The 137,833-nt window shown below is 36.2% G+C and overlaps 2 protein-coding genes across 3 annotated transcripts; both read left to right on the forward strand.

Annotated features, from left to right (window-relative positions):
- Positions 1-35,545: 35,545 nt before the first annotated feature.
- mical3a (microtubule associated monooxygenase, calponin and LIM domain containing 3a) lies at positions 35,546-120,060 on the forward strand. Its single transcript, XM_048168165.1, is given in 50 exon segments — positions 35,546-36,000; positions 58,421-58,798; positions 58,933-59,140; positions 59,579-59,695; positions 59,867-59,968; positions 60,245-60,375; positions 60,377-60,401; positions 60,848-60,948; positions 62,664-62,921; positions 63,337-63,452; positions 64,778-64,904; positions 65,717-65,810; positions 65,955-65,981; positions 66,369-66,516; positions 70,938-71,134; positions 71,292-71,410; positions 71,495-71,566; positions 71,663-71,740; positions 71,742-71,795; positions 71,798-71,845; positions 75,205-75,306; positions 77,653-77,763; positions 78,950-79,069; positions 79,300-79,398; positions 79,625-79,735; positions 80,990-81,088; positions 82,578-82,685; positions 83,441-83,627; positions 84,887-84,981; positions 85,140-85,230; positions 87,398-87,593; positions 88,960-89,198; positions 90,591-90,680; positions 91,922-92,095; positions 92,901-92,963; positions 94,128-94,199; positions 94,651-94,764; positions 94,985-95,067; positions 95,187-97,062; positions 97,808-97,902; positions 98,008-98,223; positions 99,060-99,110; positions 101,402-101,509; positions 101,624-101,717; positions 102,729-102,779; positions 104,724-104,774; positions 112,364-112,463; positions 117,058-117,131; positions 118,224-118,273; positions 118,275-120,060. Coding segments are annotated over 49 exon segments (7,353 nt in total). The 5' UTR covers positions 35,546-36,000; positions 58,421-58,522; the 3' UTR covers positions 118,410-120,060.
- A 2,301-nt stretch (positions 120,061-122,361) lies between these two features.
- On the forward strand, positions 122,362-136,640 carry LOC125253910 (tetratricopeptide repeat protein 38-like). Of its 2 annotated transcripts, XR_007181567.1 has the most exons (12): positions 122,362-122,502; positions 123,053-123,130; positions 123,219-123,300; positions 124,068-124,239; positions 125,797-125,970; positions 126,307-126,382; positions 126,812-126,931; positions 127,023-127,082; positions 127,173-127,211; positions 132,437-132,518; positions 132,665-132,761; positions 136,258-136,275. XR_007181567.1 is itself a non-coding variant. In XM_048168166.1 (11 exons), exons 1-11 carry the CDS (start codon positions 122,473-122,475, stop codon positions 136,425-136,427), a joined length of 1,083 nt encoding a protein of 360 aa, XP_048024123.1. In that variant the 5' UTR covers positions 122,362-122,472; the 3' UTR covers positions 136,428-136,640. The 2 variants fall into 2 exon arrangements, 1 of the variants encoding a protein (XP_048024123.1); XM_048168166.1 differs by lacking the exon at positions 132,665-132,761 and having other exon boundaries at positions 136,258-136,640.
- Positions 136,641-137,833: the final 1,193 nt, after the last annotated feature.

The following is a 137,833-nucleotide window of genomic DNA, read 5'->3' on the forward strand; positions in this document are numbered from 1 at the left end:
CTATGCGGTTGCTAAGGTATTCTGGGTGGTTGCTAGGGTGTTGCTATGCGGTTGCTAAGGTATTCTGGGTGGTTGCTAGGGTGTTGCTATGAGGTTGCTAGGGTACTCAGTGTGGTTCCTAAGGTGTTGCTATGAGGTTGCTAGGGTACTCAGGGTGGTTGCTATGGTGTTGCTATGCGGTTGCTAAGGTATTCTGGGTGGTTGCTAGGGTGTTGCTATGAGGTTGCTAGGGTACTCAGGGTGGTTGCTATGGTGTTGCTATGCGGTTGATAAGGTATTCTGGGTGGTTGCTAGGGAGTTTATGAGTTTCAATGAGTTTCAATGGATTAGAAATAGTACATAGAATGGCAGCTTTATTGAGTCTAATGGGCTTCCGTAGTTTAAATTTCAATTTTGACAGTTGGAGTTTGAAAGTCTTGGTTCATTTGAACATTCTGTCAATGAAAGTCAATGGGATTTTTCCGAGCTTTAATCGTCATTTTTAGGGAAACCCTAAGTTGGATCAGTTAGAAAAGATATAGCACACTAAGTCAGAACAGTTTGAAGGTCTGAGCTGAGTTTGGAGTTTGTGGAGTTAAAGCTCTAGGAGGAGTTAGAGTCAGAAATTTTAGTCTCAGAAGAAAATAGCATAACAGTAAGTTGGCTTTTTCAAGCCAACTTAATTATAATATACCTGAGCTGTGGATGCGAGTTTGTTGTTGAATATGACGCTATAAAACACTGGGTAGGGGAGAGTGGGGTAAGATGAGCCATTTTTTACTTGTGTGGAAAACGAGGCATAAGTACAATGAAAGTATCTAAAGTAATGTCAGGATGTTTCCTTTGATCAGAATACATCTATGACAAAGGGTCGTTATAAAAAAGTGTTCCTGTGGCTCAATTTACCCCAGGTTAAGGGTAAGTTGATCTGAGTCAGTGGCGAAGTTGCACCATCCGGGGATAAACTGACCATCTAACTGAATCTGAATCAAACCCATATGAAATTGTAAAGACAATTGTCCTCTTTTAAAAAAAACTAATTTAATAATCAATTTTCTTTTGTACAAATTTAAAGCTAACTTAACAGGAAACCAACCAAATGAAGTTGAAATTTCAATATCTTTAATTGTTTGCATTTCTGAAACAATATGTTGAACACCAAAGTTGTAACCTTCCCAGACTAAACAGAGAATTTGCTGAGTAAAATAATTAAAAACTAAAATAGAATGAATGAATAAATGTCACAGAAACTAATAAACATTTTAGTCGAAAGGTTCTTGGCACGGTACTGTAGTTTTTCTGCAATGTCGACCATGTTAGGCCATTAGGGAACTACAGGTAGAAAGATGAGTTCTGGCTCGTATCAAGAAGGATTTGGTTCCTAGCAAATAAAAAAAGAAAAAAAAAAGTTAAACTAAACCAGTTGCATAATATTACATTGAAATTATACCAGTTTACTTCAGTGATTTAACTTAACTTCAGTTCCGTATAGGGTAAGTTAAAACACCGGCTCAATTTACCCCACAGCATATGGCTCACTTTTCCTCATAGCTGCCATTTTTGGGGGGAAAAAATAGGTAGCTTACCAATTCAGGCTAATATTTAGCTAAATGATTTACATGGTTTTATATGTTTCTTAATCACCAACATATGCATCATAAATATTTTTAGACCTGTGCAAATTTGCTTTGATGTAACAGCCATCACATCTGTTATGCTCAAATTTAACATTGACAAGCCAAAAACAGTTTTTCAAGCAAATGGATGCTTTCCACTCCTCCCATGTGCTTCTCCTTTTCACAGTCTGGCAGAAATGATTAGTGGTTTTTAAAATATATGATCACATGAGAATAAAAGTGTTTGGTTGCCAAGATACAAGGGGTGGGTCAAGTTATCTATTGGCTCATCTTACCCCACTCTGCTAAATAATGGCAATACACTTCTTTCTATTGAATTGTCCACGTAAGAACAACATATAACGCATCCAGTGTGATCTGATTCAGGAGTGAAATGATCCATATGAGCCATGTGTAGTCTGAGGATTTATTCGCATTTTTTATTTCCATTTTATTTTAATTAATCACTTTCTTCATCATTTTTTAAATGCATTAAATCTGACAGCGTTAGAGTAAAAAAAAAAAAATTTAATAGTAATAGTTCATTGTGGACATCAATGTGTGTGAAAGCTATAAGTCATTTAAGTGATAGTTAAGTTATAACCTATGAAAGAGAACAATTACCTTCTATTTGTTTCTACTGAGCTGTGTGTGACACTATCCAGTTTTCAGATTCCTGTTTTGATTGTCAACACAGACGGGATTACACATTGTAAGACTGCTTTTTCAGATTGTCTACTGAGCAGTGCTGATGTGGGCAATTCATATTTTATCCTCAGATCTACACAAACCAGACAGAGGTATTCTTTCCCTGCCTACAGGCCTTTCTTTACGTCAGCATCCATTCTCAAAACCCCCCAATTACCCTGCTGTAACCCCGTCTGTGGCCATATCCTCTACAACCCAGAAGCATTAATCATTCCATGAGGCCAATTCTTTTGTCTGTGGGTCAGCTTCAGATGCCAATGCAAAGCCATAGAGTCCACATGGACCCAAATCAGGGCTTTTTTTTGTAGTGAATGATTGTGAATCACTGGCTTGGTTGTGACTCTGCGGCTAAGGCCACTTATCCAGAGCTGTAGCAATGTACTTTTTAAAAGCAGCTTGGAGGAGCTTGATAGAAACCAAAGCCATCTCTCTTATAGCTTATCGTTATGAATAAGGCAGCAGATGGGGGATATTATCATATTACAAGTCCATAATCAAGGGATTAAATTATAAACATGATGAATTGTGGGCATGCTCAGGTTTCAGGCTGGATCGAGACTTGAGGTCTAACTCACGCTCTAAATGATCTCTCAAATTTTGATTCAGCCCTATTAAATAGCAAAGTTCCTGAGGAAATTGAATCAGACAGATTTGGAGAGGGAAGGTTAATGTGGTCCAATTCTTCCAGTCTCACAGAGCACAGAGTTGGTTGGATGGGTTTTGTCTGGTTATGGTTATGATGTTGTCTATAGAGCAAAAAGAATTCAAGAGTGTAAGCAGATCATGTGTTGAAACGGTTTAGAATGGCTTATTTACTGTGGTTTTATCCAACCCAGAATAAGCCTTGTTCCTGATTCCCAATCAATAACATTTGTTTTTGCACTTGGTAATGTAATATCTCAATAATAATGAATAACTTGTGCTTGCTTTGTTGCTGCAAATCAGTGTAAACATGAACGTCTCCTGACAGCTTTATTTGACACATTTACTTGTTGAGAAGACCAGCATCAAAGTAAATGTTGCTCTTTTTGAACTTCCATTCATTAAAAAAACCCTGAAAAAATGTATTACGATTTTCACAAAATTATTAAGCAGCACAGCTGTTTTCAACGTTGCAAATAAATGTGTTTTGAGCACCAAATCAGCTTATTAGAATAATTTCTGAAGGATCATGTGATGCTGAAGACTATATTATTTTAAATTGTAATAATATTTCACAATATTGCTGTTTTAATGTAATTTTGATCAAAAAATGCAGCCTTGGTGAGCATAAGACCTTTCAAAAACACTAAAATACATTTGAACTACACAGAAAAAAAAATGGTTTAAAGCCAGTTGTGTCTTTTTCTGTAGTGTGTCAGTAGGAAATATCAGTTTACATTTCCAAACATTCCTTTTGCCATTAATTATAATAATCCAGTGAGATTATATGCACAAGGAGTCTGACAACAGCCAGTATGCTCCACACTGAGATCTGATCTCACCATTATCGAGTCCGTCTGTGATTACATGAAGAAACAGAAAAAAACTGAGACTGACTAAATTGTGTATTCTGTCGGTGTGCAGTCAAGTGCCATTGGATAGCTGTGGTGAGTCTGGGCCAGATACTTACTTCCACCATTGAAAGCCTTTAACAGGGGGCACTTTCTCAGCCAAGGACAACTCCAGACCCAGTGCTGGGGACTGTCAGCCTCCATCACTGGCAGGACAAAGCAGCGCTCATTCTGTGTGCACGCCATACATGAGCCCATAGTGTTATAAGATACTAAATGCCTGTGCTTTTATGCCTCTGTAAAATGACTCTCAGGAGTTTTTTGCCGCTGTTTGAACTTGAGCATGGCCTGAGTATGCAGTACCAGTGGACTTCCCCTGTCTCTTTTTTTTCTCTCACATATAAAAAAGTTAATTCCTTCGTAATATAACCTATAGCTCATAGGACCAACACTTTCAATGGAATATTTTAAGTTGAATTCAAGTCCATCTCTATCAACAAGCATTAAACCTGCCTTAGTATCTTCATATTATTAAAGGTGCCCTAGAACCAGTTTTTACAAGATGTAATATAAGTCTAAGGTGTCCCCTGAATGTGTCTGTGAAGTTTCAGGTCAAAATACCACATAGATTTTTTTTTTATTAATTTTTTTAACTGCCTATTTTGGGGCATCATTAACTATGTACCGATTCAGGCTGCGGCCCCTTTAAATCGCATCGGATGTTTACATTTGATTCTGAATGAGTTTGAGGCTGTGCTCTGTGGCTAATGGGCTAAAGCTAACATTACACACTGTTGGAGAGATTTATAAAGAATGAAGTTGTGTTTATGAATTATACAGACTGCAAGTGTTTAAAAATGAAAATAGTGACGGCTCTTGTCTCTGTGAATACAGTAAGAAACGATGGTAACTTTAACCACATTTAACAGTACATTAGCAACATGCTAACGAAACATTTAGAAAGACAATTTACAAATATCACTAAAAATATCATGTAATCATGGATCATGTCAGTTATTAGCCATTTTTCACTATTGTTCTTGCTTGCTTACCTAGTCTGATGATTCAGCTGTGCACAGATCCAGACGTTAATACTGGCTGCCCTTGTCTAATGCCTTGAACATGAGCTAAAATATGCAAATATTGGGGGCGTACATATTAATGATCCCGACTGTTGCGTCACAGTCAGTGTTATGTTGAGATTTGCCTGTTTTTCGGAGGTCTTTTAAACAAATGAGATTTACACAAGAAGGAGGAAACAATGGTGTTTGAGACTCACTTTATGTCATTTCCATGTACTGAACTCTTGTTATTCAATTATGCCAAGGTAAATTCAATTTTTGATTCTAGGGCACCTTTAATATTAGTATTATTAATATCATTTTTGTCTATTATTTATCAATATTTGTGGGGTTTTTTTGTTTTGTTTTTACTCCTCTATCTGTCTTATAATGAGTGTTGTCTCTATTTGGGTTTTACATTAAAAAAACAGCATGTTGTGTCAATTGACCGTTCACAAAGACTCGCCCCCTTTAGTTACTGTTGCTACGTCCAACAAGCCATGCCGCTCTCACACCACACATTATGTTCTCACGCAGTGAAAAATACATTGCAGAGCAAAGAGGACACTGACAATGCGTCGACAGACAAGACAGAGCAGGTTACTTTTGATACGAAAATTTTGTCATTTTTAGGGAAATTGAATCAATAAATACCGTTTTGTGGCTCTTATGTGTTGTGACAGATCGCTGTAGTCCCTCGTGAACCGATCATCTCTTCCTACTAGTTCATTTATAGCATCAAATAAACATGAATGAACATCATAAGGAATGTTGTTTCAACCATGGAAAGATGTCAGTCCACACCAAGTTCAAGTCCACCAACGTTAATCTACTAACTCCCCTGACTGCTTTGTCAGACAAAATGATGGATTCGGAGTTATGATGGGTTAGATTGCCTGTCAAAGAACAGTTTCAGCATATAAACGGTTCTTCAGAATGCTACGGTTTTTAAACAGAACTGTTACTACATGTAAAGAACCTTTAAAGAACCATCTTTTTAGAGTGTACTGTGATTTTGCTCGGAGCACGTGTGAATTTGAAAAATGAAATTAATATGCTTATAGGCTAGAGTTTACACCTTTAACACTTGCTAAAGGACCTGCATTAATAATTTCCCTGCAAACAAGTCTGCACTTAGGGCTAGTGTAAGGGCCCCCAGCAGGCTGCCAGCACAGGGCCCCTGAGAATTTGCTCATTGGCAAAACGTTGGCCCCTTAGCGCTGGCCTTCACTTAGCCTCCAGGAATCCCCCACAGGGCCCGCACTATTAATCTACAACAATAAATCTGGCAGTACAAGGTGCCTTATATTTACCATTGATGAAAATAACAGTTAATGATCATTAAAAAAGAAATGGTTAATGACTGGCAGGGGCATCTGCCATTCAAATATTCCCTAAACTATACTCTGTAAAATGTAAATCTCTTTGATTCTGACCACTACATGATGATTGAATCATCAGTAAGTAATTAACTTTATCGAACCAAAATTTCTCTTGCGATTTTTGCTAAAACAAATGTGCTTCAGAAACAGAGTTATAGCATGGGCCCAAAGGTACAAAAGTCGCTCTGGGCCCGAATGAGCTGGCTCACACTGGGCCATCATGGGCGTAATGTGGGCAGTTTGCTAGTGTGGATTGTTCACAAAGAGCTCACAGTGAGCCCAAAGCTGTGGGCCTTGCCTGGGCAAGCCAGCACTGGGTCTGTTTAGGTTTGGTGTGGGCTGGCCCTAGCCCACTGTGCCCACAAAAAGCAGGGGCATGTTTGTAGGGTAGTAACGTTTTTAAGGATATATGTGTCAGTGCTGTTCAGACCAAAGTCTGACACTCTTAGCTTATAATCTTTACAAGCTAATGACTATTCTACTTAATGCGTGGCCATTAACTCATGAATCATTAAACTGAGCGCATGAGTACATACTAAATGGTATCTTACAACAACTAGAAAGAGTGTTTGTAATTGGTATAGCAGAAAAGGCAGGGCTGGGCTACAGGCACCCAATTTGTTCAACAGGTGTTCTCCTACAAACCCACCAAGATCACATTTCATGTGTGTGTGTTCTCTGCATTATCGAACCAATCCTGCTTTTATATGCACGCATGTATGCACTTGTTCATGACTGGTTATACGCTTTATGCAACACATTCCTTGGTGGAGTTCTAACACAGATGACTAAGAAGGGTCCTCACTCGAACAGATACACAGTCACACTCCCCACCCACATACATGTCAGGATACCAGAGCCACTAAACGCAGCCATCTTTACATCTTTACATACTGCTAAGTATCAGCTTCTGTGTCATGTAAGATTCAATAAGATCAGATGATGGAGGATTCCAGCGATGTACTCGGGCAGCTAATGTGGATCAAAATTGGATACTTTTGTTGGGTGGGAGCTGTCTGACACAGATACGACTAGTTGGCCTTACTGAACACTTTTAGTCTAAAATTATATTTCAGTCAAACCTTGTGTACTTATATAGTTTGCAAGCTGCTTTAAATTTTATTCAAGTCAACATGAAAAAATACAGTGTTTACTTTTTCATTCTTCAGTGGAACACAAAATAAGAAATTATGAAATTTTCTTTTTTTCTTCTTTTCTTTTTTTATGTCCATATAATGAAAGTCAGAGGTGTCAAATGTTGTTTGACTCTCATTATATGAACAAAAACTGTTGAAATATATATAATAATAATAAACTTTGTGAGCTATTGAATAAAGTTAACCATTAACTTGAATAGCTATTTAGACATTTTTAAACTGGTTTAATTTAAGTTTGTCCTACTCAAACCAATTATTTTATTAATTTTACCAAATTATTTTGAGCGTTAGGGTTTACAGTGTAGCATTACACAGTATAAATGATGCAAATGAAAAGTGTCCTCTCATATACTTCAGAAAATATACCTACATGAAAAGTTTACAACACAGATTCAACACGGACTGAGACTGCAGTACACTGAGTCTGTGTCTGGGCATCTTTACAAAAATTCTAATTGGATTACAGTAAGACAAGAGAACTAAACATTCCCATCTTTAATCCATGATTGTTCACATAAGGAAGATCCTCTTACTATGTGTGCGGTATCATTTGGTTGTCCTAACTGGGCTGTGAGCTGTTTTAGCTGGGATATCTGCTCTCTCTCAGTAGGTGCTCTGGGTTAAGATGAAGTTTTTATTTTGCAGACTGCTTGTGTGACTCTGATTATTAAGATTAATATTAATTTGGAGACAAGCCAGATTTGTTTTTGTGCTGTAGTTAATCTTTAAGTTACAATATTGCAACATTATGTCTGAGTAAAATAATAGAATTTGTGGAGGATTTTATTTATTTTTTTGTTTTGTTTTGTTTCCAAATGATGTGATATAAATTTGATTGTCATAAGTTTATACATCTGTCAGAGAAAGTTACCTTTGATTTAGGAAAAAAAATGATTCCTGTCAACCCTGTCCCATCTTGAGACAGATATCTTTGTTTGAAAGAGTAAACATCTCATTTCTACTCTTCTCTTTTTTAAATTATTACGAGGAGGGCAGGGATGTATGTTTCTTGGAACAGGACGTTGAGCACAGCGTGTTTGACTGATATCATATACAGCGGTGAGTGCCAAGAGTGATTCATACAGAATGATCTAGTCACCTCATAAAAACCAAACCACTGAAATCATGTGAAAAAATAGTTCACACAAAAATGAAAATTCTGTTATTATTTACCCTTGTGTCTTTCCAAGCTCATACCAAATAGTTTTTCCTTTGGAACACAAACGGAATATATAGGATTATATATATATACACTATATATATAGGATTTTTGTCATCAGAAAATGTCAAATTAATTAATTTATAAATTTGGTTACTGTGGAAAAAATTGTCTTTTTTAACAAACAGACACCTATTTTTATAGAAATGTCAGTTTGTGAAATGCTTAGCTGACTAGAACACTGTTTGCACATATTGCACTAGACAAAAGTGACTTTTTACAGCACTTGAGACATCAAACAGTGTTTGAATAATATTATGATCCTATAACGAGAGATCTGCGCTCTGTAAAATTTCAACGACTTGTTAACGAAAGCAGGAATGACATTTTAAGGTCACCTCAGCTGGCTGTCATGACTCATATCTGTTCATCTTCATATTTAGATCATGACATCATCTGTTTTCGTGTTACTGTACCATAACATGTATATCCCGTTCAAATCTGCTTTTAATTTTCCAAATTTAATCCAGTTGGAAGTACATACTGTATTCAAGGTCAAGAAGAATGTTTGAGAGCTAGCTGCTTCATTAAAAACCAGTTGCATGCTTGTAGGTTTGTTGTTTTCATTAAAGGTGCAATATGTAAGATTTTTTAGTAAAATATCCAAAAACCAATAGGCCAGTGTTATATATTTTGTTCACTTGAGTACTTACAATATCCCAAATGTTTTCAACTATTTGTAAATCGTGAGAAAATTGCAATTTTAACCAAGGCTCCGGGACGTGTGAGGAGTCACACGTCAATTGCGTCATACCTGCATAGTACCATGCTTTACCATGCCTCAGAGAAAAACACTATTTTGTCAAGTGGCAAACATAGCATAATCAGATGCAGCTTTATTTTTAGTAACAGTAATGCAGCATTTTCTCCATCATAAAAACCGTTTTAAAATTAATTGCATGCCATTTATCAACACAAGCCCTAGAATTAAAAATTGAATTTTCCTCGGCATAGTTAAATAACAAGAGTTCAGTACATGGAAATGACATACAGTGAGTCTCAAACTCCATTGTTTCCTCCTCCTTATATAAATCTCATTTGTTTAAAAGACCTCCAAAGAACAGGCGAATCTCAACGTAACACCGACTGTTACGTAACAGTCGGGGTGTACGCCCCCAATATTTGCATATGCCAGCCATTCAAGTCATTACACAAGGGCAGCCAATATTAACATCTGGATGTGCACAGCTGAATCATCAGACTAGGTAAGCAAGCAAGGACAATAGCGAAAAATGGCAGATGGAGCAATAATAACTGACATGATCATGATATTTTTAGTGATATTTGTAAATTGTCTTTCTAAATGTTTCGTTAGCATGTTGCTAATGTACTGTTAAATGTGGTTAGAGTTACCATCGTTTCTTACTGTATTCACGGAGACAAGAGCCGTCGCTATTTTCATTTTTAAACACTTGCAGTCTGTATAATTCATAAACACAACTTCATTCTTTATAAATTTCTCCAACAGTGTAGCATTAGCCGTCAGCCACGGAGCATAGCCTCAAACTCATTCAGAATCAATGTAAACATCAAAATAAACACTGTACTTACGCGATTAGACATGCAAAGAACACTTTGTAAAGATCCATTTTGAGGGTTATATTAGCTGTGTGAACTTTGTTTATGCTGTTCAAGGCAAGCGCGAGCTCCGTGGGCGGGTAACGTGAGCATTTAAAGGGGCCGCAGCATGAATCGGTGCATAGTTAATGATGCCCCAAAATAGGCAGTTAAAAAAATTAATTAAAAAAAATCTATGGGGTATTTTGAGCTGAAACTTCACAGACACATTCAGGGGACACCTTAGACTTATATTACATCTTGTAAAAAAATGTTTGATGGCACCTTTAATATGATATTCTAAAATCTATCTTACTGCAGTGTGCAACAAGTGTCTCACAGCAGCCGCCGAGTGAACGCACAGAGTAACGTTATAACATCATTTTCAACACACTCAAATGTATCTAATATGATAAACAGAGCTGCGTTACCTCATACTCATGACCGGAAAAGCGGAAGTGGCTCCGGCAACTGTGGCATAATAAAAGTTCCACTGCTCTTGAGGCGTGTGTTGCACAGTCGCTCCAGCGGCCTCGTTCAGCTCCCACAACACTCGGCGCTGCTCTGCTTCATATACAGTAACGTTAATAATAGCATCCATGAACATGATTTCTTCCCGAGTCCTATCCTGATTATTTCCACCGGCTATGATGTGAAGACCACATGTCCCAAGATTCCTCTCTCAAAGCGGACAGAAAATCTTACATAGTGCACCTTTAACATGTCATCTTAATATTTTAAGGAGCTTTTGACAACTGGTACATTCAACTCTGTTGACCTGGTAGTGGTGTGTCATGGTTATTTACATATTTTAGTACATGTGCACTCATAAGACTGTAGTTATATCATGGCCTAAGAAAGCTATTTAGTTATATATAAAATATACAACAGAGTGCAGTGCACAAAATGCTGTATCCCACAATGCAGTGCACTTGAATTAACCTTGACCAGTGTGATAAATTAAACAGTAGGAATCCTTTTCTTGGCTCATTATTTGATTGAACTGCCAAAAAGAGATTTTTTAGACAAAATTGGATTAAATGGTTATTGAAATTTCAATCAAATAAAATAAAAAATGTTTGTACATAGTACATCATTTAAAAAAAAAAAACACTTTAGGATCTTTTGTAATAAAAAGGAATAGATTATGGAAATACATTCTTGGTAAACGGTGTTAGCAAACAATACATTTTATTACATTATTTGTCATTGGTAGGGAATGATTTAATCTGAAAATATCTCTGTTCCTTTATCAAACAAACAGCTGAACATCTGAGACAAAGGGTGTGTCCCAGCATTCTCTCTGTCCAATGCACTGATGTCATGCCGTGTGTGTAATCCTGTACTGTAGGATGGAGAGCAGTTTGTTTGTGTGTCTGGTGGAGGTCAGTCTGTGGTGTAGTAACTCTAGTGTACTGCTGTGCAGCATGCTGCACAATGCTTTCTATTCTCCGCCAAGATAGAGGACAGTCTGATGGTGGACTTGTCCTCTCCTCTCTCCCTTTTGTCCCTCAATTCTTGGTTAAAAAGGCCCTTTGTGTCCAGTTGAGATCACATGTCACAATATTTGAACAGCTGCAGTGTATGTTAGTGGGTGTGATGCAGTGGTTGTACAGTAAACACTGCATGTACGACTGTATGATGTACAAATTTGGTCCCAGTTTTCTCATTCTTGTTAGCTTTTTTCAGGCTTTATCCATGTCTTGAGTTTGAATTTATCATAAATGTATTCTGTATTCAAGTAGGCTACATTTAATTTTTACTGCTGCATGCTTAATTTGATTGTTGTGCATTTGACTTGTTTGACTTGACTTGACTAGCCTTGCGATATGGCCACACGGCGGTGATTCGGCCATAAGTAATCACAGCCGTGCTGATATACAGCCATATCACACGGCTTCGAGTGTGATATTGCATTTAACAACACAGCACGAGTGTGTAAATAAATAATAACAACAATGGAGTGTCTTTAAAACCCCTCTTTTGTGCAGAACTACTTCCTTCTGCCACGGATTCAAATCTCAAGTTAACAGTTTAACAGTTGAGCCCAAGCCTCCGTTACTAATCTGAAACGTCACTTAAGAACTAGTAACGAAGGAAGTTGAAGCTTATTGTATTATGTAGAGTAGACTACAGTATTATGGTATTATTAGAGAGAGATTGACTAAACGAGTGTATTACCTGCATCTGATATAGCATTCATTCTTCAGGCCAATGTCCATATTATATCCATTATAAAAAAAAAACTCAGTTTGAATGTCCGCAGAGGAAACCGACATCTTTGTCTTTGTCCTTTTAATAGTTCCCACAGCGCTAAAACAACTTCTTTGTTCTGACTCACTCATAAAAAGAGAGTCTTTGCCGCTATCTAATGGCATAATAATGTAACTTTCACTGATACTATTGACAGACCCTTTCTCGGTACCAAATACGGCATTTTATTTAGATAAAATAATATTTATTGAACAAAAATATTCAAATTAACAGCGATGGCCATTATCAAAGACATAAACACAATAAAAACACAAGCAAATAATTCAGTCAAACTTACAAAAGTAGCACTCCAGTACAGGATTTAGGTTAAATATAACCTAAATATAAAGTTATGAAATTGAATTTTCCCCTTAACCCAAATTGTTTTGCTCTGGAACAAGTAATAGATTAATAAGACCAAAGATTGCCCATTTGATATGTCCCAACTGAATTATATTTTTAACCATTATCTACATAAGAGCCAGCGGCAAATACCCGAATGACTGGCCGAGATGAAGCTGTTCTCTGCGGGTACATGAGCGCTGAACGGCTGCTGATAGCCTGGAGCTCGCATTTGCGAAAATTTCAAAACAAATAGTAAAATTGCCACTATGTTTATATATGAGTCACATATTTGAGGTCTAAATAACTATTCTCACGTAAAAAAACTCTTTAAACTACATTTTTGACATAACAACAGTAATATTTATAAAAAAAAATATGGTAGATGTGCTTGACCACCATGACAGTCGCTGCAAGCGGAGTGATTCCAACAGTGAAGTGGTACCATTGTTGACACTGGGAGAATATCGCACGGCTCTCGGCCAATCAGATTCGAGAACCAAAAAGAACTGTTGTATAAATGTATGATTCACACAAAATGCATTTTTCCATTCCACTGCACTACTTTTCCATTGTTTTTTAATGTGAACTGTGCTTGTTGTGTTTTTTACTGTGTTTGCATATGCATGACATAAAGCATCATTTCGGTTGGCCACACGGAACAACAATCCATCCAATTATATCATGTGTTGTGACAGACCATAATTTAAACTGACATCAGAGTGTTATGCAATACATTTTATAAACAATTTGTTTTCTACATCAACAGTTGTTTTTCACATTGTATTATAGTTCAAGGTATCTAGAAAATTAAAGTAAAATAAAATGAAATGCTTGTTTGACTGTCTGAATATATCAAAAGTTTGGGGGTTGGAACGATTTTTTAAGTTTTTGAAAGAATCATGAATCACAGAACCATGGCTGCATTTATTAAAGGTGCCATAGAACGCTTTTTCACAAGATGTAATATAAGTCTAAGGTGTCCCCTGAATGTGTCTGTGAAGTTTCAGCTCAAAATACCCCATAGATTTTTTTAAAATAATTTTTTTAACTGCCTATTTTGGGGCATAATTAACTATGCACCGATTCAGGCTGCGGCCCCTTTAAATCGTGCGCTCCCTAGAGCGTATTACTTTTTACAGTGAAATATTACATATATGGTTTTATGGATTACTTTTTATGATGCTTTCATTTATTTAAATATATTTAAAGAAAGAAACCTCACCGGCACAACATATAAAGTGGTTCTTAGCTGTCCACACTTTTATGCTTTTGTTGCATTTGACTCATCTGTCATGGAGGCTTGAGATCATTTTAAGCAGAACATATTTACAATATGACATCAGTCCGCTGAGAGCAGAGAAAGAGGGCTCACCCAAATGTTGCAATGCACTCCAGTTCTATTCATCAAAACTTAGAATTATTATATATATTTAAAAAGAAATTACAATAACAAACATTATATTATATTATGTTATGTTATGTTATGTTATGTTATATATTATATTATATTATATTATATTATATTATATTATATTATATTATATTATATTATATTATATTATATTATATTATATTATATTATATTATATTATTAAAGGGATTTTTCACCCTAGAATTCCATAGGTGCAGTCACAGGAATCCAGTCTTGCTTGGAATGAGCAATTTGTTTTATATGCTAGCTGAACCTGTCATATAGTCTATAGGGTCATTTTGGTACTGTTTATGGCTGAGTAGCAATTAGGGCTCTTGAAAATACTGCTTGTATTGAAATGGAGTGACACTGGAGTTTGTACTGCTTATATAAGAGTGAATCAAGAGACAGAGGGGAATGTTGGCTACTAGGAGTGTGAATGAGAGGGTGAGAGAGGCTCAACTCATTCAACACTGAATTGAAGTGCAATTAAAATGCTGTGAATGATCAAATAAAAGAACACATAGTCCCGAGAGGGCAATTCTTTGAGAGATGCATTTATTTGAATCACAATACAAATACTTTATGTATGTGTGTTTGCGCTTGCATATGCATGACATAAAACATCATTTCGGTTGGCCACACAGAACAACAATCCATCCAATTATATCATGTGTTGTCACAGATCATAATTTAAAGTGACATCAAAGTGTTATGCAATACATTTTATAAGCAATTTGTTTTCTACATGAACAGTTGTTTTACCCGTTGTATTACATTTCAAGGTGTCTAGAAAATTAAAGTAAAATGAAATGAAATGCTTGTTTGACTGTCTGAATATATGTTCAAAAGTTTTGGGTTGGAAAGATTTTTTATGTTTTGGAAGAATCACATAACCACGGCTAGCATTTATTGGATCAAAAATACAGTTAAAAAGTAATCTTGTGAAATATTATTACAATTTAAAGGAACAGTTTTATATTTGAATATATTTTAAAATGTAATTTATTTCTGTGATGGCAAACTTAATTTTTCTTCAGTGCCACATGAAAGTTCAGAAATCATTCTAATATGCTGATTTGCTGCTTAAAAAAAACATTTCTTATTATTATCTGTTTTGAAAAAAAAAGCTGGGTCTGTGGAAGAAACAACGTGGTGGCAAAGGTACTTTTATCTTGCATATAACATAGCCTCGGACTACTTTCGAAAATGAAAATGATGACAATTATCATAAAGTTATATCGCTATACATGTCTGTGTAAGGGGTTATTGATAGTTATTTCAAAACACTGATTCATGAAGCTTCAGAGCTTTACGAATCGAATCAGTGGCTCGGAGCGCCAAAGTCATGTGATTTCGGCAGTTTGGTGGTTTGACACGCGATCCGAATCATAGATTCGACACAAAAGATTCGTAAAACTCCGAAGCAGTGTTTTGAAATTGGCCATCACCAGATATTGTTAAAAAGCCATTATTTTGTTTTTTTGCCACGCAAAAAAATATTCTTGTCACTTTATAATATTAAGATTGAACCACTGTACTCACATGAACTGATTTAAATATGTTTTTAGTACCTTTATGGATATTGAGAGAGGAAATACCATTGCTGGTGATGCAGGCCTTACTGAGCAAATTGGTTTTCAATAAAAATATCTTAATTTGTGTTCCGAAGATGAACAAAGGTCTTAGGGGTGTAGAACGATGTGAGGGTGAGTAATAAATGACATTATTTTCATTTTTGGGTGAACTAACCCTTTAAAATACAGGTTGATGACTTGATTGACTGTAAATCCTTGTGAGCCCAGCTTTTAGCAGGACAGTTCTGCCAGTCTGACACTGAACTGCAACCATGATGCAACTGTCTTTAAATCAATTCCAGTCCTCGCAGTCTTATAGACTGACTCACCCTGATCAATACTAATCCGTCGTGTCTTACAGAGCGGGACCCACATGGAAAAAACCTATATAAACATATATGTTTCAATATAGGTTTTGATATAGGTTTTACATATATGTGACATATATAAAATTGGCCGTTTTCCTATATTATATGTACATATATGTACATATATGCCCACATATATGTACACATATATATATATACACATATATGTACACATAATATAGGAAAACGGCCAATTTTATATATGTCACATATATTAAAAACCTATATCAAACCTATATTGAAACATATATGTTTATATAGTTTTTTTCCATGTGGGACCAATTTCACGTGTTCGTGTAGCGGTGTGTTTTCTGCGTTGTGTCGTAATCAAAGACAGACTGCGAAAAATCTTGCCATCAGGTCCTCACTTTATTCTGTATAACACAAATGGCAATATATGAGGACTTGTGCAGCATACAAACAGCATGCGGCAGCAACGCACAACGCTGAGAAAGAGAGATATTAAAAGTAACTTAAGTAAAGAAAAATAATCAACGAAACATCTGAATGTACATCACAGAGGGGTTTTGGATTACAATCATACAAATATATCATGTGAATTCAGCTGTTACATGAAACATGGCCTTAATTGAATCACCGCAAAAACTTTGTGCGACCTACCGCTGTGATGTCTCATGCAGACTGGGAAGCAGCAAAGTGCGTCAACACCCCAAGTCAGCATGGCGGCAGGAAACCTCAAATATGGTCATGGCAAGTGGAATCACAAAATAATTGTCTAAATACATAACTGCTACATTCGCACATACATAAGTTCTTGCATAATTTTTTTCGTTAATTCTTAGTTTTTGCCTTGATAATAGAAAATATGAGCTAGGCATCATGTATGACAGTCAAAAATGAGATATGAGCTACAAAATGACCAGATCCTGCCATTAGCTATATAGAAGACATATCTTGTATGTATAGGGCATATATATGGATATGAAGAAGCAATACAGGAGACCTATATTTCCTGTATATGCACATATATGCACCTCAATTTTGCCTATATGTGGCATATATACACATATATGCAGTATATATATACGCATATATGCAGCATATATATAGCATATATGCAGTATATATGCGCATATATGCAGCATATATATAGCATATATGCAGTATATATGCGCATATATGCAGCATATATATTATCATATATGTGCATATATGCAGCATATATATTATCATATATGTGCATATATGCAGCATATATGTACATATACACTGCATATAGGTTTCATATATGCGCATATATCCACATATAGGTTCTTTCCATGTGGGGATATCAGCATGTGGTCCAAATGAAATAGCTCATTTGTTTTTACAATAAACATAACAGAAGGATTTGGAAACTTTCAGGTTCAGCGTTACTATTTATACTCTTCGACTCTGACTGTGATGAAGGGCAATCACTTATAAATAATGACATTTTGACCCATGTACGACTCAGTTAGGGACTGCATTCCAGCCCTGGGAACCTCTAGAACATATGTTAAAATCTCCTCTAGAATATTATAGGAACTGCTCTGCCCTAGAAAAATAAGGTTAAACGAATGATCAGCAGGGCATTATAATGTGTTTGAGGAAAAAGCAAGCATTACATTTCTTTTGCTGGCCCCCAAACATTTGCAGTGTTACATGTTCATTTTCAATAAACTCAGACAGTATTCAGGAAGATATATCCTGATATATCCAGATATATCCAGTATGCAATAGTCCACAGACCTGTAATGATGACCACAAGCAGGGCAGGAGATGAGCTGTCTGTGTCTGTACTGTTCTGGACCTTATTAGGAGATATCTGCACAGGTTCTTTGGTGGATTTCATCAGAGGAAATTAAATTTTCATGTTGTAGGTTCACTCAGATTTGTGTTGCTTATAAAAGACCTGTTAGATCTTCTGACTGGTATTACATGTGATATATACACTGAATCTTACCAGAGTGATCCTTTTGATCTTTTTGAACATGTAATATTGGTTTTATTTGGATATATTTTTATGAGGTACCCCCTGAGATTTTAAGTTAGTTATTTAACAACACATTTGCAAGTTCACGGGTCTCTGGTGTTGGTTAATAGTCACATGACATGCAGGTGAACAAATAAAATCTTTTTTGAAAAATGTAAAAATATTTTAATTTTACATTTGTATGATTTAGCAAAGCTGCAGTTTCCTCCTGAACCCCACTTTTCAGAAACCCTGCATTAGATACAACATATCAAACAGATGATAGCGATTTACTCAGAACTAACACTTTTCTGAGCCATTTTTTAAAATTATTTTTAACCAATTGGTCTTGAGATGATTTTTCATATCATGTATGAGTCAGTTCCCTTCAAGTTTACACAGCTGTCTTATCAGAATAACCACCGATGCAGTTCGTCATATTTACATACAAACATGTTCCAAAAAGTTTGCTTGAAAAGTACAGTAGTGGCCAAAAGTGAAGTATTTTTTTAAAGACCTTACAAGTTTTACTTAAAAAAAAAAAAAACGTATTAATATGTTGTTGGTTCTAGGGTTGTAACGGTATGAGATTTCCATGGTAAGATAACCGTCTGAGTAAATATCACGGTTTCACGATTAAACATCAAAAAATGTCATCAATTAAAATGACCAATAAATTAATTAAAATGTTTGTTTTCTCTATTCAGATTTCAATAATCAAAAACAATCAAATACATGTAATAAATTATTATGGATTAGAAATTGAACAACTTTTATTAATAATTAAAATTCAGAAATTCTGCTTTGACTTAATTCTTCTGGCTTTTATTTTTTAATACAAATATTATCAAAAATGATGGAAATGAAATTAACTTTTTTTATAATTATTTTGAGAAGTACATTCTATTTAACAATCATAATAAATTTGTCAATTTCTTCGAGTTAAAAACCGGTCTTTTATTTTGACGGGATGTAGTGAAGAGCTTTGATTTTCAGTGTATTTGACAATGGTTTTTCTCAAATAAAATGATGAAATGCTCATTAAGCGCTATCTCAGAGCAACCGTGGATATGTTTGTGTTCATGTCCTCTGATAACGAGACAGCAAACACTTAAAAAACAATAAGAGCGCCGCGCATACTTAAGTATATATATATATATCGTTACAACCCTAGTTGGTTCCCTCTTGTTGGTTTTTGCATGTGTTCATAATTTCTTTGTGACAGTCTGGCCAAAATGGCCACATAATTTGGCATGTTTCATTGCGTTTTCACAAATAAAATAATTTAATTTTAAAGGATTTGGGCTCTATTTGGGCTCTATCATCAGTGAAGAGAGGTAAAAACCGGAAGTTTTAGTGAGGACAGCGCAAACAACAGCAGCTCTGTCAAAGCTGAAACCTGTATGGAGAGACAAAAATATCTCTAAAAACAAAAATTAGACTTCAGCATGCACTTGTCCTCTCAGTCTTCTTAGCCTGTGAGTCCTGGACCCTTACAGCAGATTTGCAACGAAGAATCCAGGCACTTGAAATGAGATGCAATAGAACCATCCTTGGCATCTCTTACAAGGACCACATCACAAATGAAATAGTGAGAAACGTCATCAGGTGCGAAGCAGGCCAGTATGAGGACCTCCTTACTACAGTTAAAAAGAAAAAGCTGAAATGGTACGGATATGTTGTCCGAGCCAATAACCTGTCCACAACAGTCCTCCAAAGTAGTGTTCCAGGTGGCAGAAGACGAGGTAGACAGAGAAAGAAGTGGGCGGACAACATTACAGAATGGACCATGAAAAGCTTTGCAGAGACACAGGCACTAGCACATGACCGAGACAAATGGAGGGACCTGATCAGATGTTCAACAGCGCAGCGACCCGACGACCAGGTCATGGGACTGATGAAAGGATTAGTTCACTTTAAAATGAAAATTAGCCCAAGCTTTACTCACCCTCAAGCCATCCTAGGTGTATATGACTTTCTTCTTTCTGATGACCACAATCAGAGTTATATTAAAGGTGCCATAGAACGTCTTTTTAAAAGATGTAATATAAGTCTAAGGTGTCCCCTGAATGTGTCTGTGAAGTTTCAGCTCAAAATACCCCATAGATTTTTTTTAAATTAATTTTTTTAACTGCCTATTTTGAGCCATAATTATATATGCACCGATTCCATTAGGAATTCCCTTTAAATCTCGTGCTCCCAGCCCCCGGAGCTTGCGACTGCCTTAAACAGCATAAATAAAGTTCACACAGCTAATATAACCCTCAAAATGGATCTTTACAAAGTGTTCATCATGCAGCATGTCTAATCGCGTAAGTACAGTGTTTATTTGGATGTTTACATTTGATTCTGAATGAGTTTGATAGTGCTCCGTGGCTAAAGCTAACATTACACACTGTTGGAGAGATTTATAAAGAATGAAGTTGTGTTTATGAATTATACAGACTGCAAGTGTTTAAAAAATTAAAATAACGACAGTCTTGTCTCCGTGAATACAGTAAGAAACGATGGTAACCTTAGCCACATTTAACAGTACATTAGCAACATGCTAACGAAACATTTAGAAAGACAATTTACAAATATCACTAAAAATATCATGTTATCATGGATCATGTCAGTTATTATTGCTCCATCTGCCATTTTTCGCTATTGTTCTTGCTTGCTTACCTAGTCTGATGATTCAACTGTGCACAGATCCAGACGTTAATACTGGCTGCCCTTGTGTAATGCCTTGAACATGGGCTGGCATATGCAAATATTGGGGTCATACATATTAATGATCCCGACTGTTACGTAACAGTCGGTGTTATGTTGAGATTCACCTGTTCTTCGGAGGTCTTTTAAACAAATAAGATTTATATAAGAAGGAGGAAACAATGGTGTTTGAGACTCACTGTATGCCATTTCCATGTACTGAACTCTTGTTATTTAACTATGCCAAGATAAATTCAATTTTTAATTCTAGGGCACCTTTAATAAATATCCTGACGCGTCCAAGCTTTATAATGGCAGTGAACGGGACTAACGAATATAAAGCTAAAGGAAGTGCATCCATCCATCATAAACATACTCCACACGGCTCTTTAAATATCTATATTTAACAAGTTATAAAGTTAAATATCTAGCTTACACCAGACCGTCTTCTGTATTCAACTTGCAAAGAAAATGTAAAACTCTTGCAGTTCAAAACGCTTATGCTACTTCCTATACCTTCAGTATTCAAATTACAAAAAAAGCATAACTGATGCGACATAAGTGCACTTTTTTTTCATGTGCCCTCTTAATGTTTAATCAAAATAACTTCCCCTCCCTCTTGCAGCAACATCTCTTCTCTGATGACATGTTTACTGATGTGAGGGCGGGACAAACTGTCACTCACATGAGATCACAGCAATAGCAAACCACAACAATCCAATGATCCAATCAATTCCCCTTGGACAAAATCAAGTCCTGCCCTACATGGTTTGAGAAGCTGTTTCAATCGGATATACATCACAATAGGGGTGAATAGACCATCACAACTTCCGATTCATGTGTTCGAATAGATATATTACAGATCTCACTGTCTCTCTTAAAGAGCATCAGCTGAGGCCTGATAGGGTTCAGCTTTCTGCTCTGTTAGTTTGATATATGTATCCAGCCCCACCCACTGGTCAATAAAAAGTCTTGTAAATGGGACCCGTGATAATGAGTGCGGTGACTTTAACATGCACCATCATGAGTCACGGACTGTTAAGCATAATGCAGAGAGCCTTGAGTGTGACGAGCCGGCAGAGAAAGGCACTTACACCCACACACACACTCAGACCAAATGCACTACTTCCTTCAGGAAGGACAAAAGGTGTGCATTGCAGTATGAGTCTGCTCTAAATCAGGGCAAGTGCAAGGTCATCTCAGATGTGATCTTTTAATGCAGCAGATTTAGTCTAATGAAGAGTGATGCATGTGTGGAAGACAGAGAGAGTTAAGACAGAGGTTAAGCAGATTCACTGCAACATATTGTGCCATCTCAGCACGAGAGGTTTTCTTGTGGTTATATTTAGTTATTGGAGCTTGCTAGGGTAAGCATTACTATCACTATTGCTAATACTTCGAGAAAGTAAACGAATATATGCTTTTAATGTGTGATGTTTTATAGGTTTATATGGATGACGCTTGGCAAAATATTTATGTGATGCTTCATCAGTCTGTTGTTTATCGATATTACAATAATACTTTAAAAAGGAATTTATACCTGTATGATATTACGCTGTACCCACATTGGACCAGCGGTTTGAAAAATGGATGGATCATGGATGCTCTGTAAAAAAGAACTGTTGGTTTAATTTTAAAAAATAAGTTACCTGGTTGCCTTAAAATTTTGAGTTCATCAAAATTAAAAATTTGAGTTAATACAATGAAGGTGATTGATTTAATAAACAGAAACTCAAAATATTATGTTATCTGAACCACATTACTCATTCAAGTTGATTTGACAAAAGAAAAAATGTGATAAATCATGAAAATCATTTTTTATAGTGTGGATGGTTCTGATGCGGGTGCAATCATCTGGTCAGACGCGGGAATTAATTCGGCTCATGACTCTCACGGTGCATTATGGGTAATCTCCAGCTGTTGAGTGTTCATACTCATTATTGAAGTGCATTATGGGATTGAATGAGTGTACCTGATAATGTCCACTATGGTTGAAGACACTACAAATGGCTGTCCCCTTAAATAGTGCCCTATTTAAGGATATGGGGATTGAGGACACAGCCCTAGTTTCCTAGTGTGCCTATTACCATATAAACATATTGTTCACTTTAATGCACTCACTTTGCATATATACACTTGTTTTTTTTTAGTTCCTTGTCCATTCTGTACATCTGTGTTAAGTGGTTGTTGCTCCTGCGTGTTGATGATATCCTGATTGTTCGTTATTTTGAGTTATTGTTTATTGAAGTTTTACTGCTCCATTTAGATCCCGCCTCAAACTCATCCTTGCTACAACCTACAGTGACAGATTCAGACTCAATGGGATATACTTCTACTGAATCAGTTTGCCAAAAATATTATCAAAGGTTATAAAAAGGGTCTTTACTGTACTTTGTTAAATTTTTTAGAAATCACAGATAACAAACAATAATCTGGAAGCAGTAATATTTTGTTTTCTTAACCCATTGCTGTCTGCCAGAGAGAAATAGAAGCCTGATGGTGTTGACAGGTTCTGTATTTTTTATTCATGGCTGAGACAAACCCGGCCAGTGGCTGTAGAGTAGTGGGAGAGAAGTCAATACATAATGCATGAAACAGGAGTCACTGGTTTGGACATCCTCTCTGATTCTGTTGGACAGCAGTTTAGTGGGAAAAGAAAGACAGAAGGACATCAGTGATGTTACTTTAAAAAAACACACACACACTCAGAACACAACTATGTTGTCTTTTTCTTTTCATATAGTAAAACAATTTAAACAGGTCACACTTTATATTAGGTGTCTTTAATTACTATACTTGCATCAAAAAATAAGTACACTGTACTTATTGTGTTCACGTTGTATTGCAAAACACTTGTGCTGCTTTTGAGGTGGATACGGATAAGGTTAGGGATAGGTATGGTGGAGAAGTAGGGAAAGGGTCAACAGTGTAATTATAGATGTAATTACTGAGATTAATTACAGAATTACATGCAGGTATTTTTTTTTTAAATATAAGTAAATATAAGTTGGATAATGTACAGTTGTCAAGTATATGGTGGTATTCACAAGATGCATGACACAGAAAGTCCAACAGAAATTCTTTTAATAATAAACACAGAGAATATTCACAAGGGAATAAGATAAACCACGCTAAATTGTGACTAGAACCGAGAAGGGAATGAACAAAACAGGGACCTATAGGTGAAAAACAGGGAGAACTTAGTGAACATGAACAAAAACATAGAGAAACATAAGTTTTGCAAAATAAATCCTGAAAGGGAGGGACAAAAAAAAAAAAAGATAAATAATTTGGATTGGTTCCCAATTAGAATTTATATGAATGCATAAAGTGTATAGTTTAGCTGCTTTTATTGGATTAAATTGTTTTTCACTATTATGAATCACATTTTACCTCTTACTTTAGCTCTTACCTTGCAGTTTACCTAAGAAGTCGCATTAAAATGTTTTTTTTTTTTTTTTTTACACCAAACTATATTTCATGTGCCCTCTTTATTAACAGGATGTCAAAAATCTAATAAATCTAATAAAATTGGATGTATAAATTAATGTACACTGTAAAAAAGAATTGTTGGTTTAACTTAAAAAAGTAAGTTACCTGGTTGCCCTAAATGTTTGAGTTCATTGAAATTAAAAAATGTATTTAACACAATGAAGGCGATTGGTTTAATCAACAAAAACTCAAACTATTTTGTTATTTGAACCACATTAATTATCTAAGATGATTTGACAAAAGAAAAAAATGTTGTGATAAAAAATCATGAAAATAATTTTTGTATAACTAATCAGAAAAATGCTGTTTGAGATAGTTTTCGATTAAGTATAGCATATCAAACTACTGGACAACTGTCACTGCTTGACATTTCATGTTAACTATACACTCTTTATTAGAAAAGCTAGGAACCCCGTACATTCTTGACTGGTTACTGATGAAGACTGTTGTTAATCTTGTTTGGGTGGTGCTAATGAGTTAGAGGTAAAAAGTCCACTGTGTTTTATGAAGAGTGAAATGTACAGGTATGTTGGAATGATAATTATCTTAACCACACGCGATAAGTTAATGGCCTCATTTACTTCCATTAAAATGCATTTAAGGGCAATTGGTTCCATGTACAATGTACCTGCATGCCAAGCACTATTTAATGAAGTTAACCATGTGAATACAAACTTAGGTTGACTTCAGCAGCTTTATCTTTCATTTATTACAGCTCTCTAGAATACTTGATTCTGATTGGCTACTTTTGGCATTATGAGAATATTTTTATATGACCACACTGTATATCTGACCACTGTCCCAAACAACTACTGTAGTTTCATGTCTCTCTATGGTCTCTTCTTACATTTTTTCTCACATTATAAATGATTTCAACTCAAATAAATCATGCTTTGTATCCATTTATTTATTTATTTGGTAAGTAGTCAGGAAATAAGTCATATAAATCAATACTGAACAAATAAACCCTGACAGGCAGGGTGATCTGGATTCCTCACTGCATGTATTTGGAAAACAAAAAACTTAAAAAGCAGTTGTTAATTTCCTTACTGTTTCACAACCCTGGACTGATCAGAACCCACAACGGTCCCACTACAATCTGAATACCACAGCCAAATCTTTTATGACTTTATGTAGTCAAAAAGCCACTTCCTACAAACACCCAAGCTTTTTCAAACCAAGTGTGAAGCGAACAGTTCCACAGTGTGTAATGTCTTGATTCTGTTTTCGGTGAGGCATTTAAATGACTTTAACAGCTTTGCATTCTGACCACAGTTCAATTTTCCTGCCTGTAAAAGAACCACAAATCTGTGGCTGTTTCTTATCATATAATTGCAGCACTTTAACTTCATCTACATTCCTTTTTGGCATTTTGTCCTGTGTATAATTTTTCTTATCTTCACTCAAGCAGTGGCAAGAAATTTTGCCATTATTTTAGGACAGAAAAGGCAACATTAATAAAGAGCTTATTCAGAAGGACTCTTGTACAGGTAATTCTGCCTACAACCCCCTTACCATCATCTGATAAAAGAATAATCACTGATTTATTGTTACAGGCTTTTTACTACAGGTCACACAGCTACAGATTATGGTATCACAAACTGCTAAACAAAAAATTGCCATTTCACCAGTGCCAGAAGCTCAGAGGTCCCAAGTAACTTGTAACTGTTATTCTTTCAGTTCCCATGCTGTCCTGCTGACTATACAAACAGAGACCAGACTCAAACCTTGCTGACTAAACCAGGCATGAGACTCTGTTGCACCTTTGTCTATTTTGAGTATGCGAGTTTCATTTCCAAAACCAGTCAGTCCCATCTTGGGCACAGGCCAGAGTGTGAATACACCATGGCCAGGTAAAATTTTTGCCCCTAAATCAAAATGAGGAAATAAAATGTTTATTTTTAAAGTTTATTTTTAAGGACCATTAAAGGGTTAGTTCACCCAAAAATGAAATTTCTGTCATTAATTACTCACCCTCATGTCGTTCCAAACCCGTAAGACCTTCGTTCATCTTCGGAACACAAATTAAGATATTTTTGATGAAATCCAAGAGATTTTTTATCCTCAATAGAAACCAATATTAATACCACATTCAAGGTCCAGAAAGAATACTGAGTTGGTGTTCTGACATAGAACCTGGAAGCGCTGCAACGAAAATAGCTTAGGAGAATGAGAGGGGAGAGACGAATTTGTTGAATAAAGTCGTTATTTTTGTTTTGTTTTGTTTTGTGCACCAAAAGTATTCTCGTCGCTTTATAACATTAAAGTTGAACCACTGTAGTCACATGGACTATTTTAACATTGTTTTTACTACTTTGTGGTAATTTCCTGCTTTCTATTGAGGATAAAAACCTCTTGAATTTCATCAAAAATATCTTAATTTGCGTTCCGAAGATGAACGAAGGTCTTATGAGTTTGTAAAGACATAACGTAATAAATTACAGAATTTTCATTTTTGGGTGAACTAACCCTTTCAGACTGCTTGCACTGCGACATCATGGGAATCGTGGCATTTTTTTTTTTTTTTCTCAATTGTCATCATTCTAAATTCATTATTCCCATTCATTTCTGTATTTCATTTTTGAGTTTTTTTATAGTTGTCATTATTCTCAAAGGTAATTATTCTCATCATTCATTTCTGTATTTTAATTTTGAGTTTTGTTGTTGTTACAATTGTCATATTTTAAAAGGTGATTCATCATTCCATTAAATTAGGGTTATTCTAATCATTAATTATTAATCGTTACATTTATGTAATGATTACAATGATGCACTATTCAGATTATTATTCAAATTATTTTAATAATTCTGTTTTTTAATTTGTTGATTCATTTAAAAAAGTCACTGTATTGCAGTATATTTTTAATAAATGTATTTAATAATTCTTTAAAAAATATATTTTTTAATATACTTAAATGACTTATAACTGTTTAAAATAATTTAAATATTATATGATTGTTTAAATAATTATAATAATATATCATAATATTAAAGGTGTCATCGAAGGTTTTTTTACAAGATGTAATATAAGTCTAAGGTGTCCCCTGAATGTGTCTGTGAAGTTTCAGGTCAAAATACCCCATAGATTGTTTTTAATTAATTTTTTTAACTGCCTATTTTGGGGCATAATTAGAAATGCACCGATTCATGCTGCGGCCCCTTTAATTGCTCGCGCTCTCCGCCCCCTCCGAGCTCTCGGCTCTATCATTGCATAAACAAAGTTCACACAGCTAATATAACCCTCAAAATGGATCTTTACAAGGTGTTCGTCATGCATGCTGCATGCATACATCGGATTATGTGAGTATTGTATTTATTTGGATGTTTACATTTGATTCTGAATGAGTTTGAGGCTGTGCTCCGTGGCTAACGGCTAATGCTACACTGTTGGAGAGATTTATAAAGAATGAAGTTGTGTTTATGCATTATACAGACTGCAAGTGTTTAAAAATGAAAATAGCGACGGCTCTTGTCTCCGTGAATACAGTAAGAAACGATGGTAACTTTAACCACATTTAACAGTACATTAGCAACATGCTAACGAAACATTTAGAAAAACAATTTACAAATATCACTAAAAATATCATATTATCATGGATCATGTCAGTTATTATTGCTCCATCTGCCATTTTTCGCTATTGTTCTTGCTTGCTTACCTAGTCTGATGATTCAGCTGTGCACAGATCCAGACGTTAATACTGGCTTGCTTTGTGTAGTGCCTTGAACATGAGCTGGCATATGCAAATATTGGGGGCATACATATTAATGAGCCTGACTGTTACGTAACAGTCGGTGTTATGTTGAGATTCGCCTGTTCTTCGGAGGTCTTTTAAACAAATGAGATTTATATAAGAAGGAGGAAACAATGGAGTTTGAGACTCACTGTATGTCATTTCCATGTACTGAACTCTTGTTATTTAACTATGCCAAGGTAAATTCAATTTTTAATTCTAGGGCACCTTTAAATAAATATTATAAATAAATAATATTAAAAATAAAAATGCAGAGTTTTGTGTAACAGTAATAAGAATTTTTGGTGAAGTTGTGTGTGCTTATTTTTTATTAAAATAATATCAAACAATCCTATTGGTCCTAAGCTTCAAGAATAAGATAGCACATGAAACACAGCTATGCAGCATATGTAGGTTACAGTGTGCTGCTTTTCACAACTGCGCTGCCTACATTTGCACGCATCATATAGTATCTCACAAATCTCACACTCGGCCACTAGCCCAGTGAATAACAGTGCTGCATCTGTCCAGTGTCTGCAGTGATTTAAAATAACCCCTCTCGGCAGGAGTGCCTGCTCATGGCCAGCGGGTCAAGCTGCCACACTTGGGAGGGTGCAGGAATGCCTGACCATCTTGTTGGTGTGTTATTTTTGTATCCTGGCAGCCTGCTGCTGGTACATTTTGTGCACGTAAGGCGTGTGCACACAGTCGAGTCAGTCAAACTTAACCTTGGATCGCCACACCCACCTCCTCAAGACGCCCATTGTGTCTTCACGGGGAGGATTTTCTTTGTAAACCAGTGACATTGCAGGGAGGAGGGGCCACCGCCTGCTTTTGCTTTGCCTCCTGGTCATGTGACACGTTCCCCTTCCAGTAACCATGGCAACCAGCACTGGTCCAGCCTGTATCTTGCTGTTGTGAGAAGGGGAGGAAGAGAGAAAGGAAAAAGAGAGGAGAGAAAGCCCAAAAATAAACATACTCTTCCCAGCAGCTGTCAGAGATCGCAGTAAGTGTCGTTCACTTGGCTTTGACTTTTTGCTTTGACTCACTGCTTAGTGTGCATGCTTTAGAATAAATAAGTGGCATCCTTACTGGCTGCATGCTTTGTTTGTGATGGATGGCATCATTACATATTCATTTAAATATGAGATGCTGCAAGTGCTAGTGTGCAATGCTAGTTAGTAGATATCAAAACAGGCCTGCAAATGCAAACAATCATCAGAGAGATATTAGAATCCCTATCTGGAATATTATAGGTGGATCCTTGCAAATTCGTTTTCATAACCTGGAATGAAGTCTCAGTGGGATGCGTGCTTCCCGTGTTTCATTAGCTTTTCATAATGGCTCTCTGCCTGCATGGTTTCTTCATTTGTGATGGAGGAATTGGGCCTTGTGTGCTCTATTTAGTTATTAAACCTACTGTGCCGACTACAAGCTCAATTCTGGGTCACCCTGTTCTGCTGTGGAACATCCATATGTGGAATGTCCTTGTGATGGTGGAGGAGAGATACAATGTTGTTATACTGCAGAGAGATCTGAACGTGTCGTCATTTGATGCATGAAGAATCAGCAGACTGCAGAGTTTTGTAAGATTTGATTGATCATTTAAAAGAATAGTTGTTGAAGTACAGAAAATAATAATAATAATAAAAAAGATCTTAAGAGAAAAGAGCAAGAGAGAAACAAGATATTATTGCAGTTAGATACACGGGATACAGTTATAATCCGATAAGAATGTAACAACAAATGAATCAGTGCATAAATAATATTGCAACTTATATTAAATAATTTGCATTTTTTTTAATCAGTCCCAGATATCGACTGACAACTGATGTTATCTTACGAAAAGTAACAGTGATTTTAAGAAAAGTTTTCTATGAAATAATTGCTGCTAAATCTTGCTAGTTATGGATACAAACACAAGGTCAAAGCACAAAAATTACTATTTAAAAAAATTTTCTGCTTTTTAATATATGTTGATTAATTTTAAGGCATTCTATTGCATTTTAACACATTTAATACAACGACCTTTACTAAAACAAACTACTGAATATAATTTAAATATTATTTTCATTTCATATCATTTTTAAATAATTTAATTTATAATAATGTAATAATATATCATAATATTTATTTATATAAATTGATTCATTTATTAATGTTTATATTAAAATATTTTTGCTTGTTATTAAAGAATGCAGATTTTTGTGTAACAGTTATGAGAACTTTTTGGTGAAATTGTGCTTAGATTTTAAGAAAATAATGTCATATATAATAGGCATTAAATATATATGTATGTGTGTGTGGGTGTGTGCTGTCAAATCGATTAATCACATACACACATATATTTATATGTGGAATAAATAAGTAAATAAATAAATAAATTCACAATTTAAAATTGTTGTCTCCTAAGATGACGATATTGTTATCAGATGTCAGGTTGTGTCTTGATACTGATGTAGGTCTAGGTGATATTGTATCATATAATATGATATGGTTGATAACAGTAACATTATTGCCTTTTACATTAAAAGTGTTATTTTTTGTAGTCCTCAGTAAAGTCACCTTTATCACATAAAAAAGTAGAGCTATTGCATCAATTGCATTGTAGCATCTGTTGGTCCATGTTTTCATCATAAATGACAGAGCCTTTGTTTTGGGTTTTGTTGGGCTTCTTTGTTTTCCAGGAACACAGGCATTTCTTTTACTCTGAACTGTAGATTAAGTCATTTCTTTGTGGAATGCCATGTTTAGATTATCTTCTGTGAATTATTTCCTTTGTGCCGTAACACCAAACAGATGTAGACTGTCATCGAGTCATCACATGAATTATGTGTCTAGTCTGAGAAGTCTAGCCTTTAACTTGCTTGTATTTAGTTTTTAGCTTGAAAGCCCTCAAATTAACCTTCTATGTTCAATAATGACCTAATTAGTGATTACGAAACTATCAGTACTGCTAGTCATTCTAGGGTTTGGGATTTGAACAAACCACTAACCTCATTTATTAGATTTTGGAATGTAACTCATCCCTGCATTGTTTTTGCTGTAGATGATCCAAAACAAAAAAGGTAGAAAAATGTAATAGATTTAAACTTTCTGCAATCATCCAGAACACCCTAGCAACCACACCGCAATGTCCTAGCAACCAAGTTTTGTATGAGCAAGCGTCATAAAGAATAATCTAGTTAGATCTGACTTTTTAAAGCCTGCATGCTTTAGTGCATTTTAGAGCAAAACCACAGGACTGCGCTAAGGATTCTAGAGTATTTGCTGCTATCTTTCTAAATGACTTCACTACTAAAGAATGCTCTTTTCACATTTTCTGGACCAGCACATCAGCTAAGCAGTGTGAAATCTGCTATCTGGCCAGGATCTGGGAGCACTCTGTAAATCAATCTGAAAAAGGAGAAATGCTTAAATTTAAGTGCGACAACTTAAGTGGGATTGTAAATCTCTTACAGTATTGTGGAGCTGGAAAAATGTGTTAATATGCAGTTGAATTAGAAGGTGATGGGCTTCAGATCTGTGAACAGGACTAGTAGTTTATGGAGATGTTAAATTTATACTGTATGTAGTACCACTGTTCAAATGTTCTTCTTCTTCTTCTTAAACCGAATTTTACAAATGTCGCTTTTGATCAATTTAATGCATCCTTGCTGTATTAAAGCATTCATTAATAATAATTAAAAAACTAGCCTATATGTGACCCGTGCAGACAAAATGAGTCGAAATGCGCAAGGGTTAATTACGAGCTACAGGCAAAACAATTCAAAAATGTAGATTTCTAAACGTATCTTTTATTTGTATGTTTTCTCAGAGGAATACCTTTCCTTTGTCCATGAAAAATGCTGTTTTTCTCTGCTCGCTTCACCACCCGCTCTTCCCCTCAGCAACTTCCTCATTAGTCCAAGTTTGATATCGTTTTAAATTGCAGCATTCCAACTTTGTGAATATTCATAGCGAATTTTTTGAAGTTATGAGTCTGAACCAATGAAATTTGATTTTCAAACTCATGCTGATGTAAACAAAACGACTCGCGCTGACTGACAGATCCGAAGCGCTCACACAAAGGACGCCTCACAGCACCCGATCCCGATATAGGCCTACACATAACAGAATTACAGTAGGCCTACTTCAAAATATTAAAGTAAAATATTGAAAAAACAAAAGTTGAATATATATATGTTCCTATAGATATTTGGTTTTGTCGAGGTGTGTGCCAAATTAGGTGTTTTTAACAGGGATACAGAGACTGTGCTATATTGTGAACATAGCCACAAATATTTATAGGCAAAACCCGAAACTATGCACTTTATAAATGTTCATAGGAGTCCCAGTTAGAGCCATTTTACTTTGGGTTTTTTGTGTATGTATATATGTATATGTGTGTGTGTGTGTGTGTGTGTGTGCATTCATTCATTCATTTAAAAAATAGTTTGGTTGCACTTTATTTTACAGTCCTGTTCCCCATACTATGTACTTATTATAGTTATTACTGTAAGTGGGTAATAGGTACTAACCCTAAACCTACCCCCAAACCTAACCTTAAACCCATATTAGTACTTTCTTAGGTAAGTACTGTAAGTACACGTACTGTAACCAAAAGTTTTTATCTTCACTTGGAGTGAAGAAAGGTTCTCACAACATCTTGTGTTGATGGGCGGCAGATTTAGTGTGGCATAACACAGAGGCAGACTAAAGCTGTGGATGATGCTCTTGCTCAACATAGAGAGATAAACTGAAACCATCTGCACTGGAATCTATGCACTTAAAAAAAAAAAAAACAGAGAAGAAAAAAAACGAAAGAAAGAAAGTCACAATATGGTGCATACCCTTGGGGAGAACGTTTGGCTCAAATGCACACTCTGTTACTGTTCTGGTAATAGATTTAACACAAGATGTTACTGATTTTTATAGTATAGAAACCTGAATCCTATATATTCTGAATCAATCAATTCATGATGGCAGCTTAAAGGTATAATTTAAAATAAACATTCCAACCCGAATTCCGGAAAAGTTGGGACGTTTTTTTTTTATTTTTTTTTATTTGAATAAAATGAAAACTAAATGACTTTCAAATCGCATGAGCTATTGTTTTATTTACAATAGAACATAGATAACATAACAAATGTTTAAACTGAGAAATTTGACATTTTTATGCACAAAATGAGCTCATTTCATATTTGATGTCTGCTACAGGTCTCAAAATAGTTGGGACGGGGGCATGTTTACCATGAAGACATTTGAAGACGTCTGGGCATTGAGGTTATGGGTTTCTGGAGTTTTGCTGTTGGAATTTGGTCCCATTCTTGCCTGATATAGGTTTCCAGCTGCTGAAGAGTTCGTGGTTGTCTTTGACGTATTTTTCATTTAATGTTGCTCTAAAACTTTTATATACCTTTCAGCATTTATAGTGCCTTCCAAAACATACAAGCTGCCATCAGAGATGCTGGCTTTTGAACTGAATGCTGAGTACATGCTGGAAGGTCTCCCTCCTCTGTAGCCTGGAGGTAGTCAAATTTGGACTTGTCTTACCATAGAGACATAGGACACAACGCTGCTTCTGGACCATGTTCACAAATGGCTTCTTTTTGCAAGATAGAGCTTTAGTTGGCATCTGCAGATGGCACGGCGGATTGTGTTTACCGACAGTGGTTTCTGGAAGTATTCCTGGGCCCATTTAGAAATGTCATTGACACAATCATGCCGATGAGTGATGCAGTGTCGTCTGAGGGCCCGAAGACTACGGGTATCCAATAAAGGTCTTCGGCCTTGTCCCTTACGCACAGAGATTTCTCCAGTTTCTCTGAATCTTTTGATGAAGTTATGCACTGTAGATGATGAGATTTGCAAAGCCTTTGCAATTTGGCATGGGGAACATTGTTTTTAAAGTATCCATAATCTTTTTACACACTCTTACACAGCTCTGCCCATCTTTACTTCTGAGAGACTCTGCCACTCATAACTAATTATGTTACAGACCTAATATCAATTAACTTGATTAGTTGCTAGATGTTCTCCCAGCTAAATCTTTTAAAAATATCTTGCTTTTTCAGCCATTTGTTGTCCCCGTCCTAACATTTTTGAGACCTGTAGCAGGCATCCAATATGAAATGAGCTCATTTTGTGCATACAATTGTAAAATTTCTCAGTTTAAACATTTGTTATGTTATCTATGTTCTATTGTGAATAAAATATTGGCTCATGTGATTTGAAAGTCTTTTAGTTTACATTTTATTCAAATTTAAAAAACGTCCCAACTTTTCTGGAATTCGGGTTACACATTTCACCTTTAAGGTTCCGCAATCACACTCTGAGTGGGTGTTCAGTGAGTGATAGTATTATAAGAACACTCAAAGACGGGAACAGTGCTTTCTGTTTAAAGGTATATAATCATGTACCCACAAACACCTCAAACAATTTGTACATCAACAGATAAGTGGATATTTTTACATTGCTATCTATCTTGCGTTTGTCCCTTTGTATCATGTTCAAGAGCAGTCACTGTTCCCCTCCATCACCTCATTAGAAAGGTTACATAAAAGTTTTGTTTTTTTGTTTTAGATACTAAGTGCTTCTTTCGGAACAAAATGTTATTTGCTTCAGTTACATCCTGGAAGCAATGATTTCCCAACAGTCTTTCCCTGTCTTTTCTAAAATCATTTGACATTTTTTGGCTCTCTGAAAGAAAAACAAGTCCTACTGCAGTAATGTTTATTTTTTTGTTAGTTCCAGATTGCTTGAAGCCTGTCAACACAATGAAACCAACTTGCTTTAAGTCTGTCAGTAAAATAAATACAACTTTTATAAGATGTCCTCGCTTTTTCTGGGCCTGTATTTGGTTTAGAAAACCATACAGAATGATCAAGGGACTAAGCCTTTTTTCCCCACACTGGTTGGATGAAGGGATACTGAATTTTCTCAGACAGCTTGCATTTATAACTCCATAAGACTGGGTAAAATCATAGAGGTCATAGTGGTTCGGTGTACCCTAACCACTGCTGTTTAAATTGCCACAGACGACAGCGGCTGCTCCCTGTCCAGACAGAGCTTTGCTGAATGACACATGAAGGCCTACTTGCAGCATTGAGGTGTTTTATACTAACTGAAAAGCACTAATGCACAACCTATTGCAATTAAAATTAAATCTAAAATTTTGAGCTGTTTTGCTTCCCTATGACTTCTTTCAGACTAGTGAATATCCAAAAGTACACATTTGACTCATTTATGACTTATGACACTCATGTATGATCTATTTTGTCTGCAGATTTCAATTACAACACGAGATATCCAAAATCCCCTCTGTAAAACCTTTGACACTAATATGTCAAATGTTGAACTTGTTTTTAAATAACCCTTTTATCATTTCAACTTCATTTGTCATTGACCCTAACGACAGAAATAGAAAAGTAGATGTGGTCTTAAAACACTAAACATATTACAAAAATGAGAAGTCCCAAAACATATTTAAACCTATGAACGACCTTGCCTGGTGACGTCAATTTGACCAAGCCAATCAGATTAAACCGTGGCAGTGTGCCGCCCATTATTACTGCAAAAGTAGGGGGAGTGAAGTCAAGTAATGTTCTTTCTTAACCGCCGTGCTCTTTCAGTGAAATACAGAGGAATAAATTAAACGTAAACGCGGAGTTATACTTTATTGCCTCGCGGACTATTGTCATTTTATACGTGCCTGTTTACTCCTTAGAAAAAAATCACGTAGGATTTGTTTTCCTCCCCCCTCTGCTTAATAGTGTGGGATCCTCCTTTTCTCTCGCATTAGCGCCTTTCTGGTGCTGCAGTATGAACGGACACACACAGCCAGACGGATTGAACTAGTACTTGCGAATTTCGGTTAAAATGTTTTACGCTGGTGTGGGATTTTGGACACGACTTCAAGCCGGACACGTGGAATAATAAACATGTCATCGTTTTGAATTTAGTTCTGGGAAGTGCACAGGCAAACGCGTGTCCTTGTTTATTGTAGGATCCATGAAATAAAGGTAAGCACCGACTGTGGTGATTGTTGTTTAGAAACGGACACTTTGCTGAATGGTGGTGGGAATTCCGACTCATTCCATTGAACCGGTTCTTTTGAACAGTTCATTTTAAAGAACCGGGTCAAAAACCGATTGAATGGCTTTTATGCCATTATGCTTTAAAACTTTCAATATATTGCGGTTTACTTATGTATTGATTGATTGATTTTCCAATTAGGCTTTATTAATAAGGTCGTTTATTGTAACCATGTGTCCCAGTTCAGTTTGTTGCAGGTGATTCATTCATGGTTCAGCTAATAATAGCAAAGTAATTTGCATTAAACAATACTAAATTCATGTATATCTCTCTGCTGAAAAAAAGGTCTGTGCACGGTTTATTTAACTTGTGTTTACTAAGAGCAACTGTTTGGTTTATGTGTTGATAAAACTTATCATAAACCAGTTCCCAGAACGATTTATTTGTAACATTTCTGCTATTCTACTGTTAAAGTATCTTATATTTCGCCCAATCTGTCAAATCCTCTGTTCGCTCCACATGCTCTTAATATCAGCTCAGTCATCAGTTGTCGGTTCATTACGGATCGGACACGTTTGAAAGGAACCGTTCTCGGTTCATTCATTGAATCAGTGAGTTGTTGACTGGAGAGTCGCTCGGTCCTGTTCAGATCGTGTAATGCATCAAACTCTCTTACGGAGATAAATAGTTAACTCTTTGGACACACTGACCATCCTTAGAATAAGATGAAAAACCTGTCGTCATTTATTATTTAAATTCCAACGAATGATTTGCGTTTCGTTTCATAACGAAATTTGAAGCGGTCCGTCGTGTATAAATTCCAGCGAACCGAACGTCTGTTTGTTTACATTTTAGTATAACATTAATATTGAAGGAATGGTTTGCCCGTAAATAAAATGGTTTACTCATCTTCATGTTGTCGCAAACCTATATTTATCATGTGGAGCATAAAAAGAGGTGTCCGCTGAATGACATCCTGAGTCACCATTCCCATACATTGCTTCTTTTCCATAAAGTGAAAGCGAATGGCGACTAGAGTCTGAGACTAAATGCCTGACCTCATTTGGTTCACACCTTGAATCCACATTATTAAATAACTCATTAGTCAGTATACAATGACATGTGGAACTAGCTATGTGAATCCACAATATCTAATATCTAGTATTATGTTTGTTAGTGTTACCAAAAGATGTAAATAAACAACACACTGCTCATGTGCAAAATGTGAAATATGATATTTAGTGATTTATGCATGTGCTTATTTAGACTGCTGCATTCTATGCAGGATTTCTCTGGTCTTTTAGGGAGAAATATGTGATGTGTCCTCACTGAACTAACCTGTTAGTGAAGGTTACTGTTGCATCATCACCTGTCATCTGATAATCTCATAATGCCGTGATGTTTGCCCATGACCAGTCATGAGATAATGTACGATTTGACTGAGACTCTATAATGTGACCTCTGTCTTGCTGACCCACATTTCAATTTTGGGCAAAAGCCTTTTTTCCCACCACATAAAGACCCTGGTTCTGTGTGGCACTAATGTTTTTTATTGATTTGATCTTGATGTTGAACACTGATGCATTGCAGGCATGTTGTTTGCTTGCAATTAGTAAAGGTTTATGGGTAGTTTGTTTATTTACTGACTAGTATTTCAACATGGATTGTCGTATATTAACGTTGTGCATGTGAAGACTATAAAGTAACAGATATTATCTTGATGAATCCTTTTTGTACCTTCAGTTGTCCCTGCGTCTCTGTTCATAGTCAGATCAGTGCAAACCCAGAGAGACAAAGACTCTTCTGCTGATTCAGCTCAAACCCAGCTGATTATTTTGGCAAGTACACCAGGCTTAGATTAGATTAGATGTTTGACTTTCTAACAGCAGCCATCAGTGGGAGAGAGAGGCTGCTTGTTTTTTTGACTTGGGAACCAGACATGAAAGGACCGTAGGGTAGATCTACTCAACTGTGACCAGTTAAACGAAAATTAAGTAACTTTTTGGAGGTCCAGTGTGATGTATTTAATGCAGAGTTCTCCTTTCTAAACTGGCAGACGGTGGAAGATCATGCTGTGGGCACTGGCTTGGCCATAAAAGGAGATGTCTGCAACTTTTGGCTGTATTGTTTAGTCATGGTGCTGCAGGGATTTATTGCCAACATTTTTGATTTTCAAATTCTGCGCTGGCTTTGCCAGGGGTTGTAACGGAAATGTCACGGAAGTGGAATTAAAGGGATCAGTTTACTCCTAGGGAAGCACACTTGTGAATGTAGAATGCAAGTAATTCTGTTCATGTCTTAGATTCAGATGTTTTCTATTAATTTCAATTGTTCATAAAAATTGAAAAGAATTTATAATGTTGTAATCTATTAAGATTATTTTACCAATCAATTATGAATTAATATAATTACCTATTTATTTATATATCTGAACCATATCGGACCTAAAAATAGTTATCTCTAAACTGTTTTTTTTTCCTTTAAATGATTCCCAATCTTATCAAAGTTGTGAATTTGGTGTTGTGAATTGTTTTAGAAAGTACAATAATCAATAGACTGATCAGGCATATCTTCCTTGTGAGGTTTTTTTTTTTTGCTATCAGAGATAAGAATATTTTTGTGGTTGCATAATGTACTTTTTTTTTTTTTTTTAACTGGTCATGTAAAGCTGGATCACGTAGCACATGGCCTAATGTATTGTTGTAAATTTTAAATGCAAGTGAATGCAGAGGACTCTTGGACCTCTAATGGAAAGAACAGCCGCAGCATCTGCTCTGCAGTAGCTTATTTAATTAAACTTGTTATAAATTAGGAGAACTTTGTATCCACTTCCTCTAGCTCACTGCCACTGCGTCTGTTGACTTTTGAACATCTCTGGAATCTAATGAGTCATGGAAGATGCCAGAGATGTTAGTCTGGTGTGTTTTCCTGTGACTGGTCAGTTTGAATCTGTTTGCCTGTATGCTGAAATCATGGGGAAACATGGCAGCTTTTTGCTGCTTTTTTGACACATTCTAACCTAACATTTGTGTTATGGCCAAAAACTCTTGAACTAGATAATATAATAACATAGGATTTCCTACTGAAATGTCTTTGTGATTTTTATGAGATTTATTTGAAAAGGATGTTTGCATAGGAATGAGAGATGTTCGGTATGTTTTTCAAAAGACCCCTGAACCGATGATGATCAATCAGTGTCACAGAAGTCTTTTTGGCTTTTAAGGAACCTCCCTTTTTTCTTTAACTTTTTTAGTGTTGCAATCCAGACAAGCTCTACAATTAATCTCAGTTCAGTTATTCTCAGTGGGATGAGTTTTGGTGCCAAACATTTTGACATTAAATGCATTTAATACTTGTAGCTACCTTAAGCTGATTATTTTTTTTACACAGTTATAGTTTATTGCATTGTTATAATTTTCGTTTGTGTATTTTTTTTTAATATTTTATATTTAATATACCTTTTTTTTTTTTTTTTTTTTTAACAGCCCAAGCATATGTACAGGCCTATAGAATGGTGAGTTTATAAGGAAAAAAAATCTTCGTAAGTAAAATTGTAAATAATAAATCCGCTCTATATAGGATTCCAAGTGATCAAGGGCTTGGGCCGTTTCATTTAAACCCATTGCAAGGGTTCCACCAGTAGTGGAACTTGTGCAACGTAAGCGATGACGTACATCCGAGAGAACAAGATGGAGGAAAGTTCGAGAGGGAAAGGCATAAAACATTGGACTTAAAGGGATAGTTCACCCAAAAATGAAAATTTGATGTTTATCTGCTTACCCCCAGGGCATCCAGGAGGTAGGTGACTTTGTTTCTTCATTAGAACACAAATGATGATTTTTAACTCCAACCGTTGCAGTCTGTCAGCGGTATTAATCTTGTGAATGGTAACACAATCTATAAAAATAGTCATAGACAAAAATATGCATAGACAAATCCAAATTAAACCCATGACGGCACATTGATGTCCTAAGACACGAAACAATTGGTTTTTGCGAGAAACCGAACAGTATTATCATTTTTTACCTCTAATACACCACTATGTTCAACTGCGTTCAGCATTCGCTTAGTAAGGTCTGATCGCGCTCTGACAGCGGAAGCTATTTCTCGCGCTTATACTTCAATGAGTGCTAGACATCACTGCCGTTGTCAGAGCGCGGTCAGACCTCACTAAGCAAATGCTGAACGCAGTTGGGCATGGTGTTTTAGAGGTAAAAAAATGATATAAATACTGTTCGGTTTCTTGCACAAACCAATCGTTTTGTGTCTTAGGACATCAATGTGTTGTCATGAGCCGCAGGGTTTAATTTGGATTTGTCTATGCATATTTATAAACGACTCTTATAAATTGTATTACCATTGACGCGTATTATAAGACTGACAGACGGCAACAGTTGTAGTCAAAAATCGTAATTTGTGTTCTACTGAAGAAACAAAGTCACAGTTTAAAAAAGACAGTAAGTGATGTAAGGGGCCATTCACACAGAACACGTTTTTTTCTTTGAAAAAGATGCGGGCAGTTGAATTGGGGAAAAAACGCAAGGTCTTGAGATGCGTTTAAAAAAAAAAAAAAAAAAAAAAAAAAAAACTGAGCAACTTTTAACTTTTAACTAGATGCTGTAAGAGATGTGAGCGCAATGGTCAAACATGTCCGTCTAGCGCCTTAACATAGAAAACCAAAGGAAAAGTGGTGCAGTGGAATGAAAAAACACATTCAGTGTGAACCGTGCATGCACAGATCACTCCAGGACATTAGCTCTTTATGCTTTTCATTGTCTACACACGTTAGACTTCAGGTGGTTCCTAGATAATTACAAATTTGCTTGTTTAGCTACCACTTCAGACATCAATTTCACTTGACCAAATGCCATTTTGCTGCCTTTTGGTTCCTTTACAAGTTTATTGTTTGTCTTTAAAGGGATAGTTCACCCATAAATTTAAATTGACATCATTTACTCACTCCCATGTCTTTCAAAACTTTTACTTTTATGGTACTCAGAAAGAGTTATATATGCCAAGCTTGCTCTTTTCTGCACTGCAAAACTGACATTTTTCTGGATGACTGCTTTTGTGTTTCATGGGAGAAAGAAGATCATATGGGTTTGAAATGACATTAGGGTGTGAAAACAATAACATAAGTTACAGTTTAAAGGCTGACTGTTTTTTAAAGTTCCCACTGACCCTGTCTGACCCTTGTCATAAAAGCTGAAATGAGGTGGAAAAACTTTCCCCGACAGTGTCGTGACTGATCGGGCATTCTATTTCCCAGCATGTCTGTGTGTCTTACTCTGATAAGATGTTGCAGTGCCAGGGTGCCGCCACGCTCTGCCCACAATTCACTTCAAAGTGACTGGCAAATGAGTCTTCCTTCCTCTCACTGCCACCTCATCTACACCTCCTAAGCGACCGTCTCCACACATGCTGTTTATTTGGAAGAATCCAGAGAGACACAATGGTGATTTCCTTCAGGACCCAGTGATATAGTCATCGTTCTGTTGGTTTTGGCTGCAAGCGTTGCTTTTTTTGCCACTACTTTTTCTGTAGAACTCTTGCTTGGAGATTATTTTGATTTCCTGGATTTGTTGAGTCAGCAAACGGTATCATGTTTTATAATTCTTTTATGTATATGTTTGTTTGTTTTTTTTCACCAAATTTAATACCGACACCATAATCGATATTGGATCTAATTGTGTATGCTAAATTACCTTTTTTTTTTTTTTTTTTTTTTAAGATTTAGATTACCTTTGTCATCATCTAACACCCACTTAAGTTAATGTTTTAAAAACACTAATTTAATAACAAGGTTAATGTAATTGTTAGCAAATTTAAAAAAAGAAAAGTCCTTGAAATAAACGAATCATTTAAAATGGAATTCAGAAGTATCTTGTATTTGTTTTCTTGAAACGAGCCTTCATCCTTTGGGTGATTTGAAACATTCCTGTTTTGACTGTGTGAGTCACTGTACTTTTCACCTTTGTTTTCTTTTCTTGAGTGCTTTTGGGATAGTAGTAGTGAGCCATTCTTCCTTTTTCTAAGATCAGTTTCCATTATTTTTGCAATTGCCCTCTCGTTGACTCCACAAAAGAAGCTTTTATTCCACCCATCACCTATAGTTTGTGAAAATGCTGTTGGATTATAATGTAATCCAGTATGTGTCTGTTTTCCTTCTAATGAAAGTCCATTGAAGTGCTTAGCATCTGTCTGAGAGTTTTGGGTTACAGGCCTATTGAAGACCATTTTGTATTCCATTCACACTTGGAGTCCACCCTTTTCCTCTGCTCGGTTGGCGCTAGCTGCTGACTTCAGGCCAGTTTTGCAATTTTTCCCTCCTTACAATGTTTGAGGTTAGGATTTGAACCATGGAGGTTGGTCCTCAACCAGGAGAAATCTGTCCTCGGCCCCTTGGCGTAGTTTAAGGTGACGAGAGATCACAGATGTTAGAGTAACATTTACGTTAAAGCAGACTGCAAAAGTTTGGCCAAAAAGAACATTTCTCAAAAGTTTCTCAGAACCTTCTCATATTTATTGCAGTTACATTCCATGTTGTTATTTTCCAGAGCTTAATGACAACTAATGCTCTTGAAATAGCCTACATGTAGGCCCACATGGAATCTGCAATCTGAATTTAGATCCGAATTTAAACATGATATATTTTACCGGAAAGTACTGCATTCTTATTGGTAGCCAAATGTTTAATGAAATTAGCCAAATATTAAACAAACATGCAAGGGATGGGAGTGTGTAGAACTTCAGTGTCGTCGTTTGGAATTATGTGGAGCTTTCCACAGCTTTCTGCCTATATGTTTACTGTTTGTTTGCAGAATATGAGCTGTCAAACTAGTACGAAAGTTTCTTCTTATGAACTCCTGCTTTTCTGTTTGGGTACCCGTTGAGTGTGAAAAGGTGGTGTTAATTACAGGTATGTCATGATGCATAATGTCATGTTGGTATAATAATAATTATTATACATAATTACAAGATGGAAACTGAGTTTAACAATACTCAGTGCTGTTTAAATCCTTTGAATTTATTTGTCTCTATGGCAGCGCAAACAGCAATTCCATATGCGGATTTGTTGGAAGTGACAGAAAAATACTTTATCACTTCACAAATTAATCTGATTCTCTTGCAAGTTGCAAATTGTTGAAAGTGCACCTGGTTACACTGGCTAAAATAATGGATTATTAAACAGAAATATGTGAAGTTGCCACCTAACTACTTTTTAAATGTTGATATATTGGTTGTTCTAACAGAATAACGTCATTGTAGTCAAGTGGTAAACTAGTAACTTTGTAAACTAGTAATTACAGTAATTCTGATGTGACAGCAAAAGACCTTTCTTTCTTTCTTTCTTTCTTTCTTTCTTTCTTTCTTTCTTTCTTTCTTTCTTTCTTTCTTTCTTTCTTTCTTTCTTTCTTTCTTTCTTTCTTTCTTTCTTTCTTTCTTTCTTTCTTTCTTTCTTTCTTTCTTTCTTTCTTTCTTTCTTTCTTTCTTTCTTTCTTTCTTTCTTTCTTTCTTTCTTTCTTTCTTTCTTTCTTTCTTTAATAAAGTGGTATTTTATTTCACATTAAGTTTTTTTAAACGAGGCGGCCTGTAATTGATTGAAACTACATGAAGTTTGAACCCACACGGGTTTGAAACCACTTGAGATTGAGTAAATAATGACATAATTTTCAATTTTGGGTGAACTATTCCTTTAAGTAGACTAAGTTCCTCACCAGCCAATTTGAATGTAGACAATGTTCACTGATTTAACTGTCAATCTCATATTAGGGTTGCAGCTGTGTGCGTGTTGTCATTTATTAACATAGGTAAAGCCACGGCTCTGGCAGGTCTGGGTCAGCGACGGTCCTGCCTCTTTGCTGTCTGGAGTCTTGTTTACCCTGCAAGTCAGGGTTAACCCCACCCAAAGCGCGTGGGATTAGATCAGCATGCCGTATTCACAGGATTATTACGGCCCTGTTGTCTGTTTCTGAGACCAGGCAACTGTGCGCAGTCACGTAGTAACTCCCGCTTCTGTTTACTCTGCTTATGTCAGAGATGATATGTAAGATGACACGTGGTTGTGTCCTCAGCCAGTTTCAGCCTGAAAGGTGTGTCTGGTGTAATTTACATTTCTAATGAAACCTAACAGACAGAGTAAACATGTTTTATTGTTGTGGTTGGATGACATTGCTATGGAAGGTTGTTTCTGCCACAGAATAAAAAAAATAAAAAAGGTAATTGCAACTTTTTTTTTTTTTCTTCTCACAATTGTTTTATGTCTCACAGTCACAATTCAGACTTTTTTGCCTCTGTTTACATCACGCATTTCAGGTGTTTTCATCACATAATAACAAAATCAAAAGGTAATTCTAACTTTTTTTCCTCACAATTGCAAGTTTATTTCTTATAATTGACATTTTTTTTTAGAAGTGCAAAGAAAAAGTCCTTGCATTTTATTTTTTTATTCCATGATGGAAAAAAGCTTACATACATTTCAGTCCTGAACAGAACAGAAGTTCTGTTGCTCTTTCTGCATTATGCAAATGTTTTCCATTTTAGTGTCTGGATTTCATGAACAAGATTCCTTAGTTATGACCAACACTGAATCATCAATTTCAAAGTTTTATTAGGTCATAAGTCTTTGCACCTGGCTGAGCGTGACAAACTCTTCCATGGCTATGGTGGCTTCTATCTCAGAACTTCTGATTTTTAGATAATATGAGATTTTTGATGTCATGCTGCTTTCCAAACTATTGGCGTACTAAAATAACTACTGCAGCAGGAATTTTGAGCAGCCCTAAATCATTATGAAGCTTAAAAGCCCTTGACAGCGATTGGAAAGGTGGGGATATAATACTTACTGTTTCCTTTCCTTTGCCTTGAAATTTATTGCATAATTTGTGGTTGTTGGTCACACAACCATCCAAACAATCTGAATTCTAGCAGTCTGCACAAGTTTAGCAATCTTTGCTGCTTAATTACTGTGATAATCGGTGTGGCAATTTTTTTTTATGTAAAAAAAAGTTATGTAAAATTGTTTGTATTTGTGCAATTATATTGCAATATTTTTGTTGGATGCACTCTCAGTATGGATCAAGGTTTTTTTTTTTTTTTTGCTGTTTCACATTAGGGAGTTAATTCGAATAAGATGATTAAAGTATTTGTATAAGTTAAAAGTTAAAGCAAATCTTATGTTGGAAATTATTCAAACAACGTTTTGTTGAATGAATCCTGGTGTTTTGATTATTGGTATAATTCTGTTTGCCAATGTCTGTTATCAACCACACATTTGGATAGCAATGCAAATATGAATAATGCAAATATGTCCAGATAAATCCTGGAAGCCAAATATTTAAATGAATCGTGAAGTTACACAAGGTCATACTTGACATTGTTTATTAACTATTGCTTCATGGAAAAATATATTAAAATAGAAGTACATTTGAAATTTCATGATTGAAGTATTTTTATGATCAATTGTCAACTTTCTCAATATGTCTCAATTTTTTTTTTCAGAGCAATATAGAAATATCTATAATATCCTAAGTTTCAAATATCACACGAGAATCTTATTTAATTGAACAAAACTTGTGGAAAATCAGATTTGTCAAAATTAACATTTCTATTTTTATAGGACACTATTTTTACAGGAACTATGCTGTGATGCACTGTATAGACATGAGATAATTCGGGTGACTCACAAATAAATGGTCAACATGCATATATTTATCTAAAAAAAATATTAACACTCTAGACAATAAACTTAAAATTCTTAACTTAAAATATTTTTTTTTTTAATAGTAATAAACTATTATTAGCATACATAAAATGGCATTTGTTTTCTTGGCACAGCATTACCATGTTGGCATATTTTCATAATGAAGTATGTGGGACAGTCTGTGTTTTGGAGCTTGCGTTTAGACTGTTTGTAGGCCGTCTTTTAATCTTAGTGTGGAAAATGGTAAGCTATGGAAAGCTGATTGATGACAGAACTTAACTATACGTGTTCACCATGATCTGTGGTGACTGTGATTATTTAAAGGAATAGTTTACCCAAACATAGAAATTCTGTCATGTCTTTCCAATCCCTGCTGATATTTTTTTCTGTCAGACATAAAAGCAGAATTTCTTTCTTTTCCATACAATGACGGTTCATATTAATGACCATGACTGTCAAGTTGCAAAAAGATATTTCAAAATTTCTTTCATAGAAGAAGAAAAAAATACAATACCCCATACAGATTTGTTTTGAACTAGTCCTTCACAATGTAACTGCGGTTTTGATTTTCTTTCTTTATAGATTCACTTCTCAAGCTCTGTATTGCTAATTTAATTCTCATGATTAATGTCATTGTATTCATGAACACCTTGCAAAATGTTTTATGTACTTTAGGCTTGCTGCAATAGTCTGGGTTACCGGTGTTCAGCTGCAACACCTTGCCCACCGTGGCACCGCCCCCCACCGTTGTTTTGATATTTTTTTTAATTTTTTTTTTTTTTTTTTTTTTTATAGTAATAAAAATCATTTAGTTCAGTTAGAGAACAGACACTACAATCAAAAACTGAACGTGTCTGCTCAATGCAGTGTGAGCCGAATGAGTGTCGCAGCCATAGACTGTAAAAAAATATGGACGTAGTGTCCGTGACGTCACCCATAGAGTTCTGAACAGAAGTTTTGACGCGTAAATGAGGCCGCGGCCATCTTAGCTGCACGTGACCGCACGTCACTCACGGATAACTGAAAATGGGCAAAGAGGCGGGATGTTGTTGGAGCCCATGCGACTTGTTGCTGAAACCACGCCCGCCTAGCATATCTATCTTAGATACTATCTAAAATATTAATAAAGATAGCAATACCATTAGAAAGTACTACAGTTTTACTGTCAATCTACGGTGATTTTTAAGATAACGTTAGATGCTATAACACCAGTAGGCTAATTAATTTGTGTGGGGTGTGCAAATAACACAAAAAAATCAACTGGGCCTTCATACCTTTAATGAAAAAGAGATTGCGAGATGAATCCAATCCATTGCACTTGGGTAAAATGTCCATTTCAAAACATAAAAAAACTACTTTTTGTTCATGAAAGCGTTAAATCCATGAAATCTTTATATATTATCCATCGTTTGCATTACAGAGTAGTATATCCTCCTGGTATTGTCATTGTAGTAAATCTCAGGAACAAAACTTTTAGCCAATGCCACGACGATCCAACAATGTGTGTTCCGCATGCGAGCACATGTACACAGACTGACATCTGTCTCGAGTATGCAGCAAGCCATATATTGTATAAAATAATCCAGAAAAAGGCACAAATACGGCTGAGATGCCAAATTCAGCGGCTGGAATTAGCTGAGGTAACATGACGGCTCACAGACAGCAGCGCCAATCCACCTGTCACTCAAGTGACCCCGCCCTTAATTATGCAGAACTTTAAGGCTTAATATAATTTAAACGGATGAGTTATAAAAAAATTCACCCCCCTCAGAGTTGTCATGAAAGTCCCTAGCGGCCAGTCGATGAATCGCAGTTTAAGTTACTTCCGTATTGGCTTCACGAGAAACTGGGGGAGGTTGCCGCTTGGTCGCAGCACAGATCAGCAGCAGGAGACAGATTTCATTTATCATGTGATGAGGGTCAGTACTAACTGACTGACAAGACAATGGCGGATTTGGTTTCAAAGCAAAATGTAAAAATGCTTATTTGGCAATATTTTAGAGTTAAACCCAATGCTAATAGGGAACCTGCTAAAGTGTTAGTTGTGTTTTTCTAGTTGCGTTTTTCATTAAGAATAATAATGAACCCACCATTTAAGCAGTTGCCACCCTCAAATTGCCGCTAAAGCGAAAGTAAAATGCTCTGTTCCATTTTTGAGTTTGTCTTTGTTTTAGTAACACATTATATATTTAATGTTTACTTGGCATGACAAACTCAGTCTTTGAATTGAAACAGCACAACAGTTAAGGGGTTAGTTCACCCAAAAAATCATCATGTCACAATGTTGTGCCAAACACGACTTTCCTTCATCTTTGTAACACAAATGAGGATATTTTAATGAAATATTTCTGTCCCTCCATTGACATTCATAAAGAGATTGTAAAACTAATCCTCATGATTTGAGCGTTTTAGTCCAAATGTTCTGAAGAGAAACGATCGCTTTATATGATGAACTGATTTAGTTTAGGCTTTAATTCATATAAACATTCATCAACACACACATCAGTTATGGTAAACGGAAGCTCAGTCACATTTGCTTGATGCGCGAGAACCAATTTTGGGTTAACTAACCCTTTAAGGAATCAAAGTGCAGAAGATATCTAGCTAATCAAATTATTATACACAATCACTGAGGTGTGGTGGATAGTGTTCAAGCAGTAATTATGGGTAATATTAACACAGGCATTTTTGTAACTCCACTTTGAAAGGATCACCTACTTTTTTATATCAGCAGATTGACTACAGTTGTCATTCTTTTGAAAGAAAGAAAGAGAAACAGCTAATTTCAGGTGGATAATGGCCTAGTTTGCCTCACCCACATTGGTTTGCTTTGTTTACCTGCCCACATGCAGCTCTGTTGGCTTAGCTCCCCTCCTCCATCATTACAGCATGTGTATAATGATGTCATGCTCCTTTGGTGATGTTACCATAGCAACAGCACTCCGTCTCACCTGATTGTCTGGAGGGAAAGACACAGTAGAAGGAGGAGACATCACAGCTGTTTGATAGACGGCACAGGGATGGCATTTGGTGGAGCCTAATGTTTTATGCGATGGTAATGGAAGCCCCTTCGCTCTCATGGGAGTTTATAGACAAGGATTATCACAGCCAAACAAAGAGACTTGAAGATAAATGTGCAGTCTTTCATTGAGATAAATTAATGGGAAATATATTGAGTTGTCCTCTAGCACAGGGAGGTTGTGATTTTATTTCTCTGTGTTGATTAAAGTCTAGAGATTTGAGTTTGCGTTGTATGTCCCTCAGGCTAGTAGTCTTAAAATATATTTGATCTTGCCCCTGACAGTCTGTCATGTGAAAGTGATTTTAGTTTTTGTGTGTTTTTTTTTTTTTTTTTTTTTTTTTTATAATGTTGCACATGATCTGCTGAATTCCCTGGAACCAGCTGCAGTGCAATTGAACTTTTTGAATCATAAGGTGAGATATTATAACCTTGATATCTTTCTACTGAATTTATATAGAGAATGTTTATCTAAATTGTGTCTGTGGTTAAAGGTCTACTGCCTCATCATGACTTGAGTTTTAGTTCAGATATCAGCAGCCTTTAATCACCAGATATTGAGATCTGATTAAATGCATTGCTGATTAAATGGAATAGTTCACTAGAAAATAAAAATGTTGGACACCGCATTTACGGGAACCGTTCGGTGTAGATTATTGTTGTAAGGACTGTAAAGTCATTTTTACTCCCATACTGTGAATGTTCAATAAAACATGAGAAAAATATTTTTTTGTGTGTTTAAGCAGACAAGACGGGTTGCTGGAAAAAAAATATTTAAATTTTATCCATCTTATTCCAACGCCCCATGACGCTTTGTGCGAATTATGGGTGTAACTTCCGTTAAGCTGTAAACAGTCAAAAATACGTTTTTTTTTTTTTTTTTTTTTTTTTTTTTGGGTACAATGAGAGGACATTATTCTACTCACCCTTCAATCAACAAACATTAAAAGGACATTTAAAAGTGTAAAAGCATCAACAAGGTACTTTCAACAGGCCATGAAAAAGCGTGATTCTTTTCACAGCAATAACGGACGGGTTAAATATAACTATAGTGATATATATCTGTATTATGTAATATATGTTGCCTTAATAAAAATGTTCATGACCTTCAGCATTGCGTGATACTATTTCAAAGTGATTTCCATCATTTTTACAGATAATACATTTTATTTACCTGTGAAAACAAACCTAGAAAGAGATGTGAGGATTTGAGGAGAAAAACTTTGTGCATTCCAGTGAATTATAGAAATTCCTGTGAAGGATAGAAAGCAGCGACTGAAAAGAGCTCTTGTCATAGATATTGTTAGAAAATGTTACGTTAAAATACCAAGTGTTACGTTATTCTCATGATGTCTGAAAATAAAACATGAAAGAAAAATTGACAGCTCATTCAGTCAATCTGATGGATAAGCTTTATTTGTAGGACGTTTCAGTCTTTTTAAATGGAAGTTCCCCAAACCGGAAGTGCAACCCATAATTCGAAACGCATTAGGCTAAGTCAGGAATAAGGTGGTTTAAAAAAAAAAATTTTTTTTTTTTTTTTTACATTTTATGTGTTTTATTTTTTATGTAGTTTTTGATGACCATGGAAAACTTAAAAAAAAAAAAAAAACATTTTAAATGTGATTTCCATGTGAAAGTCATGAATAGTAATCTTAAAGGTGCAATATGTAATATTTTTGCAGTAAAATATCCAAAAACCACTAGGCCAGTGTTATATATTTTGTTCACTTGAGTACTTAAAATATCCCAAATGTTTCCAAATATTTGTAAATCGTGAGAAAATTGCAATTTTAACCGAGGCTCCGGGACGTGTGAGGACGTGCCTGTCAATTGCGTCATACCCGCGTTACCCTCGGTTTCCGGTTTTATTTTGTAGAAACCATGGAAACACCAAAGACGCTTTAATATAATTACACATTTTAATAGACAAGGGAACAACTGTTTTGATATATTTATAAACGGAAAACTAATTGTTATATAGCTCAACACGTTTAGTCTTTTTTTTTTTCTCCATCACACAATACATTTTAAAATAAATTGCATGCCATTTGTCAACACAAACCATCCAGCATTTAATATATTCTAAAATCGATCTAGTTTACTGCAGTGTGTCTCAAACAAGTGTCTCACAGCAGCTGTCGAACGAACGCACAGAGTAACGTTATAACATCATTTTTAACACACTCAAATGTATCTAATATGATAAACAGAGCTGTGTTACCTCATACTCATGACCGGAAAAGCGGAAGCGGCGCTGGCGACTGTGGCATAATAAAAGTTCCACTGCTCTTGAGGCGTGTGTTGCACAATCGCTCCAGCGGCCTCGTTCAGCTCCCACAACACTCGGTCCTGCTCTGCTTCATACTACAGTAACATTAACAATCACATCCATGAACATGATTTCTTCCTGAGTCCTATCCCGATTATTTGCCACCGGCCGTTGAGGTGAAGACCACATGTCCCAAGATTCCGCACTCAAACTTGCCGTCATCAAGCTACGCCTTTGTTTTGAATAGGCCTCTAGCGACCTCTAGCTGACAGAATTATTACGTACTGCACCTTTAAATCATCGAAAATATTTTTTTCTTGTTATATTGAGCTGTATTAGCTAGAAATTGCTGTCTGAAGTTAATTGTCATCAGAGGGAGTCCTCGATGTATCAAGTCCTTCCTTTTTAAGTTAAAACTCCCATCCACATGTCCATACAGGAAGCATACTGGAAATATATGGGGTTCCGACAGGAAGAGAAGTGTGGAGAGAGCTGTCCATTCAGACATGTAATGTGGTCTATTTTTAGCCCACAGTGTGTCACAATCTTTCCATAAAGTTAAAACCCGCGTGTTGCAACTGTATGCGTGTTTGTTTTAGAACGCTTGCTGTGAATCAAAACCATTCTTGGGATTCCCTCTACTGTACTGTCACAGGCGAGTGAAGGTGGATAGTGTATTTATCTGATTGGTTATTTATTCAGTCTTCTTGCTGTTGTGTTGACTGGATTTGAACAGATTGCAGTTTGTTTCCATATGTCCTACGTCTCTGTAATACTGTTTATCAGCACGTCCGTAATGATTGTCTTCTTTTTCTCTCATGTCATACAAAGTTCAGTGTGTATTCATAGCAGCTGTATCATTAACACCACATTGCTGTGACAAAGGCCAGATAGCTGTCTGAAATTCAATATACCTATAGTGACAGGTCACACCATGGCAGATATGTGCGATGTTTCCTATGTGAATGAGAGATGCTGGATATAGACCTGCGTTCAATTATAGCAGGCCATGTTTTGGAAGTGTTCAGGCATGCTAGGAGTTCAAATTATGTTATGCTGTAGCGTTAACGTGGCTATAGGGCCTTGCAGAGTTACGTAAGCTGGCTCTTCACATCATCCCATGAGTCAGTGCTGTGAGGAACAACAGATTATATATACATTTGCAGTTTTCTGCTGATTTTTAATGGTTTGTTGCAGTGATCAAAATCTCTTTTTAGAAGTCTCTAGTTTTTAGAAATTAATTTTTAGGAATTTAGGAAGCTCTGAGGTTTATCACCAAGTTGTACTACGTAAAGATTTGAGGGGAAACATTCATTAGAGTTTTCATGGTCGTGGAAAGCTTTGAAATGGTAAATAAAAAAAATTAAAATTATATTTTCTAGACCTTGAAAAGTCATGGAAATCATATTCTTTTCATTACACACATACACATGGGAGCGTTTAAAACCAGGCGTCTATAATGGACCAGTTCGCTGATAGATGCCCGCTTTCAAACGTCCCCGTTCCCGCTCCCGCTTTCAAAACGCTTTCAGATTCAAACACTTCCGTGTGCTTTTAAACGCTCCCATGCGTTGATCATTGTAGCCAATCACAGACATATCTGATGAGATCTGTGAACACAATGGCCAATCAGAGGTGTTTATGAATCAGCTTAACAGTGCTTAAAGCATCACATTTTTTAAATTTCAGTACCGATTTGTAACGAAATTGGGACTTTTGACAACTCTACTCTAAAATATTTCATTTAGTAATTTTTTTTTATTTATTTATTTTTTTTTAAATCATAAATTACTTATTTAAATTTATTGCTATTATTAACAGTGCTTCCACATAGGGCTGGACAATTAATCGAAAAGTAATCGAAACCGAAATTCGGAATCTCTAACTGACGTAATTTTCCCATGTCGGTTATTTCGGTTTTTTAATCCTGTTAATACTTCCCCCTTAAAACTTACTACCGCGTGTGTAGCCACGTGACTCCGTCCCATCCAGTCAGTGGCATAAAAACAACACGGAGGTGAATGCCGGTTCAACACATGGCGCGCGAGCGGTGAGCCTTGCTTCTTCACTAAACTTTGCGAGTTGATCGCGCGCATAGAGAGGAACGCAGAAACTAGTTGTCAGCGCTGTCCAGTTAAGTAGCTTAGAAACTCAAAACTTATTATATCATATATTTTTCTACTTTTGAAGGAACTATTTAAAACCCACAGCTTCACCTGTAAGAAATATTATGAACCATAGATAAAATAACTCCTGAAAGTGAGCTGTTATGTCTGATCACACTTTCAAAAGAAAAAAAAAAATCTCACCTTTTTAATAGTCAATCATATTTACAGTATAAACCTTGTCAGTGAACTATGAGGGCAAAAAACAAAATAATCGGTCATTATTCATAATCGAGGTAAAATGTTCAATTAATCAAGGTTTTGATTTTAGGCCAAATCGTCCAGCCCTACTTCCAAATTAGGCTAGTGCCAAAAAATGCAGCCTCTAAAAAATAATCTCCATAGAATTAGACCCCATGTTTCACAATACTTGGATGGTTGTAGTTTCTGTGGGTCTTATGGCTGACCATGTGGTGTTTGTACGCATGTGTATGTGAAACTAGCTTCTTTCCCATGGTCTTGAGTAGTCAGTCTCCTCAGTTGTAACTACTTGAGGGCTTTAAACAGGTTAGTCCACACTGATACATATCACAGCTGGGTTAACATGATATTCAGTGTTACCCAAGCTTCGTCGCTGAGGTTCTCTGATATCATATACGTGCCAAGGTTCTCGGCTTTCAGGGGCTGACAGAAGTAAAGCCACATGAGGTCAACAAGAAAAAAAAAAATCTATATTTGTCCTATGAGGGTCAATTTCTGCGCACCTGCAAAAGAAATGTCAATGCTTTTCGGCATCGTATTTGTTTACCCGATCGCTGCAGTGCAAAAAAGTTTAGCCCTTTGAAGCGTTAGTGTCATGTCAGAGGGTTATGGAGAGAGGAAATGGGTAACCAGATCCATCTGCCTCAGTAGTGCATTCACACGCCTTTCCAATATTCAAAGCCAATGCGACAGCCTGATGTGTAGCAAAAGGACGAAATACTTTATGACTGTAAAATCCTTTTATTTTTAATATATATATATGAAAACAAAGTCTTTCAAAGCCTGTCTATATAATATAATATAATATAATATAATATAATATAATATAATATAATATAATATAATATAATATAATATAATATAATATAATATAATGTATTAGGGCTGCAACTTATTTTGATTATCGATTAGTTGGCCGATTTATTTCTTCGAGTAATCGATTAATTCTTTTCTTTCTTTTTTTTTCTTTTTTTATTGACAAAACACACTATTCCACATCCTGCACAATGTGGTCCTTCAAACAAACGTGCCAAAATATATAGTGAAACATATACATTGGTGGTCAGAATTATTGGCACCCTTTGGTAAATATGATTAAAGATGACTGTAAAAAATAAATCTGCATTGTTTATCCTTTTGATGTTTAATTCATAAAATTAGCAAAAATCTAACCTTTCATTGAAGGAAAAGAATTGAAAGTGGGGGGGAAAATCACATTATGAAATAAATGTTTTTTCTCCAAAACACGTTGGCCACAATTATTGGCACCCTTTTATTCAATAGTTTTTGCAATCTCCTTTTGCCAAGTTAACAACTCAAATTAACTATCTAAATATTTTATGTTAATTACTAGTTAGCTAACTCAGTACTTCAAGTTTGGAGCAATTAACATGAATTAGTACTACAAACTCAAAACTTGATTGTTCTGCTTACTTTAAAATTGGGAACATCATAACTCAAAAAATTTTATGTAACCGATTACCTCAAATTTTTTGAGGTAGCCTAACTAATTCGGGTTTACAGCAGCCACTTTCTGTTTTGTGAAGCTCATCTTTTGCTGCACATCAGAACTATATTCTTTGGTTTTACTCATTGTGATGAATGATTACGGGAATTTGGCCTTTGTGTTTCCTCGTGTTTATACTCCTGTGGAAGTCACGGCTGGACAATTTCATGTTCGTGATCTCCCTGGTGTGCTAAAAAATGTAAATATGAATGGGAATATACTTCAGAGATATTTATTTTACTTTTATTAAAAAATTCTAGGGGTGCCAATAATTGTGGCCAATGTGTTTTGGAGAAAAACATTTATTTCATAATATGATTCCCGCCCCCCCACTTTCAATTCTTTTCCTTCAATGAAAGGTTAGATTTAATTTTATGAATTAAAGATCAAAAGGATAAACAATGCAGATTTATTTTTACAGTCATCTTTGATCATATTTACCAAGGGTGCCAATAATTCTGACCACCACTGTATAGGAAACATATCACACGTTAAACAGCACACTCATCTGTCAGAGCACCTGACGGGCAAGCCATGTTAAACATTAAGCTTAAGCTTAAAATGAATAATTCTCATGTTTATGGTAGCTTGGATCACGTATCTTTCCAGTAGATGCGGCTAATTGATAATGACATTTGTTGTCGATGATTTTCACTATTAATTTATTATAGATTTTATCGATTAATTGTTGCAGCCATTATATTATATTATATTATATTATATTATATTATATTATATTATATTATATTATATTATATTATATTATATTATATTATATTATATTATATTATATTATATTATATTATATTATATTATATTATATTATCAAATTTTATTATATAAGTAAATGATTTGTTTTTGTGTATTAATCTTACACTGCAAGTGCTGTTTCATTTTTATTTGCAATTATTTGTATTACAATCAGTTGTCAGCTAAAATTTCATGATTATGAAAACATGTAAGGCTGATGTAATTACATCACGTCTCGTGGCTTTGTGACACCGAGGCTTTCAGTGTTTGGCCGTGGTGTTGAGCTGACTGCTGGCACAGCAGTTTCAGAGCAGTGAGGTCAGGAGCGTGTTTTCACAGACTAGAGCTAGAACCCAGTGTAAGGGCCCTCACACTAACCCTTCACCTACCTTTCCTTTCATCATGTTTCTGTGAGGTGGAGATTTCCTTCATCCAGACCACACCTTAGCAGTCTTTGTGAGTCTGATTTTGTTTAAATGGGACTGTGTGCATGTACATGTCCTTGGCCATGACAAACTGCTAATTTGTGATATTTTAGATGTTCTATTTCAGCTAGCTGTGTGGTCACTTTCAGTTGCCCAATTGAAACACAGTCTGAATGTGATTCCTTCGATGGGTCTGGATTATGTATCTCAGTCTTTTTTGATTGCTCAGCATTCTTTTCTCTCCATGTCTTAAGAGCATCTAGGAAAATTTTGCTCATTCTTCTTTCAGAAAACTTTCCTGCGCACTAGCATGTTGCTGAAATCTCTTATCAGCATTTCTAGGCTTTTTTTTTCTCTGTTGGCAAATGTCAACGTTATCTGGTCTTTGTCAGTTTGGATCGAAGAATGTGGCATTCTGTAGAGATACATTTGTGAGACTCTTTCTCACTGTTCAAGTGCAAAATAAACTTTGGTTGATTTTGCTTTACAGTTGGTCAGGGGGTCTCCTCCCATCTGAATGGCAAATTCTTGACCAGAATAAGCTTTAAAGAGGAACAGACTGACAAAAGTTTGGCTATGCAAGACTATTTCACACCTGAGTAGGACATGGTGTCAGCAATAGTTTTTGTTAATCATGCAGCAATGCGGTATATGTTTATTTATCAAATCTGCAGTGTCGTATTCACAGTAGAATGCGCAGACTTCCAATATTTCAGCATTTCCTGTTTGGGTTTCTGTGCGCTCATCAGATTTCCTGTGGTCACTGACTCTCAGATGAGGGCATGGGGCATTTTCAGCTCTTTATAATGCCAAGTCTTTATTAGAGCTTCTAGGTCCTTTAGGCTATGTGAAACTTTCCAGACAAGGTTTTTGGCAGCTCACTCTATGTTGGTGAAAGGTGTTAACTTTTAAAACCCATTTTATAGACTTGTTTTACACAGTATGTTTTATATAACTACATTAATGTTCTAGCTCTGTCGAAACATAAAGTGATATCTTAATGACATAAAGGGTTAGTTCACCCAAAAATGAAAATTCTGTCATTAATTGCTCACCCTCATGTCGCTCCAAACCCATAAGACCTTTGTTCATCTTCGGAACACAAATTAAGATATTTTTGATGAAATCCGTGCATTATCTGGCCTCCGATAGACTGCAACATAATTAGCCTACCACTATCAAGGCCCAGAAAGGTAGTAAAGACATTGTTAAAATAGTCCATGTGACTACAGTGGTTCAACCTTAATGTTATGAAGCGACAAGAATTCTTTTTGTGTGCAAAAACAAACAAAAATAATGACTTTATTCAACAATTTCTTCTCTTCCATGTTAGTCGCCTATGCAGTTGACATTGTACATACAGTGCAATGCTTCCAGGTTCTACGTCAGAACACTGGCTCATTATTGGCTAATGCGGTTCACGTGAACACCACAACGCACACGTGTGATGCTGACGCAGGAGCTGGCCCACAATGAGCCATTATTTTTTGTTTGTTTTTTGCACACAAAATGTATTCTCATTATAGCATTAAGGTTGAACCACTGTAGTCACATGGACTGCTTTAACAATGTCTTTACTACCTTTCTTGGCCTTGAAAGTGGTAATTGTGTTGCAGTTTATCAGAGGTCAGAGAGCTCTCAGATTTGATCAAAAATACCTTAATTTGTATTCTGAAGATGAACAAAGGTCTTACAGGTTTGGAGCGACATGAGCGTGAGTGAGTAATGACTGAGTGTTCATTTTTGGGTGAAATAACCCTTTAAGCTTACTCTTATACACCTTAATCATGAAGCAGTGCTCTTTTGATGCAGAGTGGATAATTAAATTGTCATTTATCACAGACTAAACTTGGTCTTCTTTTTAGATCAATGAAATCTAAAATTAGAGTGCTAGATTAGTTCTTTCCTCTGATATAGTTCATGCAGATTATAGGATAGTAATGTATGTTTTATTTAAAGAGTCTGTTTCTTTAACTATACCAGGAAGCTTCCATATCTCTTCCTTTCTAAAAAAGCCATGCTGTGTATATTGTGAAATTAAAGGGAAAATGTTGTCTTGCAAGGTTATGCTAGGTTGAAAATTTCAATATATACTAGTAGTAATTAGTGGAGGAGGCCTAGATGCAATCTGCAGATTTATTTCATTTTCTGGACTAATTTTTTAGGGAAAGTTTTCTGAAATTGTTTTAAAATGTTAAGCTGTTAAAAAGTGATGCACTCTTATTGTATAAATTAAGACACAATCAAAATGATGAAAAAGATGTTTAATTCTGCAAAGTTATGTGAGTTTCCATGTGTGCCATAGCAATGTATACATACATTTTTTTTTTTTTTTTGACAGATCTTTTCTCCTTTCTTCATTCAGGGTGAAAATGACCTATGGCGGAAGTTGAATCGAAAACAGACAGACTCTGAGTGAGCTGGACGGGGCTTGTCCCATAATCCCTGCTTATCGGGTCAAGGGACCATGGGAGATGGAGGCGTCAATGCGGTGGGAGAAGGGGTGAATCAGTCCCATGTGCTCTTTGACCGCTTCGTCCAGGCCACCACCTGCAAAGGCACTCTCAAGGCTTTTCAAGAGCTTTGTGACTTCCTGGAACTCAAGCCCAATGAATACCGTGTGTTCTACCACAAACTCAAGTCCAAGCTCAACTACTGGAAAGCCAAAGCTCTCTGGGCCAAGTTAGACAAGCGCGCCAGCCACAAAGAATACAAAAAAGGAAGGGCCTGTGCCAATGCCAAGGTATGAAAGTTTCCCTGTGGTGAAAGAGAGCGTTTTGGTTACTAGTTCTCAAACTTTCAATGTTCTAATTTTGTTCAAAATAGATTTTGAGTTTTTATGTGGCTTGATGATTTGGTTTTTATTGTGTTTCTCAGTGTCTGATCATTGGAGCTGGACCATGTGGTTTACGTACAGCCATAGAGCTGGGCTTCCTTGGAGCCAAGGTGGTTTTGTTGGAAAAGAGGGATGCATTCTCCCGAAACAATGTGCTCCATCTTTGGCCCTTCACCATTCAGGATCTGAGGGGTCTTGGAGCCAAGAAGTTTTATGGCAAGTTTTGTGCTGGAGCCATCGACCATATCAGTGAGTAGTATATCAAACAATTTTTCTTTTAGTGAGGAAATTAACCTTTACAGTACAGACATGCATTACAGATGATCCCATTACAGCACTAAATGTAGATGTAAATGTGTTACAATGCACCTTGAAGACTTTCAATGACTCAAACCCCCTTCAGAGGTGTTCAGGGACTCCTAGCAAGTCTAGTGTAAATACTAATATGCACTGATGCATCCCAGATATTGAATGGCCGCCTACTCATGTAATCATTGTGGGATGTGTTGGGGAAAACCTGCCAAAACAAAGGCTTTAAACTTTGCCAGCTATAACTTGAATGTGTGTGTTGTCGGATTGCATGTCTTGTGGAAGTAATGCATCTAATCAGAGAAACTCCTCTAGAATGTCTGGTCCACGTGTGGAGTCTGATGATAAACGGAGTCTAAGATGGTTTGTGTTTTCCAGGTATTCGCCAATTGCAGCTGATGCTCTTGAAGGTAGCTCTTCTCCTTGGCATCGAGATCCACGTAAACGTGGAGTTCAAAGGCCTCATTGAGCCACCAGAAGACCAAGAGAATGAGAGTAAGATCACTTTCTTGTGCCCTTTCCATGCTGAAATTTAGCTGTTCCATTCATTTGTTTCCATTTCAATGTAAATACAGGTTGTTCTAAAGGGCATATCCTGAAAGAATATTAAATCTTGTGGAGAAAGGACTTGTCTGTCATCACTGAACATGCTGTTGGTTTTTCCAGGAATTGGGTGGAGAGCCGAGGTCCACCCCAGAACACATCCAGTCAATGAGCTAGAGTTTGATGTCATAATTGGGGCTGATGGGAGGAGAAACACGCTGTCAGGTAAGAATATAGCACTTCGTATAATTTGAAAATTGAAAATGTTCTCTCTGAATCTTTGGTTCTTGTCTAGACAGGAAAAAAATAATTAGTGGTATGTGCTAAGTGACTTGAACAAACTTTGGTGTGTAACTCGTCCCACTCCTTTTATCCTGCAGGCATGAATGATACATTCAAATCATTCCGCCTATTTGGGGGAAATTTTCTGACACTTGTTTAGTACATGTAAAATCTGACAATAAAAATGAATTACTGTAAATGTTTATCCTGTCTCTTTAGGGTTCAGGAGGAAGGAGTTCAGGGGCAAACTGGCTATCGCTATCACAGCAAACTTCATTAACCGCAATACGACTGCAGAAGCAAAGGTGGAAGAGATCAGTGGAGTAGCCTTCATCTTCAACCAGAAGTTCTTTCCAAGACCTTAGAGAAGCCACAGGTAAAATAAGTAATTTTATTGAGGGGAAAAAAAAAAAAAAAAAAAAATATTTATAATATATGAGAGAGAAGGATCTTTGATGTAAGAAGAGCAGCTACACAAATCTCTTTTGAGGTACTTCTTAAAGTTCCAGCAGTGTAGCAAATAAATACATGGAAAATATTTTCTTGATGATCTGTGTTGAGTTGGCAGTTTTTGTTGCTGTTTTCTGAGTAGTATAATCACTGTTATCCCTCTCTCTCTTTCTTCTGTTGATTGAGGGAGTGGGCGCATTATCTGCTGCACAGATGGAACTTAATTACATCAGCGAACGGATGCAAACAACTTCCTCTTTCTCTCCCTGTCCCTTTTTTCCCCCATTGACATTCTGTCTGTCACATCTCCACTTTAATCTCCCCCTCCCTTTCACTCATTTTGTCCTTTTCTCTGTTGGTTTGCTTCCACAGGAATTGACCTGGAAAACATTGTCTACTATAAGGATGACACACACTACTTTGTAATGACTGCCAAAAAGCAGAGCCTGCTGGAGAAGGGTGTCATTCTACATGTGAGTGATCAAAGAGTTTGACTATTGCCAGTTTTCTAACTAATCTCCATTCTTTTATTCCCACTTCTTCCTCCCTCTTTATCTTTGTCTCATCCTGTTTGCCTTTCTGTGTCTCTTAAAAAAGTGTTAGCACACCTCTACTCTAGGCACATGATTTGAGGATGTAGCACAAACCATCTGGTTTAAGATTTTTTTTGGGGGGTGTTTAATGCCAATGTATGAGCATTAGTGCATTAGTACCTTAACCAGAACCATTAATGAATATACACTACCATTTTTAAAGAAATTAAGTTTTATTCAGCAAGGACACATGAAATTTATTGAAAGTGATATTAATTTATGCATTTATGTTTCGTAAGATTTCTGTTTCAAATAAATGCTGTTCTTTTGAATTTATCAAAGAATCCTGAACAAAATGTATCACATTTTCCACACACAAAAAAGCAGCGCAACTATTTTCAACATTGGTAATAATAAAAAATGTTTCTTGAGCACCAAATCAGCATATTAGAATGATTTCTGAAGGATCATGTGACACTGAAGACTGGAGTAATGATGCTGAAAGTTCAGCATTCCATCACAGGAATAAATTACATTTTAAAATAAAATATTAAAATTGAAAACAGTTATTTTAAATTGTAACATTAGACACTTAAAATTACAGACTCAAAAGTTTTGAATGTTAGTGTACGTATTATACTAAAGTTCTAGGTGTTTAATAATTCTGTCTGTAGAAGGCTTTTTGGCCATAGGAGTGTTAATAATCATTACTTTGAGCGGACACTCTGTTCCCATTTATTCACAATGAGCTCTTCTGCTCTGTTCCCAGTACTGCCAAGTTTGTTGAATCATTAACAAGGAACCTCAATCCCAACGCTCTCTCTCACACTCATACACAAACTCTTGCACAATACGACTGATATAATGATGCACAGTAATGACACCTATTAACGTAGCCCGATAGGTTGCGAGAGAGGCATGCTTAATTTGCTTTTTTTCAGGATAATTTACAGAATCCCACTGGACAAAACACTTGTATTTAATTTGCCAGCATTATTCCTTAACTGTAATGGTGCTCAAAATAAAGCCATTTTAAATGAGTGTCAGCGCTGAGAGTCCTCATCTGTTTTAAAAAGCTTGACTGTTAACAGAAACAAACACTACTCGCTCGTAGCAACATGAATCAGAGAGGAAAAGACCTCTCAAATATCCCATTACCACACCCACAGCCACTCATGACTGAATTATATGCCTTGTGGTGCTCTCCAGTTGCAGACAACTGAGCATAGTTTTGAAAGATCAAACCTACCTATATAAGACTATTTTTATAATTACATTGTCCTCAGTGCTGAAAATTGTTTGACTATTGTTTGACTCTTTGTGTTTTCATGTTTCATGGGGACTTTCCATAGACATAATGATTTTTATACTGCACAAACTATATATTCTATCCCCTAACCCTAAACCTACCCATCACAGAAAGCTTTTTGAATTTTTACATTCAAAAAAATTTCAGATATTGCCATCTTTGTGGGGACCCCCCATAAAGTAGGGTTTACCTGACCCCACACACATAAAAGAACACCCTGGCCATAGCATTTTTTAGTATTATTATAGTGTTTAGTATTTAGAAATTATATAGTATTATATAGTATTTAGTATAGTATTATAGTTTTTTTTAATTATTTAAAATATGTATACCTACTCTTGTACAGGACTATGCCGACACAGAAATGCTGCTCTCCAGGGCCAATGTTGACCAGAAGGCTCTGCTCTCCTATGCTAGAGAGGCAGCAGATTTCTCTACCAATCATCAGCTTCCTAAGATGGACTTTGCCATCAACCACTACGGCCAACCTGATGTCGCCATGTTTGACTTCACCTGTATGTATGCCTCCGAAAACGCAGCACTCGTCCGCCAGCGCAACGGCCATAAGCTGCTAGTAGCCTTGGTGGGGGACAGCCTTCTAGAGGTGAGTAGAAATCCCATGTGGAAAAGAGAAATAGGACTATGTTCTTGTAGGGTAGTTTATTTGTTATAACCTACTTTAATAGAACCAGATGGTGTTTTTCCATGAAGTACCACAAAATTGGCTTTTGCTCTTCTCCAATGGATTCCTTTGACAAATTTCATCTTCTGAAAATACGTTTTCTCACATAAATCTTGAACCACCACTTTAGAATCTGTGGTAATGAAAGCATTACGTTAAAACATCACACACAGTCACACTATCTGGACTGCTGCTGTGAGGGTTGATTTTCCATCATATTCCAAACAGAAGGTGACTAATTTCTAATATGAATTTTATAGCCACTCATAAATCACTCTTAGTGTATGAGGAAAAGGTTGACTGATGAAAATGTGTTTGTTTTTGTTTTTTTGTGTAGCCATTTTGGCCAATGGGCACTGGAATAGCAAGAGGTTTCTTGGCAGCCATGGATTCAGCATGGATGGTGCGAAGTTGGGCTCATGGAAGCTCCCCTCTGGAGGTCCTGGCTGAACGGTACGATAGATTTTATGTTCAAAATGGAATGCTAGTAGGCTGTTTACATCATGCTGTGCCATATATACTCCAAACAATTAAAGACCCCCTGTGGTGAAAATCTAGTTTTTAATGTTGTTATGCATCTATGTGGTGTTTTTAATATGTTTTAAGACAAACCATGTGCAAAACCCCCCCCTAAAAAAACACTGCAGAGTATTTTCTCCTCAAAACTGCAGTGTATCAAAGACAGTCTCAAAAACGTGGTTTGAAACCGCCCGTTTCCTTCATCACAAATATGTTACCAATCTCGTCAAAATGCGGGGTGGGCGGGGCTTTTCCACAGTGAGCACAAGAGCACATTTAAGAAAGGACAAAAATCGGGTATATATAGCAATATAGCTGGTTAATAATGTATATTACGACATTATGACTAATATGCCTTTCTCCACTGACTTTCTATGATGTTCAAAGTTTTTCTAAGGATGCTGAATTTTTAGAAGGCTCTCTGACTCTGAGATGACCAATGGGAACATGGTTTTGTAACATTAGCAACATGTTGTTAGCTGTTTGATAACATATTCAAGTCAAAGGCTAATCATATCAGTTACTGTTGTGTGTCCGACGTTGTAGAAGAGCGATACATAAAATGCATTGCAGTTTCAGGTTCAAACATATAAGGTGGAATTTAACCAATATTTCCACTTGCGATTGTGTAGCGTTTATTACAATTGACCAAGTGGATCAGGTAGTCCGAGCTGCTGTGATTGAGTGGAGGCCGGGACTAATTTGCATATTCATGGAATTATGGAAAATGTGATTGTTTGGTTTAAAAGATATTTCCTCTGAAAGAAAGTCAACTTTTATACTGTTTCAGAGTACATACGCAAATATCAAAAGATGCTGAATATCAAAAAAAGGCCTTGACTGCATACTGTAAATAAAAATAATATGAGTAATATGGTGTTATGTCATACCAAAAACATCCAGAGTGATGTACCGCTGCAGAGCACTTATGATGAGGTTGACAGTGATTGCTTCTTCAAACTGAGCAGTAAACAGCTCAGATCCCTATAGGCTGTCATTTACCGTGTTGCTTGTTTTCTTCCTGCACTGTTATTTTGCCGTGTACTGCAGGGTAAGTCACAGTGGTAAAGCACTTTTCAACTTGTATGCAATAAGCAGCATGTTTGTGGGGAAGCAAAAGTGTTTTATGAGCAAATAGCCTGCATGATGTCTCTAAGGTCTCATCTTGAGACATCATCACTAATGGGACTAATGCCAAGATTAAGGGAATTTAGGGACTGATATTGTGGTGTATATTAATCATGACTCTTGGGTTTCAGGGAAAGTATCTATCGACTGCTGCCACAGACGACACCAGAGAATGTGAGTAAGAACTTTAGCCAGTACAGTGTTGACCCAACTACACGGTACCCCAACATCAGCCTTCACCAAGTGAGACCCAACCAGGTGGGTTTTTGCACAGTTGACCCATCAGTCTAATTTTAAACCAATATGCTGTACTAGTCGATATTTGGCCATTTTAAAATTATTAGCAACATCCAAAGATCACATACATCTCCCTTTTGAGAGTTTCAAATTTGCTGACTGCTTTGTCAGTGGATAATTAATAGAGATGTTTGATTATATGGTATTGGATATTTATAGTATATGAGAGTATATTTGATATTTATAGTTATGAATGCTAATTCCCTGATTTCACATTTAGATCTTTGCCACTCTCTTAAAGTTAATATTTGAAACATTTTAAGATTTTATTTTAATTTATATTATGGATTTGCAATATATATTTATAATTTGTGTTAAATATTTATTTTAATAATTTATTAACACTTCAATGTAATCTTTAGCAAATCTCAAAATAATGATTGCATTATAAATTTGCTTGTATTTATAATGATTTTAAATGTATTTAGAAAATAAGTATTGAATTTTAATATTGGCCATTTATCAGTTATTGGCTATAACATAAAGACAAATATATGCTTATTTGCATTGGTTAGAATTGATGCATCCCAAATGATAACTTCTCTTTTTAGATTCTTTTAGTGGCTTTTAAATAAATATTTTGTAAATAAGTAAAAAAATAAGTATATATTGGCATTATATCGGCCATCTGCCACCCTGCTCTCTAGGTATTGGCATCAGCCATTGGAAAATAATTGTTGACCACTGTTTATCATTATTAAATAAGTTGGATAATTTAAATAATGAAGGAATAAACATGAACTCTAATACCATTACAATATAATTTTCCGCAGGTACGGCATCTGTTGGACACTGGAGAAACCAGGGATTTGCGCGTTGACATGGAGAATGTGGTCAACTCTTCAACTCCTAAGCTCACAAGAAATGGTTGGTAGATTTAGTGTCACATAAGTATTGCACACCAGCTGTGTATACATTGATTTTCCACACATTTATTTAGCCTTTTCACCCTTCTTTATCTTGGATAGTGTCAAATGTAAATGTGTATAACTTGATTTATTCTCATCCTAGAAATTCTGCTTGAGAAGCAATTGCAAGGTAATTTTGCGGGCGACTCTGATCCGAATGCATGACATTCTAAAGGCTTTTCAAAAAGCTTTGTGCAGTTTTTTTTTTGTATGAAAAGTGTAACTCTGACATGGAATGAAAAGGTGTCTTTTGAGCGCTTTAGAATTAAACACAACTATGCACTAACATATTTGTGGATTTTCACAAACCGAGAGCTATTACCAGTGTCGTATTACCAGTGTCTTGAATGTTTCATAACCTCTCGAAAGGGAATGAAATGCATCGTGAAAGTTCTTCAGACCCTGCACTGGTCATGTGACTAACTCCAATCCGATTGGATGTCGGCGCATCCCATTATTGAATATATGTATATTTTTGCTTCAGAGGCACATGCTGACTTTGCTTCCTTCCCATCAGAGTCCATTGTGCGCTCCAGTAAGCTGCTTAACTGGTGTCAGAGGCAGACGGAGGGATACCGAGGTGTCAGTGTGTCTGATCTCACCACGTCCTGGAAGAGTGGCTTGGCGCTGTGCGCGCTCATCCACCGATACAGACCAGACCTCATGTAAGTGCAGTATGCCACATGCTGATCCCAACAAAAGCCCTGTGTTATTATGGTTCTATATTTAGAGATGCAGGACTTGGTGGACAAATACTGCAGCAGAGAATCAGAGATTCAGTTCATAAAAAGAATAACATAACTTGTTTTTGAGAGGACGTGTAAGTCATATGCCCCCGCAGTGTGAGAAGACAGGAGATCAAGGCGAAGTTGAAAAGAAAAATGTTTGAAATTTTTAGAGTTTTGAGGTTTTGTTGTATGATTTGAGCTTTGGACTATCATTATAAAAGAAGCATTCTCTACTGTAGTTTTTTCCTTATTTGTTTTTAGACAAAGAAACGAATAACACCTGTGGCTGTGACAAATGTTTAAAATTATACTTTTATTCAGCAAGGATGCATTAAAATTGAAAAGTGACAGTAAATACATTTATAATGTTACAAAAGTTTTCTATCATCTGACACTGAAGACTGGAGTAATGGCTGCTGAAAATCCAGTTTTACCGTCACAGAAATAAATTACATTTTAAGATATATTAAAATAAAAACATGTTTTAAAAATTGTAATTATATTTCACAATATTACTGTTTTTACAGTATTTTAGATAAATTAAATTCAGCCTTGGTGAGTGTAACTGAAAACATTAAAAAATAAATAAATAAAATTCACTTACCCCAGGCTTTTGAATGGTAGTTTAAAGACTAATGTAGTCCAGAATATTCATATTCATATTTGTGTAGGTTACTGGTTTGAATCAATCTTAAACCCTGTCCCATTTTTTCCATATGCAAGCAAAATAGACAACATAACTGAGGTATACCTCAAAATTGGAATTGAATCAAATCGAGAACTTGTGAATCAGAATCAAATCAGTCTAGAAATCTGTATCAATATACCCAGCCCTGTTTTATAATAGGAGACTTAGAAAAACATATGAGTCAAAAACTAGACACAAAACAAAAGATTTGATGAGCCAAAGATTCAACAGCTTTGTTGTTAAGGCAAAAGTTTATAGAGTGCCTCTTTAAGTGATAATGTCACTCAGATGTTTCTTCACCTGTGGCAGTGCATTTATCTTCACCTCATTTCTTTTAATGAGCTATTTATAGCTTTGTTTACCATGTAGTATTTATTTACTTGGCATAGTCATCTGTTGAGTAAAGTACACTGTAATAAAAGTACAGTTGGGTAAGTTGCTCTTTTGCAGAAGGGCAGGAACTGTTGTTATTCTTACACTGGGGTCTGTTACGTAGAGCAGCTGAAAGCCTCATTAGCCTTTGAGACGTACATTAGCGTTATCATAACTCTCTCCATTAGAGCAGATGCTGATTGACCTTTAAAAGCTTTTGCTTGTGAGCTTGTTTGTTATGGTCAGCTAAACTAGTCTGCATTTGTGTTTTTATGCAGCATTAGTAGAATTCTCTGAGGAGTCTACTGTAAGCCTACTGTAATGCCTTCCTCACTCGCTCTCTCCAGACACTTATGCATGTGTATTAGTTCAATTTTTATGTACTTAAATAGGAAGTATAGCTATAATACCGCAAATAAAATATACTGTGTGAATTTTGATGCAATCAACGTAGTCTCGCCTAGCAAACATACTACTGTTCAAAAGTTTGGGTTTGGTAAGATTTCATGTTTTTGAAAAAGTGTCTTATGCTCTCCTAGGCAGCATTTATTTGCTAAAAATATTTTATTTTAATATATTACAAGATGTAATTTATTCCTGAGCCATTACTCTAGTCTTCAGTGTCACATGATGCTTCAGAAATCATTCTAATATGATAAGAAATGTTTCTTGAGCACCAAATCAGCAATCTTGAAAACAGTTGTGCTGCTTAATATTTTGTGAAAACCACAATTTTTCCTGTTTACTGTATATTCAACCACATTTATTTGAAATAGAAATATTTTGTAACATTATGAAATCTTTTGTCACTTTTGTTTAATTTAATGTTTAATTTAATGTGTCTTACTGACCCCAAACTTTGCATGGTATGTCAGTTCGATGGTTTGTGGATAGATTACTTTTTTCTGTTCGATGCTGAAGTGGGTTCATGCTTACAGACTTGCATCAATAAAGCGACTTCAGGTCAGTTTCAATGACAATTTTGATGCAGTATGAGCAACACAGACTTTTGGCAATGCAGCAAATGCAGATTCATCTTCAGAGTTTGAACAAAGTCCCTTTAAGGCAAGGCATTTCACTCAGCGGCCATCTTTGAAACGCCTCTAAGGCACAGGGTACCCGCGGGGTCTTAAAAGCATTGAAAAAGTCTTAAATTTGATAATCTAAAATTAAGGCCTTAATAGCCTTGAATTTGGTATACAAAGCTCTTGGATTTCGTTACAAAGGTCTTATTTTTATTTTTTTTATTTTTTAACTTTTCCTAGGATTAAGTTCATACCGTAACAAAATGAACTGTTACTAGTGTAGGCTAATTAAAAATTCATGCAGCGTAATGTTGAGTGCACCTCGCGCTCCACGTCATAGCAGTAAGCGCGAAAGCTCGCGCACCCGTTACTATGGTTACTAGGCAAGTGAGGTAAATTACTAGAGATGAGCCGGATACTCGGCTGAAACGAGTATCCGGTACGGATAAAGCACTTCTGCCGAGTACGAGTATTATACGAGTAATACGAGTCAATATCTGTGCTCGGATTGAATGAAAATCATCATTGGGTAGCTGATTGTGTCAGCGTTCTGTGATAGTCTAGTCCAGTGGTCTCAAACTGCCGGCCCGCGGGCCATTTACGGCCCGCAACTGATCTAAAAAATAAAACATAATCCGGCCCGCTAAATTATTATTATTATTATAATTATTATTCTCTAGTACGCGTCACATACGCGGCCGCGCCGGCATTCTCCTTCTTTCCAATGCGCTTTCGCTCCCGTGGCGTCTGTCGTTGCTATGCAACCATGAGCCGCGCTCTCAACCGCGTCGCTTCTATTATGAGCGCGCTTGCCTAAATTACAGTAAAAGCACTCGACTTTAAGTCGAGCGTCGTTTTAAATCACCGAAACGCGTCCGATGCTACCATGTCAAGAAACAGAAGAGTGTACAAATGTATTCAAGGGTTGTATTTGTTCTGTACAGTGTTGTTCAGTGCAAGATTTTAATTTTATTTAAGCTAGCATGAAGTAAAGGAAAACAGCCTACTTCCACTAAATGTTAAAAACTAATAACAATGAGAGATTTTTATTTTTTGGCAAAATAAAGTTGATATATATAGCTTCAGTTTTTTGTTTATTTCTGACCCCTCCATGGCATCTATGAGTGTTGCTGGTTTTGTTCCTAAATTACTAATTTTTTTTATTCCATGCACCTTGTTGGATGTGAGAAGTTGCACCAGACTATTGCAATTAATAGTATTATATTAGTAGTATTATATTAGTATATTAGTAGTATTACATCAATTACATCATAGTATTAGCCTATATAATTATATTACACTCTGTAACAATGAGAGAGACACTGCTGTTTACATTTAGTAGGCCATATGGTAAATAAAATATTTATAGTATAGGTATAAATATATATGCCGAATTAATTATTTTCTAGGGTTCAAAATTTATACAGATTTGACATTTTCCCCTCATACTTCTGTCAGAATGGGTACGAAGTTGGCATTGAATTTCATTTAAAATGGTATTAAAAAGGTCTTAAAAAGCCTTGAATTTCATTTGGAGGATCCTGGGGGGTACCCTGAAGGCAGCTATTTCAGTCATACAAGTACAGCTCCTATCTCTTTGAATGGGGAATTCTCTAAAGCTGATCACAAAGCATACAATTACAATTTCATATTTGAAATCACCAATGAAATCTGACAACTGTCTCATTGTTCTTAAATGCTGAAATCATGACAAAAAATGCATTTTTCAGGCTGGACCAGCCAATGTGCATAAGAGCATGTGTAAGAACTCAGAACGGCAATTGGCTCTTTTATTTAGAATGTGGGACTTATTCCCCCAAATTGCATGTTTTACTTTCTCTGATTAATAGTAATGTGAGTGCACCATCTTTGTAAAACTAAAGTCTGATGACAGCAGTTAGAGTTCATGCAGTGAAGCTCATGTGTTGGATGCAGCAACTGAGTAACACTGGCTATGCACAACCAACAAAACAACAGCTTGACAACCTGCAGTCCAGGGACTGATTCACTGTCAGTGTGAACAGCCCTTGAAAATTATATTTAGCAGATGTTCTTGTGATCTATTATGATTACAAAATGTGTAAATCTGCTTTCTGTTTGTGCTTTTTCTTTTCTTTTTTTTTCTTTTTTAACAATCTCATCAATGTATGTGTTATCTGGTTTCATTGTTTTTAAATCACTTTTTAGCATTTGTCGACTAACTTCTAACTTGCTTATGAACATGATTATGCTATGTGGAGATGTTTCTCAGTTATGATGTTTTATAATTATAGTGACTTTGACTCGTTGGATGAGAAAGACGTGGAGAAGAACAACCAGTTGGCTTTTGATGTGGCGGAAAAGGAGTTTGGAATTTCTCCCATCATGACCGGGAAGGAGATGTCTGGTGTGGTGGAGCCTGACAAGCTCTCCATGGTGATGTACCTCAGCCAGTTCTATGAAATGTTCAAGGACACTGTGCCACCTGGTGGTGAGTTGTAGTTCTACAATAATTAATCTAGAGAAAATTGTAAAACCAAAAATAATAAATGTTGAGCCATTATGCAAATAATGATGCTACTCCCTAGCCTGCAGTTCCTTAATATATATTGTGGTAGTTTATTATTCATATTTTTGTGTTGTTTTAGAAAACCACAATCTGAGCCCTGAGGAGAAGGCTGCGTTGATTGCCAGCACTAAATCACCCATCTCATTCTTTAGTAAACTGGGTCAAAGCATCGCCATCTCCCGCAAACGAAACCCCAAGGTAGCCAAGTTTCTTTTTGATACTGCAGAATTATTTGATTATTGTAATCTCAGCATTCAACGTTTCCTCTGAAATCTCACGTAGGATAAAAAAGAAAAGGAATTGGATGTACAAGGGAAAAGACGAAAGACTAGCCAGACTGGACAGTCAGAGGATGTAAGGCCATATCTCGCTGGATCAATGGATTTGCAACAAATTGCTTTGTGTGTGTGCTTATCCAAATCTTTTCATTCCTGTTCTCTAACATCATAGGAGGAGTTGCAGAGGGTTAATCGAGACGAAAGGCCCTCTATAGCTACAGCTCTGGTGGAACGTAAAATCGACTCGGCTTGCAGCAGCAAACAACAACAACAAAGTGAAGTCAATGGCCACACAGCTGTCTAGCGAAAGTTTGAGGAGAATGCTCCGACGCAGTCTACCGGACTCAAACGACAGGTGGGTTGGAGTTGCTGCTTAAAATGACTATGGAAACTTTCAACAATTTGTGGATTCATAAAGTTACATGTAGGTCTGTCAAATTAAAATTCGAATTTCGAATATTAGTCGAATTTAAAATAAAAATCAGAATTTTAGTCAAACCAATTCAACCAAGCTGTTCACACAGAATGCATTTTTTGCGCTGCTTTTCCATTGTTTTCTATGTAAACAAGCACTAGACGGACATATTTGACCGTTGCACGCTCATCTTGCAACATCTTTAGAAAGCTATGTAAAGTTAAAACTTACCTTGAAACTTTGTGGGCTTTTTTCCATTCCACTGCATCTCATGTTTTTAAATGCAAAAAGTACTCTGTGTGATCTGTGCTTAAGCTCTTTATTAAATACATAAATACATTATGCTGTTTTGTTTATAATTGTATATGCAACTTACACAGTTATGTTTGATTTATAAACATTATTTCAAATGTTATGCATTTGTTTTTTGTACTGTCAGTCATTTATTTCATTGCTTTGAATAAAGATAGTTTTTTTTATCTAATATTTATAATTTATTTTATTTCAGCTTTATTTCAGTTCACAAAAACGATTTTTAATAGTTTTAGTTTACAATAACAACATTGGATGGTAAATTATTTCTTCAATTTGTATTTTAAATTTCTTTTAAAAATTAACCTTCACTTTGCCTATTTCCTAGTGAAGTACATATAATAAATAACTGAATTTTGAGGTGCAGCAGTGTATATGTTCAAGTATTGTAGCCTTGATAAGTGCTAGAATATCACATTGTACAGGGAGTGCAGAATTATTAGGCAAGTTGATTTTCTGATCATATTTTTTTCCCAAGCACATTTTACCAATTCCAATCCACATCAATCTTAATAACTACTATTAATATTGTTTTTAATCATTTATAAGTGATATATAATTGTTCATGAAGGCTGGAAATGAAAAATGCCTTATATTCAGGTGTGCAGAATTATTAGGCAAGTTTTCTTTTACAGGCAAAATGAGCCAAAAAAGAGATTTAACTCAGACTGAAAAGTCAAAAATTATTAAATACTCATGAGAAGGACGCAACACTAATGCAATACTAGAAATTGCAAAGTTAAAGCATGACCAAGGGACAGCAAAATGCTCATTGGGTCAGCGGGGTCAGACAAAAACAGGTGGAAAAGAAAAGACACGTTAACTGCAAAATAATTAAGAATTATGTGTGAAACCATCAGGAACCCTTTAGTCTCCAGCGCCACCATTTTCTAGAACTGCAACCTACCTGGAGTCTCCAGAAGTGCAAGGTCTCAGGATCTCAGAGACTTAGGTTAGCTAAAGAATCCTAAAAAATGACCCGCACTTGATAAGAATCACAAGCTGAAGTGTTATAAAATACATGAAGACTGGGTTTTTATAGGCCTTATAAACAGACAGCTTGAGAGTGACTCCTGAAGGACCAGCACCACATCCTCTTGTACCACTGTTTGAAGAATTTATCTTCCAGAATCTGGCAGTAAGTTTTGGAAGATCATTTTTAGTCCATCTCTGCAAGACAGACATTTCAGGATAAGAGATGGACTAAAAGTGAACTCAAACACCTTACTGCCAGATTCTGGATAAATTCTTCAAACAGTGGTACAAGAGGATGTGGTGCTGGTCCATCAGGAGTCACTCTCAAGCTGTCTGTCTATAAGCCCTATTAAAACCCAGTCTTCATGTATTTTATAACACTTCAGCTTGTGATTCTTATCAAGTGCAGGTCATTTTTTAGGATTCTTTAGCTAACCTAAGTCTCTGAGATCCTAACACCTTGCACTTCTGGAGACTCCAGGTAGGTTGCAGCTCTGGAAAATGGTGGCGCTGGAGACTAAAGGGTTCCTGATGGTTTCACACTTAATTCTTCACCTTAATTCTTAATTATTTTGCAGTTAACATGTGTCTTTTCTTTTCCACCTGTTTTTGTCTGACCCCGCTGACCCAATGAGCATTTTGCTGTCCCTTGGTCATGCTTTAACTTTGCAATTTCTAGTATTGCATTAGTATTGCGTCCTTCTCATGAGTATTTAATAATTTTTGACTTTTCAGTCTGAGTTAAATCTCTTTTTTGGCTCATTTTGCCTGTAAAAGAAAACTTGCCTAATAATTCTGCACACCTGAATATAAGGCATTTTTCATTTCCAGCCTTCATGAACAATTATATATCACTTATAAATGATTAAAAACAATATTAATAGTAGTTATTAAGATTGATGTGGATTGGAATTGGTAAAATGTGCTTGGGAAAAAAATATGATCAGAAAATCAACTTGCCTAATAATTCTGCACTCCCTGTAGATCAGCATTGATTTTGCAGTGCTATTTGAGTGATTTCTTTATGTGGGAAGCATGAAACCTTTAAAACCCCATGTTTTTATGAGGTTTGTTTTAAACAAATGGGAAGAATTTTGTCCTGAACTGCTGTTACTTACTGCTAGAAGTGCTCGGCATGCTGGGATTGTTTGAAATGATCAGGTTTATAGACTACAGTAGAATTGATAGGATTCACACTCTGGTTCATTCTGATGGAGCAACCAGCAAGAATGACTGGCATGAGAGAGGATTTGGGAGCTTTTTATAGGAAGTTAAACCCTTTGTGCTCTGCATCAGTGTGGGTTTGATAAATCTCTTATCTACTGGCGCTTTGCAAGACAAGGGTTATCTGTAAACTACAGTTCAAATGTTTGGGATCAGTAAGATTTTTTTTTTTTCAATAAATATTAAGCAGCACTGTTTTCTGCTATAATAGTAATTGAAAAATGTTTCCTGGACATCAAATCAGCATATTAGAATGATTTTTGAAGGATCATGTGACACTGAAGACTGACGAAAAATAGAAAAGTTATTTTAAATTGTAATTATATTTCTTTTTTTTTTCTGATTTAAATAAATGCAACCTTGGTGAGCATATGAAAAAAACAAAAAAATCTTACTGATCACAAACTTTTAAACAGCATTGTATTTCTCGGGTGTCCATGGTCTCATGCATGGACTGGTTCATTTGTATGTCTGCTCACTCATCTGTTTCCTTCTACTTCCTGCATGAAAACTGTTAGTTTGAAACACAGCCCTGGTCACATGTTTTCAGTAGTTGTTTTTCTTTACATTTTATTTATGCATGGCACATTACAGGTGATTTTTCTGCTATAAATTCAGTCATTTATTTTCATTTTTTTTTTTTTTTTTTTATGTGCATGCCTATCTTTATTTCTCATTTCTGTTCTTTTCCGTTCTCTTTCCTCACTCCTATGGATGTTAATGGCTTTGGCACATCCTCACTTTTCATTGATCACTTCACCCAATCACGTATGTGCCGCTGGCCACAGGGGGACTCTATGCCTAATCTGGGGCTCCTACTGACCCCCTCTCCGCCTGCTCCCTCTCTGAAAGAGTCAGTGCGACTGGCTTCAGTCCCTGCATGGAGGAAGGTAAAGAGTGTAGTACATTCACATGTTCCCAGATTCCCTTCAACCATTAACACTCTAAGTACCTACTTACCTCACTACTATATTTGTCATTGTCTTTGTGACTAAATTTACTGGGGGTTTTTTAACCATGCTTGAATTGTTAATCAGTTTTGTTCAAATGTCTTGCGTGTCCATCTTAATGCTTTTTCAAAAGCAAGTTTCTTGTCTGTTTGAGTTGAAGTAGTCATATAGATCTTATATTGGTCAAGGAAAAAAATTAAGGTCAAAAAGACCTCAGAAAGATGAGGTCAAAAAAGATGTGAATTATGCTTAAAAGCATCCTTGTGCACATTTTTACATTGAATTGGTCTATGTAATCAGTTTTACTAAATGATTTACAGAGAAAATTCATGAATTGTTGTGTCTCTTAGGTATCCAGTCATTCAGTCATTGAAAATATATCATTCCTCGATACTTTGTGCTTCGGTTGTAAAAGTGTGTCTACAAGATATATAGAAGTGTGAGGACAGAATATATTTCCTTCCCTCATAGCTTCGTTTTTTTCAATTGTGTCAAAATATATATATGCCACCATTCAAAAGTTTGGGGTCAGTAAGATTCTTAATGTTTATTAAAGAAATCTCCAAAGCTCGCTCCATCCATCCATCCATCCATCCATCCATCCATCCATCCATCCATCCATCAATTGAATGCATCATTGTTAAATAAAAGTAGTAATTTAAAGGTCCCGTTCTTCGTGATCCCATGTTTCAAACTTTAGTTAGTGTGTAATGTTGTTGTTAGAGTATAAATAAAATCTGTAAAATTTTAAAGCTCAAAGTTCAATGCCAAGCGAGATATTTTATTTAACAGAAGTCGCCTACATCGAACGGCCAGTTTGGACTACATCCCTCTACTTCCTTCTTTAATGACGTCACTAAAACAGTTTTTTGACTAACCTCCGCCCACAGGAATACACAAGAGTTGCGTTTGTAGAGTGTGTTTGTCGCCATGTCGTCGAAACGCTGTTATTTTCATCCCGCAGTCCAATCACCGGGTCTGATTCCGGCTCAAATTGATAGGGTAAAATTAAAGACATGTTTACAATAACACTGAGCGCGTGCATCTCCACGTTATGGTAAGAGGCGTGACCTTGCCGGGCAAGATGCGCAAAACTGCTGTCGAATCACAACACAGGAACCGCTGGCACAATCAGAACTCGTTACGTATTTCTGAAGGAGGGACTTCATAGAACAAGGAAGTCATCAGCCCGTTTTTATGACAGTGGAAACAGCGGTATACAGATAAGTAAATTATGTGAAAAATACTGTGTTTTTTTTACACGCGAAACATGAACACATGTTATATTGCACACTATAAACACAATCAAAGCTTCAAAAAACCACGAAAAACGGGACCTTTAAAACAAACAAACAAACAAAATCTTATTGACCCCAAACTTTTGAACGGTAATGTAGCTTTTATTCTACTCTTAATCTATTACTGGCTTTATAATTATCAATTGGAGCTACCTTTGTTTATTTGGTATTTTTATTTTTTTTAGTGAGAGAACTGCTTCTGGACTGAAAGCTTGTGCGTGTGTGAGAGGAAAGCATGATATGTACCTTGAATTCATGTTTTATGTATGTATTCAGAGGCGCACACAGTTACAGGAGCAAATGAGTTTCCGCTATAAGGAAAGACTGAAGTGTCAAACTCTGCCGATCAAACAGGAGCAGGTACAAAGCTGTAGAAAAGACACCCTGCTTTTAAGGTCACAATATAGTGTCTCCTGTGTCCTTCCTTGCTTCTCCAAATGTAGTAACTAAGATGATAGACCCATGAGGTGATCATTTATTCCCCTGTGTACTTGTCTGTTGTTGTTGTTAGTTTCCTGTTTGACTAGGTGTGCTCATTTATCTGAGACCTAGAGGCCAATCTTTCCACACTGTACTTTGGTGTACTTTGTTTGCATTTCCATTTTGATTTAGATGAATGAGCCATACGCTTTGCTTATTGTTCTGGTGCTTTGATATTCCTTGTTCTCAGATTATAAAGGTTTAGATGTGGTTTTGATAGCTTCCTTAGACATTCCATGTGCATGGGAGGTCTGTGTGTGTGTTAAGTGTTACTAAAGTCTCTGGTTTGATTATCAGCTGTGTTTTTCTGCTTTAATGGGTCACTGTTTGTTCTCTAACACAACGTTCCTGTCACTCATCACTGTGGTTGTGTTTGTGTGTAGTAGGTGATTGGATGTTTAGATGGTATTTTCAGGGGGTTTTTTTGTCTGAGGAATGTGTGTGAGGTTTTGCATTTGTGTAATATTACTGTATGTGAACGGGTTTCTCCTCTCTTGTCTCTCTGAAGGCCAGCAGCGGGACTGAGGTCTTGAGGAGCTGCCCTAAGAAAACCATTCTCCTTTCTTCTTCCTCACCCTCATCTTCCTCATTCTCTTCATCGTTTCTTCCACACACACAGGTGACACACTCCTGTCATCCAGTACTAACCTCAGTATCTCTCACAGGGGCTGGTTTTCTCCTATTGCAGTCTCTTGAGAAGTGCTTTTTGTAGGTTTTACGACTTTATGGTGCAGAGCTGGTGTAGCATCTGTCTTGAATTAATCAATCTTCCAGGCATGTTCATGCAAATGGCAATGTGAATCAGTACAGTGAAAAGTGGAAATACAGATTATATCATAATTCAATAATAATAATAATAATAATAATAATACATTTCATTTTTTCACTACTTGTTGCTCATGTTGGAGCTATTACCTAAATAAATAAAATAAAATAAAATAGACAATAGACAATATTAATAATAATAAATTAAAACTGGTAATAAAAACACTTTTTTGTGTGACTAGAAATTAGTTTTAATAGTTGAGTAGTATATCTATATGTTTTCAAAATCGTTTTTATACTTGTCACTCTGGGTAGTTTGTCATTCAAGCGTTCGTCAGGCTAGTTGATTTTGGAAATATGTAATTTTGCACATCCCTACACATGAACAATTTACCCATAGCTGAAACAGAATATTTCATGCAACACTGCGAGCCAAAATTTGGTCATTTTTGTTTTATGGTGTTTGTTGAAATTGCATTTTGGTTAGCATTATTTTAATGAAAATACTGGAATGGACCACCATGCTTTTGTTTCATTTTTGTTTTACAAATATAGGCCTGTTAACCTTCTAGTTTCGATAGTTTAGTCTGAGATATCCTAGCTAATGATAGGGTGGAGGTTGAACTGATTTTTGTTTGTTCCCTGCAGCATAATGTTTATGTCTGAATGGTTAACAAGTGTAATGATGGTAGTGATGAAGAGAATGCAATCCAGGACCTTTCAGTCTATTATAGGGTAACCATGACAACTGCATGGAGCTTTTCTAAAAACATCATCAACAAATCTTTTGAAGATTTTGAACTTCTGTTACATTTTTTTTTTTTTTTTTTTTTTTTTTTTTTAACTTGCATGCATTTGTGTGCGGAGAACTACACTTAACTTCACTTATTTTGTGGAATAAAACCTATATTTACAATATATTATTTTTAAGAGATTAATCTGTTGGCGTTCAGATTTAAAACTACAAAGATGTACAAATGCAATGAGATATCAAACTCAAGCAATATAATTTGAGGTTTCATCAGCCTCTCCGTTTACAGGAAGATAACCTGCCTAATGTGGACAAGCCAGAGCCCATACATATCCCTAGCATTCAAGAGCGAACAGAGACTTTAGTCTCTAGGTTTAAAGGCAAGCCTGACAGGAAGGACAAGCCACAGGTAGAGCAATTCAAGAGAAAACCGCATGCTTTTAACTAATGGATGATGTTGGACAATATCAGACAGCTTTGGTCAAGAGCACCGACAAGTTAAAGACAATAACAACACCCTGTTTTGAATACTTTCTTCTTGAATTGTGGTCTTGAGTTATCTTGTACATTTGCACTCATCTTTTTTACATGCGTATTTAAGTTAATGGATATTTTTTCCTCACATCTTCCTTTGTGAAGGTTATGAAAAAGCCATCACAGTTCTTTATTGAGCAGTGGCTTTTGACCCACGGCCTCAGCCCTGAGCAACCCCTCTTTCCTTCTGACCCCCAGCATCAGGTAGCCCTGCCTGAGCATGGAGAGACATGCATGCCGTGGACATCTCATATGCACCTTAAACAAAAAGTTCCTCTAACCCACAGTATGATGGTTTGAATGCTTTATACGTTATAACTCTACACAACTCAAAAGGTCTTTTCTTAATGAATTTGTAACGCAGTGATGCTGAAAACGATGATATTCCTTGTCCTAACGCCATGACTTTAAGACTGCATCTCTCTCACAGCAGAGGCAGATTTTACGTTCTGATGATCACGTGCCTTTACACATTCCCAGCATTCAGGAGCGAGCTGAGAGGTTAGCCTCTCAGTTTAAAGACAAACCAGCAAAGCCAAAGGTGAACTCTCTGCACTGGGTGTCCATGTAAACACACCATTTTGTTTCTTTCATATACAGCCATAAACTTAGCATTTTAGCTGTAAAACACTCTTTCGGCATTATCACAACAGATTTAGCAAAGATGGAGTGGAAATTATTTTCAAGTAATGTTCAGGGTTAAATAAAGCTGCTATTCATGTCATGTTCACAGGTAAAACACTCCTTAATTGTGGTAAAGTCACTGTACTTCTTGTGGCTTGTTGCTTTTTATAAAAGGTGGCAGCAGCAATATACACTACCGTTCAAAAATTTGGGGTCAATACATTTATTTTGTTTTTAAATGAAGTATCTTAATGCTCATCAGCGCTGCATTTATTTGATTAAAGATACAGTAAAACATTGATATTGTTAAATATCATTACAATTTAAAACAACTTTTTTATTTTATGTTTTAAAATGTAATTTATTCCTGTGATGGCAAAGTTAAAATTTCAGCAGCCATTACACATTACTCACATGATCCTTCAGAAATCATTCTAATATGCTGATTTGGTGCTCAATAAACATTTCTTATTACCATTGCACTCATTATTTTTGTGGGAAACATGATCTTTTTTGATCATAAATCATGATAATTTTTTCAGCAATCTTTGATGAACAGTTAAATTTGAAATTGAAATCTTTTGCAAATCTTTGCTTGTTTGATCACTTTAATGCATCCTTGCTGAATATAATTATTAATGTCTTAAGATCTTACTGACCCCCAAATTTTAAAAAGTAGTATTATAAATTGCAGCAATTTCAATATCTATTTGCATGATTTCTATTAATAATAATCGGAATATACAGCTTCTTCCACCAAGTAATGCAATTCATTAACCTTACTGCACACAGTGACAGATTCTATGTTTTACATTGATATGAATGTGGCTCGTTTAGTCAGAATTCATTAAAAATGTTTGTTTTATACTGAAAGTTCAAGCTTCATGCACATATGCTGTTGATTTATATAGAAAATAACTTAGTTTGTTAAACCAAAAAAGAATTAAACTAATAATAGTTGTTTTTTTCTTTGCCCCATAGACTTCTATTGCAAGTGCCGTTATTATAATTGCTGTTATTTTCTATCATATCACAGATGCTGTTAATGGAGGTTAACTTTTAACTATTTAACCTTCAATATTCCTTTTAAGACTGTCAATTTGTAGTCATCTTGCCTTTACTTTTGTCTCATCCCTCTCTATCTCTCTTTCTGTTTCTGCGTCTTTCAAAGTCTAAGAAAAAGTCATCACACTTCTTCAAAGATCAGTGGCACATCACGCGCTCTGTGAGCTCTGATAGCCCTCTGCTTTCCCCCGGCTCTTTCCGGCAGGTAGCAGTGATGCATCGAATGACTGCTATGTTCTGGAGTCATTTTTGTGTGCATGGATGTGTTTCTATAACACTTTCAAACACACGCTGTCATAGTAGAGAGCTGCCACTCTGTGAACCTTTTACCTAAAGGGATCTCACTCCAGTCTTCACCTGTATATAACCAGATGTGTGCATCAGTGTGTGTGAAGCAGAGAATATTGAAATGCAGCAAAAAATGGATATGTATTGCCATATATATTCTAACACCACTATAAGCTGGATGTAACCTATATTCATCATGACATGAGCTGCTTGAAAGCTATTTCTGGAAGCTAATCTGGGCTGCGTTTCCCAAAAGCACCGTTGATTGTGGAGACCATTGACACCATTGTTCTCTACAATCAACTTAGCTCACAATGCTTTTGGGAAACACAGCCCTGGATGTTCTTGCTATATTGATATTGTTCATGCTTCAAACAAGATGATTATATAGCACTCACAACACAGGCTGAGTATTTCAGGAGATACTGATAAATTAAGTTTGTATCTTCAAGTATGTTGTTGTGTAAGTGTAATTTTAAGCCGAAGGTTAACAGTTTTCCTTTGACCCCCCTCATTCTGAATTGCTTTGCTGAGTTACACCTCGTGCCTTCTGTCATATACATAAATAACCATGCAAGAACATATGAATTTAATTTTTTTTTTTTAACTGTTCATTGTCCTGAAGCACTACCATTCAAAGTTTGGGGTTGGTAAGATTTTTTTTTTTAAACGCTTTTGAAAGATGTCGGTAATATATTATAATATATACATAGTAATATTATTACTATGACTGTTTTCTGTTTTAAAATATTTTAGCATTATTCCTGTAATGGCAAAGCTGAATTTTCAGCATCAGTCTTCAGTGTCACATGATCATTCAGAAATCATTCTAATATGCTGATATGCTGGTCAAGAAGCATTTATGTCTAAATGCTTCTAAATATTTTTTTGAAAACTTGTTTTTTGATGAATAGAAAGTTCAAAAGATCAGCATTTATAAATTTTGTAACATTTATAAATGTCTTTCCTGTCAGTTTTGATTAATTTAAATAAAAGCATTCATTTCTTTAAAAAACAATCTTACTGACCTTCTGAAACTTCTGAAAGGCAGTGTATATTTGCATCAAGTATGTTGTGGTGTGAAAGTATGATTTTTAGGTTGAAGTTTTTTATTTCAATTAACAGTTTTCCTTGTTACCGTTTTCTCACAACTTGACTTCCTCATCCCATTTTAGCACTTTAAATTGCTTTGAGCTGAATGACACCTTGTGCCTTCTCTCATCTACACACATAAATAACCATGCAAGAACATTTGAATTTAACTTTTGTTTTTGTATTTCTAATTCTTCACTTTCTTGAAACATGTAAAATTGCTTTAGTATCACACTTAACTTTCAATTATTTATACTTTTTTTTTTTTTTTTCCCCCCTTTCAATTTTTCTTTTGTTCTGTTCACTACATGTAGCACTATGTAAAGATGTACACAGGGGGTGTGAGCTCACTGGCTGAGCAAATAGCCAGTCAGCTTCAGGCAAAGGACGACCCCAGGCCCTTGCTTGAGAAAAGGGATTTGGTAAGAAATATGGGTGTTGTAGTATTGGTGTACATCACTGAGACAGCACATGGTACATGTAGGACTGGGTATCGCCAGCTACTTGTGATCAAAGTGCATACATCATGATTCAGTGCACTGATAATTGGATCAAGAAATTGCATCAGCAATAATTACAGCAACTTTACAGTAATAACACCTACAAGATCAAAGAATATTTAAGGATTTATAAGGCTAAAAAGTTGTTTCAGGTATATAAATCCATGTTCTCATACTGGAACATTTTTTGTTCCAGAAAAAAGGATCTGTGAGAAAGGGTCACTATCAGCGCTGAGCTTCGTCTATTGTCTGTAAACTATTATAACATGCTATAATTTATTTAATTATTTATTAAACGATTTAATGGTTATCATTTTGTAAATGATTTATTTTTTATAATTTCTAAATCTCTTGCAATTTCTAAAATATTTCTTTTATTTCAATATTTATTATATATTTTTATAACTTATTTTTATGTCAATGTTGTGAAATCAGAACACGTAGTTATTTTTATTTACACAGATTAGATTAGATCAGTTTTGTTTTAGTGTCTTTGGTACAAACTATTGACACCAAACTTGAATCTCCAGCTCCTGGAAGCACAGAAAATCATGCAGTGTTTTGGTGCATAGCTGTCTCTCTTCGTAGATTTCTATGCTTTTAGGTGCTACTCCGTGCTCTCACTTAAAAAAAGACCTGACCTAGCATGTCTCACCTTTCTGTCTTTCTCTCTGCAGGGTTCCTTGCGAAAGGAGTTTCCTCAGAACATCGGTGGCAGTGATGTGTGTTTCTTCTGTCGGAAACGTGTCTATGTGATGGAACGTCTCAGCGCGGAAGGAAAGTTTTTCCATCGCAGCTGCTTCAAGTGCGACTACTGCGGCACCACCCTCCGCCTGTCCTCATATGCCTTCGACGTTGAGGATGGTATGAAAAAAACACGTTATTTAATATCTCTCCTGATTATGTTATTCATAGCTACTTATTAGTTACCATCATTTTTGCATATATTTTTGTCTACAAATTTAAAGGGTTCACCCAAAAATGAAAATTCTGTCATTAATTACTCATTCTCATGTCGTTCCACACCCGTAAGACCTTCGTTCATCTTTGGAACAGAAATTAAGATATTTTTGATGAAATCCGTGAGCTCTCTGATATAATTACCACTTTCAAGGACCAGAAAAGTGGTAAAAACATTGTTAAAATAGTCCATGTGACTACAGTGGTTCAAGCTTAATTTTATGAAACAACGAGAATGCTGTGTGCACAACTACAAAACATAAATGACGACATTATTCAACAATTTTTTTCTCTTCCCTGTCATTCTCCTACTCTGTTTACGATGTAGACTCAGTGCAGCACTTCCAGGTTCTAGGTTAGAATGCCGACTCATTATTGGCCAGCTCCTGCGTCAGCATCACATGCATGCATTGATACATCGATACCAATACTGAGTCAGCATTCTGACGTAGAACCTAAAAACTTCGCACTGTATGTACAACGTAAACAGTGTAGGAGAATGTCAGGGAAGAGAAGAAATTGTTGAATAAAGTTGTTATTTTTGTTTTGTTTTTTTTTTATTCACAAAAAGTATTCCTGTTGCTTCATAAAATTATGGTTGAACCACTGTTATTATTTTAACAATGTTTTTATTACCTTTCTGGGCCTTGAATGTGGTAATTAAATTGCTGTCTATGGAGGGGTCAGAGAGCTCACGGATTTCATCAAAAATATCTTAATTGTGTTCCGAAGATAAACAAAGGTCTTACAGGTTTATAACGACATGATGGTGAGTAATTTATGAATTTTCATTTTTGGGTGAACTAACCCTTTCATTTTAATATTCTATAAAGCTTTTGATAAATGTAAGCAGTCTCTTTAATTTCCTGTAATAAATGCTTGCTCATAGTTTGCTGTCATGGGATGTGCTTTGTGACCAACACAGTGGGATATTGTTGTTTGAGACAGAGGGACCATTTCTCTGCATGATCAACGATTCTTTATTAACTGTGAGCCGTTTCATAACCTCCCACATGGCATAGTTACAGATATGCATATTAGGAGGAAATAAACCACGTCAAACACATTGGCTTCATTTTGCATCACTTCATTTGAGGTTTTCCCGGATTTATGTCCTGAAACGGATGCTAATGCTGTAAATTTGTGTCTTTTTGTTCTTGTAGGGAAGTTTTACTGTAAACCGCACTACTGCTACCGACTTTCTGGTCTGGCACAGAGAAAACGGCCTGCACCTGCTGCTGCTCCCTCAAACCCCAAGGTACTGATATCTTTTAGTCTCTGTGTTTGGGAAAAATCTGTTTGTATCAAAAGAGATGTTTCTCTGACACTGTATTCCCAGCCTCCATGGTCTATTTTAACATTATTTTTGATGTAACAAAATAAACAAAATAAAATGATGTTTTATTGTGGTCATAGGAGCCCCAGGTGTTGGCGGTAACCCCCAACACAGTGGATGCCCCAGGCCAAGTCATAACTTCTCAGGCCCCTGCGGAACGCCGGCCCTCAGGTACCCGCCTTTCTTCTTTAGGCCCCATCCTGTGCCTCTCTCGAGGAGTAGGGGGCACCCTGCGCTCGTTGCGACAAGCAATGTCTTGGACCCGCCACCAGGTGGCGCACAATCCCTTAGATTCTCCTTCCTCCTCGCATACTGCGTATATCTGCTCTCCTGCTTTACTCTCAACATCCTGCTCAATATTCTCTAGCATGACCCCCTTCAGCCTCTGATCTAATCTGGGCATTTCCCGCCTGCACAGGCTGTGACTAAAGAGTGATATTGTGCTTGTTTTGTGTATCCCTGATGATTTCACAAATTATTAACTCTTTGTAAACTGCTTGGATGTATAGTATGTATATTATTCTAAATAGTGCAGCCCAATCAAATTTCTTCTTTTGTGTATATGGTACATCATTCAGGCAAAGAAGTGTATCAATTAATTGTGTTAACATGTACTATTAATTAATAATTTATAGCTGTGAGAAGCTGGTGACTTAAGTGATATTTATTAAATAACTTAAGTGTGATAATTAACCCTTTTTTGCCTGCATGTGTTTTAAAAATGGTTTATTTATAGCCTGTTTTTGTTGCTCTCCTTTCTGTCCTTCCACTGTGTAGATCTGTGATTAGTGCCTTTAAGTTTGTGATTGTAATTTCTGATTTGTGCACCTTTTGTAATGTAGTGCTTGTATCAGTGCTTGTGATTGGTGGACTCTGTAAGCTTTACCTTTCCCCTCTCCTATAAGTGCAGCTTTTTGCTGAGCTAGTGCCTGCATCTGTGCCTGTGATTGGTCTACTCTCCCATCAATCCTTGCATCTCTCTGTGTTTGTTCATGTCCTAATTCTCCTCTGCATACTAACACTACTGCTCGTGGTATCCGTTATGTGTGCGTCACTGAGAATGATTTACAAAACAAAACATTCTGGTGAGTTTGTGCTACTTAGAATGAAACGTATAAAGCGGAAATGGTTATATTAGTGTTTTTAAGAGGTTTTAGTGACATCTTAATTAACATAATCATAGAAATTTTAGTAGTTAAATCTCATATTTTCCTGTTATATTTAAAAGAATATATATGCTGTTAAAATGCATTTGCATTGAAACATAATACCGCTATGCATAAGTAAATTGGGTCATTATTAATGCATTAATATTATTATTATTTTCAATGCAGTACTGCATGTAATTGATCTAAAAACATATAATTGGTTTTTTATGCAAAATACAATTTCTTTTATACTTTTAGATTTGTTGGTGAAATATGGCCAACATATGAAAGCTTTATTATTCCTTGAGCAGTTGAGTGAAAGGATCAGATTAGTCTGGAATCATAGATATGCATCACACTATTTTATTCATGGGGTCTGTCACTACATAATCTATTGAGGGATATTCATTATTCAGTGGGTTCAGATTACATTGATCATAATTCAGTTACGTTTTTTTTTTTGCTTCAATCGATTCATTTTGGATTGCATGCTTCATCCCTGTAACCACTTCCCCCACAGTCATAATTTGTGTTTAATTACATTCACAAAATGTTCTCACTAGCTTGATTTGAGTTTCGGGATTTGCTTAATGGGATAGACGTATTAGTTATACACATTAGTGTTAAAACAAAGTTCATTAATATTTAAAAAAAAAAAATCTGAGATGCTTTATAGGAAGGGAAAAAGGCAAGGTAATCATAACTTGTATTTATTTTTTAAGGATGTATTTAAGGGAATTAAACTGACAACATGATATTTAAATATAGTATATATGTGAAATAATGAAGATCAGATATTGCTTGTGTAAATAAAAATTAAAGAGAACTTTGACTGGGTTTGTTTTATTTGTCTGAGTGCAAGTGAACTTCGATATGCAGTAATTTGTTAGCTTCAAAATAACATTAAAAGAAGGTGGTGGTGGATGCACAATACTAGATATGAATTGCTAATATGGGAGATGATAAACTAAAAATGGATTTATACATCTATGTATTGACACCTAATGCTTTTAGCTCTAATAAAATCAAAAGCATTATTATAATTATTATGCAAATATTATTCTAATTACTACAATGGCACCCCTAAATACCAGCCCTGAGCCTCTCCCTCTCTGTGTTACATATTAACTATTTTCATTATTGACATTTTCTCTTTTCTCCTCCTCCTCCTCATTTTCTGTCCATCACAGTGACAGAGGTGAATGGGGTTACGGAGCCCAGTGTGGCCAAACGTCTTAAAGGGACTCCAGAAAGGATCGAGCTGGAGAACTACCGTCTATCTATGATGAGAGAGGAGGAGCTGGAGGAGGTGCCCGAGGAGACACAGGCCGAGCACAACCTCAGCAGTGTGCTGGACAAAGCCACTGACGTTGAGGAGGGATCCAGGTATCTCTCATCTTTACATCATGCTGGTTACACAGTGCTAGGGTGTTGCTGTACAGTTACTATCACCACTAATAATGTGAACACCAGCAATAATGGAAATAATTTTCGGCCATTACATAATACAATTGAAAACAGGGCTTGTTCATTAGTACTTATTGTACTATATAATTCTGCTGTAATTAAAATGGCCTAAGTGTTTGTATTTTTATTTTTTTTTTTTAAATCAAAATTCTCCATGCTCTTTACTTCCCGGCATTTAAATTTGGCATATGGTAGTTTGTTCAAGTGAAGTGACTTGGAGTAACAAGGACGGGCTCCGTAAACTATCATTTAAAGACATTGAGTTTTTTTATTTTTTTTTATTTTTATTTTTTTAATAAATTTTAAATGTTCTGGGTTGGAATCAAAACATTTTTAAATATGCAGGCAAGTGTCTGAAGTTGATATAGAGACCATATAGAGATGTAGAGACCATTTTTATGATCCAATCAATTCCTTTATGGATAAAATCAAGGAAAGTGCTATATTCATCATGTCCATACTATAACTGTCCTCACTAATCTTGTTATTTGAGATATAGTGTATGCTACCTTTCAAAAGTTTGGGGTCATTAAGATATATTTTAACTAAATTATTACTTACTTAAAATAAGTATGCATTAAATTGATTAAATGTAACAGTAAAAATATTTACATGTCATAACATTATTCTGTTGTTTTGACCTGTCTAGTCATAATGGAATTCAGGGGGAAAAAAAATATTAACCAGCAAAATTGTTTCCTTTAGAAGTGGAACTGAACGCTACATCTTGGATCGACGCTATGGGGAACGGCATCAGCATGACTGGTGTATGAAGCATGTGTGAACACACTCCAGTTTCTGGCCGGCGACACAGTGTCACACCGATGGCATTCCCCATAGTGTTGATCCAAGATGCAGTGTCTCATTACCATTCTCAGGGAACCATGGTTACAGTTGTAACCTGAGATGTTTTCAACATTGATAATAAAAAATCTTTCCTGAGCACCATATCAGCATATTAGAATGATTTCTAAAGGATCATGTGACACTGAAGACTGGAGTAATGGCTGCTGAAAATTCAGCTTTGCCATCACAGAAATAAATTACATTTCAAAATATATTAAAACAGAAAACTGGTATTTTAAATGATGATAATATTTCTCAATATTATTGTTTTTTTTTTTTTATTATTTTTGAACAAATAAACACTATTAAACACATATTTTAAAAAAATCTCACCTGTCCCAATCTTTTAAATGGTAGTGTAGGTAACTTATTTATTTGTGAGTAAAAAGAGCAGCCAGGCATCCTTTGGTGATTTTAACACAGTCATCCATGCCTACAGCAGCTCAGAGTCTGATATGGAGGAAGAGGATGAAGAACCGGAAGCTGCTGGCCCGTCCGATCTGGGTGGGGTGCCCTGGAAGGAGGCGGTAGAGCTCCACGCTAAACTAAAGGGAGATAGCGACCCTGGCGCAGCTGAAGACGATGATGGCCTTCATGGAGAGATGGACGAGGATGAAGAGGAGGAGGAAGATGAGGAAGATGAAGACGAGGAGGAGGAAGAGGAGGAATCGAGTGATGGTAAGCATCGTGTTAGTGCTTTTGGCTTTATTGTGCTTGTGAAGATGATCAAAGTGTCTCTACAAAATGAATAATGGCCGCAGATGGATGTCCTGGACAGAAAGGCCTGTTTGAAGGCGGTTCATTTGATTTTAGAAGGCAATCTTGAAGTAGCTTATATTCTTTTCTTTTTAGAAGATAATTTTAAAGGACTAGAAAGACTGTAATGTGTTTGCTCTGCTGTGTCTCATTTTCTCTTTCCACTTCATACCATCTTTATGTATGTGGTGTCTAGCTCCCCTGATTAGATATTATATGTTCACCAGGGTTGTCTGCTGTCTCATATTCACAGAGAACTTTTGAAATTACATTTTCTCTTTGAGTAAGACTTTTTCTGATGAAAAATGTAAGACAAAAGATTTCCCAAGAGATTGCTCTAACCCCAGAGCTTCAGCCCCTGATATATATATTTTTTTACACTGATATATCTCATCAGTGAGACGCTGAATCATTCAGAGAGTCTAAACTTGTTTATACAAATGTGCTCCTGTTATTCGCCTTTTCAACCTTCTGCATTTTCTTGTTTATGGCATCTCTGGCAAATTAACTAGTTTTCCTCTTTCAACTGTGTTTTCTTTTATAAAAAGAACCTTTTCTAACTTTCTTCGACACATACTTTTGAAATCAGTCAACTATTTTACATAGCTAACAAATAGGTAAGGAATATTTGACAAATGGACCTTTGAATTATTGAAACACAGGAACACCTGTCAACCAATCAGAATCAAGGATTGTACAATGCCATTGTATAATATTATTAGACATCAATATGTAGTACTTTTTGGTACATGTATTATACTGTCAAATTACTAGTTAATTACTTATAATAAATAAATCAACAAAATCAATCAGTCAATCAATCAATCGATAAAATACTAGATTAAGACAAACTATATAACTAAACTGTTAAATTAGCAACCATGACAAAAAATATAAAGTACAAATATGGTAATCATTATCACTATTTATTCATCTCATAAGAATCACTTGTTCATCATTCAGAATATATGAAAATATATATGTATATATTGTCCCTCAGTGTTTTTTTTTTTGTTTTTTTTTTTTCTCATAACATTTTAATTCTGACCTTAAAATCATTTGGGTAACAAATTATTTTACTGTGGCATTATAGATTCACTGGTTTGGTGGTACTGTGGCTGATACTACTGTTGAAGTCCTCAGTACTCCTGTCTCTGAATGTTATTGGAGGTTCTTTTTTCTGTCATCCTGTACTGTGAAAATATTATTTTTCCCGTCTTTTACTTGTCACCTGTCTCTTTATCCTCTGCTCCGTCTTTCCATCGTTGTGTGTCTGTGTGTATGTTTGTGCTGGGGTAATGTATGGGATGACAGCGGGAGAGTATTTGCCTTGGGAGAGGGAGCTTCAGTCAGGTCTTTGGTTGGAGAGTCTCGCAAATGAAGAGGATACGGGTATATTTAAAGGTAGTGATGCCTGTGGATGCCTTTAAGCTAACACAATTTGGCTGTTTCTCCTGCTTTCCTCTTCTTTTTTTTTTTTTTTAATTAGCTCTTGATTTTTCTGGATTTTATAAGGCTATGGAGCTTTTACCATGAATTGTTTACTACTTTTTTCTGTTAAAATGTTATTTTGGGTTGAAATGGCATCCATTCACACCACTGAGGTGTTTTGAATGAGATTTTTCAGGGTGTTTTCACACATAGTGTGATTTGAAACTGTTTGAACAGATGAACAGTTTGAAACTGTGCTTCTGTCATTAATGTGAGAATCACTGTTAATACTAGAGGCATCTGTTTTAAAGGGTTAGTTCACCCAAAATGACATTTATCATTAAGTACTCACCCTCATGTCATTCCAAACCTGTAAGACCTTCGTTCATCTTCGGAACACAAATTAAGATATTTTTGATGAAATCCAAGAGCTTATCCTCAATAAATGCAACAATTACCACATTCATGGTCCAGAAACGTAGTAAAAACAATAGTCAACTTGGTTCAGTCTTAAAGTTATGAAGCGAGAGGCTGAGTAAATGAAAACAGAATTTTCATTTTTGGGTGAACTATCCCATAAACAGACACAGACAGCATTTGCCTCTGCCGCGTGTAATGCAAGAGGTGCAAAAAATATACGCAAGAATTTTCTGCAACAAGGTATGAGAATGCATTATAGGCCTACTATAATATGCTAATTATGTCATCATTAGCAGTTGACTAACTTGGCCTGATTGTGATCCATACATGAACCATTAACCAGACTGCAGTTTCAAACTGTGACTTTGTCACAGTTTCATGCTAACTAAATGAACTGAACACTGTCATCAAGTGTACTCAAATTCACACCAGAAGCTCAAGTGTGAAAGCACCCACGCAGTTGGTGCTTTTTAAAAAATTGCTGTCATTTGTGGAGGAGACATTTGTGCATGCTACATTTCAAAATTATGTACTAACTTTGCACTTTACAGTCTATTCTAAACTATAATGTTCTCCTCTCTTTTTTTTGTCTTTACCAATTCTTTCTGGCCATTAATTGCTGCTGAATCTCACTCTCTGCTCGCATTGCTGCCTATGGGGACTTTTTGTGACCTGGACCTTTTTACTTTTCAAACAAATTGGATTTTCTGTTCCTGACGGGCTAATGGACTCACCAATTAATCCTACAAAATGATCTTGTCACCTTAATGGCTACCCGTAATGCCATCATGCAGCTAGAAACCTGCACATCCAGCAAGCTATTCATCCAGTAGACCCTCTGGACATCCAGATGGACAAACACTGGACATCCAAACAGGCTGAAGGGGTGGTGGAGGGCCCCTCGCTCTCACCCTTAGGTTCTCAGCCCTCGCTTAACACCCAGCTCACACAGCCCACCTCTTCCACAGGTAACCCCATGTGGAGGAGTCATACCTGGGCCTTGTGGCTTTTTGGGGGTGGTAGATGGTCCTATTTACACCTGGTATTAAAATGCATCTCAAATGTTTTTCCTTGCGATTGGATTTAGTAAAAAAAACACTTTTTTTTTGTGTGTGTGTGCATGTTCAATTCCCTATGCCATCATCTAACTTACTTAGTTAATCTTTAATCTTTACTTATTAAATGTAATCTTTAGCTAATCTCAGAATAAATATTTTCATATTGTGCATTATTATGCTGTGATGCCCAAATTCACTTGTAGCATTTTATTATTATTATTATTATTATTTTAAAATTGGACATCAGACATAATTTTGATAGTGATGAACTCTAGATGAATATTACCAGGTGTTGTGGGATGTGTGTGTGTGATTTGCATGTGTGATCGCTTTTGTGAATGTGAATTTCTGTGGTCGGTTGGACAACTTCTGTCCTCTTCCTTTCCTCCACAACAGTGTTTTGCTTGCTTCTTATACTTTCTTCATTCTTGCTTTGATACTTTTTATATATCACTCACTGTTTGTTATTGTTGACATTACGTTGACCTTTCTCGGGTTGAGTTATTTGTTCTCTTATATTTTTTTTGTATGTCCTTTTTGTCTCATTTTATCATCATTGTGGATATTAGGGCATTGCTAACTAAGTACATGTCCCTTTTTTTCTGTTAATCTCTTTTCTTTATTCATGAATTAATTTATTTTTGTATGTTGTTGTGTGACTATGCATTTCATGTACCTGTTCCCATTCCCATTTTCCCATTTGGTTTAATTGTAGCCCCCTCCCACAAATCCGTGCGTCATGAGGCTGTCAGAGCCTGGTTGGACTCGATGTCTGAAGGTAGAAAAGAAAAACAAGTCCAGAAACTTATATTAGTGGTAACACAAACACACATCAGTGCATGGCAGGACAATTAAACACTTAACACCACTGCAATCATTGTTGAACACTGATTGCATGTTAAAACGTAACATGCAATTACAAGTCGACACTAATGCATGCTGGAGTCAAGAGACTGGTGTGATTTTTATCATTCAGCTTGACGCAAAGCAAAGAGTACTGACTAATGCATGCATCTGACATGTTTCCTTAAGCATTCTTCTGAAAATATGCAAGTACAGATTGTTAAAAGAATTTGTACACTCTAAATTTATTGTCCCAGGATGTCTGTGGTGCATCTGTGGAGGAGCTTGTTGTAACATAATTGTAAAGCTCTTTGTCTCCACAGCACAATGCCATGGAGAGGTCAAAGCCAAAAACAACTAAAAACATTTCTAGGTATTTTCATGGTTCAGAGAGCAGACATGCAAAAAACTCAAATATGACAACCTTGTACATATAACAGTCATGCAGAACAGAAATAGACGGGTTGAAAAGGGTTGCATACGATTCTGGAGCTTGTTTAAAAAAAAAAAAAAAAAAAAAACAGCTATGGTGCAAAGTTTTGCTTGTAATAAGCAGAACTTTTATCTAAATATTAACATTAATGATTATAATTTGCTGTGCTAACAGAAGTGGTGGTTTGTGGTAGAGGGTGTCTCCGCTAAGTCTTCATATTTATTTATGTTTGTAATGTTCAGTTTGGTGTCATTGCTTTTTATTCACACCTCTTTACTCACCCACATCCCAACCCTTCTCAACAGCTGCTGATTTTGAGCCCAATCCATTTGACTGTGTGTAAAACTTGCATACTTGCATGTGTTTAACTACTAATACCATTTGTTTATTTCTACATTTTGTCATGTGCACTTACTGTATGTTTAAGTTAAAGTTCCCTAAAGACCATCATTTGTTAGCTACATGATTGATCCTTTCTTTCTTTGCACACATATTTCATAATTTAGCCACAAAACTGTTTTGTACTGCTAACGCCTTCTGTACATGGAAGGTCTTCTAATATTCATAAGTATAGTTTAATAGTCTAGACTATTTTTTAGTCTTTTACTAATCTTTTAGACTTTTGCCCAATTTATTCATCATCTTATTCTTCTCCTGTGATCCCAGAGCCCTGTGAAGATGATGATGATGCAGAAGCGGGCAGTCCTGACTTTGAGCCGGGCACTGAAATAGATCAAGGTTTGTCAAATCCATGTGCCATTTTATGTTGTGATTTCATTACGCCTTTAGAAAGGTTACATTGTTACCAGTTTTAGAGCTTAATTGGCAATACCAGGCCTTGTGCCTTGAGGTAGTGAAATTACAAAGTACTTCTTAGAATTTAATTAACTGAAAACACCTTTCACTATTTTAGTAAATAAAATTAGCTTAATTAGCTTGACATTTTAAGGTTGTCTCCTACTGACAAACATGAGATGAAGTTACTTTGACTTTGCCGCTTACCTTTTTTGTATTTTATTTTAAATTATTTAAAATGGGGGAAAATATGATGGTAACAGGGTTGACAACTTAAAGTGTTTGGAATAATACATTGTCGACAGACATTTACACAGAATTTGCCTGCTTTTTAAAATTTATTTCCATATATTTTGAACAGGCTTTCACACTGTTTTAATTTCTAATGTCACAGATGACATTCCCTCAGATGCAGAGGCTGAAGCTCGTTCACATTGCATAGATGAAGTGGTGATGCTTCCAGTGGATAATGGCAAACCAGAGAGCCAGGGACATGTTTTCAACACTGGTAATTATAACCTAATCATAATCATATAATTTCATGCCTTTTCCATTTTTGTTTTAGACCAGTGATTGCAAATGTTCATGTCCTTGCATAACTTGCGTCTCTGAACACATTGTATCAATGTCTTGCTTCATAATTATTCAGACTTTGATGATTAAAATCTCAACACAAGGGGATTTTCGATGTCCATCAATATTTGAGCCAATTTTATTTTTCCTTGCAGAGAAAACATCTGCAAATCCAAGGGAATTGATTGTGGACGTTGTGCTGTCTCCAATCCAAAAACCTGCTTTACCCATTGAGGAGGTAATACAGTGTTGTGAGATCTAAATGTCTTGGGCTCACTTGTTTGCTCTATTTAAAGTGGCAACATAAGCCACCTCATACTATAAAATTCAGCCAATCATTTTTTTTCTTTTATACAGATGAAAGAAGTTTCTCCTGTAATACTAGTCAAATCTCCTGGTGCACGTTTCTTCCCTGATCCCTTTCTACCTGATAATGCCAAACTGGACATTCCCCCACCTCAGAGTCCTGATACTAAAAGACCTCATTCTCCTGTTGCTCAAATTGTTGCACTATCGCCCATCTGCTCCCAACCTGTTCCACAACCAGAGACGGTGTCTCCCAAATCACCTGTCCAGTCCCAGCCTTGTGCTTGTTCTCCAACAGGTAATCCTTTATCTCCAATATGTACCCAATCACAACCCTGCCATGAGCCACCCTCACCCCTCTCTTCAAGCTCCCCTGTAAGAACTCAGCCAGTCCCAGCAGTCACTTCCACTCCTTTGGCTAAACCTGCTTCTGAGAACCGAACCGATGAATCCGTGAATGATCCAGCACCCGAGGAAACCACAGTCAAGAAAACAGACCTCATTGAGGAGTTCTGGTTGAAGAGCGCAGAGATCAGAAAAAGTTTAGGACTCACGCCTCTGGATCGAAGCAGAACAACAGTGGATAAGAGCATTGTGAATGCTCCAACGCCTGAATCATCATCTCCCAGGTCTTATACCCCAGAGGACTTGTCTGAAGAGCAGAAGCCTACTATCACGGGCCGTTCTATCATACGCAGGATCAACATTACTTTGGAAGGTCAGGTTATATCTCCGGTGGAACCAAAGAGTAATGGTTCTGAGAAAAAGGACTTGAGCAGCAGTTCAGGGTTGGGTCTTAATGGAAGCGTGACTACCAGTCAGACAGCAACTAGTGACAGCTACAACAACTCTGATTCTACCATGCTCACACCTCCTTCCAGTCCCCCACCACCTCCACCTAATGAAGAGCCAGCTGCTCTCCAAAACAAAAGGCCTCAGGCTTCCTGGGACAACCTCCTTGAAGGCACTGAGGAACCCAAATCTGAGACTACGCCTCCTAAACCTAAGACTACAGTTAGTCCCCCTCAACTAAAACCAGTTATGGCTCCAGTGCCGACCCCTAGAACTAACCCACCTGTTGTGATGAGGGTAAAGGAACCGAATAAACCACGGCGCGAAGAAGTAAGGAAATCGTTTGTGGAGTGCGTAGACGAGATACCATTTGCTGACGACGTTGAAGACACGTACGATGATCGCACTCCAGACACAAGTGGTCTGGAAAAATTTTACACCCCGCCAACCAGCAAGATCAACCGGGACAAGCCTCCTTTCCACTTGGCACTGGCAATGGAAAACGGCAAGCCCAACATTACTGGAGGGGTTTCTCGGACAGGAAAGAGTCCCCAACAATTTTCTCCTGAAGCCAAGGAAATCGCCGAAGAGCGAATGAGGGCGCGGGAAAAGTCTGTGAAAAGCCAAGCTCTGAAAGAGGCCATGGCCAAGCAGCTTAGTAAGATGAAAGAATCAGAGGCTGCCAAGGGTGCTGTGGCAAAAGTAGCCTGGAATGTTCCAGAGACAACAGGAAAAAACAAAAAGCAACTAAACTCCCCCAAGGACTCTGCGGTGAAGGCCTTGGAGTCCAAAAAGCAGACAGACATACTCCCTGACCGTTTCTTAACTACACCAGCCAGTAAGACCATGGACAGTTCTGTCACATCTTCAGAGAGCTCCACAGGAGGCAAAAGCAAGAAACGCAGCTCACTGTTTTCTCCACGCAAGAACAAAAAGGAAAAGAAAGCCAAAAATGAAAGACTATCTGGCACAGAGGAAACGCCACCCAAGCACAAGTCCCTGTGGAAGGCTGTATTCTCTGGCTACAAGAAGGACAAAAAGAAGAAAGACGACAAGTCATGCCCAAGCACACCCTCAAGCTCTACAACTGTAGACTCAGGGAAGAAGAAAGAATCACCTCTGGATAGGTCCTCAGGTCAGCTGAATATTTTCATTCTGATTTTTTTCATCCCTTTGTCAAAATTCATTATTGGCTATCCTAGCTCTATTCTACAAGTATGAGACCTACATAGGCAGCTCCTTTCTAAGCCAGCATCCTAACTGCCATTGAAGCTCATAAGTGACCAATCTGGAATACTCAGCATGGTAAATTCACCTTGAAAGTGATTTCAGTGAAGTTCACTGTTAGCATGTTGCAAAGAAAAGATGATAACATTGTGGTACCTGTAATTAGCAGGAAAGTATATTGCACAAAATATTAGGTAAAATATACATTTTTTTTTTTTTTTTTTTTTTTATGTTGAACTATGGTTATCAATACAATTTGGTATTGATTGAATGACATGTTGCTTTATAATCAACATCTTGTCTTATCTACCAAGTAGGATTTTTTTTTTTTTTTTTTGTCTGCTTGCCATCTCCTAATTAGGACCCACAGTAGATAAATATTAAGTGTGCTTTTTAAAATAAAGAAAAGGAGGATGGTTAGTTTGCAACAACAGCGGGAAACTTGTATATTCGTACAGTGTGCACATGTCAAAAGATTAAATCCAATTTGAAGCTTGTGACATAAACTTGCATGAGACGGCTATCTTCAGATCCTCATGGGTTATGTTATAATCTTGCAGAATTTTGTTAAGTTTAACTTAAACATGTTTTCTCAGTCTCTTTCAAATGGTGATTTTTCTTATGCAAAGTTCTCTTTTAATTTACTGATGTAGATTTACGTCTGAGGAGAAATCTCAGCTTTTCTGAGGACTCTGATCTCTCCTGTGACGATGTTCTGGAAAGATCATCTCAGAAGTCCAAGGGTGATGTAAGTCCATATAATATTTAAAGAGCTTCTTTTTTTTCTCACATGAGTCAAATGTTTTCTTTCTGATGCTTCTCGAAGTTTAATAAAATCTTTTACTGTTCTCAGCGCCATGTGGACCTGTTTGACTTGGTGTCAGATTTGAAAAAAGAGACAATTAAAGATGAAAAATCCAAAGAGAAGGTTAAGGACAGGGCTATGGAAAAAGGAAGAGTTACAGAAAAGGGCAAGGAAAGGTCAAAAGAGAGGGAGAATGAACGAAGAGTCAAAGAAAAGAGGGTGAAAATGAAGGATATGGAACAGGAGAAAGGAAAAGAGGAAGAGGTATTTCAATGATGTATTGCACAACCGCTCGAAGCTACCAGGTTTCATACAGAACATCAATGCAACACTATGCCAAAAAAAAAGATATTTTTCAAAACTTATAATACAAATAGTATTGTTCAGCATTGTTTCATTCGAAACCTGTAAGAAATCGAGCATTCTTGTGCGTTTGTGTGAGGGTGAATAGAGAGAGAACAAAAAAGTTCTATCTTATAGAATAAAAAAGGCACTTTTAGGGTGCAGTGTTATAGTAGGCACATTTAGAGTGCAATGTTCATCTGTCTTTCTTAACTAGTCTAGTTGTGGATATGAAGCTGTGTTTTTTTTTTTTTTTTTTTTTTTTTTTTAGGATTTTTGTTTGTCCAAATTATTATTATCTTAAATGATTTTCATTTAGTGTTGTTGTTTTTTTTTAAAGAAAATTTGTTTTTGGTTTAATAGCCCTCTAGCAAGTTTTTTTTTTAGAGCAATCTTGTAGTCCAAAAGGTCCAAAATTAACTTTTTGCCATTGTAAACCTTTTCAGCCCTTTTTTACCATTTATTACTAGTTTTGTTCATTAAAGTGATGAATTTGTTACATACTGTCTGTTGCCACATGAGGTTGAGGAGAAAAAATTTGGTTGGCAGGTTAATTTTGGACCCTGAGTATAATTGTGTTGCACAAAACATGATCACATTAATTTGTACTTGTGCACTCATCCCAGTGTCTTTAAATGTTTAGTCTTGTGTTTGTGTGTTGTCGTAGAATCCTGATTTGATTTAATTGTACATTAACCCATCTAATCGCATAAATTTTGTTTTGTTTGTTTTCCTTTTTTCCAATTTATTTTTCTAAGTCTGTTTATGTACCTCATGCATTGGCGTTCAAGAGATCGTATGCCACAAAGGTAGTGTGTTCATCCATTCCCATTGGTCTATCTATGTTACGCATGTCGTATCACACCGTCATGCCTAACCCCTGTCTGTTATTGTTGGTCCAAAGATTGCTTTATTTTATTACTAACAATTTTACTACAGCATGGTGAAGGCTAAAGCGCCCCCTTTCTGCTGGAGGATGTAACTGCATCACATGACATTCTTAAAAGGCTTTCTGGCTGTTTACCTGCATACAGTTTTCTATTCTGTGTACCTCACAGTTTACGTACAACTCGTTTTTCTCATTTCATAGCTTGTACTAGACTTTCGTGAAACATCTCCAGAGTCAATTTTTTTTCTGTCTCTTTCTGCCTTACACTTGTTTTATTGGCTCTGTGCAATTGTGATGAAATGTACAGACAACAAGAGCTTATGACATTAGTCACTGTACTGTACTTAACTGCTATCTATCTATCTATCTATCTATCTATCTATCTATCTATCTATCTATCTATCTATCTATCTATCTATCTATCTATCTATCTATCTATCTATCTATCTATCTATCTATCTATCTATCTATCTATCTATCATTCCATCAATCGTTCCATCATTCCATATATTGTTCAAGTATTCCATCCATTGTTTAATCCATCGTTTCATCCTTCATTCCATCGCTCTATCTATCGTCCCATCACTCTATATATCATTCTATCTATCGTTCCATAGTTCTATCTATCGTTCTATCTAGTTTGCAAATGTAGAGTTTTTCAACTCTCTCATTTTATATTGTTTGTACTGTTTTGAGTCTTTTTTTTTTTTTTTTTTTTAAATCCAGAATTTGAAACCCTTTTTGCGCTGATTCCTTGTACATTATGTACTTAATATACTTATTTGGTTCACTGGATTTACCAAAAATAGGCATTATATATATATATATATATATATATATATATACAGTACAGTCCAAAAGTTTGGAACCACTAAGATTTTTAATGTTTTTAAAAGAAGTTTCGTCTGCTCACCAAGGCTACATTTATTTAATTAAAAATACAGTAAAAAACAGTAATATTGTGAAATATTATTACAATTTAAAATAACTGTTTTCTATTTGAATATATTTCACAAAGTAATTTATTCCTGTGATGGCAAAGCTGAATTTTCAGCATCATTACTCCAGTCTTCAGTGTCACATGATCTTTCAGAAATCATTCTAATATGCTGATCTGCTGCTCAAGAAACATTTAATGTGTACAATTGTACAAAATATTTGTGTACAATATTTTTTTTCAGGATTATTTGATGAATAGAAAGTTCAAAAGAACAATGTTTATCTGAAATCTAATCTTTTGTAACATTATAAATGTCTTTACAGCCACTTTTGATTGATTTAATGCATCCTTGCTGAATAAAAGTATTCATTTCTTTAATTTCTTTTCAAAAAAATAAAAATAAAAATTCTTACTGACCCCAAACTTTTGAACGGTAGTGTATAATGCTACAGAAGCTTTGTATTTCAGATAAATGCTGTTCTTTTGAACTTTCTATTCATCAAGGAATCCTGAAAAAAAGTACACAACTGTTTTCAACATTGAAAATAATCATAAATGTTTATTGAGCAGCAAATCAGCATATTAGAATGATTTCTGAAGGATCATGTGACACTGAAGACTGGAGTAACGATGCTGAAAATTCAGCTTTGCATCACAGGAATAAATTACTTTGTCAAATATATTTAAATAGTACACAGTTATTTTAAATTGTAATAATATTTCACAATATTACTGTTTTTTACTGTATTTTTAATTAAATAAATTTCTTTTAAAAAACTTCTTTTAAAAACATTAAAAATCTTAGTGGTTCCAAACTTTTGGACTGTACTGTATGTATGTATGTATGTATGTATATATATATATATATATATATATATATATATATATATATATATATATATATATATATATATATATATATATATATATATATATCATTAATTATTTTATTTGCAGCAAAAATATATATTTATATATGTACAGTACCATTACTGTGATTAAAAAGTTACTTGTACTGTGATATAAACTTTTGATTTTACTGCCAAAATCGCATTATAAAGGTGCTTTAGAATTGTAAGTCAGAAGTATTTCAGTATGTTGTAGTAGTGGACTAGCTTTGACATTAGGCTCTGCTTTAGACTCTGCTGTAGTCATATTTTACACAAACCCCTGCCGTAGACATCCATGAGACACCAGACAAGGATCCGCCTACAACTGACCGGGATACTGTTTACAGGAGTGCTGGTTCTGACTTTAATTTTCTATTGCAGAAGACGTACACGGAGGAGGAACTCAATGCCAAACTGACAAGAAGAGTACAAAAAGCTGCACGGAGGCAGGCCAAGCAAGAGGAGCTCAAGAGACTCCATAGAGCCCAGGTGGAAGCATACTAATGACTTTTTTGCATGAGTTTGTCAGAAAGTTGAATTTCAGCCATTATCATGCAGAATAATAGAGTGAACTCAACCAGAAGCTGCATTTTAATTCCTCAGATCATTCAGAGGCAACTGGAGCAGGTGGAAGAGAAACAGAGGCAGTTAGAGGAGAGAGGTGTCGCAGTGGAAAAGGCGCTGCGAGGGGAAGCAGGTATTTCTCTCTTTGTCTCACTTTTATGATTCGAGCGGTTCCTTAGATGCACTGCTTAAGAGTTAAAGCCTCGAAGCAGATCTTCATACCTCATGCTTTTCTATGTAGTTATACTTTGACCTTTAAGTCAAAGCGCTGTTTGCTGTTGTTTCTAGCTTCAAGCTTCAAACTACAGCGCAGACTTAAAAGTAAAATGATGTTTATGCATCCTTTGCCTTATGATTAAAAGCTGTTATGATAACTTGGGTTAATATTCTAATGCGCTTTTTTTTTTCATTTACACAAATCTTGCTAGAAGCTTGTATCTCATTACTAAATGTTATTATAACATTTTTGTAGTGAATATCCCCCCCTCAGCTTTCAATTATTTATTCACCAAGATTACTTTTTAAGCTCTCTGGCTGAAAGCTTTTTTTTTTTTTTCTTCTTCTTTTTTTTTTTTTTTTTTTTTGGGACACCTTTTTACATTAAAAAAAAAAATAATAATAATAATAAAAAAAATAATAAATAAATCTATTACAAATGGAAATCTGCCCCAGCAGTCTCTTTTAAAATATATATATAAAAAAAAAAAAAACTTATTCTTTTGAAAAGTTTTAAATTAAATTACTTATCAAGTAGGTATTGCAGAATTAATGGTTTGTCAGTCCCATGATCATTATTTTTTTGTGTTTTCTGCATTGAATTGCACATGACAAGGGGCTATCTATAACTATCCATTCAACAAGTGCTACAGTAACAGCTACAATAATTTCTAGACTATTTTTATTTTTATTATTGGATACATAATTGGATAATTGTTTCCTATTGCAAAATGTTAACAAATTGAAGTAGCTGTAACAATTTAATAAAATATATGAAGCTGATCTCACAGTAAGGTAGTTATAGGCAGTAGAACAAAATTTATGATTTTACCAATATTGTTTCTTCTGTCTCCTGCCCCTCTCCCCTCCATCCCATGTTTTATATCTAGTGTTTCTTAATCTCTTTTTATCCTTTACTCTCTCTAAGGGTTGTATAAAGGTTCTAGTGTTAGTCCAAAACAGCGTAAGAGACGCTCAGGTATCCATGGTGATAACTCTAGTAGGTGTTGTAGTCGTCCCAGCGTATCGTGCCATCCTCATGCCGAGCATTGTCTCTCCTGGTCTCTCCTCGTGTGTCACAACTGCATGCCCCGTCAGTCCGATCACGCCAAACATAGATTTGTGTGCCGCCTCACTGGATGTGGTCCACTGTAACAGGATGTAACATTTGATTATAGGCTATTTCTTTTGAATCTGTATTGTTGCATTTTGTCAATTTTAAAACGCCTTTACTCGCAAGTTGTCTGTTAAATGCTCTATATTCATGTTTTGTTGTTCAGCATAACATATGTTCACAAGCTGTACAGATTATCTGCAGTATAAAGGGTTAAATGCTTGACATACATTAAATAACCAGTTTTTCTCCTTCATATATAGATGACTCAGTTACACTTCATTTTGATGGTCCACTTTAGACATTCTATTAACTATAAATAACTTTGCAACTGCATGTCAATTAACTCTTATTAGAGTATTAGTAGACTGTTAGGTTAGGGTTAGATGTTGTGTTCAGCAGTGCTTCCCACAGGTTTGAAATATACTTGCGGTGGTAGCCCGCATTACCCACGGCACAAAAATGGTCTACTACATGTGACAAACAAATAATGTGTGATTTTTTTTTTTTTTAACAGTATTTTTATTTATTGAAATTAATTTTAATTACATAGCATACTATTACATTTAATTACATACTAATATTATGCATTATTATGCATTGTAAATTATGCAAAATTACAGCATTTAAATGGTTCACCTTTTCCTATGTTCTCCTTGCTATCATATAGTGTCTCTCTCAGTGAATGGGACACAGATTTTACTAGTAAAATTTATAAAATGAATAATGTGTCAAATAATGTTCTTAGTCTTTTCTTCCTGTGGGGGAGACTACAATAATTTACTATGAATTAAATGGAAATCAAATTAAATACAATTTATTGTGTAACCAAAATATCAATAATGGCCAAAAGAAAAAGAAAAAAACTTAGCGTGTGACTTTTAATTATAAACAAGCCTGAAATACAAAGGTACTCTTATTTTGAAATGTCTGTACTATTGCAGGCTGATCCTTCAGATTCTTACAATCGTCTAAAACATTTAATATATAAAGGCCATTAAGTAGACATTGTAATAATTCATCAACTTGAGTTCATTAACAATCGCTTGGCATAAATCTGCGCTTTTCATTGATTGAGATTGAGAATCACTTTGAAGCAGACTGAAGCGCTGTTGCGCGAGCTTGTAGAACGCGCAACAGTGCCGCCTAGTGACTTTGCAAAATGCAGCGCCTGTGGGAATGTTAGCGGGAGTAAACAGTTCTGACGCACACGTAACGAGCAGGTATGAAACGACTAGTTTATCGATCGCGGATGGTTTCATTATCTTGCGCGGATATAAAAGTATAAGAGGATAAAAATAATAAAAGCAAAAATGTGTCTCCAAATATACTTGGGCGGCCGTTTATTATACGTGGGCAGCCCGCCCAAGTAAAGTCTATGTGTGGGAAGCACTGGGTTCAGGTTAGCAGAATAAGTTTACATGTATTTGCAAAGTTATTTATAATTAGTAGAATATCTAAAGTGGACCATCAAAATAAAGTGTTAATGATGAATCTGACAGGATTTAAAAAAAAAAAAAAAAGCTGTTTTAGATGCGAAAACATACTCGCACTCCAGAGTCCGTGCTGCCCTTGTGGCGGAACGCAGCAGTGCAACAAATCTATGTGCCCATCTACCATTACGGGACATGCAATATAAATGCAATTAACTACATTTGTTTACATGCCAAATAACAAGTTGTGATAAATGTATATTCGGCATATCTTACTGCGTGAGTGTGTGTGTTTGTGTGCAGTATATGCATGACTTGAAGCTACTGGCTGTGCCTGTGTGTGCAGTAACATGTTTCTAATATATCCTTATTGTAGACTATTGGGGAGAGTCTAATTACAGTGAGATCCTGGATTTGCATCTGGGCGGTATGTATTTCAAATCTGTTGCTTGAAATGGACTAACAACTAACGCCCTCTCTTTTCCCCCTGTACTTATTAAAGCCTTTCTTCCCTTATTTACCCCTTCTGCCTAAATTCTCTCACATTTGCCCCTCAATATCTAATGTTAATTATATATAGTTTATATATTTTATAAAATTTCTTTGTATGTAATATAATTGTGTAATATATGTAATGATTTTTAATGATAGTTTCATTTTTAAAAACTTTTTTTATTCAAATATATTAATAAATTGTATAAATATAAACATTTTATATATATAAAAAATATATATATATTTGTGTATTATTCATATCTGAACCAAAAAAAAAAAAATCTCAAATTTCCTAACACAATTTTTTTGCCGCATTATTGCTTGCAAATGGCCCTGGCGTTAAATTTGCTTTCAGTTTTGATCTTAGTTTGCAAACTAAAAATATTCCATTAATATGTAGCAGAACAAATTCAAAATGCTTAAGCAAACAGATGTAGCTTGAAATCCTGGTTAAGCCCCTCCCCTCTAGCCTTTTGTAGAGCCAATGCCTGTCTGCTTTACTCGGCAGCATTTTAGCTTTCATATTTTCCTCCCATACCTGCTCAGTTGCATAAGGGGCCCCGGACCCCGAGAGATCCCAGTGTTTGTGCCTCATTGTGATTGATTCCATCATGTGTGGTACGTCTTCACTGTATTCCCAAACCTTACATCTCACACTGTGGAACTATTGAGTGCTTGTTTGAATGAGTGTATTGTCTTGCGTTTCGTTGATCATACTGTGAAGTTACAGGCAAGCCATGCCGAAATCACACACGCAGGCAGGAGATAGCGTGGTGATGGTGAATAAATTACCTATTGTTTTCAAAGGACATTGAGGCATTGTTTAAATCATCTTATGAATCTTTTTCAATGCGACAAGATGTTTCTTAAACATAACATGCCAAAAAGTTCTTGGAAGGTAACAAGGGTTATTTTAGGTATTAGGTTATGGGTCTTTACATACTGTATGCTAAGTGTATTTATCAACAATCATTTAATTATGAAACTAAGGTAAGTACAACATATTCACATTTTATAAATGTTCTGTTAAACTGGCTCAAGATGATGGAAAAAGCATTTGAAACCCAAAAATGAGTTAAACTTGCTAAAGTTCATAAGATTTCTGTTTTGGCATTGTAATGCTGCAACCCCATAATTGCTGCTTGTGGCTACATTTTCTTTTGTTTTATTAAAATTTGCACAGAGATTAAGTGCTTAACATGTGAGCTGTGCACTTGGATTGACTGTCCTGTAGAAGTGAGTTTTTCTCATCACAATCGAGTTGGTGGCAGACCTGCTAACAGTTGGTGGATTTCTTGTAATCCTAGTTGAAAAACACTTTGCATAATTACTGTCAGCGTTCTGAGGCCTAAGGCATCTCTTGGCTGGAAAACGTGGTTGTCATGTCCAAAACAATATAACCAATTAAAAAAACTTCAGAAAGCTGTTTTGGATTTCTGTGTAACTTTGCATATGTGTGCGTTTGTTTATGTCCTGGTTCCCGTGGGTCGTTTTCATGCATGTCTGCATAAGAATGTGAGCTTGTTGCTTTTTCATGGATAATTAGTTCCCCAATTCTTCCAATAAACTGCAGAGGATGAGCCAGCGATATGAGATGAGTAGTGCTCATTGCATGTTAGATTGAAACAAATCCTTTCAATGAAAAAAAAAAAAAAAAAAACCTTTAATGTCTATTTATTTACACAAAGTGTTGAAGAGGTTGGAATATGGGTCAATAGCAGTGTTTCCATCCACTTATTTTTATGCGCATTTTGTTATTTCGCATCAAAAACTGCTGGATGGAAATGCAAAAACGTGCATAAATTCTAAAAATGTGCATACAAAACTTATGTGCTCATTTGAGTCGGATAAAAAAAAAATTATCCGATAAGAAAACATGCACATAAACTATTGATGGATACACATTTTGAGTCTGTTGTCAAAGTAATTTGCTATTATTACATTCCAGAACGGTCTTTCCGTCGTTACATGACTGCACGACCATTCCCAATGCTTTCGGGACAGCGGTCTTACATGACTGCATTCCCAAACAGCAGGCATCTTCCTCTGAAATGCGTTTATTGCGTTTTGTCTAAGCGTTCTGAGATGCAAGTAATTTATTACGAAAATTATTATATACAGTGGTTTCTCCTACTTTTCTTAGTGATATTTAGTGCAAGTTATCACGAACTGACGATTTTGTTCTCTTCGACACACTGGATGGAAACGCTGCTTTATTCACAATTGTTTTATGCGATATTCCCATTTTGCGCATAAGTTAAATTCACAACTTTGGATGGAAACATAGTTGCCTATTCTACATAATTAGCTAAGGGAAAAAAAAAATATCTCCTCAGCCTTCACATAAGACAAGGTTGTATTAGTGCTGATTAGTTTTAACCGCTTCTGAATGCAGACAAGGACGCAGGCTTTCAAGGATTGCGCTGAGAAATTCCTCTGTGATAGTCCCTTGTTGTGAACTACCTGACATCTCATCCAATTGTTTCAGCATTTAAAAAAAAAAAAACATTCTGTCAGCCCAGCATAACAGAGCACAAAGAATTGTACAAGGATCTGCCTTTTAATTTGCTTCCATGCATCATTGATGAAATCCTTTACTCTGGTGCCAATCATTCTTCTCAAGTTCATTTGATGCTTTTTTATCTAAGATCTCTTTTCTCCTCTTGTGGCTAAATTGACACCTGCTGTATAGATTGCTGATTTCCACATCAGACGTAGTGTGAGGATTGAGAAATATATTTTGCACCCGGACAGAATGGGAACATTATTATAATTATTATATATTCCACCTTAGGTCTTAAAATCCAAATTTTTTTGTATGGATAGACCCCACTTTCCGGAGACCAACAGCTGCAATACTGTACTTCTTTGATGTAGCCTGTGCAGACATTAGGTTTACTCTTGAGTCGCCACTTATTTGCCCTCAGTAGTGCACAAAAGGAAAAGTTCAAAGAATAGCGCGATGCAGTATTTCACCTCTCTTTCTCAGTTCATTCATGTTTGCTCTCTGTCCCATGTCATTTCCTCCCACTATGTCGCATCACACTGCTGCTTTTAGTTTCTCCCCAGAGTTCTTTCTCTTTTTGATTTCGCTCCTCACTTTTTTCTCTTCCACATCTCTTTCTTTCTCTCCTCTTTCTCGATTTCAATCTTCTGGTCACCTCCACCTCTCTCTCTCTCTCTCTTTCTCTCTCTCTCTCTCTCTCTCTCTCTCTCTCATTCCTTTCCTGTGTTGTGGAAGTTGAGCCCTATGTCGGGACCCCTCGCCGAAGAGCCCTGTACCTCTGCCCCTGCTGTGCCCCTAAAGGTAACGTAAACCCAGTCATGTTTGCCGCCGGCCAGCTGTGTTTTCATAACAACATGGCCAGCGGCGTTACTTTGACAACCCACTGGACCTGTGGAGTATTGCTTTTGCCCTTCAACTACAAAGTCTACTCCTCTCCTCTGCCCATGTGTGTCCAGGCTTAGTGGATTTCCCCCAGCAGATTGCGTCAATGCTTCTGATGTACAAATTTGTAACAGTAGTGGGGCTGGATGATATTTTTCAGCCTTTTACCAAATAGCCATAGTTGCCAAGTAGATTCAAAATATTTTAAGCATTTAAAATATATAATATTTAAAAGTATTGCTCAAGTATTTAAAGGGTGCTATTGGCTCATTGAAGGTAAACGTCATATTATGAGTCTATGCATTACTTTACAGAGAGGCAATTTGAAAGAACTAAATTCAGGTGAATGAATCAAACTTGCCCACACTATTTGCATTTTTGTTAGAGGTTTAGATGCTATTAATTCTATATAAAAAAAAAAAAAAAATTGAATATGTGGTAAATGTTTGTTATATCGCCCAGCCCTCAGCATTAGCAACAGTTAAAGCCACATTTTATTTCCTTTATTATTCAAGATTCTACTTTTGTTTTATATACGCCTTACTTTGGAGATTCTAAAGAAGATGAGCATAACATGAAATATGTTTTTAATTAGTACATTAGAGCCGACCTGATACGATGACAGATCGTGTGTATTTTGGGGGAAACTGCTCTGCTGTCTATAAGTGTGAATTTAAATAACAGCATGGTTTTCATTTGCTCTTGCCGAGTTCTAAAACTGTCAAAGTTACATGTGTCCCAACCTCACAGCTCCTTTACAGAGCTGTATCATGGTAATCCATAGACTATATTCACTGTGTGTTCATGTGTTTCCATAACACTGATGATTTGCTGTGAAGGATAGCATGTATAAGGGGGAACACAACAGGAAAGTGAGGTCTCCAAACTTAGTCGTTTTTTTTTGACGTCTTTGTCATACCATTACATTCAAATTTAAAGTCAACATGAAATCACAATTTCTCTTTGTATTTATTTACTTTTTTTTATCACAGACTCCTGGTCTAATTGTGAACATTATTCCAACGAAAAAGGTTTGCCTTGCAGGGTTCCCATGAGGCAGTAAAAAGTCTTAAAAGTCTGAAATTAGAATCTCCTAATTTTAAGGCCATTAAAAAGTCTTAAATATTTGCATTTTATTCTGCTAGGCTTTAAAATTTAAGGTGATATGATCGAAAAATAGTAGTACGTCACAGTGCGCACTTCACCAGAGGTAAGTCAGGGAGGGTCACTTGGAGAGAAGAGAGCAGGCAAATTCAAGCAAAATGAGAGAGTGCAAATAGCTTGAAGGTGACCTGTTTCAGACATGGTTGGCTACAACTAATGACAGCAATGAAGCCAAGCAATTTGTCACAAGACAAATTTTTAGAATACTTTTCAATCAGTCGGTTAAAATTTACAACATTGCATGTGCGCTGCCTTAAAGAGGCATCCACGCTCTGATGTAAACTACCCCAACATGGATGAGAAGCATAAATAAGCGAAAGAGACGCACTGAATGAAAATGCACATTCACTCTCTGACAGTAGATGGCGCTTAAAGAACATCAAAAATGCAGCCATAATCTCTTACACAAAGCAGGCTGTGCTACTTTCTATTTCTGAACAATTTAAATGTTTCAAACAGCCATTCAGTCATTTGACATGTCATTTGATCAGTCATATTACATCCAGTTATGCATGTTATATTTTAACTTTTACTATGCACTGTTAGATGTTTTAAGATGATGTTTGTTACATGTTGTCATTTGTTTAATTTTTTTTTTAGAATGGAGTACTGAGTTGAGTACTGTTTACATATTACATATAATACAAATACTTAGAATACAATGTATTTTGAGAATGGGTAAGTTTGTTCAGTATTACAGTATTAATTTTAATATCTTCAGGTCTAAAAAAGGTCTTAAAAAGTCTTAAAATTTGATTTTAAGAAATGTGTAGCAGCCCTGCCTTTGTAGTCTTTGATCAAAATGTATTAACTTGCTCTTTCTTTTTTGGATATCATGATCAAGGCCACTGTTTGGGATAATAATGTTGGTTTTTGGCTATGTTTGGATAGTAATTATTTAATGCAAAAAAAGTGACAGTTAATGCTTTAATAAAAACTTGATTTTATTAGTGTTAATTTTATCGCTGGTTAACGTAGTAGTAATAATAACGTAATAATAGTAATAATAATAATAAATATATTTTATATTTAATTTATTCTATGTCCTTAATTAAAATTATATGATTTATACTTAATGAATTTGCGATTCAGTTTTGTCAGTAAATATTCTGTTTCTACTTGGAATGGAAAATATCACAATATAAAATTACAATGGTTGCTAATGAGATTTCATGTTGACTTTAAATACAGAGTAGCACAAAACACAAATGTTCGGCAACATTGTGTTGTTTCTGTTGGTTTGTAATCTGGTGTGTGTCTTCTCTGCCTGTGTATAACAGTGCCCTTTTGGCACAACGTTAGCGTGGTTGTTCTACGACTGTTCTAACTGTGGTTCTTCTTTCTCTGTTCCTCTTGGGAAAGCATGGGGCTGAGTGTGGGGGAGGCCACTCACAGTGCGTCCCACTGGATAAGTTTAGCCTCCCTGTCCTCTGTTGTCTCTGTCTCTTACTGTTTTTGTGTCTGAGGACCTCTATTTTGCCTCTGTGTGTTTAAAACAGTCAAGGCCAGCAACCGCGAGCACAGCCATTCGATTTATGTGTGTACTGTCTTTTTTCCTTTTGTGTTGCAAGAGCCGCCTCTCTGTCAGCTAAGTACGTCATGCTGCATCCAGGTTTGCCATGCGATGGCTCATCTCAGCGCTTGGCTTCACTTGTGTGTTAATGTATGTGTGTGTAGGGATGGGAGACGGGATTTTCATAGACATCTGAGACTGTACTAGCATGGGCTGACATGCACAGTTGTTCCCATATTCAGTCAGTGACAGTATTCTGCATTGATCATGGACTTCAGTGCATGCCATGAGGCTTTTTATTTATTTATTTATTTTTACCTCATGTAGTACATAAGAGGAATGTCTAACTGCAGTGCAGGTTAAGAATATTGAGTCATGAGCCTGACCCAGAGTAATTTTTAAAGTAATGTTCCATGTTTAATACAAGCTTAATTGATGCAGATTACCACAGAAAATGATTTTGACAATTTTTTCCATAACATGAAAAAATTGTGGTTATGGTAAGGCACTTACAATGGAAGTCAATTTGATAATGAAATTAACATTGAAATGTACACTTGTGGAGAATATATATACAGTATAATATATGATGCATAGAAAAAAAGGGATTCTTTGAGTAGTTGTAAATATGCAAATAACATTTATTTAAAAATTAAAAGTGTCTTTATGGTCAATTTTGATCATTTTAATGTGTCCTTGCTAAATAAAAGTATTAATTTCTTCCCCCCCCCAAAAAAATCCTTAGCAACTCGATATATAATAATTAGCAAAATTCTTTGACAAAGATACTGTACATGCCTTGCTTTTACAGTCAGATAATGTAAAAATTGAAAGAGGAGTCAAAATTATTTTTGTGGTAATCAACACTTTTTCACCAATGCTGTCAGTATAGCTTAACTTTTATTAAAACTGGAACATTTCTTTATGATATGCCATATTTATTGCCATGATATTGGGCTAAAATGGTGTAAAATTGGGTAACTTGCATAATTTTTTGGAGGAAACCTCCTTGGAGCAAGCTACGGACCCACAAAGGTAAAGTTTAGATTAATTTAGATGTTCACTCTTTTTGACATATACCTGTGACATTGCCTTCTACGGTATTATTAGCTTTCACACTTTAAAAAGATAGTCCTGAAAAAAAAAAAAAAAGGTTTTAAAGTTTGAAGCAATATCCACTGCCTTGAAAAAGACCAAATGCCTCAGAAGTCCAGTCTGATCAGCATTGATATGACATGCTGTCCAATCAGAAGTCGCACCTCCACGCCATCCTCTGTGAACCCGGCAGGCTCGACCTCATCACGGTCTTCCACATTCCCACCCTACTCTTGCCCTGACAAAGACATCCTGGCTTGGCTGTCATCGCATTTGCTGTGTGGGTGTCTGTGTCAGGTCTGTGTGTCAGTGGATGGTTAACTGCCAGGTTCCTCATGCTTTTCCAATGTGCTTCTTGCAGGAATGGGTAAAAAGGACGATCCAAAGCTGATGCAGGAATGGTTTAAACTGGTCCAGGAGAAGAATGCCTTGGTGCGCTATGAATCGGAGCTGATGATATTGTGAGTAGACACTCAGGTTAAGCTTCAGTCCCATTGTTTATTCTTCATGTGAACCTCTGTAGATGGCACCCGTTAAAGGTGACCTATTATGCCCCTTTTTACATGATATACCATGTTTTAACTGCCTATTTTTGGGTGGGAGAAAAAATGCGCTGATTTGGTGTGTGTACCTTTAAATGCAAATGAACTTGTGCTCCCCACCCTCAAGCTCACAATTCCAATACACAAATAATACAGGAAAAGCTCACACAGCAAATATAACTCTCAAAATCGATCATTACAAACTGTTCGTGATGCAGCATATCAGATTAATAGGTATGTATTTTGTGGATGTTTGCTAACATTCGATTCTGAATTAGTTTAATAGCGTGCCGCACGGCTAATGTGGCTAAAGCTACACACTGTTGGAAAGACTCAACACGTTTATGAATTATACAGACTGCAAGTGTTTTCGGGTTAACAATGAAAATAACGACATGGCTCTGGTCTCTGTGAATAAAGTAAGAAACAATGGTAACTTAAGCCACATTTAACAGTACATTAACAACATGCTAACGAAACATTCAGAAAGACAATTTGCAAACATCACGAAATATATATGAAATTAGATCATGAACAGTTGGTGTTGATCTATCTTTGAGAATTAACTTATGTGCAAATCCTGTGTTTTACTGATCCTCATGTGCAAAGCTGTCTGGTGTAAAATGACTTGTACATACTGGTATATGATTTTATTTGGACACATTCCCTTCATAAATAAAATTACACCACTCCGTCCTTAGTGGCTCAGATGGCAGGAGTTTATGGAGACTTGTATGTTTACCGTTAACAGATCAGTGATAATGTTTACATAGCAGAGACATATCACAAGCTCAGGGACGGTCGTTTTTTGAGTGCTGCTGTCCTACAGTTTTGCTCCAACCCAACTCACCTTCCTTTATGTAGCTTTAGTAATCCTGAAGACATTCAAGTGTGTTGATCAGGGTTGTAGCAAAACTCTGCAGGATAGCTGCAGTCCAGAATCAGTGTTACTGGTGCGCCACTGTCGCTTCCGAAAACAAAATGGGGGGCAGTGGGCGAAACATATAGATTAAGGGGCAGTAATATTATAAGATCCCCTTCCTACATCACAAGGGTGAGTGAAATCTGAACGGCTCGTTTTTTCACATGCTTTGCTTACCAAAACAAAGTTACTGGGTTGTCCTTTTTTCACATTTTCTGGGTTGGTAGATGCACCGGGGACCCGATTATAGCACTTAAAAACGGAAGAAGTCAGATTTTCATGATAAGCCCCCTTCAAGTGGAGTCCAGCCACATCAAGAATGTTTTTGAGCCATATAAAATAAGAAGTTGAAAGAACTCACATTCTTATGTTTCTCAGTGTCTAGAAGGCGTATATATGGAGACTCATTTTTCATTGCGCTATTCTCCAAAACAACAGCTAAACTGTCTGATCCTGCAATCAAATTTTTTAGGGTTAGGGTGTTTTGACTTTTACATTAGCAATCATTTCATGAAAATTTATTTTTTAACTATATAAATATATTAGAGCTTATGTTATATTAAAGGGTTAGTTCACCCAAAAATGAAAATTATGTCATTAATGACTCACCCTCATGTCGTTCCAAACCCGTAAGACCTCCGTTCATCTTCGGAACACAATTTAAGATATTTTAGATTTAGTTCGAGAGCTTTCAGTCCCTCCATTGAAAATGTATGTACGGTGTACTGTCCATGTCCAGAAAGGTAATTAAAACATCATCAAAGTAGTCCATGTGACATCAGTGGGTTAGTTAGAAGTTTTGAAGCATCTAAAATACATTTTGGTCCAAAAATAACAAAAACTATGACTTTATTCAGCATTGTCTTCTCTTCCGGGTCTGTTGTATATCCGCTTTCACTCCACAGTGATGCTGCTTCTTCTTCTTTCCTGTTTTACGGCGGTTGGCATCCAGCTTATTGGTGCATTACCGCCCCCTTCTGCTCCGGACAGTGATGCTGATGACGTGTTATCTAGTGCGCCTGAGCTTCGTTTACAGTCTGAGGGAGACGCATGCTGTATTCAAGCTATTCTACATTGTTTGTATTTTGGTATTGCTATATTTTTTAAAATGAAAAAGCGTAGGTGTGCATGTCGCGGATGTCCTAATCTGTCCGGAGCAGAAGAGGGTGGTTTGATGATGTTTTTATTACCTTTCTGGACATGGACAGTATACCGTACACATTTTCAATGGAGGGACAGAAAGCTCTCGGACTAAATCTAAAATATCCTAAACTGTGTTCCGAAGATGAACGGAGGTCTTACGGGTTTGGAACGACATGAGGGTGAGTCATTAATGACGTAATTTTCATTTTTGGGTGAACTAACCCTTTAAAATAATACAAAATATAAAAGTAAAAACTTGCATGTTAATGTATGTAAATCTTATTCATTTTAAAATATAAAATGAGCATACTCCAGTGTATTGTCTGGAGTCTGAATGTTTTTATTCATTGTACAAAAGGAATAAATACCTTGGGCCCTATAATACACCCGGCGCAATGCGACGCAAGGCGCAGCGCAAGTGTGTTTGCTGGTTTGCGTCCGGCACCGTTTGCGTTTTCCCGTTCAGCGCCACGTCCTTAAATTAGTAAATGCATTTGCGCCAGTTAGTGCGCCCATGGGCGTGCTGGTCTAAAAAAGAGGTGTGTTCAGGCACATTGCCGGCGCATTGCTATTTTAAGGAGCTGAAAATAGACTGCGCCATAGACCAACTCAAACCTAGTCTAAAGTCAATGGCGCAATATTTTTTTGTTAGAGCGCGTTGGTAGAAACTGCGCCTCTGGGCACGTCCACAGTGCGCATTGACTTTGCTTATTACACACAGGGATGCGCATCACACAAACATGCCAAATATTAAAAACAAAAGAATTACAGTGTAAAAGAATATTATTGTGTAGGCTACATAAATATAAAAATGTAATGATGAATAGTAGGGGTGTGACGAGACCAGTATCTCATGAGACGAGACGAGACTCGAGATTGAGTTCACGAGACGAGACAAGATGGCAAAATACATGACTAGAAAAAATATTCTGCAGGTGTATTTGAAATGTTTTAACTAATCATTTTGTAATGAATGTCATTTCAGTTCTACTTTCTGAGACTGAATTATCATATGCAGTAAAAGACAACAATACTCAAGTAATGTAAAAGGTTTTGCCACTAACTCAACTGACTGACTTCCCTCCTGTATGATTTCAGTCTCTTCAGATCTTACTGTACATGAATTATGAGCTTCTACAGCTTTTGACCTCCTAACTGAACTTCTGCCCGTGCCACGAGATCTCGTCACACCCCTAATGAATAGTCATTGCGTGTATTAGAATTAGGCTACCTATTTTCAATTCAGCCTATTACTACTTATAATGATGAATGAAATTGGCTAATTAATTGAACAATCGTGCCAATACACACACATATATATTAACTGACTTTAACTTCGCGCACGAGCAGATCGGTTTCTTCGCTTGAAAAGCGTTCAGCTTTTCCGCCAACAAATTCCGCCATGTAAATAGCAATCCGCCATGGCGTGAGCGCATCTCGCTCTTAAAGGGAATGGGAGATGACACTCTGATTGGTTTATTGAACGTTACGCCCATTACTCATTAAGAGAATAGGGACAACCCATTTCAAAAATGCGCCCCGGCGCACGGACCGTTTTTCCGTCGTTAAAATAGCAAAAGTGAATTTGGACACGCCCTGAGTGCACCTGCGCCATGCGCTTTACACTTTGCGTTTAGATCGTTAAAATAGGGCCCCTTGTCTTTCCAAACAAGAACAACTGATGGTCTCTAACAGGCAGATTTGCTGTAGGCAACGGCATGGTGCTGAAAGATTTTGCATGATGCATTTATCAAATTCTGTTTTGTCCTATTTACATTTGTGTGAATACAGGATGCAATTACATAGTGAGTGTGCCTCAGATGCAATCAACTGTGCATCTGTGTTTGTAAAGATGAGCACCAAATGGCCCATACATTCAGGCAAAAGAACAGTTTCATCAACAAAACCCAAATTACAAAGGCAGTTTTATCAAGAAAAAAGGTTTGTTGGCTCTCCGTGAGAAGAGAGTCTTAATAGTCTTGAATTTTTAGGCTGTATCTCATTTGTCATCAGCTCCAAGTTCAGTCGGTCAGTATTGTATATGTAATTCTGCATGCTTTTTTTCCTCTACTATTTCTACATTTAGGAAATCTAATGGTATAGAATTTTAGAATTGGCAATTTAGCAACCATAATATGAATATAATTACTGGACCGTATTTTAATAACAGTACAAGAAGTTTAATAACAAACCACTCATCATCCAGATAAAAGAAGGTTTTAACATTCGCATCAGTTCTTCTTAAAGTGCTCTGCTTAAAGGCCCATCTGCTCATCCACCACCTTGTGTTTGTGGACATATTGGTGCTTTAATAGCAGATGGTTTCTTGATGTTCATGTGGGGCATCCAATATCTTTTGAACATCAAAGTACCTAAACAATCTCTATAGTTTAACAGTCATTTGTCCTCTTCTCCCATTTAATGTTACTTCATCCTTTCTCTCTGCAGTGCTCGTGAGCTGGAGTTGGAGGACAGACAGAGTCGACTGCAACAGGAACTAAGAGAACGCATGGCAATAGATGGTACTTAGCTCTACAGTATAGGCCTGATCATATTGTAACACCAACAAAATTATATGCATTACAGCCCTGCATCTTGAAGAAATATTTCTGATGATTTGCAAAAAAGGCCTAATATGACCTAATTTGACAATGCTGAGTTCAAAAATATCGATAGTCAGCAAAGTCAATTTTAAGAAAAATCGAGTTTGTTTTCGGAAGGTTCCAAACCAAAATCATCTAGCAACCATACCATAAAATCCCTGTTAATTACACCAAATTTGGCAACAAATTTGTATTGGTTTGTAGCATTGATCAGCGGTTTGCAGAAGCAGCAATGGCATCGAGCGATTTTTGCAGGTTGTGCAAAAAAAAAAAAAAAAAAAAAACATGAAAGTGAGTGGTACACCCACTCGAGCGATTTGTTTGCCAAACTAAAGAAGTCATTCAGCATCGTCGAGAGGTTAAAAGGAATTGCCGTCGCTTCTCTATCGTCATCGTGTTATACCCGCCAATAGTGAGCAAGGTGGATAAGCCAGTCTGTGATTGGTTCCCGCAAAAGTGTAACAGACGCAGTAGAAATGAATGTACTGGTTTCCAGACTGAGTTGCCGGGCGAAATCAAATCGCCGGCAGATCAGGCTGGGTTTACCCAGTCTAGCAAAGGAGTGGAAAAATGTTCAAATACTCCATTTAATTTCAAAGTACTTTACATAAACACAAGCTTTATAATAAGTGTTTTTCACAAAATCTTTAAATTTTATGTTGCTGTTTGGATGTAGTAAAACACCCACAGATGTAGCCATAATTCTAATCTTGAAATCAAGATTAGGCATAAATTGTCATATGTGTGAAAATCAGCTCAGAATTGAACAAATAGTTGTAACCTGGCTTAGAGGAAGATGGCAATCATGACTTCTTCACCTTACAAATGATTGTTGAAAACAGCAATGCTATATGCACATATTTTGTAAGAATGTGTGATGTACAGCAAAACATGTTCTAGAATCAGCATACCAAAATTAGTAAGAAACAAATATTGAATTTCATTCAGCATATGTGATGCAGGTTGGTGGTATCTTTAAATGAACTTAAATCAATGTTTCACCCTCTACAGACCATCTGAAGACTGAGGAAGAGCTGGCGGAGGAGAAACAGATTCTGAAATGAGATGTTAGAAGTAGTCGAACAAAGAGATTCTCTAGTGGCCCTTCTGGAGGAGCAGAGACTCAGGGAGAAAGAGGAGGATAAAGACCTGGAGGCAGTGATGCTCTCCAAAGGATTCAGCCTCAACTGGGCTTAACATAACAACGGTGACATGGTTCTGACTGCCAGCGTTTCCCAGTTCCACCGCAGGGAATGTAAAAAATTGCAGAAAGAATCGGTCTGTCTCCCCCTTCGTTTCTTTGGGCATGTCAACAACGTTTACAAATCCACTCATGAGCACGATGATGTTTACGAGTTCTCCTGGCACGACTCAGGGCGTTTTGTCCCTCGGCCGCCAAGGCATTGGTTCCATCCAAGACGTTCTCTCAGTCAGAATGAGAGAATGCATCAATTTCGGGAATTTTTATTTTGGTCTTGAAAAGGGACATATCAATCCTGCTGATGTTGAGGAAGTCTGAGACTAATGATCCTACATAAAGCCAGTCTTGTTTTTCAGAGAATGTCTGGTCAATCAACTGTTACGTTTTCAGTGACGACAAGGCATTTGGACTTGATTTCCTATAATACATTTTCTACCTTGACTACTGACTGAAAAAGTTCAGCTGTTTCTTTCCAATCACACTCCTCCCCCGTTTAATATAACGCACTATAATCATCAGACCTCCATGCAACAGAAGAATGAAGTCTTTAGGTGTGGTTCACATATAAGCATGTGATGGACTTCTGTAGTTTTCACAGAACACCCTCAGCGACCGGCACATGTGTTTGTAGCATTGACAATTGTGAAATTTTCGAATTCGTCAGTAGCCACCTGTTATTACAGATATTGGTGTACGCTGGGAGCGAAAAGTTCTCGATGTTATGTACTTCACTGATGTTGGGTTTCATTTGTCCATTTGAGTGGGGTTACCTCACATATATCCTAAAAACAGTTTACAATCATTTATCATCCATGAATATCTGATACTTGTACTATAGTTTACATAAAGCAGTGGAGTATATATTAGTATATAAACTTCCTCAATGCAGATAGTTCATAAGAATATATAAATATATACACACACAATATATTCAATCAAATGCATAATGCATTTTGTTGGTTTGTCAGTGGTTTCAAAAACAGTTAAGGCACCCACAGCTTTTCTGACTTTATTTAGTATCAAATCAGATGGTGCCCATTTTCACACTTAATTATCTTCCACCAAGTTTTGGTGTTATATTTTCCACTTTCTCCAGGTTTGGAGCGACATGCCTTTTTTTAACTTTTCATGCAACGGCTCTTCACAACCACGGAGTTAATTTATGTTTGCAGAGTGTGTTATTTATAATTGTCTTTGTAAATTTTTATATCACATGAAAACGTTCCAGCACTGTCGACCGACACCAGTGCTGATTAACACCAGGAGCTCGTAGTAGTCATGCTCGATTTGGAACAGGAAACATCGATATTGCAAATGAACATGCCTTTTTTTCTAAGTGTACATTTCATTTTAGTCACTGTTAAGCTGTATAGATGGGCACAGATTTTTTTTTTTCTTTTTGTTTGTTTGACTTGTAAGTACAGATAACTGTGAATGACAACACATGGTCAACGCTAGTTATTTAGACTGTAAAATGTTTGACAGATTTTATGGTATTTATTAACGTGTGAAAAATGTATTATATGTAAAGTAAATCAATCCTAATTTTTAAAAAATATGTTGGGTCTTGAAAATGCTTTATGTTGCTAATTTGCATATAGAGTGTTGGATGTTTGCAGAGGCAATAAACAATGCAGTTGTTACAAATGAAGACATTTATTTCATTTTTTTTCATCTATTACAATGCTTGCAATGCTGCTTTTTTTTTTTTTAATTTTTTTTTTTTATAACTATTATACACACTTTTGAAATTAATTCAACTTCAACCACTTAAAGGGTTAATTCACCCAAAAATGAAAATAATGTCATTTATTACTCACCCTCATGTCATTCCACACCCGTAAGGCCTTCGTTCATCTTCGGAACACAAATTAAGATATTTTGATTAAATCCGATGGCTCGGCGAGGCCTGCATAGCCAGCAATGACATTTCCTCTCTCAAGATCCATAAAGGTACTAAAAACATATTTAAAACAGTTAATGCGGGTTCAGTGGTTCTTCCTTAATATTATAAAGCGATGAGAATACTTTTTGTGTGCCAAAAAACCCAAAATAATGACTTTTCAACATAGGCCGATTTCAAAACTATTGCTGCGTCCCAATTCGCCTACTTATACTACGCCCTAAAAGTATGTACTCTTTCTGTGAACAAAAAGTACTTACTTTTGAGTGTGTAGCAAAAGAGTAGACAAGCTTTGGGACATACTAACACGTCATACAATCGCGTCTTTTCTCTCTGTCGCATCCTGTCACCGTAAACTGGCCTGTCAATCATCTTACATCCTCCACATTTCATTTACTTAATTTCCTACCGTATCGGAGAGAAATGCAGCATGTTGATCTGCAGTCGCGAGTCTTTCATGTGGAGAACTCTCCTCATATTAATGCATAATGATGCATTTAAAAGTTAATGGCCATTCGGATCTTTATAAAAGTCCACATTGGTATTTGCAGATGAAAAATAACACGGATAACATGAAATATATATTTTCTATCAGGTTAAACTGATTATTAGTCACTCAAACCTCTCAGCGTCGATCGCGCGTATCCGCCATGTTTTGTAGTTTTTTAACACTTTTCACTCGTGTTTGTAGTTCTGAACTGAATCCTCGTCCAACGCGCAATGGGTTGTGGGCAATATTAGCCTTTATAGTGTGCACGGATCCACACTTCGAAAATCTACCGGAAATAGTAGACCATCCGGGGACTTTTGGCATACTCTTTTCAACATACTATGCTTTGGGACACACTTATTTTAAACTCACATACTATTTAGGATGGATAGTATGGACATTGGAACGCAGGGACTGCTTCGGAGCTTTATGAATCGAATCAGTGACTCGGAGCGCCAAAGTCACTTGATTTCAGCATTTTAGCAGTTTGATAGAAGATCCGATTCACTGATTCGATTCGTAAAGCTCAGAAGCCGTGTTTTGAAATCGCCTATCACTATATTGTTGAAAAGTCGTTGTTTTGGGGGGTTTTGGAGCACAAAAAGTATTCTCGTCGCTTTATAATATTAAGGTAGAACCACTGAACTCGTATGAAATGTTTTAAATATGTTTTTAGTACCTTTATGGATCTTGAGAGAGGAAGTGTCGTTGCTGTGAATGCAGGCCTCACTGCCATTGATTGGATTTAATTAAAATATCTTAATTGTGTTCAGAAGATGAATGAAGGTCTTAGGGGTGTAGAACGACATGAGTGTGAGTAATAAATGACATTATTTGACATATATATTTTTTGTGTGAACTAACCCTTTAATATGCAGACTTTATTTAAGGTCTTTAAACTCAAGAAATTTAATATTAAATGTTGAAATTTTTTCTATGTTGGTAAGCTTTCAAAATCTAATCCATTAAGACTGTGATGTTTGCATATTATTTCTGATAATATTATTTACATTATGAAGTTCGATTTATACTTCTTTCTTGCATATATGTGCATAGTTAATTGTGGTCTTTTTTCTCATCTATTTATCAATCTTTAAGCATTTCATCTGTATCGTTTTTAAATAACTTTACCTTTATTTATTTGCTACTTTGCAAGTACTGGAGTTTACTTCAGGATAAGCAAATCATCTATGCAGATCTTTTCAAATACATTAAGCAATTATCTTCAGACTTTATACACAACAAGAAATATAAAAGGGTAACTCACCGCAACTGTAATAAGTCTTGACCTTTGGAAACGTGCATAGCATTAATATGCCGCACAACAACCCACTGCTGATTTTCAAACTGCCGCCGCTATGTAAACATAACCACCACCATTGTGTCTGAAACTGGAAGCAGCGCCTCGGGGTTAAAGACTCATTTCCGTGAATCGGGTCCTTTGAACAGTTCGTTTCAACTAACTGGTTAAAAAAATGATTCATTGATTCTTGCACGTCATCACGTGTTTCCTGACATCGTGGCATATGACGTTCTAAATGTTCAGTCCGATCTTGAACGAATCATTTAGTTTTGTCATCCGGTTCAATCGATACATCGTAAGATCCGACTCCTAAGGTCCAATACGAATTCGGTCATTGCTTGTTAGAAACTGCTGTCTGTGAGAATGAACGCCGCTAGTCTCAGAGATTGCAAGGTAAGTTTGGAACTTGTTTTTCATTATAGTGCATATAACAGTTTCTCGAGTTATCACGAGTAGCTTTTTATGGGTTTCTCGAGATAAAAACGCTATAGCAAACTGTAAACCTCTCTTGAGAAATGTCACCTTTGAAGTTGAAACCTTTTGACCTGGGGATTAAGGTTTAATTTTTTTACTTTGCTTCATTAAACAACTACACATTATAACGAAATGTTACTTCACATGCCTGCAGTGCATGTTACAGGCAGGACAAAACTTTGCAAACAACAGCACGTAAAAACTGCGTTGACAGTGACCCGTTGATCATGAAAACAGGTTTCAGTTTGTGATTTGTCAGCAGTTTCTATATCAGAACAGATTCATTTCTCCTTTTTTACAAGTAGTAAATTAATGTAATTGATCTACATAATGCTCTGCACAGTATATTGCATTAGGTATTGTATTGAATATTCTATTGGTGGTATAAAACTAATTCAAGCAATCTTATTTGGCCAACAAATTTCAATTACACTCCCTATATCATTTCTGTTGATATCATCCATGTTAGGCATGGAAATCAGAGGGTTTGCCGCTGTCCACCAGCAGTAATGAGGCCTGTAAACTATATGATGCTATACTGTCTCAGGTACATACATAAATGTATACTGATTTTGATAAATGTGCTCTTTCTTCTGCATATAACTAACCTGAATATTACTGTCTCTGGTAATCAGTATGTGACCTGGCGTAATGATGAGACACTGGGAGGAATAGAAGGCTGTATTACAGCTGTAAAAGCTGCAGACCCGGACTTTGGTACGTGATTGCAACACTGAACATTGTAGTCTGTCCTGTCAAAAGTCACTGTAAAAAAGGTTGTAAGTAATGTGTTCTGGAACACTTGATTCTTTATTGGTAAATTTTTGTATTCTGCTGTCACATTTTTTTTTTTTAAATGTCACTGCACAGTGTCTTCTATGGAAGCTTTCCACCATGGAACAAAAATATAAAAAGATAATTGCAACTATTTATCTCACAATCCTGCCTTTTTTCCCTCTCGCAATTCCGAGTTTGTCTCTCAATTCTGACTTTATTTCTGGCAATTCCGAGTTTATAACTCTCAAATCTGAGTTCTCAGATTCTCAAGTCTCGGAAATTGCGAGAAAAGAAGTCAAACTTGCAATTGCGAGGAAAAAAGTAAGAATTACAAATTATAAACTCGGAATTGTGAGAAATAATGTCAGAATTGCAAGTTTATATATCACATTTCTGACTTTTTTCTCAAAATTGTGATATATGAACTTGCAGTTGCTAGTTGTAAAGTCTGAATTGCAAGACATAAACTCGCAATTGTGGAGTTACCTTTTTTTATTCTGTGGTGGAAACAAGCTTCCATGTCTTCTCACATTACATCATTTTATCTCAAAATCAATCATGTCCAGTTGTTTATTTGGTAAGTAGCTGTGTAATAAGTGTGATAATGCACAATCAGCTGATCTTTATTGCAAGATAAACACCTTCAGGTTTATACAAGCCATTCATTGTTTTCCTAAGTCCTCATTAGCGTCTCCACTATGCTGCAGTTATGGGACATGTGATCTCTACTGGGCTGGAGTTGGTGGGCACAGGAAGTTCTGTCTTGCGGGATGAGAGATTGGCCAGCGCTGTGAGGAAGACTGTGGAGCTGGCTAACTCTCAGGAGCTCACGTCTAGAGAGAAAAACCATGTGAAAGCCATGGAGCTCTTCTCTAAAGGGTGAGTTCACATTAAGTTGACTAAGAGCTGCACAAGATCATTCAGCTGATGATATTGCAAATGTTTCACAACTGCCCACTCTAAAAAGTGAGTTTTTTTCTTCTTCTTCTTCTTTTCTGATTCATTTTAAGCAAGGTTGCCTTTGGCCAACAAAGCAATTGTGAATTGGTTCTTTATGATTCACGTTCCCTCTAATGTACCCTTGTACATTAAAGCTGTAAAGAGTGTGACTGTCATATGACACTAAGTTTTAGCTTGATTAAAGTTCTTGAATAAAGCAGCCTTTTTAAAAGAAGTTTCCCAATCATTTATGTTCTCAGCTCTAAAGAATTTTCTTTAATAAACCCAATAGAATTCTGTGAAAAGATCACTTTTAAAAGAGGGTTCAGAGGTGATTAATACATTCGGTAAACTTTAGCTGGTAAAACACAAATTTCTGATCTGAAAAGAATCTTCACAAAATATCTATGACTGCAATACAGTGTTGTTATCATAAACTAAAACTAAAATTGTTTTCCGTAATTGCAATAAAGCTGAAGTGTAACTATAAGATTAAAAAAAAATGAACTAAAAAAAAAAAAACTTAATTAGAAATTCTACATTGAAATAACTGAAATAAGAAAGTTAAATAAAAAAAAATACTAAAATTACTAAAGCTAAATACTATAATATACGAATTCGGTCATCGCTTGTTAGAAACTGCTGTCTGTGAGAATGAACGCCGCTAGTCTCAGAGATTGCAAGGTAAGTTTGGAACTTGTTTTTCATTATAGTGCATATAACAGTTTCTCGAGTTATCACGAGTAGCTTTTTATGGGTTTCTCGAGATAAAAACGCTATAGCAAACTGTAAACCTCTCTTGAGAAATGTCACTATTGAAGTTGAAACCTTTTGACCTGGGGATTAAGGTTTAGGTTTTTTTTTTACTTTGCTTCATTAAACAACTACAACGAAATGTTACTTCACATGCCTGCAGTGCATGTTACAGGCAGGACAAAACTTTGCAAACAATAAACAACAAACAACAGCACGTAAAAACTGCGTTGACAGTGATCCGTTGATCGTGAAAATAGGTTTCAGTTTGTGATTTGTCAGCAGTTTCTATATCAGAACAGATTCATTTCTCCTTTTTTACAAGTAGTAAATTAATGTAATTGATCTACATAATGCTCTGCACAGTAAATTGCATTAGGTATTGTATTGAATATTCTGTTGGTGGTACAAAACTAATTCAAGCAATCTTATTTGGCCAACAAATTTCAGTTACACTCCCTATATCATTTCTGTTGATATCATCCATGTTAGGCATGGATCAGAGGGTCTGCCGCTGTCCAGGTAAAGGCCTGTAAAAAAAAAAAGAACTTAAAAAAAAAACTTAATTAGAAATGTTACATTGAAATAAGAAAGTTAAATTAAAAAAATACTAAAATTATTAAAGCTAAATACTATAATAGTAGATAAATAATAATAAAATAACACTGCTGTACTATGTAAATGTTAAAGTTTTTTTTTTTTTTTTTTTTTAATGAATGAAGTACATTGACTGGTGTGTTTCAGAGCCCTGCACAAGGCCTGTGAGGTTTGGGAGGGTATTCTGGCAGAACACCCCACAGACATGCTGGCACTGAAGTTTGCCCATGATGGATTCTTCTACCTGGGTGAACAGATTCAGATGAGAGACTCTGTGGCCAGAGTGCTGCCCCATTGGAAACCGCATATGCCATTCTATAGGCAGGTGCTTGTGCTCCACCGATGCCAAACTGAATGCTGGGTTAAAATATTTATTTTAAAGAATTACATTTTTATTTTATTTCTCGTTTTTATTTAAACTTATTTATATATATATATATATATATATATATATATATATATATATATATATATATATATATATATATATATATATATATATATATATATATATATATATATATATATATATATATATACACACACACCCAAATTGGTCCACATGACAAAAACATTTTTAGAAGTGTCCTGAAATTAAATGTTTAACTAATTTATTCTCAGTAAAATGTTTTCATTGGATGTGGATGTGTTTTCCAGTTATCTGAAAGGGATGTATTCCTTTGGGCTTCTTGAGACTCATTTCTATGACGAAGCTGAAAAAATGGCAAAAGAGGTAGTATTTGTTTAATTGCCTATATAATTCATATTATTCATTAGTATTGCTCATTACTTTCCAATGTAATGGCACTATAATGTACAAAAAATGACTAATTAGTCTATTAAACATGCATTATTAATTTATATTAGTATTTTATGTGATAAACATGTTTTTAATGCAGCAGACATGGTAAATGTAAGTGTTTTGCTTGTCTTGCAAAACTGGTGAAAATAAACAGAATAATATCAGATTTTATAAATCTAATAAAGTCCACATGTCCGGTGTACTGGATATTGAATACTTTATAGTTCCCCACACAGAAATTAATAAAAAAAAATATGTTTGTTTTTATTTTAAAAAAATTAAATTGATATAAAATGCTGTTTTTAATCATAATTCCACATTAACTGAAAGCACTATTATTATAATGTATTATTTTTGCAGGGCCTGGCTCTGACCCCTCAGGACGGTTGGAGTGTCCATGCTGTGGCTCATGTCCATGAGATGAAGGCAGAGGTGGACAAGGGCCTAAAGTTCATGGCCTCTACAGAGAAAGACTGGGTGGTCAGTCTCAGAAAGATTGTATAGAACATGTGTAGCACATTGTGTATTGTAAAATATTTAGATCATATGATGTCTTATTTCTCCCCTAAAGGTGTGTGACATGTTGGCATGCCATAATTACTGGCACTGGGCTCTATATCACATTGAGAAGGTAAAGGGTGGCAACATAGTTACATCAAGAACACAAGTTACTTTTATCCATTTTTTTTTTTCATGGATTTTTTTTTTCTTTCTTTCACAGGGGAATTATGAAGCTGCTTTGAAGATTTTTGATGAGCAGGTCAGTGCACTGATGTGCTTATGACACTGTCTGACATTGACATTAAAGAAGTGGCATGGTTCTACTGTGGTTTGCATTGTAATACCATGTTTTTTTTTCTGTGTATCATGGTAGTAGCATGGTATTCTTTAAAAATGCTTTGTAAATATCATGTAATATCATATAATATCATAGTGTGTGAATATGGTAAAATATTCAGTATATATCCAAGATATTGCCATCTGATAGCACCTGTGGTACTGCCACAGTACTTACATTATCTCACAGAAGTGAGTACACCCTTCACATTTTTGTAAATATTTTATTATATCTTTTCATGTGACAACACTGAAGAAATGACACTGCTACAATGTAAAGTAGTGATTGTACAGCTTGTATAACAGTGTAAATTTGCTGTCCCCTCAAAATAACTCAACACACATGTAAACCGCTGGCCACAAAAGTGAGTACACCCCTATGTGAAAATGTCCAAATTGGGCCCAAAGTGTCAATATTTTGTGTGGCCACCATTATTTTCCAGCACTGCCTTAACCCTCTTGGGCATGGAGTTCACCAGAGCTTCACAGGTTGCCACTCGAGTCCTCTTCCACTCCTCCATTGACGACATTACGGAGCTGGTGGATGTTAGAGACCTTACGCTCCTCCACCTTCCGTTTGAGGATGCCCCACAGATGGAATAAATAGGGTTTAGGTCTGGAGACATGCTTGGCCAGTCCATCACCTTTACCCTCAGTTATCATGTTGGAATACTGCCCTGTGGCACAGTCTCCGAAGGGAGGGGATCATGCTCTCATTCATGGTTCCCTCAATGAACTGTAGCTCCCCAGTCCCGGCAGCACTCATGTAGCCCCAGACCATGACACTCCCACCACCATGCTTGACTGTAGGCAAGACACACTTGTCTTTGTACTCCTCATCTGGTTGCCGCCACACACACTTGACACCATCTGAACCAAATAAGTTTATCTTGGTCTCATTAGACCACAGGACATGGTTCCAGTAATCCATGTCCTTAGTCTGCTTATCTTCAGCAAACTGTTTGCGGGCTTTCATGTGCATCATCTTTAGAAGAGGCTTCCTTCTGGGATGACAGCTATGCAGACCAATTTGATGCAGTGTGCGGCATATGGTCTGAGCACTGACAGGCTGACCCCCCACCCCTTCAACCTCTGCAGCAATGCTGGCAACACTCATACATCTATTTCCCAAACACAACCTCTGGATATGACGCTGAGCAGGTGCACTCAACTTCTTTGGTTGACCATGTCGAGGCCTGTTCTGAGTGGAACCTGTCCTGTTAAACCGCTGTATGGTCTTGGCCACCGTTCTGCAGCTCAGTTTCAGGGTCTTGGCAATCTTCTTATAGCCTACGCCATCTTTATGTAGAGCAATTTTTTTTTTTTCAGATCCTCAGAGAGTTCTTTGCTATGAGGTGCCATGTTGAACTTCCAGTGACCAGTATGAGAGAGTGAGACCGATAACACCAAATTTAACACACCTGCTCCCAATTCATACCTGAGACCTTGTAACACTAACGAGTCACATGAGACCGGGGAGAGAAAATGGCTAATTGGGCCCAATTTGGACATTTTCACTTATGGGTGTACTCACTTTTGTGGCCAGCGGTTTAGACATTAATGGCTGTGTGTTGAGTTATTTTGAGGGGACAGCAAATTTACACTGTTATACAAGCTGTACACTCACTACTTTACATTGTAGCAAAGTGTCATTTCTTCAGTGTTGTCACATGAAAAGATATAATAAAATATTTACAAAATTGTGAGGGGTGTACTCACTTCTGTGAGATACTGAAAATCTTGTAGGTGCATGGTGAATGTAATTAGTCACACCAGGGGAGAAATCCTGTTTCGTGTTCCATATGGAATGTGACGGATTCAGGCTGGTGAAAGTTGAATAGATTTAGACAGGAGCATATGGGTGTCAAGTCAAGTTGTTTCCAGGGCAAAATCTCTACACTCTCTTGAATTTATATGAATCATTCATTCATTTACTGCAGGTACACTCTGTCAACAGACCATCAGTATTTGGATATTAGAATATTGAAAGCTGTCAAACTAAAGTTAGAATAGATGTATTAATTTAATAAGTTATATTGAAAAATCTTTATCTTAAATAGAAAGGTTGAAGTGACAATAGAATATTTTTACATTCATCTTTATTTATTTTTACATTTAGCAGGTGCCTTTAGTCTCCGTGAAAGCACAGTGAAGGCACTCTTAAGTAAAATGCTTTAGAAAGTTGATACAAACCCGATTCCAAAAAAGTTGGGACACTGTACAAATTGTGAATAAAAACAGAATGCAATGATGTGGAAGTTTCAAATTTCAATATTTTATTCAGAATACAACATAGATGACATATCAAATGTTTAAACTGAGAAAATGTATCATTTTAAGGGAAAAATAAGTTGATTTTAAATTTCATGGCATCAACATGTCTCAAAAAAGTTGGGACAAGGCCATGTTTACCACTGTGTGGCATCCCCTCTTCTTTTTATAACAGTCTGCAAACGTCTGAGGCCTGAGGAGACAAGTTACTCAAGTTTAGGAATAGGAATGTTGTCCCATTCTTGTCTAATACAGGCTTCTAGTTGCTCAACTGTCTTAGGTCTTCTTTGTCGCATCTTCCTCTTTATGATGCGTCAAATATTTTCTATGGGTGAAAGATCTGGACTGCAGGCTGGCCATTTCAGTACCCGGATCCTTCTTCTACACAGCCATGATGTTGTAATTGATGCAGTATGTGGTCTGGTATTGTCATGTTGGAAAATGCAAGGTCTTCCCTGAAAGAGACGACGTCTGGATGGGAGCATATGTTGTTCTAGAACTTGGATATACCTTTCAGCATTGATGGTGCCTTTCCAGATGTGTAAGCTGCCCATGCCACACGCACTCATGCAACCCCATACCATCAGAGATGCAGGCTTCTGAACTGAGCGCTGATAACAACTTGGGTTGTCCTTGTCCTCTTTAGTCCGGATGACATGGCGTCCCAGTTTTCCAAAAAGAACTTCAAATTTTGATTCGTCTGACCACAGAACAGTTTTCCACTTTTGCCACAATCCATTTTAAATCAGACCTTGGCCCAGGGAAAACGCCTGCGCTTCTGGATCATGTTTAGATATGGCTTCTTTTTTGGGCAACGGTGAATGGCACGGTGGATTGTGTTCACCGACAATGTTTTCTGGAAGAAAACATCTAAGGGCCCGAAGATCACAGGCATCCAGTATGGTTTTCCGGCCTTGGCCCTTATGCACAGAGATTGTTCCAGATTCTCTGAATCTTTGGATGATATTATGCACTGTAGATGATGATAACTTCAAACTCTTTGCAATTTTTCTCTGAGAAACTCCTTTCTGATATTGCTCCACTATTTTTCGCCGCAGCATTGGGGGAATTGGTGATCCTCTGCATATCTTGACTTCTGAGAGACACTGCCACTCTGAGAAGGCTCTTTTTATACCCAATCATGTTGCCAATTGACCTAATAAGTTGCAAATTGGTCCTCCAGCTGATCCTTATATGTACATTTAACTTTTCCGGCCTCTTTATTGCTACCTGTCCCAACTTTTTTGGAATGTGTAGTTCTCATGAAATCCAAAATGAGCCAATATTTGGTATGACATTTCAAAATGTCTTCACTTTCAACATTTGATATGTTATCTATATTCTATTGTGAATAAAATATGTTTATGAGATTTGTAAATTATTGCATTCCTTTTTTATTGACAATTTGTACAGCATCCCAACTTTTTTGGAATCGGTTTTTTAAAAATGTACTCCGTTAATGGCTTTGGAAGTTATTACAAAGATTACATAACTTAAAATCTCAGTTACATAAAGACCAGTAGTTAATGTAGAGTACATTCACATTATGAATCTACATGGCTAGAGGTTTGTGGACACCAGAACACATTTGTGCTTGTTGAAAGTTTAATATTAATATGGAGTTGGGCCTCTCTTTGCTTTTTATACCATCCTCCACAATTCTGGAAAAGCTTTCTGTTAGAAATTGGAATTTGGATGCTGAGATTCACTTCCATATCAGGCACAAGAGCTTGGATGTTAGGTAGTGACGAGGGGCATTGGCTAACAATCTGCGTTTAATGGAGTCATGACATGAGAAATCAAATTTGCCTTGATCTTTTGACATATAAGAGCTCTTCGTACCATTAAGACATCCTGCAAGTTTCATAGCTTAAATGTCCCCCTCATTATAAACAAAGCATTTATTTAATCAAGCTCCAAAAACAGCTCGTTCTGATATTGGGTGATCTGTGACGTGACACGGGCAAATACATTTGCATATGCCTGCCTCCTGAGCAAGACATCGATAAATAGTTATACATCATCACACTATAGGCCCCGCCCACTGGCATTTAGTCGCTTAACGACTGACATTTGCCTACACTGGATGTGAGTGTTTCGTCAAAAGCAAGTAGAACCCATTATAATCACTCACGTTGTCTACACTGGATACAGTATACAGATTTATAAATTTATAAAATAAATGATTTAATAATGCTTTGTCTGTAAATGACAGTTTTATATTGTTTTAATATTATAATATTATTATATTGTTTTCAAAACAAACATTAGCCAATCATAACAGTGTCCGTTTACTGACAAGCCTTAAAGGAGCTGACCCTTAAAAACAGGTCATTTCAGACAGAGAGTCAGAATGAAGGTAGGAAATAATTGTTTTTCCACATATATATTTGTTTGTTGTTTGTGCAAAAAAAAACATTATTATTATATTTGCTGAACCTGAAGGAACATATTAAAATAATTGAAAAAAAAAATAATAAATCCACGTCATGGCCCATTAAATTCATCCCAGTAGTGTTCAGGGCTGGGCTTTGTGCATTTCAGTCAAGTTCTTCTAGTAAAACATTTAGTTTTGGACCTCTCTTTGTGCCAACCGTGCTAAAACAATAAATGCACCCAATTTTCTTAAAATGTTGTTGATTGCACAGCCATATGCTTGATTTTATGCACCTGTCAGTAATTGATGTAGCTGAAATGGTCAAACTGGTTGATTAGAAAGGAGCATGCACATGCTTTTTTGGTCATGTGGTGTATATGGATTAGTTTCATGACCTGTCAAACTCATTATATAATGTAACAATGTTAATGAAAGTTATGATGAATTGTTACCTAGATGTGGAATTGAAATTACTGGTGACATTTAAAACCTTTCTCCAGGTTTCTCAGCGCTGTGTGAAGTCTGGAGCCATGCTGGACACTGTTGATGCTTGTTCATTGCTCTACAGACTAGAGCTGGAGGGTGAGATATCATTCAGTCTTAAAATAGAGATTGAAAACAATAAAACCTCGTCATCTCTGAGCAAGGGCAGAGAAATGTTTCTGTTGGGTCCATTTCTGCTTTTCATCAAAAAGCTTGCGCATGCTGAACACATTTGCTTTTGACAGTTTAACCAAGACAGGTCGGAAGTCTGCTGGAATATAACGTGAATTTGCTGTGTTGAAAAGCCCTGATTTGGTGTGAAGATCATCCGACTGGTGTTAGGCAAGTTTCTGAACCTCGAAAACGAGTGTATTTTGGGTAAAGAACTTGAATGGTGAAAATGGCAGATGGCGGGGGTATAAAATTTGGTGTTACACTGTTTTTTAAGGTGTGAGTGTAATTAAACATTTAAATACTGAGAGTGGCTTTTAAATACTATAGAGTTAGGGTTAGATTAGGGTTTGGTTTAGGGTTAGTTGCATGTAGTTATGCACAATTCATAATAATTACTATAGTAACAACATGTAACACGGACACTGTAAAATAAAGTGTTACCCAAATTTGGTCATGGCTTGTACTGTATGTAACAGAACTGCTAAACAGAATTGGAATTTGGTATTGTTTTTGAATGAAAATCAGATAAAACAATAAAATAGAAATAGAAATAAACAATATAGAGATATAATCATCTGTGTATAATTTATATTTTAAAAAAAATGTCCTAAATTGTTATATGCTTAAAACAAGTGGAAAAAACAATTATCCTTTTAAGAAAAAAATAAGTGAAATATTCTCTGAAAACCCAAAAAGTTGTATTACAGTGGGTACGGAAAGTATTCAGACCCCCTTAAATTTTTCACTCTTTGTTATATTGCAGCCATTTGCTAAAATCATTTAAGTTCATTTTTTTCCCTCATTAATGTACACACAGCACCCCATATTGACAGAAAAACACAGAATTGTTGACATTTTTGCAGATTTATTAAAAAAGAAAAACTGAAATATCACATGGTCCTAAGTATTCAGACCCTTTGCTCAGTATTTAGTAGAAGCACCCTTTTGATCTAATACAGCCATGAGTCTTTTTGGGAAAGATGCAACAAGTTTTTCACACCTGGATTTGGGGATCCTCTGCCATTCCTTCTTGCAGATCCTCTCCAGTTCTGTCAGGTTGGATGGTAAACGTTGGTGGACAGCCATTTTTAGGTCTCTCCAGAGATGCTCAATTGGGTTTAAGTCAGGGCTCTGGCTGGGCCATTCAAGAACAGTCACGGAGTTGTTGTGAAGCCACTCCTTCGTTATTTTAGCTGTGTGCTTAGGGTCATTGTCTTGTTGGAAGGTACTGGCTGGGCCGAACTGGGCCGTAATTGGCTGCATTCGTACTGGGCCGTACTTGGCCGTATTCATATTTCCCTTGATTGCAACCAGTCGTCCTGTCCCTGCAGCTGAAAAACACCCCCACAGCATGATGCTGCCACCACCATGCTTCACTGTTGGGACTGTATTGGACAGGTGATGAGCAGTGCCTGGTTTTCTCCACACATACCGCTTAGAATTAAGGCCAAAAAGTTCTACCTTGGTCTCATCAGACCAGAGAATCTTATTTCTCACCATCTTGGAGTCCTTCAGGTGTTTTTTAGCAAACTCCATGCGGGCTTTCATGTGTCTTGCACTGAGGAAAGGCTTCCGTCGGGCCACTCTGCCATAAAGCCCCGACTGGTGGAGGGCTGCAGTGATGGTTGACTTTCTACAACTTTCTCCCATCTCCCGACTGCATCTCTGGAGCTCAGCCGCAGTGATCTTTGGGTTCTTTTTTACCTCTCTCACCAAGGCTCTTCTCCCCCGATAGCTCAGTTTGGCCGGACGGCCAGCTCTAGGAAGGTTTCTGGTCGTCCCAAACGTCTTCCATTTAAGGATTATGGAGGCCACTGTGCTCTTAGGAACCTTAAGTGCAGCAGAATTTTTTTTGTAACCTTGGCCAGATCTGTGCCTTGCCACAATTCTGTCTCTGAGCTCTTCAGGCAGTTCCTTTGACCTCATGATTCTCATTTGCTCTGACATGCACTGTGAGCTGTAAGGTCTTATATAGACAGGTGTGTGGCTTTCCTAATCAAGTCCAATCAGTATAATCAAACACAGCTGGACTCAAATGAAGGTGTAGAACCATCTCAAGGATGATCAGAAGAAATGGACAGCACCTGAGTTAAATATATGAGTGTCACAGCAAAGGGTCTGAATACTTAGGACCATGTGATATTTCAGTTTTTCTTTTTAAATAAAACTGCAAAAATGTCAACAATTCTGTGTTTTTCTGTCAATATGGGGTGCTGTGTGTACATTAATGAGGAAAAAAATGAACTTAAATGATTTTAGCAAATGGCTGCAATATAACAAAGAGTGAAAAATTTAAGGGGGTCTGAATACTTTCCGTACCCACTGTATATTACACAATTTTGGTCTCAAGTTTATAGGGAAACAAGACAAAGATACTGATTAAGAAAAATAGTTTTGCAGTCAATTGCTTTGGAAAGGCTTGACGGAACCTGTTTTTCTTCATGTTTACTTGTGGAACATGTAGTAACAGGAGGAGATGTTTACAGTGCAATGTATGGCGTTCAGTTGGTTATCTAGGAGATATTTTATCCTCTGGGACAAGGGAACTTGTGACATTCCACAGAGAAGATAAATAGAAGATAAAGAGGCATTCAACCTTTCCAGGCTTGATCTTAGGGTGAGCTGGTTTGAAAAATTACTAACATTACAAAAAACCTGCTCCTGCTCCATTTTATTTAGCCTATTTATGGGCACAGTTGAAGGTGTCATGATCTATTTCCAAGGATATGTCTAAAGTCTTTGCTGAAATCTATAGTCAGATTTTATAATGCTTTTCACAGTTTATATTATTTTAAAACAGCTTTATAAAAATCTAACTAGTCACATAGGGCCAGCTTGCACTAGCAAAAACCCTTTTTGGCATTCTAAAACTACTGTCAGGGTTTACTAAAGACATTTACTGAAAAATTAGTGATGAAAAGTCATAGACAGTTGCATAGCTGACCTTGTTGCATTATGCATTTGTAGGAGTTTCCCTTTGAGGCACAAAATTTATAGGTGGACAGTATTTAAATAAATTATGTAATGTAATTTACTATGGTTTGCAGAAATCTAACCCATTTTGCATACATTGCTGTGTCTCTTTTCTTTAATTTGCACATTGTCTGTAGATCATCTGCAGAACTTTCCACTTCCATTGGCACTTTTATAGGATTGCGGTCCTTTTTTTGGAAATCAGCCATGATTATAGTAGGAAATAATGTTTGTTTAGAAAAAGTATTAAAATATAGTAGTCTCGGAAGTCCATTCTAAAGCATGCAAGCTTACAAAATGCAAACCATGGAGATTTTAAATTTATGTCTTCTATGAATTAATCTTATGAGCTCAAATGTTTTTGTACTATGCTAATTCAAAGGACAGAGTTCACTTGAACTTTGGTAACTATTGCTCTCCCATATTCACATGCGTATGAATATAAATTCACGGACTGTGAAGTCTAGCATGACTGGAAGGGACGGCTGGAGGGATGCTGGCACCAGCCAGTGAAGCGTCCCTTGCTGTCTGGCTGGAGTCACTGTCTGTAGGCATGGTTCAGAAGCACAGATGAGCAGAGATAGTCGGATGTAAAACTGCATATGTTTAGTTAATGAATAAGATGCATGTTTTTGTGCTGAAATGTAGTGCAACTGTGTGTTTGTGTGTATAAAATATGTTTTCTTGGCAGGTGTGAGCGTGAAGGACCACTACCGAGAGCTGTTGCAGGTGACCCAGCCACACACAGAGGACCACACATTACTTTTCAATGACCTGCACTTCCTCATGGTTTCCCTGGGTAGCAAGGAGACCGCCACCACTCAGCGCCTGCTGGAGAGTCTGCAGGAACTAGCTAAGTGAGCCGCACACATTACATAACCCACTCAAGAGATTACATTACAGCCAGGTTCTGCTCAGGGGTGGGAGCTTGTGGAGGCTGAGTTGTGGACAAATGTAGCGTGTCTTCAGGCTCTGTATGAGATTTCTTAGAAATTTCCCTGCTCCGGGGAAGACTGGCATCCTCAAGGCTGATGCGCTGCATGCTTATTTATTCCAATTTGTCATTATGGCCAAAACAAACATCTGGTAAAGGTTCTACAGAAGGAACAATGTGTATTGAAAGTAATATCCAAGCACAAAAATACATTTCTTGTCAGCATGCTGTGTTTTATAAGATAACATGATGGAGAGGAATCCACTGGGAGTTGTATTTTCAGCACAGCATCTGTTCAAAGAAAGCAGTGTTTTCTCAAAGAGCAGAATGTTTTTTGTTATCCACTCATTTCTTTATCCACTTTAGGCTTTTGGTAACTATTTTACACTAAAAGGAAGAAGAAAAAAACGTTAGCTGAATTGGTTGTCTAATTCAAACTTTTTGATTGACCACCTAAAATATAAAAGTGAGTGCATAAATTTATACTGTGAAAAATCAAAATGTTATAAGTATGTGTAAAATATTATTTGGAAAATATTTGTTTCTATTATGTCGACACTATTTTATTTCTACTCGCCATTAGAGTACTGTTAGATGGATAAAACCTGAATAGAAACACCAAACAAAACAAAACTATGGCTATCAATGACTATCTCAGCAGTTTTTATAAAGCAAAATAAAACAGCATTAATCTGTATATAATTTCTAAAAAAAAATATATATATATATATATATATATATATATATATATATATATATATATATTTTTATATATATATATATATATATATATATATATATATATATATATATATAACAATTTTCATGTTTTAATGCATCCATGTTGTGCAGCACTTTGTTTAAATTTCAATTTGATTAAAAATAAATGAATGTTTTATGCCTTCATTTGATTACCAGAAAAATGAAAATACACAGCACAGAATTTCTGGGGAAAAAATTCATAGGGCCCTATTATTGTAAACAAAAAAAGAATTGCATAGCATCATATTTTTTTTCCATTGCATCTTATTATACTGATATCTCATTGTGTTAAATCGAATTGAAATCGGATCGCGCTGCATTGAAATGGGGTGAATCATGTGGCATCGCATCGGTAGCTGCTTTGAATGCATCTTTATATATATATATATATATATATATATATATATATATATGTATGTATATATATATATATATATATATATTATATATATATATATATATATATATATATATATATTTATTTATTATTATTATTATTTTTTTTTTTATTTTTTTTTTTATTATCTTTAACCTTTTCGTGGATCACCCTAGCACTCTCTTCTGGTCCCCC

This window comes from Megalobrama amblycephala, linkage group LG19, assembly GCF_018812025.1.
Source record: "Megalobrama amblycephala isolate DHTTF-2021 linkage group LG19, ASM1881202v1, whole genome shotgun sequence".
NCBI classification, from domain to species: domain Eukaryota; kingdom Metazoa; phylum Chordata; class Actinopteri; order Cypriniformes; family Xenocyprididae; genus Megalobrama; species Megalobrama amblycephala.

What these genes read in the sequence shown, in the direction of transcription:
- LOC125253910 (XM_048168166.1), top strand. Translation starts at nt 122,473, where the DNA reads ATGAACGCCGCTAGTCTCAGAGATTGCAAG. An exon ending in ATGGAGCTCTTCTCTAAAGG is followed by an intron (nt 124,240 to 125,796) that starts GTGAGTTCACAT and finishes GGTGTGTTTCAG; the next exon opens with AGCCCTGCACAAGGCCTGTG. An exon ending in CTCTATATCACATTGAGAAG is followed by an intron (nt 127,083 to 127,172) that starts GTAAAGGGTGGC and finishes TTTCTTTCACAG; the next exon opens with GGGAATTATGAAGCTGCTTT.